Raw genomic sequence first — 144179 nt, forward strand, 5'->3', positions numbered from 1 at the left:
ATGAGCAAGGAATTGGACTGGATGACCTCCAAGGTCCCTTCCAACTCTGTTACTGTTACTATTAATGGAAAGCAGAGACACTAGATGCAGAGATCAATAAATCAATCTTCAAATCAGAGTAATCTTTGCAGTTTATGATCTCAGCCTTTGCAATGGTTGGCAAGATATGGGGACTGGAGAAAGTGGGAGAGTGATGAATAAATTCACTACAGGCAGAATCTCATTTCAGTGTAATCTCTCTCTATGACAGTTGGAGTTTTTAATAATTTAAAGAAAGTAGTGATGAGACTGTCAGGGTTCCAGAATGACCCAACTCCAATAGGAAACTCCGAGACAAGCATCATCTCAAAACTTTCATTTATTGTAATAGGTATACTAGCATATCTGGGAAGACCCGAATCTGAGAGTTCTGGGTTTGCCCTCAGTAAATCAAAACCCCAAATCCAGCCCCTGCACCCATCAGTCCGTCACATGGCCCAATCATCATCTGTCCCACCTTGAGCCATCACTGCAACCAATCCTCCTCCAGATGCAGGAACACCATGACCTTGACCGAAGGGAAGAATGCTATTATGTCTAACTACACTCACTCTACTGAATCCCCCCTCCTACTTTCCCAAGAGCAAGAAGTTGGCAGTGTGGAAGCTTCTTGTGTTAATATGACTCCCAAAGCTGACAGAGGCCTTAACTTAGAATGACTGGACCTCATCTATTTCAACAGCTATCAGCTGGTGGGCATCCAACATTCTATATTTAGTTAAAGTGGCAGAGCGGGTGGTGATACTGCAACTAGTAATCTTTAGAGGATGGAGACTTATCTAAATGGCTATTCTGATGGCTGTTACATATATTTTAACGACTGTAAGCCACCCAGAGTTACCCATTTAATGAGTGGCCAATAAATTTCATAAATAAATAAATAATAAGTAAATTCTTTCTAATATGGGTTCAGATTCTGATTTGGCATGGAGATGACTTTGGTTGTCCTTATGATGATCAATCCTTGGTTAATGGGAGCTTTGAAAATACTGTGGAAGAAGTCTGACCAACGATGGCTATTGAACAAATGTGAAAACACCTGCTTTAATTCTACAAATGTTGCATACAGCCCCCAACCCCCAATGCTCTACCTTTCCTGAAAATTATATCTTAGTCAAATAAAACTCCCAGGTGCTATGGGCACCATTTATGTTTTTCCATTGCTGGATAATGGGAAATTGGGTTGCAGGCTTTTCCTATTTTTTCAACCACCCTCTACAGTTTAAAAGCAACACAGTAAACACAACAATAACACATGAGTGTGCAAACCATGGTATTACATTAATCTTTCATATCTGTTAGGCTGCAAATGCCTGTGGAAAAACTCAAGGACTTCCTAAAGAATGCCAAGGAAGTGCAGCCCATACCTCTAGGGTAGTCTGTCTCAAAGGGTTGCAACCAATACACTGTTTTTGAGCCTTTACCCTGTCTCCCGTGATGGCTCTGGGACACCCTGGGTTTCATCTTCTGAGGAATGTACCTTGGATGGTTTGGTTCCACTGGACCTGAAGATACATAGCTGCCATGCCAAGTAGGGCTTTAAAAATTAAAACCATAACTTTGAATTGCACTCAGAAGTTTATTGGAAATCAGTGTGATGTCGTCAACAAGTTCCACCATTGATTTTGGTACATTCCATTCTCACAGCCAATCTTTCTCTTTGGGATGGTTTTCATCTCCTTCATAAAAACACATTCCAGATCTCTCTGATATTTTTGTCTATCAGAAGTGGTATTCAGCAGGTTATGACCAGTTCTGGAAAGCAGAAATTTTGAGTAGTTCGGAGAACCAATAAATACCACCTCTGGCTGGCCCCACCCCCATCTATTCTCTGCCTCCCGAGTCCCAGCTGATCGGGAGGGAATGGGGATTTTACAGTATCCTTCCCCTGGAGTGGGGTGGGAATGGAGATTTTACAGTATCCTTTCCCTGTCATGCCCACCAAGCCATGCCCACCAAGCCATGCCAACCCACCAAGCCACACCCACAGAACAGTAGTAAAAAAATCCCATCACTGGTGTCTATCCAACATTCTCCTTCCTCTGCATGCAACACCATCACAAACCTTACTGCTTCTTCTTGCACTCCCTCAATCTTCCCTGATCTCCTTCACCGTCCCCCACCACGCTCTGTCATTTATCCTCCATCCAGCAACCATATCGCTCTCTACCAATCTGGTGATTTTTTACATTTTTTATTTTTGTAGTGCTACGTATTCCTGAATGTATTTTGATATCACTTTCAGGTACATTAGTTCTCTACCATTCTTGACTTACCATATCAATCACCTAGACCACCATTAGGTATCTTCAAAACCCCAATCCTAAAACCCAGTTTGGTCATAGTATACTTACAAAAGCCTCATTACAGGATTTTGAATAAGTCAAAATGAGCCCCTGTCTATTACAGAACATTATGAGCTATTTCTGGGGTGGGGTGGGGGATTGAGACAAATTGGACTGTCTGATCTAATAAATGTAACATTAATCCATATTAAGTCTGTATCTGAACAAGCAATATGGGATACAGCTCTCTTTGATTCATATCTCAGCTTTTAGAACTGCCCATGCATTGAATATCAAGTGTAGGTAACATCTCTCATTTATCTTAGCATATAAAAGAATCACCACAGAGTCACCGGGTATTTCAAATTTTACTTTCTTCTTCATATATTCTTAAGAAAAGGAACAATGAAGAATATTAAGCAATCCCCGACATCGCCCCCTTGACTCTCCTACCCACATCCTTTTCCTTTGATGATTGATCTTGACTTTTCTCACTCATTCCTTCTTTTTTTTTAAAAAAAAAAAATACATTTTCCATTTGTCTTTCCAGACATTTAAGCTGCTAAAGCTCCAGCTCTCTTTTTATAAATCAAATTGTTGAGACCTTGGCCATACTGCTTTGGAAGACTTTTTGGCCAAAAAACAAAACAAAACCCCAGACTGCTGAAATGGATCCACTAAGAAAATTGCTGTTTTAAACTGTGTAGCGTACGGCCTTATTTTTTATGAGCCCATTTTAAATCACTATACCCTTGGTATTACTTATTCTGAAACTAATTAAAAGGGAAAGATATACGATTAAACAGAATTACATTATGTTTCAAAGCTTTATAATCTGTGTCATATTTCAGTTGTGTATGCATTGCTTTAACCCTGCCTGTTCATGCAGATCCCTAAATTGCTTCATAGCTATTTTCCTATTCATTATATGAGGAAAATACTCTTACATTAAAGCCTCATTTATGTTAAACTTCAGTCCTGATAGCTCTAGGGCAGAGGTGGGGAACAATGACCCCCTTCATGACTTGTGGACTTCAACTCCCAGAATTCCTGAGCCACCATGACTGACTCAGGAATTCTGGGAGTTGAAGTCCACAAGTCATAAAAGGATCATTGTTCCCTACCCTGCAGTTTAGGGATATATATAAGCGTGAAGTGTTTTTTTTGTTTTTTTGTTTGTTTGTTTTGGTAGACATGAAAGTGCATTGCCATTATCTTCTGCCATATAGAGATGGAAGAGATAGAGAGATGGAAGCATTTATAATATATATAATTTCTTCCAATCTGGTCTAAAGCCCAAGGATTCCTTGGACTTTATTAATCAGACATATTAATCAGGCTTAGAGCTGTATGTGTGTACACCAGGAGTGGGTTCTACTTACCTTTACTACCGGTTCACAATGGGGCCACGCACATGCTCTTCTGCGCTCTTTGATGACATCAGGGTCGGTGGGCAGAGCCTCCCGCCGGTTTTACTACCGGTTCTATAGAATCGGTGCAAACCGGGGGCAACCCACCACTGGTGTACATTGCTCCTGAGGTAGAACTGCAAGTGATAAATAAGCCCCTTTTCACAGAGCTGGCTGAAGTAGTAAATATAACTTTTTATTTAGCTGACAATGCTTCAGAGGGCCCTCAAAGAAGCAAATTATCATGATACTTTCCAATCAAGATTGAGACTGGGGTAACATATCGTGATGATTTCGGTTGTGCTTGTTGGTGACCTGTAACATATCATGATCATCATCATGATCATCATGATCATCATCATCTCATGAATTCTGTGAATGCAACTTCTGAAATGCCATAAAACTTTCCAATCCAGAACTTTTGCTTGGGAGACTTTTTAGATTTGTATTAAACCTGCAAAGTATTCATGGGAAGAAACACATGAAGAATGCTTTTGTTTGAATATATATATTTTAATCCTTTCACTGCTTCCCATGGACAAAAGAATCTTCTCGGACTAGACTATTGCTTTACCCAGATTAGTTGGGACCCCCAGAAATCTTCACATTGGATTGAACTAAAAGAAAAGCCATATTTCCCTCTCTTCCTGCTATTTGCCCTCCTGCATTCAGCAAGCCCTTCAAAGGTAACCTAACAACTGAAGTGAAACGTAGGGTTCTACAGATTCAAATCCATCTGACATGTTCCACAAAATGTCTTCTCATCCTCCTCACTCTTGTTCCCAGAGACGATTGGAGACTTTTCTTTCTCTGTGCCTGGAGGAATATAGGATTTCTGCAGCCCAAAAGGAAAAAGCATAATATGTTCCATGTCTCCTGGACTAGACAAAAAGTCATCTTATTTTCCTGGGACTATAGGTTACAGCCTAAGTGTGGCATTTGGAATCTTAAATTTCAAATGCTATACTTAAAATATTAATTTTTCCACATTTCAGGAAAAAAAAAAAATCAATGATGCATCTGTCAGAGAAATATCAAGATTTGTCCTGAAGAATCAACCACATGCCACAGAAGAACTTTTTATATATAGTAAATTAAGCATCACAATTCCCATGGTAACTGATACATTGCTACTCATCTCATATTGTGTACATTTTTGCTTGGAAACACAGTACAACACTGATCTCACTGTATCTGGGAAGCTGTTTCTTAAAGAATATGGAGATCAACTTTAATCTGATGCAACTTGTGTAATGTAGAGAAGAAGTAACATGTATCACAGGCATAAACGTTTTCTTAAAAAGCTAAAACATGAATTATTCTAGAGAAAACAGTCTGGAGAAGCAAAACAGTGGGATATAATGTCTGGGGGAGGGCAATGATTTCCTTCTACATAAAAAAGGTAGAGATCAGGTAATTTATGATTGTTAGGTTAATTTATATTCAGTTAAGAGAACTGAATTTCTTTGGGATTGTGACAAGAAGCATGTCAGCAGGGAGAACCCTGTCCACATTCAGTCTGGCCTGCAGTTCCTGGTTTGCAAAGAGGCCAAGGGCATGGTCTGGCTCCTGGGAAGCTGAGACATCTCCTACTTATTTGGCTGTTGTGGCTGGGGGCTGCTGCTTGTCAAAGGAAGGGGGAGGAAGACAGGGAAATGAGTCAACGAGGCTTCAAAAAAAGAAAAAAGAAGAAGAAGAAGAAGAAGAAGAAGTGGAAAAATTCTGAGTTCATGAGATTGTCTCGTAACGTACTTTGACTATTATGAGACTTTGGTTGTATAGCTCCAGCCAATTAGATAGGGAAAGGGGAAAGAAAGGCTATTTTGGGGGTGGGAGCAGGGGTGAAATCCAGATGGTTTTGACAGGTTCTGGAGAACCAGTAGCAGAAATTTTAAGCAGTTCGGAGAACCAGTAGCGGAAATTTTGAGTAGTTTGGAGAACCGGCAAATACCACCTCTGGCTGGCCCCAGAGTGGGGTGGGAATGGGGATTTTGCAGTATCCTTCCCCTGGAGTGGGGTGGGAATGGAGATTTTGCAGTATCCTCCTGCCACGCCCACCAAACCATGCCCACCAAGCAATACCACGCCCACCAAGACACAACCACAGAACCGGTAGTAAAAAAATTTGGATTTCACCACTGGGTGGGAGAGAGGAATAGGTGTGTTTACAGTTCTTCACTATCCCTTGATGTTATCCCAGCTCAAAAAATAAATACCATGAATGTAAAAGATCATTCACAGATACAACATTGCCTTGTGCTTACCATCTCAACAGAGATGGCATGAACAGTTCGATGTGTGCAGTTTGGAAGAACACCATCAAATTTATTTATTTGTTTGTTGTAATATATATATATATATATGTGTGTGTGTGTGTGTGTGTGTGTGTGTGTGTGTGTGTGTGTGTTTTCTAGCCAGGTTTTCCCTACGTAACCAAGGTTTACGGGAGACTGGGATAGCACTATTTCTGTCTTTTTGGACTTCATCGGCCAGCCACACCCATATTTTATGACTCCTCCCTGTAAAGGTCAAATATTTATTCTTTTAATTCATAGGTTCAAATGTATAATACTTTTGTAGTCAGGGTTTTTTCCTGTGTAGATCAAGTTGTTAAATGGCCATAGTGGGGTGATATCTCAAATCACCACTTTCAGGCTTGTCAGACATTTTGTGTTGCTTGTTCTGAGACTTATGGTAGACTGTTAACACCCCACTATGGCCATTTAACAACTTGATCTACATAGGAAAAAATCCTGACTACAAAAGTATTATACATTTGAACCTATGAATTAAAAGAATAAATATTTGACCTTTACAGGGAGGAGTCATAAAATATGGGTGTGGCTGGCCGATGAAGTCCAAAAAGACAGAAATAGTGCTATCCCAGTCTCCCATAAGTCTCAGAACAAACAACACAAAATGTCTGACAAGCCTGAAAGTGGTGATTTGAGATATCACCCCACTATGGCCATTTAACAACTTGATCTACATAGAAAAAACCCTGACTACAAAAGTATATATACATATATATTTGTTTTCGCAGGTGTTTATATGTAGGTCTTTGGTTATTCGGGTTTTCTCCCGCGTAAAATTGGAAGTGTCTTGGTGATGTTTCGACAAAGTCTCATTCGTCATCTTCAGGCTGGTGTTTTCGGCTTCGTGCTTCTAGGAGCCCACGAGGGCCACACAGGATGTCACCACCACACATCCACGTGGAAAGCAGACTCAAACCCACACCGATGATGAGGCACGACCATGGACCAGAAGCCAGACCGCAGCTGCATCATTAGCCATTTTAAACCCCTCCAATCCATACATGAAGCAGACTGATATCCACCATGAAGATGTGGCATGACCACGAACGCAAAGCCAAATAACAGCAACGCAGCTCACCAAATCCCCCTGCAACTCAGACTAACCCGAGCACAACCAAGCCCCCACCCAAACATAACACACTCCCATCCAATCAGAGCACAGCCAACTCCCATCCAATCAGAGCACAGCCAAGCCCCCAACCAATCAGAACACACCTCTACCCAATCAGAATACAGCCAAACTCCCACCCAAATAGTTCACACCCCCACTAGCAGTTAAAAGGAAGAAACAGCTGCGATCACACATTGCTCCTAGAAGCACGAAGCCGAAAACACCAGCCAGAAGATGACGAATGAGACTTCGTCGAAACGTCGCCAAGACACTTCCAATTTTACGTGGGAGAAAACCCGAATAACCAAAGACCTACATATATATGTTCCTCTTGGCTTCTAGGTGCTCATTAAGAAAGGATTTTTCAAAATGACCATCAGAGCATTAGTATTTCCTATATTCCTCCCAGTATTTCCTGGGAATGCTGGCTGGGGGAATTCTGGGAGTTGAAGTCCAGCCATCTTAAAGGAGGTGAGATTGAGAAACACTGATATAGGCAAAGTGGCGGAATGGTTTGTTAGGGTCAATTTGCATTTTAGTGAGAAACACTGGCCTACATCAATATGGCTCCATAATACTAGCCAGCCAGCTAGAACAGAAAACAAAAGTCACATGGGCAACTGAACTCAGATATCTCATCCAAAAGCTCATCAAATATACATTGTTTAGGCCTAATAGATCTGCTGTCACAACATATTCCATCCTTTCTAAGGTAGGTAAAATGAGGACCCAGATTGTGGGGGCAATAAACTGACTTTGTATAAAATATACAAAAGTATGAAGGCTATTGCTTAATGCATTGTAAGCCGCCCTGAGTCTCCAGAGAAGGGCGGCATATAAATAAATAAATTAAAAAAAAAAACTAGGGAGGGTCCAATCTGAGATGCTTTCTTAATGTCCATCCATGCTTTGGGCTATTTCTCTTATCTGACCATACATTGGCTTCAGCTTTTCCTCAAAGTTATTCTCACAAACCTTTACATGCCCTGACTTTAAAGGCAGTCCTCCTTATAGTGGGCTGATCCTTGACTATGTCACAGATCACCTGTTTCAAATTCTGTCCTAGCCCATATGAATACAGCGCCTGTTTAAATTCCCCTCCTATCAGGAGTTACAATAGGAGGGGTGGGATGTAAGGCAGTTGTATTCCATGGAATGGCTTATCACCTGAAACAAGAATGCATCTCTTGGGAAGGACATTTGAAGAACAATTAAAGACCTGTCCTTAGGAATAACCAAGTCAGTTCTGTGCCACTGGAGATGTTGCTACTATTATTGTTTTGTGGCTCATTATATGTAGTTTATTACATATCTTAAACACTACCTACAGCCTCTGAGGTAAGATGGCTTCTGAATCTTCTAAATAATATAAAATGAAAATAAACTTCATTTAGCAATAAGGCTGTTTTCCAAATAAGATGAGAACATCTGAAACTTATACTCACACAAATATTGAAATTATAATTTATAGTGAGCATCTAGGTATAGAATGTTGTACCAAATCCAGTTAGTTTTCTCCTCAGTTAAACACAGTGTCTGCCTTAAAAGCCAAGGCTAGCTCAGTCTCCAAAAATGGTCTTGGTTCAGTAGGCAAAGATGATGCAATTGGTTCAGCATGTAGGAGGACACTATGGACTCTAGAAGTAACGTCACAACTGCAATGGATTGAAGTAGAGAGATCAGTGAAATCTTAGATTCATTCATCTTTGGGTCCTACTTTCCAGGGCACTATTAACCATATGTCTGTGTTAATCTTTGATCTTTCAACAGAATATAATTTGGGCTTTCATTTCAAGTGATGAAATCAAAAGAAAATGGAAAAAGAAATAATTTAAAGTAGAATTGGAATTGCATAACTAATATGCATCAAAATGTTGGAGACATTCTGAACTTCCAATGTCTAATGAGGTGGTTGAATGGAACTCTCCGAAAAGAGTATGATTTATGTATAAATACATATTCTCCTTGGAATAAGGCTTCCACATTTAAATTAAATTCAACTGTACGTTGGCCAGATGTTTCTCGCATTACTACATTTCAAGAGATTCCTGGAAATGATCTCATACATGGTTAACACTACATGTTATTCACGTCATGTCATAATTTAGCTTTTAGACTCTGGCAATCAGTTTGTGGCTAAAATTGATGTGGCCCGTCACAGCGAGATAGGAAGATCAGCTTCGATAACTCTTAATTCATGTTGAAAGTGAGGAAATTAAATCATGTATATAAGAAAGTACTGAGAACTTTTGAGGCAAATACATTGAATTGGACTATTCTAGCAAATTAACAGCACCTTTGTCCTCCCATAAAGTAGAAATTCAATTACAACAGAAATCAGTCTCTTGTCAACTGTGGAAACACTATAAGTTTAGAGAAGTACTTTTCAATTACCATTCAGCTCAGAAATGGCAACCGAGAAGTTTGGGAAATTGAACTGTAATTCTGAGAACAATGAAAACATCACAATTAGCAAAACAGGAGGAAAATCAGTTCATAATAATATAAAAATAGAATGCTTTAATCTAGGTTCACAGCTGGAACATTTTCCATATGATCTCCAAAAGGCTTCTATGTGGCCACAGGTTTCTTGAAAAGTTGCTACTGAAATGAGCTAGTTTAACAAAAAGCTATACTATAAAAAGGGAACATTTTTTAAAGAAAATGTTATCAAATTTAGTTTTTCTCAGCTCTACTTTTTCTTTAGAGTATGCCCTTAGAATGTTATTTAAAAGTGAAGCAGACATTCAGATGACAAAGGAAGTATAGGAAGTATAAGTATTTGTTTACTTTGTTTACTAAGTCTTAGTTACCAGTAAGTATGGATAGGCAAGATGCTGAAAAGAGTAAACCTCATAATAATATACCTCCAGTTAATTTTAATAGAAATTTGACCTTCCTTTCCCTTAATTGCCATATTGTTTTTATTACCTTGCATGCTCTGGATTTATTTATCAAATGTATGCATTGAACTAATTTATTTAACTGCCATCTACCAAAAAGTTGGAGCTATGAGAAATTTCAAATTAAGTTTGCGAATACATCCTGTTCTCTTTCCCCTCCTTGAGTTGAGAGTTTTTCAGGTGGCTCCCACTGTATTAGAGAAATTACCATAGGAAATTGCTTTATATAATTTTCCAAAAACTGTAAAAATAATTTGGAGGGATATACACCAAAGAGTTATCTTTTGATAGTTTTATTTCAAGCAATTGCTCTTTCCTTCACCTAATGGAAAAATGGTTGCATTCATAACCTGAAACAGTGATTCCTGAGGCCAACATATGATGGTTGTAGTACATATGCAATAAAGAAAAAAAATCTACAAAAATATGTGGTGTAAAGAGAATTAAACATAGTTCAAGATAGGGAAAAAACAGTTGTATTACTTATGAACTATATTCTGCCTTTCTTCTAAGAAACCATGTAAGCACATTTTAACTTTATAACAATCCTATGAGTTCAGCTTGCTAAATGATAGTAACTGGATATTCAGATTGTTTGAGAATGTCCACTTGATTTTTCCCTAGTCCTGTCTTTCCATCAATGATGTTCATTAATGAACACAGAAATGTATTATATAAAATGCATATACATCTATACTATTTTGGTATAGATGGCTTAGGCCCGGGGTACTTGCAGGACCATCTCCAGCCACTCTCCCACCGTCCTGTGCGCTCTCATAGAGTCAGCCTCCTTAGGGTGCCATCGGCCAAACAATGTCGGCTGATGGCCCCAGGAGGAGAGCATTCTCTGTGGGAGCCCCGACCCTCTGGAATGGATTGCCCACCGAGTTCAGGACAGCCCCCGACCTTCTTTCCTTCCGTCGCGAGCTGAAGACGTGGCTCTTCTATCAACTCAACTGATCCGTTTGGGGGTATACTGTCATAATTTTAAACTGTTTTAATAGGGTTGCTGATTTTAATTTTATTTCATTGTGATTTGTATTGGAATTTGTCATTTTGTAAGCCGCCTTGAGTCCCCAGGGAGAAAGGCGGCATATAAATCACAATAATAAATAATAAATAAATAATTTTTTACTGGTAAAATGCAACCGGGAAAGAAAGATCTTATGGAGACAATGCTGATAATTATTTGAAGTAAAAAAAAAAAAGCTACATTTGGAAATAATAGAACAAATGAACAAGCTCAGATTTATCATTCCTATTTCTGGACATTATTGAATTGATTTTTTAAAAGAAAATTGGGGATACCTTTAAAAGCTGATATTAGAATATTGTGTTTATTTACCAGCATTATCAGTTTTAGGGAAAATATGTGATAACAAGCACAGCAATACCAACTATTACAATGGAAACATATATGTCGGGCTACTCTATCCCAGGAAAAAGAAAGTAAGCCTAAATTGTTGTTTCACCCCAGGATTCAGAATTTGTCAGATTCCATGGTGTGCTTTTAATTCAAATATACAGACATAAATAGAATCACCACTGTAATTGTATACATTATGAAAGGTACTCAAAACATGAGTATTGAAGTCGGCATGTGTAAGTGGCTCCTTACAGACACCCCTACTTATGAGTAACATGTGAATAGTTGAATTTACTTCAAAAGTTCAATAGTTTAATTTACTCACCATTCCTGCTGACTCTTGTGTAGTTGTTCCATCACCATGTTTTCATATGTAATTGAATTGGTGGATCCCATTACTACCTAGGATTAGCTTGCCTAATATCCGAGTTAAATATTTAGTGTATTTGCATAATGAGTGAGATGATTTTGTTTTATCTAGCAGGAGCATCATTTGAATCAAATTGCATTTTTGAGATGGGTGGGTTGCAATCAGAAGGACCCAAGTACCGTAGAGAATACAGGGAGAAGAAAAACTCAGCATGTTTATTCCCTGCATACGATAAAACTTTTAACTCTATTGGCAACCATTCTGCAGCACTTGAGACTTTAATACAATTTTACTTTTATTTTTGAAAAACAAAATGACACTGTTTAGAGTCATGTACTCACTGAAGGCTTTTGGCCAATAACGATAACACTATACAAGGATACTTTGTAAGACTCGAGTGGTTTTGAATTATCACCTTAAATTCAATATTACTTGAAATCTTGTGCCAAACCAATTGGCCAAAGTAGCAGAAAGGTTTAAAAACAGCAAGAAAGCTGATAAAGGCAACAAGTTTAAGGAACGGGCAGAAAAAACGCTTATTTTTATGAATTGCACTCAAACTGCATTGGTGTTGGGGGAAGATGGCAAACAGCGGTCAACTTTCAGTTCCGGGGTCAGGCAAAGTTTTGTTTCTCAACATCAGTATATTTCCTTCACCAGGAAATGTGTGTTGCCTATTTGTTTGTCAAACAGTGATGAATAAGTAGGTTGCCCATGGTGAGTCTGAAAATATTTCCCAGGTTCCATAATGATGCTTCAGTATATCTAAAACCAAAACCATCTTAAAACTGTCAAATACTTCCTGAGTCTTCCGAACACTCTCACTTCTTTCCTTTCAGCTTTTCTTTTTCCAGTCTATGCTTTCCTAATAGTTCAGCTCTGAACAAATTCAGGAACCCTTCCTAAGAGAGCACAGCTGTGTTCAGAATCTGAAAATGTGCCCTAATGATTCTATATATGACATCTAGTGGTGACAATGAAAACCTACAAGCCCTTTGTTTAGAAAAGAATAGGACACGATAAAAGAAAATATTTCCTTAATGAGATATAATAAGCTTTCAGTCTGATTCATATATTCCCCATGAAGCGGAATCCTTTGAAGGCATCCTGTTTAATCATCTCTCTGTTTGGAATTACAGTATAAAATATTGTCTAGTTTTTTCTTCTATGATATATTGCAATGGCAACTTTAAATTGTGTAATGCTTGCCACACATTTATTTTGCTTCTCTTTCCCCCCCTACTGCAAAAACTCTACTTGATAGAAAAGAATATGAATGTATTTTCATACACAGTTTCAGCAAAATTCTGATGGATGAGCAGTATATGAGTGCAGCATATTCACATTTAACTCATTCTCCTATCAGGTTTCTTATCTCATTGACTTTCCCTGATTTAGTAGAATTGCAATGGACCATATAATGAGGCAATTCCTCCATTAGGACATTTTCACACCAGGAAACAATGATAGTCAGAGTGTAGAAAGAGAGTTAAATAATAGATTAACAGAGTTGGAATGGACTTTGGAAGTCTTCTAGTCCAACTGCCTGCACAAGTAGGAGACCCTATACCACTTTGGACAAAAGGCTGTCCAATCTCTTCTTTAATACCTCCAGTGATAGAGCACTCACATCTCCTGAAGGCAGCCCATTCCACTGGTTAATTGTTCTATTATCAGGAAATTTCTCCTTAGTTCTAGGTTGCTTCTCTCCTTGATTGATTTCCACCCATTGCTTCTTGTTCTGCTTTCTGGTGCTTTGGGAAATAGGTTGGCCCCCTCTTCTGTGTGACAATCCCTCAAATATTGGAACACTGCGATCATGTCACCCCAGGCCTTCTTTTCACTAGACTAGACATACGCAATTCTGTAACCATTTTTCATGTTTTAATCTCCAGCCCCCTCATCATCTTTGTTGCTGTTCTCTGCATTCTTTCCAGAGTCCCAACATCTTTTTTATATTGTGGCAACCAAAACAGGATGCAATATTCCAAGTTTGGTCTTACCAAAGCATTATAAAGCGGTACTAATACTTTGTATGCTTTTGATTCTATCCCTCTGTTAATACAGCCTAGGATTGCATTGGCATTTCTGGTGGCTGCAGTGCACTGCTGGCTCATAGTTTAAATCAGGGGTGTCAAACTCACGTCATCACAGCAGTGTCACATGACATATCAGGACTTTTTCCCCCTTTGCTAAACCGGGCAGGGACAGGGTTAGCACGTGACACATCTGGCCTGCGGGCTGCAAGTTTTGACACCCCTGATTTAAATGATTGTTCACTAGGACTCGAGTTAATTTCCTCTTACAGTTACTGCTATGGAGCCAGATTCTACCTATGCTATACCTGTACATTTTCTTGCCTAAGTGTAAAACCTTACTTTTTTTTAACCATAGAATTTTATTTCGATAGGTAGGGGCAAGTGTTCAAGTCTGTTGAGATCCTTCTGGATTTCGAGTCTTCTGGGGTGTTGGCTATTTCTGGCAGCTTGGTGTTGTCTGCAAATTTGATGAGTTCCCCTTCTACTCCATCTTAAATTATTTATGAAGATACTGAAGAATACTGGGCCTAAGACAGAACCTCGGGTACTCTACTGCTTAGTTCCCTCCATGTAGATGTAGTTCTATAAAAAAACTACATATTGAGTTCGGTTTGTCAGCCAGTTATGAATCTATCTGGTGATGATGCTGTCTATCCCACATTTTTCTAACTTACTAAGAAGTAGGTTGTGGCCTACTTTGTCAAATGCCTTACTGAAATCCAAATATATTTATGTCCACAGCATTTCACTGGCCCACTTATTTAATTACTTTATCAAGGAATGAAATAAGATTTATTTGGCATAAACAAACCCATGTTGGATTTTGGTTATAACTTTGCTTACTTCAGGTGTTTGCAGATCTGTTGCTTGATTATCTTTTCAAGGTTCTTCTCAGGTATTGATGTCAGGCTGATTGCGCTACAAACTGTAATTCTGCTGACTGCTGACTGCCAGCAGTTTGGCAGTTCCATTCTCACCAACTCAAGGTTGACTCAGCCTTCCATCCTTCTGAGGTAAAATGAGGACCCAGATTGTTGGGGGCAATATGCCGACTCTGTAAACTGCTTAGAGAGGGCTGTAAAGCACTGTGAAGCAGTATATAACTCTAAGTGCTAAATTTCCTAGTTGTTGGGGTCGTTAAAATCCCCCATTTCTACTGTGGTATGTTTCCTACACACATTAGTTAACTAATTAGCAGAAAGTTATCTATTTCTTCTGCTTGGTTGGGTGGCCTGTAGCACATACCTATGTCATTCTTTTTTTCCTTTTATTTTAACCTATATGCATTGAAAGAGGCTTTTATCCTTGGTTTTATGCATTTCTGAAGCGATACAGTGATTTTTTTTTTTTACACATAATGCAACTCCACCTCCTCTTTTGTTAGGTCTGATTCTTTTGAACAGTTTATATTTAAATGTAGACTATAACATGAGGACAATATTAGAATAAATTCAAATACCAAAAGAAATTCCCAATAAATTAAAATTAGTTCCTAAAATAGAAATACAGAATTTGGCTCAATTTTAAACCAGCTATAAATCACAATAGCAATAGCACTTAAACTTATATATTGCCCCATAGTGCTTTACAGCACTCTCTGGCAGATTATAATATCAGCATATTGTCCCCAATAATACGAGTCCTCATTTTACCGATCTCGGCAGAATGAAAGGCTGAGTCAATCTTGAGCTGGTTAGGGTTGAACTCCAGACTGTGGGGAGAGTTTGCCTGTAATACTCACTTTAACCACTGTGCCACCAAACAAATAATCAAACAAACATCATACTCGATGATTATAAGCTGTTTACAATTAAAAGCCAATCTATCAAAGAACACAGCTGACCAGAAAAGCAAAACATTGATCATAAATCTACCAGAACCAAATAAAACCAAATCAGGAACTATATAATCATTCTGTCCCCAAAGCCAGGTCTTTAATAACAACAGAAGAGTAGGAGCCACAGAAATGTCTGCAGGAAGAACATTCCAAATGGCAACAGAGTAGACATATTTCCCGAGTCCCACAAGGTGACATTGTTTATTTGACAGATTGCAGTTACATTATAAATAAATAAATAAATAAATAAATAAATAAATAAGGAGCATAATTTAATTTTATTTCTGTATCAACTATTTCAAATGTAAAGGTATGTATTTTGATTAACTGTAGGCGATATATAGTTTTTACTTTTATTTTATACCTATTAATGTTTTAGATTTATCACCTGGATAAATATCTGTTAATATATGTGATAGTAATAAAAATACATTAATGTCATAGACTTCTTTATTTTTGTACATGTACATCAACATTCTGACATTATTTTATACACAGCATTATGATCTGGTTATTACAAAACTGTTCACTGAAAAAAAAATGGTGAGATGACTTTACTTGGGTTTGTTTTAAATACTAACAATTAAATTGCTAGATCTTTCCATAATGCAGAATGTTACATACTGATAGCTTTATCTGAACTTTAGAGAATTGTTCAAGTATGTTCTTCTCATTTAACAACAATTGTTACTTTCAGTAATTCAGTAAGGCAAATTACAAGATTGAAATTTAACAGGTTCATCAGTGGATACAGACTCTTCCCCTTTCTTCTGAACTCTTAATTCTCAGATCTATACTTCTCTTCCACTAACATGTCAGTAACAGAACCCCAATATCTGGAGTTTTACATTCCTGCAATTTGCAGCCAAGAAGCAGATTGTTATTGTTATACAGAATGTTTAGGCAGATTTTTTTTATAACACTAGCTTTTGTAGCACAGTCATACATTTGCCACAGTTCTAATAGTGTTACTGCTGCTTTTTACAAGTTTGTACATTGCCATCAGTTTTCATTAGAGGAAAAGGAAAAACAAGCTTTAGTTTAAAATTTGGGACACCAAAGAAAGCCAATTGTATCAGATACAATACTAGCACTGTAGTACTTTGCACTAGATGATGTCCATGACAATTGAAGACATAATTTTAAATTATTCTAATGAATTGGAGAATACTCTAAGCACTTAATATTTAAGAGATGTACTTCCAATCTATATACTTCAGTACAGTCCATATTCCATTTCTCAAGTATTGCCACTACATAATTAAGTACTGAAAACAATAATTCACTATTACATCTCAGGTTCAGAATTCCTTATTTGCATAGAAATCAACATCCTGTACAGCCAGGTCTGACCAGTAGAGTCTTATGGCTTGATTAGTTTACCACGTAGGCATCATATCAGGGAACCACATTCTTCCAAGATGTTTGGAAACTTCAGAATGAATTTGATCCAGATTGTAGTCACTATCTGGAATGAGCACTTCTTCCATAATGGACAGTTCTGTGAGTCTGCCTCCACACATCTTTACAAACTCAATAAAGCCTCGACAGGTAACTTCACATTCACCAAGTCCCATGGCAGTTAAATTCTTACAGCGTTCAGCAATGCGAATGAGTTCATCATCCAAAGGCTGAAGACCATTAGCACAGACAACCAATTCAATAAGCCTTGGGCAGTTCAATCCAATGCGGCCAAGCATTGATTTACTTACTGCACGGCCAAAGTAAAGATGAGTTACAGGAGTTTCCTCTCTGAAGAATACATCAAACTCTTCCTCATATAGGAAGAAGTACATCACAATGTTGACTTTAGGGGAGTGCTTAATCAGCGCATCCCAGCTTTGCTTTTTGATGGTGTGAAATTCAGTCTGTCCAGGATTCTCACTTACAACATCTATACGGAGATGTTCCAGGTTAACGTGCTTCTCACTTGAAAGAGCCAGCAACAGTTCATCACTTAGTAGATGGTAGTTAAGAGCCAACTCCCTAAGGCCGTGACACTGGTCAGCAACACAAAGAATTCCTAAGAGAGACAGAAAATTCAACGTAAGTGTATAAAATATACTTCAATTTATTTTTTTATGCTATAGTGTTTATATGCACCAGCAAAGTTGCAAATATTTTCATGTATTCTGAATGGGAAAAATCATGAAAGTGATGGGGAGAAGTTCTACATTGTTTCCTGTTTGTTCAGAAAACACATCTGCAAATTCAGTAAAGAAACACTGTCAATATCTCAATGGGTTTATCATTTAACATTTTGGTTCTCCGCAGTGACAAGTTCTAAACAAAAACATTGATATACAGTGTTAATCATTTAGAAAAAATATCTTTAAAATCAATAAAATTTCTTTCAATGCAGCTTCAGTCCAAAACCATACATGATAGATATAATCTGCAAAGATTTAATTCATCACCGAAAAATATGTCTACCAGGAAGAAAAAAATGTGATGCAAGGATGGTTTTTGGTTCCATTGCTTGTACAGTTTTAATTCTGCATAATTAAATCCACTGAGAAATTTTATTTTGTAATACACTGAGATATTTTTGTGAAATCTTTCGACAATCATTTATTTGTAATTTTGCCTAATTTGATCTGAAAATGAACTAAATCCCTGCTTAACTAGGAACCTGACTTAATTTATGAAAAAAAAATCAGCTCATCTAGTGAGCAAAACTCTCCCTCAACCATCTTCTCATCTGAAAAAACATGCAAATCAAAATAGTAACTCTCATGACTCTCACAGGACAACCATGTTTGTTGTCATCTTTTTTTTAAAAAGAACATCTGTTGCAAGTTGCAAGCAAGATGGTGACTACTTGAATGAGAGCTTCTCCATTTATGGTGCTTCTGGATCCCTCAGCAAAGAATAACTGGATGCAGAGCTGGGGAAGAGGACTATATAGGCTCTGGAAAGGAAAAGATTTCTCTCTTTGCCCCAAAGAGGAGGAAGTCATTAAGATTGGAGACACCCTATTAGCAATAGCACTTAGACTTATATACCGCTTCATAGTGCTTTACAGCCCTCTTTAACCGGTTTACAGAGTCAGCATATTACCCCCATTAAACTGGGTCCTCGTTTTACCGACCTCGGAATGATGGAAAGCTGAATCAACCTTGAGCCAGGGAGGATCAAACTGCTGGCAGTTGGCAGAATTAGCCTGCAATACTGCATTCTAACCACTGCACCACCACGGCTCCTATTAAAACATACTGAAGTAGCAACTGCCAATGTATGAAAAGAAATGAACTTCTTTCCTGGGCCTCACATTGAGAACATGATTGAAAAGTTTCTGATTATGCTTTTCTACTGAGACATTCTAAGATTAAAGACTATAGGAGAGTCAGTAATGTTCCCAGAATAAGATCAACTACACACCACTCCAATGAGAAGAAAGATGGGAGAATTTAAGAAGCCATTATGGTACAGGGGTTTGGACCAGATGATTTTTAAAGTCCTTCAGATCTTATGTTTTATGATTCTATTAAATTCAGAGCACTGCACAGCACATTAACATTATCAAACTGTAAAATAATAAACCTGCTTCTTCGTTTAAAAGATGTAGCCTCTGTTGCTACATCCAAAAAGCTATTCAAAATTTCTACTTAAGAATGAACCCAGGAGTTGCAATGACAAGAATAAAAAATGGCATGGAAAAAAAATTCTATATAGGAAGATAATTTTGATAAAGGTAAAGGTAATACAATAAGAACAGTTCATCACTCTTGCCACAGTGTTGTATTTTGTTTACTTGGGTTTATTACTTACCAGCAGGTGACACATGAGGGCAGCTGCTCATTTTAAGCAATTTTAAAGTATCACTATTGTTAGCAACAAGAACCTTCAAGGATGGATCATCTACTGGTGTATCTTCAATCTTAATGGAAGATAATGACTTGGAATTGATGAACACTACTGTCAGTGCTGATACAAAATGAGCCTATTCAAACAAATTAGAAAGGAAACATTTCACATACATCTCCTATAGAGTTATAAATTCACAGCATTTTTTCTTAAAAGGGGTAATACTGTTGGTTCATATTTCTAAAAAGCTGTTTAAGAAGAACTTTTTCAGAAGGAATGTTTATCTAGAAGTATTTAATGAGTCATTACCATAAAATACGCATAACGTAGATGGTTTAGAGCTATTAATATTGAAGAGTATACCCTTAACAATCAATGAACCTTCTTTATTTATGAGTACACCAGGCCTGAATGCAATAACGAACTACTCAGCAGATCAAATTCAAATACTGTGGTAATAGCATAATTTTACCAAAAGATTATAACCAATTATGTCATTTAGATGATAGAAAAGTGTTGAGCAATAGATTACTTCCCCTCACCCCGCTGGTGAGTTGAATATTGACTGCAATAAATTTGAGGCACACAGAAAATGAATTGTGGGAAGAGAATTACTGTGAAGTAATTATAATTACATCAATTTATGAAATAACTGATTTGAAATAATTGTGAAGAAGTACTGTTTGAGTGGAGTTCACTGGAATTATATTGAAAGGAGTCCAATGACAGGAGGATGTTTTTTTAAAAAACACTCTTCTTTATAGATTTTATTATCAGGAATGTTGTTCTACTGTATAACTTCCCCAATTCTAGTCAGCATGATCATGGTGGCTAGTGATGTGAATTATCGTATACCACCTTGAATGCTGATTTATCTAATTTAGCAGAAATATGAGGTACAATTGTAAACATTTGTAGATAATGAATCGGCAAATTTCCAAGATTTTCAGAAGCAACTGAAATGGTAATATATCACCTGAATATTCCAGCTCTTACAAAACTATTTTATGATACAGGAGATATACAACATATGTTTTAAAGAACATGGGTTTGGAGGATTCTATTCCAGCAACCTCATTCCATCCATAATATTTTTTCAAACTTGGTATATTTTCTTTTTTTGCCTATGTACCGATCATCAAGTGATCAACATACTACTAATGTACTGTTTTCAACTAAACATATGTATATATTTTTAAAAAAAACCAACTAGAATTCTTTTGGTCACAAGGGTTGTTTTCCCATGTTAGCATTTGTCAGGATCTAAGGTTTTCACAGCAGGACCTGCTTATTTAAATTATAGGGTGGTATCCAACTGCGCTGCTTTACTTGTTACAGCAATATTTGATTCAATGAATGGAAAAGGATGGGAAACAAATTCATTAATTGCTTCTTTATACTGCAGCTACTTCATTTTGTTCCAGAGGATTAACAGATCTTCTAGAAATGACAAGGAACTGTAGCAGAAAGAGAGGACTAGAAAAAGTCAATTTGTAAAGGTTCCTATTATACCAAACTTTGTTCTTAAAGCAAAACTAATCAATGAATTATTTCCAAAGGTGACACATTGAGGAAAAATTCTATAGATTGTGTTCCCAAATATATATGCAACTACTGAATATAAAAGTTGTATTTATCAGTTTTCCAAGTTCATATCTTTGCAAGCAATACCTTAGAAACGTCCATGAAACTTGGCTTTGCTGTTGAAATTAAGCCAAGTGTCTTGATAGAACAATTCACCAGCTGAGAAAGAATATCACACGCTGCTTCTGCAGACTCGGTACTACTGTCAACCTGGAAAAAAAAAAGTTTTTCATCAAGATAAAGATTATCTCATGCTGCTATTCCTTTTATGCTTCTTTGCTAGCTTTAAAGCATATGGGAACCCTTTGATTCTGAGCACTACCAAGTACTGCTTTTCATCAGTTAATTAAGGTTAACCACTCATCATCTACAATTCTTGAACAGAAAGGTGCACAAATATATATAGAAGCTGATACAGGACTTCAAACAAGCACACATAAATTGAATACAGATGGTCCTTGCTTTGCAACAACTGGGCCTGGCAACTAAGTAATATGGTCATTAAGGAAAACATTGTGTGACCACAACCTGCAATTTTAAGGCTGGTTTTTCCATTGATTCTGCTAGTCAGAAGCCAGCATTGAAGCACACAAATAATGATCTGCAACAATTGTAAAAGCCTACTGCTTAGGAAACTTTTAAATCTTGATCATGTGACCACAGGGCTACTGCTACGATTGCAAGTGCAAGAACTGATTGTAAATTTACTTTTACAGTGCCATGGTAACTTCAATCTTTGCTAAACAGGTTGCTAAACAGGCAGTTGTTAAGCAAGTTCTACCTGTACATTTAAAAATATAAGAAATACAAGGAGTCACTGTGCACTTACTGAGATATACCTGACACACTATTCAGGTGATCAAGATTAATTCATTTTTAAAGAAAGTACACTAAGACTTCAGTCAAGAGATAGTCAAAAACAGTCCCTTACATGTTTATTCCCACATATTTCTAAAATTAGATATAATGAGAAATAGTGAGTGATCCGTATTTCATTCTGCTTCTGTTTGGTCTGTATATAAATATGTCTATTCACTTGTGCTGAATGTATATTGTTTGCTGCCAGCAATTCCTCCCACACCCTCTAATCTGAAAGGACGGGGGGGATTTATTCATTTATTTAGCGTATGGTATATCATACTAGCAATATATATTGACATATATTGTATTAATCAATTAACTGGGGCATATCGTGAGTCACATCAGGGCTGAAGGGGAAAGGGTGTAAGGGAATGATTGAGCTGGAATCCCAAATCTACTTTAACACTGAGCATTTTTTCAATACTTCAAGTAGGAAGTATATAAAATAAGCTTTCCCACAAAAACCGCCAAAGAAAATGCAAATCCAAGGTGCAAAAAAATACAACAAAATTCAGAGTTATTAAAACATACTTTACCTTGAAGCTTACATACTGCAAATGATTAGCATGTCTCTTGATAATCTGCTGAATAAGATCGGGATGAGTAGACTTCAAGTAAGATGTAGCAGGCTGATTAAGTTCAAATTCAAACTTTCTCCAAAGATCAGGAATATGAAATACTTCATTCCATCTCCGGCAGACTGAAGATGCCCGAGCACGATCAACAAGAGGCAGATACTGAAAGATTTGCAATACTATATGGATTGGCAGGTTTCCCCAGTCAATCAAGTTGAAAGCATGAGATGCAGCAAACATTGAACTATAAAAACCAGTTTTTTGCTTTTTCTTTCTTTCTAGCGTTTGAAGATTTTCATATTTAACTGTCTCCTTGATCCTCTTCATACCGATGACAAAAAAAAATCACGTCAAATACTGTTGAATTGTGTAGAATGGACAAAGCTTTCTGTAAGTTTTCAAATACAGTCGATCTCTAGGAAAATAAGGACAGAATTAAAGGACTTTCAGAATGCAAAATCTGACAATATTAATCAATATCTATAAAATCCCTATTTTTAGAAAGATTAGGCACTATCTGAGGGGTGAATGAATGCCATTCGAATTCCCAATTTTACACTGGTCAGTTGGATATCTTCTACTGACATCCACGAAAAGTTGTGGCTGATTTTAAGATCACTTCCTCCTCTCTGGGTTTACTAAAGTGGTATCTATAGAAAGCAATTTATTTCATATAACTGCCCATCTCTATATTTGTTCCAAATCTCACTGTTACATTCAAAGCAAGTCTTGAAAATGCCAATTTCAGGATTTTTTTCAGGGCTTTGAAGATGAAAACAGTTTGTCTAGCAGTGATTTCCTAGGTGATGGAATGTAGCAGTCTGAATTCCCAGGAGGAAAGGGGTGCATTTCAGAGGAATCAGTTTGGAAAGATTCTGTCTTCTAGGTGTGGAAGAATAAAGAAATGTGCTTGGAAGAATCATGTGTCTTTCTTACTTTTGACATCAATCTTGCCAAACCAAACACTCTTTCAATATCAAGCATATTCTCTGAGAACTATCAGGGAGTGGCTGTCTTCACCCTCTTTCTCTCACACAAAATATTTGGACTGAGCTGCCTCTTATTCCTCCACCTTCCATCCCCTCTTTCCAGGGAATCTAGACTACATTCCATCACACTTGATTTATTCATCTTCTTAAATTTCTCTTATTATTATTTTCTTTACAAAGGCTTAACATTGTGCTAAAAATGGTAGTGAGGATGAGAATATAGATGGTTTACCTCTCAGAAGGTTCCTGCCCTCATTCCTTTTTAGGAAGTTGCCAATCAAATTCAACTATTTTGTCATTGGATTTTGGCAGTGCAATCTCAGAGATCTCAGAGGTCCAGGGAGCCAAAAAGGTCACTGCATGTTAAACTGTTGCACCCATAGCACAACACCAACCCTTTCTGGGTTGGTGGCCCGGAGTGGGGGGATGTGTGTGCGCAAATGGGGCCATAAGCATGCGCATGACGCTCGCATAGACATTACTGCCCATGGTGACGCTAGCACCTGCACGTTGCTCGTGATACTAGCGCAAGTGAGGGGAAGCACATGCACACATGCGCACGCACTGGCCAGCCACTCACGTGACCCGGCAGCCAACAGGTTGGGGATCCCTGGCATAACAGATTCTTATTTTCCACTTCGGGCTCCTTCATAGAAAATTAATTTACCATTGGCTATTGTCGATAAACTGTACAAATATGTTTTTCCCAAAAGGGGGGAAAACCTCTCCCTCTCCCTCTCCCCCCCCTGTCTCTCTCAGATAGATAGATAGATAGATAGATAGATAGATAGATAGATAGATAGATAGATAGATAGATAGAATGTTTCACCGAAAATAAGACCGGGTCTTATATTAATTTTTGCTCCAAAAGACGCATTTGGGCTTATTTTCTGGTTAGGTCTTATTTTGGGGAAAAAACGGTACTAAATGCAGCCATCTGGCTGACAGTCTTAACTGGGGCTTATTTGGGGGGTAGGGCTTATATTACGGGCATCCTGAAAAATCATGCTAGGATTTATTTTCCGGTTGGGTTTTATTTTAGGGGAAACAGGGTAGATAGATATATGTAATTATCTATCTTTCCCAAAAGGATTGTGGAGGGACTGAGGGAGAAATCAAACCTTAAACCTCTTGAAGGTTGCCCTGAATCCTACACTTTCCCCCATTCCTATTTAGATAAATGAAACCACATGGTAAGATCGTTCACTATTGAATACTTTCAGGTGCCTAGAAGCTGTCTGTCTAGATGGGGAGGATTAGAGTAAGATGCAAATCCAGCAAGATGGGAGTCACTGTGGGTTTGAAAGTCAGCCGTTTACTGGGAGATTCCATTATTAGTTTGCACTTCCCTGATCAGATTTAGTTCACGGCTTGGGAGTCCTCTAGACTCATAGCTTCTGCTTTAGGAGCAGATGACAGCTATGGCTGAGAGGCCTTTGCTCAGTACCATCTAGACAGCTCTTTTCTGGAATGGCAATCAATATTCACTGTCACTCATGCCTTATCCACTTCTTAATTGGACTACTGTAGTGCACTGTACCTGGAGCTACCATTGAAGAACATTTGGAAGCTGCAATCAGTTTAGAATGCAGTGGCTTGGGTAGTGATGGATGTTCCTAGTGCCAGTTGGCTTCCAAATACAATTTAAGGTGCTACTTATCACTTTGAAAGCCATTCATGGTTCAGGGCCTGGATATCTACAGGATCACGTTCTCCCTGCAATATCTACTTGCATGAAGGATCTGTGAGCTCCTCACATGTTCACCATAGTTAGAGGGTCTCATGTTTTAGGGCCATGAAAATATGGACTTTCAGTCACTGTTCCCCTTCTCTAAAATAGTATTCTGTACATTATGTGATTGGCCCTTTCTCTTTTAAGAAATGGGTTGTTCCATCAAGTCTGGGGGCTAGGAGGTAGGGCTGAGCACATTCATTAGTTATGTCAACTTGTGTGTGGTGAGTTTGTTTTTAGCCAGGTAGCTACTCTATGTGCAGTATTTTTGTTTTCCTGGGTTTTTAAAAAATGCCTTTTTTTTCTTTTAAGACTGTTAGTCATGAATTTGAGCTAGGCAACCATATAAATTGAAATAATTAATAAAGTCAAGGAGGGTGGATTGTTTCGTTGGCCTCTTGTTTGGGAGACTTTTCAACTGTTTACATTTTTAGTCATGAATCCTGAATCATATTGTCCCATACAACCCAGAATCAGCAGACTGGAGCAGCCTATAAACCTAATAAATAAATACATACATGCATACTGAAACTTGAAGAAACTGCTTAATAGCAGAAAATAACTTTACAAGACATACCATAAAAACACCCATTTAAAAAAATAGAGGATTATTTCTTTTTACACTTTTTCTCTAATTGGCAACATTTTGAAATTTTGACCATGAAGGTGAGGTTACTGATATTGAATGGATAAATAATGTTAATCAAGTAAATATATTCAAAGTACGCTTAATTTTTATACAATGATGAAATATATGACACATGCCTTGTATATACAAGTTCCTAGATTTAAATTCCAAAGAACATTTAATAGAAAGACTCTACTAGAGACCTATGAATCTCTATACAAAAACTAAATGTCAATTAAAAAGGGCAACATTGGATTGGTTGAAAAGGCTACTATGTAAATTTCTTTATTCAAGTGTTTGTATCCTCTTTCCCCCTTCATAATTAAAATGTACAAAGCTGCTAGTAATAGAGACATTTGTTTTTTATAGTATTTATGTTAATTATATTTCTTTAGGCTCCAGCGATTATTAACTTCTTAAATTGACTAAGAAAGAATGTCTAACTAAAATTGTCTTAATTAATTGCATGTTAAATTGCAGCTGGCAAGTAACATCTTCAAAATAGCATTCTCACTTCCCTTGACGGAAAGCTTTTAATCATGGTTGCCATTTTTACCAACAGATTGGTTGCACAGCACTGCATTCCCAATTGTAATATTTGGCCTCAAAGCCTCAACTAAGGTCCCTTCCAACTCTGTTAATCTGTTAGATCTGTTACCATGTTTACCCCAAAATAAGACCTAACTGGAAAATAAGCCCTAGCATGTCTTTTGGAGCAAAAATTATTATAAGATCCAGTCTTATTTTCAGGAAAACACAGTATGATTCCATCATAAAACCCTCCAGAAAATGACATCACATGGGCCACTCTAGCACTGAAGACATTAATAAGTCCACTATGACTTCTGTTAATGCATGGTAATGCTTATGCCACTCTTAACATTACAGGAATGCTTTATTATACACATTGTACTTGTATTTTAGAGATAATATGTATTATAATTGGACATAAAATATTGGCTAGGTCCTGCAATATAGAAAACAGTTATATTTCCTTTCAGCCAATTTAAGCACAGAGCAGAATATTGTAGAGATTATTGACCTGTACATCATAAAACTTTATCTGGTATCTTATTCAGAATAAATAAAACACAAATATTTCATATATAACAATATATACCCAAATAGATTCAAGTATGTTAAATTAACTCCAGCCTGATGACTAATTTCACAAATCAGCTGGCCTTGAATTAGAGGTGCACGTGCACATATATATTTCAGAAAATGTGGAAATTCCTGCCTAGCACAAACATCTTTCTGATGTCTGAACATCATCCCATTGCTGAGTTTTTCTAACTGGCTGAAAGCATTTAACTGGAGAGCAGGGTGAAATCCCAGGAGATTGATTGACATGTGAAATCATCCACCAAAGAAAACTGACCTGCCCAGTTTAGGAAACCCATGGAAGTTAGAGTTTGGAACTAATGCTTGTTTAAGCAGATTATTTCATGTTTTGAATACAAAAATATCCAAAACTGGTAAACCATATTAAACATCACCATATAGCTAATTAAAGAAGAAACTGAAAGATATCATGAATATCTTTCAGTTGGATATCTTGTGCTATCAAAGTACCACAAAGTCTGTACTTTGAATTATTTAACAATGGTTTAGCAGATTGCCTGTATTCATAAAAATGTTACGGATGATACTCTTCAAGTGCATGTTTGAAAAATTACAAAATCTATATTATGTATATAATATTTGCTGACAGAAAAGGTTCTGATATTTTTTCGTTAAGCTCTTTAAAGATGACATCACTTGGAGAAGAAAATTCATTCTAATTTCTTTTATATATAGTATAGTGAATTGAACTGCATATTTTATCTGCAAATCATTATTTGTTCTGATTGCACTGATGATATTACAGTACAAGTATATTACAAATTATATTACATACTGAATTCATCTGCAATAATCCAATGTAGTTCTTCAAGGAAATGCACTTTGATTAATATTGAAGAATATGAAAGCTATCAGTGTAATAATTTTATGGTATTATCTGGAAATTCTATGAAAGGAAGCTAAAAAATAAAAGCAGCACAGCTACTATTTTGTGCAAACTTAAGAAATGGGTAAAGACAGGAATAAAAAATACGTTCTTGTGACTTTCAGAATTCATTTTCCAATAGAGAAGAGTGTCACAGATACATGTGTTTGTTTAGGATAGTTTGTAAATAACTTAATACACCCAAGCAATTTGTTACTCCCCTTTTCTCGGCTGTGTGAGTGCTGAATGGCAAATGGCCTAACACCCTCCCTTCAGCACTTGGAACTGTGTTTCTCAAACTGTGGGAATACAGTGTAATGCTACAGTTATACTGGGTGCATCTTTTTGTCCCCTGAAGCAAGAGAGAGAGCAATTTCATTTGTGCATAAGAAACTCATTTAGCATTATAAGAACCAACTAGGCAAACCTGTTTCAGCGTAATCCACTTTGGAAGATTCTGCTTTCACTTTTTTGCTAAATGCAATTTAGTATTGCGTCCAAATTCAGAAAATTGTTAATTTTAACTACAATTATTGAAAGGAAGCCAACTTGAAATCTTAAACTGAAAACCAATAATGACAACTGAACAAAGCTAAGCTTTCATGAGTAATAATAAGTTGGTTGTACCTTCAACCAGTCATACATTGAGGACCAACTGTACACGACAACAAACTGAGTATCCAAATTTCACTGCTGTTATCTAACTGTCATATGGATGTTTATAGTCCAGATCAGGGGTCAGCAACCCGCAGCTCTAGAGTCGCATGTGGCTCTTTCATCTCTCTGCTACGGCTCCCTGTTGCTGGTCGGCTCCACAATTGATAGGGCTTTCGGTTAAGACAGGAAGAGCAAAAAGGACGCCATGCTAGGAGGAGACTCTATGGTGGGGGAACCGGACTTCTGGTCAGCAGAGGAAAAAGGACACCACGCTAGAAGACTATGATGGGGGAACCGGACTTCCAGTTGGCTCCAGAATTGAACGGGGGCTTCCAGTTAGGACCTTTGTGGCTCTTTGAGTGTTTAAGGTTGCCAACTCCGGTCCAGATCCTATAAGACTGATTTTCACCAACTATCTTCATCTGATCACATTTTGAAAGCATGAATGAAGCTCAATGATCATGTTTCCTATGCAGACTGCTATAGCACAAATAAGAATAAGGAAACTAAAACTACAACCTTACAAGCATTTCAAAATTTGAGCAACATGAAAAATGGGATTCCTCAAATATGTGTCTTTTTTTACTTTACCTGGGCATTGCAAAAAATATATATTTAGCCTAATGTTAAATTTATAAAATTAGGCACTGAGAAAAAAAGATGAGAAAATTATCTCTCCATTGAACATTAGAACTTGCAATTAATTTTAGCCAACTGGCAGGAAATTCAGAAGAGGCAAAAAAGAAATACATGCAGCATATTTTGTTGGTATAAAATTTAGCTATAGCCATTATTTAAATAACTTTTAAAGAGATTTAAGTAAATTAAGTGTCAATAGCTAGTAATCATTATGGCGATATTAACATCTATGCCCAATGAACATTATATTTATGCCATCCATGTGGGCTTGCTCGAGCATTCTAGGATTCAACATGTTGAAGTTTGTTAATAATGTAAGAATAGTTTTGATGGCTAATCAAAGATTAAGCTGCAGTGAATTAAATGTAGATTTATTCCATATAAGTATTCTTAAAATGATGACAACTAGTGCTGTGAAGTTGCTAAGGTGTTAGACTTGCACTGGGGATACTAGAGTTGCCACAGAAACTCACTGGGTGACTTTGGACCAATTACTCTCTTTTTCTCTCTGTCTAATCTATCTCCGTAGGTTGTTATGGGGAAAAAAATGAGGAGGCAGACTTATAATACTTTGCGTTTATCTTCTGAATAAAAAAAATCAAAAAATAAATCTAGTTAACAATCAAATACAGTTAGGTTATAAGACATGAGATTTTTCCCTGCCAGTGGAAATCAATGTTGAGAACCTAATTCTGAATATGAAATTAACCAAGAATTACCAATGGGTTTGACAAAAAGAGAAACTATTCATACTAGAGCACAAGGTTGAAAAAGATACACACTAATTAAAAATATGTTATTTAGTAAATGTCTCTGCAGATCAGTTATTTATTTCAATAACTAGAAAAAAAACCAAATATCAATGTTTGACCAAAAGTCAGATACGTTTTGAGTAAATATATACCTAAGTGTAGAAATTGGCTATAGGACAGTCATGACATTTTGCATGTAATATTTATTAGTATATTAAATGCTAAATTAACCAGAAATAGTCACAGAAAGTTAAATTAATATAATCTCATTATAGGAATTATAGGACTCTCCCATTCCAATATTTTCTAAGATATATGATAGTCTTACAGAAGATACCTTTTTGGTTTACATAGCAATAAAACAGAATCAAGATGATTGTTAGGTACAGCATACATATTTCTGGAAAAAAAACATATAAGCAAACTTTTGTGAATAATATTTTGATGTTAATTAGAATGATAAAATTAAATCCAAGTGAGGCTTTGAAACATCTTTCTGTAGGAGTATTTCCTTACCTAAAATGCTGGTCCACGTTACACAATGCTGGATGAATGATGTTCATCCCAATGGTTAATTGTGGCCATGAGGCAATCACCTGCATCTGCCTGCTTGCACTTCTATGCTATATAAAACAGTAAAGAAATTCTATTATAATCTCCCAAAACAGTACTTCAGAACAGCCTTCTCAACTTTTCAGAAAAAGCAAGAATGTAATCATCATTACAACTGACTCTAGTCTCATTTACATAGAGAATTCATTTTTTTCATCTTGGAAAAATAAATTCTATAATTTTTTCCTTATAGCCAGGTTAATATGCTATCCTGTTATATCTGAGACAGGAGGCAAGCAGACTGATATAAACTGTGCTGCCCCCATAGTTATCTCATGTTACTGGCCTCACGCTGTTCTGGCATTTGGGGTCATCTCTTTCTGCACCCTTCCTGGGGAGAACTAAATGGATTACTGTAGTAATTGTTTATCTTCAATAACTATAATTTGTGTTAAAAAGGCAATTTCAGTTTTAAAAAATTAGAAAATGCATTTTAAAACAAATTACATCCAATTGACACTGTCTGATAAACTAAGCACAATTTTCTCTCAAAGTCTGTTTGCATACTCCAATTTGCAATGGATTATTCCTTCATTTGCATCTTTTCAAAACCTGCCAGGACAAACAGTAGTCACCCTATTAGATGTATTCTTTCATGATGAAAATGTATATGTCTATGTCTTTGCATATACATATGTATATGTCAACATAATACCGTACAATGGCACTGTTAAAAAGATAGCACCATTAACCTTTGTAACATGCTAGCAATAAAAGACATAGAAAATGAAAGCACCCAAGTATCGTCTTTACTCATCTTCAAGATGCACTGACCAGAATGTGTGTGTGGGAAAATGCAGTTATGTCTAGCAGCTGTACAAGTGTTTACAAACAGCTGCGTGAAGCATACCCACACACATGGAATTTTACATCAAGCAGATTTTCAGTTCGTAATGAATCACAGACTATGGGTGAATTGCTGTCAATGGCTTATTTAGGCTGCTGCTTGACTTTTCTTTTTCTTTTTTTTTTTCTCCATGAGCCTCAGGGAGGCCTCCCTGTCACTTCTTGGACACTTATTAGGCTACTGACAATATAAATCGCTTTATTGTGTGCATATGTCACCACAGCGCTCAAAACTCACAAGGTTTTGGCCTTATTCGTTTGTTTGCTTTTTTTTTTTTTTGTTTAGTAACCTAACAGCGATTAAATAAAAACAACAGGTGTCCAGCAAGAGCTTCTAGGCGAGAGATCCCCATTTCATCCCTCCCTTTTTTGGGTTTACCGTTTTACCTGCATTAAGTCTTCTCTCCTGCGGGGGAGAAATCATGGCAAAGAAGACAGGCGTCAGATGAGCCACACAACCGTCCCAGCCTTCGCTTGCAAAACACGACTTTGAAATTAATTTGCCGCCCCCCCCGCCCCCGCCTCTGAAGCTATTCTTAGGATAGCTTACCTGCCTGGCCATCCACCGACAGCCGCCAAGCCAGAGTGCAAAGTAACTACTTGGGCCGGGAAGCCTGGCAAGGAAAGCTGATCAACCACCAGAAGGAGGCTTCCCATCCCGAGCTAAATCCCCGCCGCTATCCCGGACCTCCCTAGCCAACTGACGCTGCCCAAAGGAGTCCCGGGGCTCCTTCTCTACCTTTCCAATCTCTGCTGACCTCACCGGCCTCCGCGGACTCAGAGACAGGCCCAGGCTTCTGGCGCAGGAGCCAGATCTTCTCGCCTAAAATGATAGCTGCGCCCCCCCCCCGCCAACTTACGTCGATTGCCGCTCCTCGTCCGCCGGGATGCAGGCAGCGCAGCGGCTGAGAAGAGGGGGGGGGGAGACGCACGCGACGCCACCGAGACCCACTTCCGCGACTACCGACTGGAGTGGGCGTTGCCGCTTGACAGAAGTTTCCCCCCGCCCACCTACGTGTTCTTTCTGCGCAGGCGCTTGCCTGATACGCACCTGGTTGACCCAGATTCTTGTCGCTCGCTTCCGCTCCCTTGCGGACGTCGAAGGTAACTACCTTCTCTCCCCCCCCTCCCATCCAGGTTTCACTCCTTATGAAAGGAGGGAAAGACAATAACGCATGCGCAGGGCGCGGGGACGTAGGGAAAAAAGGGAAGGTCGTCACGTGATCGTTGCTACCATTTTGGGCTCGAAGCGGGTTTTGTGGGCGTTTTAAGATGGTAGAAAGTGCAGTTTTGTCACGTCGGGAACCTTAGCGGGTCGCCTTGCCTTCTTTTTTTTTTTTTTTTTTTTACGTGGGCGGGGGTTTAGAGTCTGTAAGCAAAGATGCGAAGAAAGGGAAATATGGTGAGGGGTTAATTTTATTTATTTTTATTTATTTCGCCAAGCATGTATTTTACGACAGATACAAGTGTAAACATAATTATAAATACGTGAAAAGGATACGAATAAAAGAAAAACATTAGGACAGGGACGGTAGGCACGCTGGTGCACCGTTAATTTATTAGTTAATGCGAAACGTGATAGTAAAGGGAATCAAAACGTCAAGACGACTCTCAAGTTTGAAAGGCGGGTTTATTTTTAAAAATTAAAAAATAATAATAAAAACTACTAAATTGCAGAATTTTTTTTAAAAAATTAAGAATTAAAATGCCGTTGAGTTCCGGGGCTTGCTTGCTCATGAATTAGCTGCAAGCCGTTGCGCTATTCAGTTGTAAAATTATCGCTGGTCATTGAGGTTTTAAGAGAACCAGTTTGGCGTCGTGGTTAAGGTGTCAGACTTGAAAGGAGGAGGCGGTTAATGTGGTCTTGAGCCAGTCCCTCTCTCTCAGCCCTAAAGTAGCAGGCAATGGCAAGCTGCTTCCGAAAACGTTGCCAAGAAAACCGCAGGGACTAGTCCAGTCATTTGCCAAGAGCCGAGCCTGATTTATAGGCAACCTTCAAAAAAAATTGAGGCTGTAGACCAGAGGTTTTCAAACTTGGCAATTTCAAGACTTGTGGACTTCAACTCCCAGAATTGTCCAGCCAGCATAGTTGGCTGGAGAATTCTGGGAGTTGAAGTCCACAAGTCTTAAAGCTGCCAAATTTGAAGACTTGCTGTGGATGTTTGCCCTAGGAGGAAATGAGATCCACCTATAATTAAACTTGTATGAAGGACATTTAAAATTGAGGTATTCACTAATCAAAATAACATAAGTTTGCCTCTATATATAAAAAATATATTTACATAAAACACTTCTATAAAACATCTGCACCTCTATAACTCTGGTTTGGTTCTGCAACCCAACAAGACAGACACAGACTTCAGAGGATAATTAGAACTGCAGAAAAAAAAATGCTACCAACCTGCCTTCCATTGAGGACCTCTATACTGTATGAATCAAAAAGAGGGCTGTAAAAATATTTACAGACCCCTCACATCCTGGACATAAACTCTTTCAACTCCTACCTTCAAAATGGCACTATAGAGCACTGCACACCAGAACAACTAGACACAAGGACAGTTTTTTCCCGAACGCCATCACTCTGCTAAACAAATAATTCCCTCAACACTGTCAAACTATTTACTAAGTCTGCACTACTATTCATCTTCTCATCTCATCGTTCCCATCACAAATCTCCTCCCACTTATAACTGTATGACTGTAACCATGTTGCTTGTATCCTTACGATTTATATTGATCTTGTTTCCTGGTTGCTTATTTGTAACCTATGACTATCATTAAGTGTTGTGACTATCATTAACCTTATGATTCTTGATGAACGTATCTTTATTTTATGTACACCAAGACAAATTCCTTTTTGTGTCCAATCACACTTGGACAATAAAAAATTCTATTCTATTCTATATGTGAAAAAATATATATTGCATAAACTAGACCTTTCTACTGCACAAAAATATTGAAGATATTTCATATTCTAACGTGGAGTCTTCATTGCTGAAGTGTGAGTTGCAAACAGGATTGGCATGCATTAGACATTGGTTTCATTCAAATCTTGAAAACCTTGCAACTGATTTATTAGGTACAAACGTACATCTTTTTGCAGATGGGAGTATTTTCATCTTCATCTGTGTCAAGGTGAAATCTTTTAAATCTTTCTTGCGGATCTAATAGATACCAAATCTTTTTTTATATACTTCTGCTATTTCTGCCACAGGTTTATGGGGTAGTTATTTCAGAAATACTCATTGGTTCTAAACTATTTCTAAATTTATGACTTTTAAGTTGAGGCCACTTAGTATATTTAGTATAGCAAAAAAAAAAAAAAAAATTATGGGTATCATTTAATGTTTCTAGCAATGGTGAATGTGGCCCACATTTTATCAGCAAAACTAAGGATAATATACAAATAGCTACAGAAATATGTTAAAACAAGCGTTCTTCCAGAGACAGATAAGAAATTTCCTCTATTTGACCTCTGTAATAGGGAATTGGAATTCTGCAGATGAAAAATCATAATTCTGGAAAGTTTGAATGATTGGCTGTTGCATTGTTTACACTCCTTAGGTTTATGGAAGATGGGATTCTCAAGGATGTTTTTGTAATCAAAGTACCTCCAGTCTCGAGCAGAATCACTTTTGTTTTACTTTGTTGTATGAATTTCTCTCCATTTTGGAGGTAGGGTGGGGTTACTTTGTAATTATTACACATTTGTAAGAAGTTAGCACTCACCCCTCTCCTAGAAAAATGAAATATTCTAGGAAATATTAAAAAGGCAGAATATTATACCTCCCTGGTTGAGAAATGGAGAAACATGTTTTTTAGGCAGGAAGCAGACTCACTTTCAATAGTCCATAGCAGATGTCAGCACTTAAGAGATAAAGAGATAGCTAGATCAATTCATAAGCAAATGCCACCCAAGATCCAACAAAGGTAGGATTAGCCCTCAGCCATAATAGGAATTGCCTAAAACCCTTTTCATTACATCATCACCCAGCAAGATTCAACCAGGCCTGGGACTCAAAAGACAACCTGCAAAATTTCCCCTGCATGGGTCCATGGGAGTCTGACAACCAATCAGAATACAAGCTCAAATTCAAAGTCCCACAGAGGGTATAAATGTGTCTCTCTCACCCATGTGCATTTTTGCCCAGGACCTCAAAACCATTGGTCCTATCCACCGTTAAACCTTTTCAAGCAGTCTCAATGTTTCCAGTGCCTTTCTCCCCACTTGGAACTGAACCCAGATGGACATTTCTTCTGACACATTTAAAAGGTAGGTGAATATTTATATAGGTTTCTGTGTTGCTCCAGTCAGAATAGCTAAATTTATACACTCATCTCTGAACTGTGAGGAGCTTCAGTGTTGCCAGTACTTGGCTTTCCTTGGAAGCAGGTCATGAAAAACAATATTTATTTATACAGATATACATGCTGAGCATAAAATGAGGGTTTATTAGTTACAGATTTCTAGGACATTCCGCAGTGTCCTAGGATTTCTTACAGAATAGCCTCATTTTATTCTTCTAACACTTTTTTTAAAAAAAGAGAAATACATTGTCCCAGGAACTTACTCTTGAATTTTGAGATTGGGAGAAACTCTACTTCCTACTGCAAATACATTTGCAACAAAGAATTTCCTTGACATTCTCAGTGATGTATCTTTTGGTACAAGTCATAGAATGGAGTGTTTTTGCAAACTACAAATAGACAGGTCTTAGTAATACAAATGCACATTATTGGCCTGGAGTAGGAAAGCAATGTACGCTTGTGCAAAATTGTATCATTTTATTCTACTTAACGATAGAATTAATTTCAACTATCAATTCAATTCTTGATAACTAAATCTTACCATAATTAGATACTGCAGTTCTACTGGGTTAGAATTGCAAAGAGGCAGAAATGGGAACAACATAAATATCTTTAAAGTAGGTTAGTATGTCACATTCAAGAAGGTGCCTAATAGAGTTATTAGTCACCAAGCAGTTTTCAGTACCGTGTGACTAGAAATATTCTTCAAGTGGTTTAGGCAATTTGTTTTGTTCTTTATTTTTAGAATAAACAATTGCTTCTCTTTTTTTAAAAAAAATCACCTAGGCAAGTATTTGGATTGCTTGTCAAGATTTAAAATATCCAACCTTGTAGAAATTCTGAATAGCTTTTTAGAAAAAAAATAAAGTCAGGTTTTATTTGTAAAATTGATGTTATTTGTCTTGACCTGTTTTTGAAAATAATTGCCATATTTTCCCATATTTTAAAATAGATTAGGTTGGCAAGCAAATAATAATATAGTTCTCGAGTATATCGATGCAAGAAATGCAGCATTTGAAGTTAAAAATCTTAGGAATATGTGAGAGATGTCTCTTCACTCACAGAAGTCAGAGTAAATTTAATTATTCTAAGATTTATAAGGCCACCCAACTCAGACATCTGACTCTAGGTAGCATATAACATAAAAGCAAACAAAAAAAGAAGTGAAAAACTCATATAATAATAAGCAAGATAAATATAGAATGATGACTAAGTTTCTCATTTCACTTGAAGATGAGTTACCTGTGATATACACAGTTCTATCTCTTCTATAATGTTTAGATCTCTTTAATCTGTCCTCTAATACTTTAACTGAGGGAACTTTCACACTGCCATTGTTTTCATTCTTGAAAACTTCAGAAGTTCTTTGAATAGTAGTTGTCTTTTGTTAGCTTGAAATATCAAGAATAATGGAAATAATCTCCCTGGCCCAAGCTAGTTCAGGTTCAGACGCGATAAAAAACCTTCAATTTCAAAAGAGAGAGGAGAAAAGGGAGAAAGTATTCAGTAGCCTGGGACCACTTAATTAACACATGACCTGAAAAGAGATGTACAGCTGTTTTAATGATATTCAAATGGAAATCTGCAAAAGAAAGAAAAAGGACACAACTGCTTTAATAAAATCTGAAAGATGCTGTGCTCATTTGAGGTCAGAAGCATTTTTGATTAATTTTCAATATGTCTTCTGCCCTATTTTCAAATAAACCATCTTAGCTTTTCGGTTCTGCTGATATTAGGAACCCAGAGATTCAGAACTGCTTTAATCTGGCATAGAATACTCGTAAACGTTTCCTAACTTTTCTTCCATTCAACAATTCATCTAGACTTTGTTGTTTTTCTGTTATTTTCCTGTTATGAATAGTAATGCTGTGTTAGGCCACAGGAGGGTACTGCCATATTATTAATGTAATTAGGCAATTTTTCAATGCTGCTACAGTAAAAACATAAGTAATTTTTAACAAAAAGTTCCAGATGCAAGACAACAAAGTGTTTATATCAAACAGCTTTGCATAAGCAGCCAAATTTGATTTATAGTGTCTGTCTCTTGTTTCACCATCTCTGTTAAAGGGAATTCTCATTTATCACCTACTTTTCCATAGCTATTAGCACATTCATTTTTTTACTATACTATTAAAATTGCCACATTCTAATTGCCAAACTCTAACAAAGGATGCTGTAATAGGTGGAAACCAGTAGATGTCAGTGTTATGTTTTAGTTAGTACACTTATAGCTAGCAATTACTCTGCTTTTGCTTTATAATCACTAAGAAAAAGTTGGAAGCCGGAAAGGATCTATTCTTTGTGACAACTAGACCAATCATTAAATCAAAAAGAAATTCAGAATAATGCAAATAACTAGCTTGAGATTGGAAAGTGGATCTCATAAAGACTGATATAGTATGCTAGGTGTTACATCATATGAGATGAACATGCAACATAAAACATACAGTAAAATGATAGCCCAGGTCGAGACCTACTCTGTAAAAACATAAAATCATTTACAGCCGCTTGCAACGTCCTGCAGTGACATTAACCACAGTGACATTTTATAATGGTTTTGCCAAACACCAGCAGATACTTCTGGTTTTCAGCAAAACTGAACCCATAGCAAAACCGTTGCTTCACTTAATGACAATGGCATTTACTTAATGTCTGCAACAAAAATAAAATTGTAAAATTGGCTCGGGCACATTGGCAACCCGTTTTAAGACTGTAACGAGTTACAACCATAATGGGCAAGCTCCATTACAGTCATAACTTGAAAACTACACATATTTCATGTATTGCACCTGTAGGCAGTGTAAGAATAAAGGTATAATCAACATGTTTGTGCACATCTAACCCATAAGAAGTCCTCAAGCATCTAACCCATAAGAAGTCCTTTAAAAACTTTTATTGATAGGTAGCATATTATGTGGCATCACTGGGGATATATGGATGACAGTGAATTTAGAAAGCTCAGTTTTATCAGTTGTATTCTGTTGAAGTCTTTTCTCACATTGTAGTGGGGGAGACAAGCCTCTTATTGTCTGGTTTGTGGGTTTTTTTTTTTTTTTTTTTTTTGAGATCTGACCTTGCTGCTGCTTTTTTTAATTCAAATAATAAAAATCAAAACTTTTAAAATAGTTAAAGTGTTTTATAGAAGATTGTTATTGTTATTTTTTTGTGTGAACCAAAAATATTTGCTTGGAAGAAAAAAATGTATGTAAACAGCTAGTTTAGCCCTGAACAACTGAAAACAAACAAACAAACAAAAATAAATAAATGATTTTCCTACATATGATTGAATTGATAAGGTTGCGACAGAAGTTAGGAGTAGTTAACTTACTATGTTTTTCATAAATTCATTCAGTTTTAGATTTAGTCAGCTAACTAACACAGTATCAGGCTCCAAAAACCAAGAAAGATATGCTGAGGTTCTTCTAAGGAGTTTCCTTTACTGTTCTATACCTATAGTTAGAAATATTGCAAAACTGAACTAAAAACTAATGCAAATTACTTGCATCATTAAAGGTGTGCTTGAGAACTCTTAGGAAGGAGCTGTTCTGACTCTTTTTGTCCCACTAAAACTTCAGTCTTTTGTTCCTTTGGAATGCACTCAGACTCTCCTGGGAATCCAGACTGCCTTCCACCACATGCAGTTTGCAAAATTTCATTGCACAATTTTTTCAGGTTGAGAAACTAGGTGACTGTATGATGGATCCTATGCAAAACTCAGATATCTCTTAAATCTCTTAATCCCAAAATGGAGTAAGCAGATTTGGTCTAATAGTTAGAACTATTCTTATATATGAGGATAAAGCTGTAGATTTCTACATTCTGCCTCCCCCTACCACCACCACCAAAAAAAAAAACCATAGCAATTTTCCTATGGATATTTTTGTTTTTTTGGCATTGTTGCTCTTGTGCTACATCCATAACATTATATCTGAGCAATTTTTTTTTTTAGGGATTAGATGAATGCACAAAAAAAGTCAATCAAATATATTAGTCAATTGTAGCAGATCTCCTAAGAAGAAAAAGTACAGTGAATGAGCTTTGACCAGATAGTTATAATAAATTAAAATATTAGAGGAAATGTGGATAAAGATAACCTTATCTCAATCTCTCATGCTGTTTGCATCAATTAAGCCATAAAAGTTTATTCAAACTTCCATATATGTAATGATAAATTTTGTCATATATAAAAACAAAATTTCATGACTTTCTTCTGATTGCATCTCTGCTAGTCCCAGAAGAAAATTATCTGGTTTCAGTGTTACTTTAAAATCTTCTGAATTAGTGTATGTATTTTCCTCCAAAATGTTTTAGCTTTTTTACATGTCCATCAAACATGATAAAAGGTCCTTTCATGTTGTTTAGATTTCCAGCAAAGATTTGTACCATTATGCATTCTAAACAATTTTTGGATGATAAATATCAATGATATATAATTTTACAAAAATTATTTTTAAAACTAGAACATAATGTGGATTTCACTCTTTTCAATCACATATTTTCCCGTTTATCCGTGTTATTATACATTCTTTCACTTGTTTTTCTTCTGTCTCATATTTCAGCAAATACTTATATATTTTAACAATAATGTGTTCATCATTAGTACATAATTATAAAATCTTTTATCCACTTTAAATCTTTCTGTTAATTGTACATAAAAAAACTATTGACAAGAATATCTTTCTATTATCAAATCTTCTCTTGATTTCATTTTAAAATCCCCTTGAGAAAATTCTAGGTAGGGTCTCATTTCTTGATTTTAGAATGTTTCTTGAGGTGAAAATTATAAAGGTGTTTTGGGACAAAGCCTTGAGTTTATATTTATTCTATATTCTAAGAACAGCTTGCCCAACATAATGATGATTTAAGTCTACATTCGGTTTTATCATACCATATCATGTCACCCAAATCTCAGATCATGACTTTCCAAATTCAATAAAGTTCTATTTCTTAACACTACCCACTATTTCATCCCAACTTTAATGATTTACTCTTTCCTAATTGTTTCTGAGAGTTCCCTTATCAATATAGATCCATAAGTTTTCTCTGTATGTAAAAAAAAAATCTTAGTAGATTTTTTAAAAAGATATTTTCTATATCAGTCTGTTTTAAACAACAATCACAGTTGAATTTCTGACACAGCTGAATTTTGAGAGTCCTTCCACTTAAATTGACTAAACATACATTGTTTATGGTGATGATTCTGTTGACCCCCTAGAAAAGTGAGGTGATTGTCATCTGGGAGTCCCTTATGGTCTTCATAGGTGCTATGCTATAGATTTTCAGATTTGAATCCCTGTTCATTAAATTGGGTTCTAGTGATCAGACGAGATTGTTGCTGTTGTACTAGCCTCTCTTCTGTATAGCATTTTCTTACCTGCTGTTCCTTGAGTCCATTTCTGGGTTGGTGATGAGAGTTCTTCAGATTTACAGTTTTGGGGAAAACTTTAATCTGCCTTTCCTAGGAATGGAGTCTGAGATGGCTTGGGAGTTCATGGTCTTCATGACAGCCGTGGGCCTATCCGTAGGTCATCCAGAGCCCGATACAGGATAGTGGACATACTCTGGATATGGTATTCATATCAGAGTAGATTTAGTACCATTTTCCTTCCACCCTTTCCCCCAAATCGAAGGAACAGTGGGCATCTGTTTATCTCAAGAAATAGAAAAGACTGTCAGGATCTGGTTCAAGAGACAAAAGTATGGGGGGTATTGTTCCTTTTTTTAAGCAGTTTGTCCCATTGGTGGCAGAAGTATATAGCAAATGGTGGTCATTGCATGAAGAAATAAATACTGATAACAAAAGGATTCATTTCAAGAATAATTTGTCTGTTTTATTAATTACAGTATCACTAATTAAATTAAAATTGTGAAAGTAGAGACGTTGCTTTTCATTAACCTTCATATATTACTTTTTATAATTTTCTTTTTTTTTATTTTATAAACAAACAAACAAACAATACATAATCAATCATTCAGTGTATCTTCTGAATACATCTTTTGTGTCTTCTTTTTACTCCTCCAGTATTTATCATATCTTAATATTATCATTTCCTTTATTATAACATTCCCCCCCCCATTTCTTACTTCTCTATTAGTACATTTATCTTTTAATTTTATTAAAAATTAGACAACAATTTTATCCCCACATAACTTTCAACCCCCCCCCTCCCCACATCCCCCTGGACTTCCCAGAGCAAAAACAGGGTATAACATTAAACAAGCATAAGCTAAAATATGCTAACTTACTACAAGATTCAAAACTCCCTCACACTCTTTAACTCCTCTTTTAAAAATTATTCATTAACCTCCCCTTTATAAATTCTCTTATCACATTTGTTACTAAAATCCTTTCCATACCTTCTTTTTCAGCATTACTCCCTAATAAAATTCTAAATTAAACATTTATCCTCTTTGGTCATTCATAAACCACTTGCCAATTTCTGTTTATTCAACATTACTCCCTTGTAAAATTCTAAATTAAACATTTTAAAACTTTCTTTAAAGCATGTCTTTTAAAAAAAAATATTATTATTTTAGGTTAAACATTTTAAAATCTCTTAATACCTCAATAAGACATTCTTCAAAATATAAGTTTCAAAACTTTTTTAAAAGGCTATCCATTCAATTTTAAATTAACCATTTTAATACTTCAGTAAGTTTTAAAAAGCTATCCAATTTTAATTAAACCTTTTTACTTCAATAAAACATTCTTCAAAATATAACTTTAAAGATACTGTTAATCCATTGGGTTAAATTATTTCTAACTCTTGAGTTCATTCTTCAAAATATAAATTTCAAAACTTTCAGGAAGCTATCCATTAATGTTAAAGTTAACCGTTTTAATACCTCGATAACTTTTAAAAAGCTATCCATTTTTAGTTAAACATTTTTACTTAAACTTAAAAGATACTAATTTCAGTAAGCTTTTCAGATTTATTACTAAGATCCTTCCCAAAAGAAATTAATCTTCCATTCTTCCTTTCTTTCTATATTTTTTCCAGTCCTTCTTCTTCAATAATACTTTCTTCTTCAGCATTGCTCCTCCCCCTGCTTTTATTTTTGAAAATTTTTGAATTTGGATTTGAGGCTGATGTATCTTTGGAATTTGTTCTCTTCTTAGAATTATTTCCTTTAATTTGGAACCTCCATTTCGACTCTTCCTGCTTGTATAATCAGTCACTTCATTCCTTAAAGATTGATTCTGTCTGTAAAGCCAAGAATTGTCACGGTAAAATTTGTCAGTCTGCAGGAAAGAGTCTATTTACTGCTTTTCAGTTAATTGCACAGAAGCCTCTACCAAAACCTCTGTTTCCTGTGTTCTAACTTCCATCTTAATCCTGACAGCCTCTTTTACCTCCTCCAAAGTCACATTAGCCTGGTTAATTTCTTCCTGTTTTCCAGCCAGCAAATCATTGTTATTCTCCAAATTTTGATTTTGAACAGTCCTTTTAATTGATTCTAATATAACAGAAGTATGAAAATTTAAGAGTTCTTGTAAGATCTTTACAGTCACAACTTGTGAGTTTGCTGGCTCATACAATAATGATCCTCCATCCTTGATATCAGTCATATTTCAATTTTCACTTTAAATTTATTCAGCTATCAGGTCAATAAGTCCAATTATTTTCCACACAATTTAGAAATATAAATTAGTTGAGGTCAATACCATAGTCTTTTCCATTCCACTACCACTTTAAATCTTTTTCTTGATGTGTAATCCAGTAACTTTAACAATGTTGCTAGCGTTAACAATCACTTTCACTAATAAGTTTCGTTTTCACACCCTTAGGTGCCATCTTTTTTTTTTTTCCTTTTAAACGGAGTTAAAGTTCAGTACTTGCATTTTTTGTTCTCCTGATTTTGCTCTGCCAGCATCCAGGGTCAAAGTTTCTTATAATCCTTAAAATTGCATTTCTGGTGTGGTTGCGACCCCTTGTTCTGCATAAAGCAGACTCGTCCCGGATCCGGAGTACTGAAGGGCTTTCAGGGAGCTCTCACCTTGCAAAGCCCAGGCTTAAAAAAAAACCCTGGGGGTCTAGGGAAGCTCTATCCAGACCCTTCTGCTCTTCTCTCCTCCTTTTTCCCTGGGAGAAAATGAGTTTCGAGCCGCTAGACAGCTGATTTTCGCTGTTCTAGCAGCAAACGGAATCATGGGGCTGGAGCTCCTAAAGGAGCGTCCATCGGGGATCGCGGAGCCATCGGAAGTCACTTTTTATAATTTTCTTGAGGACGGACAGGGTGCCTAGAAGTAACTCTTGTTAAATTACCTTTCTGTGTGTTTTCCCCACAAAAAACAGAATTTCAAATAATTAAAAAGTTTTTTTTTAAAGTGCCAAAAACATGGTTTGTGCAGATGCAGAACAATTGGATACTGTCCATGATATCCATCCCATCATTCATCTTTTTCAGATGATTGTGCTGATGAAGCATATTTTGAAGTGCTCGAGAATCTCTGAAACTGACCTGGAATTCAAGGATTTGTCTCTGCTTCTTTTCTTAAGGCTTTGAGTGAAAGTTCATATCCAAGGAATGTGGCAGCACTTACAGGGAATCCTCGCACTGTATTCACTGTAAGACCTCTGAAAAAGACCTGGTTATAAGAAAAAAGAAAATGTTATGTCTGTCAGATATTTTTTGAAGAAATTATTTGAACAGGAAAGGAAAACCAGATATCAGAAAGGTCTATTTTGTCATCATTGTTTTATAAGAAACACAAAGAGTGGGCTCAGCTAAATGACTTTCCACAAGTTTCTGCATTGTATGTATTGACATTAAATACCTGTCCTTTTAACATCCGATATTACAATTACAAGGATAAAACATACAACCTATAATCCTACACAAAGAATACAAGGAGAGCCAGTTGATAGATTCTGTGTAGTGGAACTACATCAGGATTAAAGGTTCCCCACAATGAGGTTTCTAATTGCTCAGACACTCAAGGATCTGAAAATACCGTGGATACGTGACTATTTTGCCAGTACTGCAAATGGGAATGCAAGCTTGATGGTACCTTTCTATATTCACCTATACCTTTCCTTTATTAACCCTGCAATAACAAATTCTTCTAGGCTTCCAAATTTTTTCAATATAGGGCACTCCAAGGCTGTTGTCTTCAGGCTTAGAAATTGTTGTCTGAGCAGTATTCAGATTTCATAAAATTCAGTCTCCTTAAAGAACTTTCCTTATCAATGTTCTGTCCCATTTCAGGATTGTTTTCAAATCTTATGTGAGATGTAGAATCCATCTATTTCTGTTTTGGTTCCAGTTTATTACAGTAAATCTGTAAAAATCAAAAATCACTGTAACACTACACTGTCTGCAGACATTGCACTCTGGTTTTCCATCAGTGTGGATTCTTCCCATAATCTATTTCCCAAGGACCAGCTCAAGCTAGTCTTACTATTTTCCTCCTATATTGTGATTCAGCATCCTATTCCTGAAGCTTTTCTTCTTTTTTTATTCAAAGAAATATAGTAAATCCATTTGGTATAGTATCATAAACCCATAGTCCGAATTATTGGGAAAAAGAGTTCAGTACAAAATTACTGCTACAGTAAAATTTCATCTTCACAACTCACAGTTCTTTTAATGTAAAAGAGGAAATGTGTCAAAATTTCTGGGAAGCTTTGAAAAATTTCAGTGTTTGTAAAAATGTGAATAAATGTTTCTCATATCAGACCTTTCATAGTACATTTCCCGTTTGCTTACAAGCATGTGTGTGTGTGTACACACATATACCACCTTTGAGAGAAACAATCATAAGCATTCTGGGTTTAAAATAGAGATGCACCAATCAGGGGTGGGTTCTAAATGTTTTTATTACCGGTTCTGTGGGTGTGGCTTATTTTGTGGGTGTGGCTTGGAGGTCATGTGACTAGGTGGGCGTGGCTAGCTGGTCAGAGTCATTTCTGGAAGGTCCTCGCACTTATGACCAGTCCTCACACTTGCGACCCGACTCATTTGTTTGTTTTTAACACTGATCAGCTGTAGGACGGCCCTTTGAAGCCCCGTGGCAAGAGTTTAAACAGTTTTTTTCCCTCTAGTCATCAGCTGGGACTCAGGAGGCAGCAACAGATTGGGGGTGGGACCAAATAAAAGGTCAGAATAACGTGGGGGGTGGGAGGGTGGGGGGGAGAACCGGTTCGGTGATGTCATATCGTCACCGCTACCGGCTCGGCCGAACTGGACCGAACCGGGAGGAACCCACCACTGGCACCAATGCACAAAACTGAAATATTTTAACGTTTATATATAAAAAGTTGGTTTCAGGACTCACAAGGAGACTGTAGAAATGAAGGAAGATTAGTTATGGAGATATTGACTACATAGCTCAATATCAGGGTGAAAAGTCCTTCTTCAAGAGACCTTTTTGAAGATGGTGAAGGTAGTGTTGACAACTTTTTCAGTTACAACATTCTGATTATGAAATTCTCAGAATATATCAGCAATTACTTGCTCAGATTTTTCTCTAAAATATCCTTTAGATTAGGGGTGGCTGTTTTGGGGGGGGTGAGAGTCACACTCAAGAACACAAGTTGAGCAAAGAAGGACTTGTTCACAGATGTGAAGGAGGCCAAAGTTTTGTGTGTGTGGGGGGGGATTATGAAAGGGTGTTACAATTCAGGAGAGTTGTTTTACTTATTCTCTTTTTTTTTAAAAAAAATATTATGCTTAGGGCCTGCTTTCTAGTGTTTCTTATTTTGGGGGGGATTGTGTGTGTGTATGTGTGCAGGGGTTAATTTACTGCCTCAAAATTGTAAGAAGCAATGTCTCCATGTTTCTGATTTTCAGTAGAGACTAATTATCAAAAGGTTGTGAGGTCCTGAGGGCATAGGGGAAGTGAAGTGAAGATAAAAAAGAGAAGCAGCTACCCTCAGGACAGAGCAAGTATAAATCAGATGTAGACATAATATTAGAAATAACTCTGTAAACCACATCATAACTATTGTTGCTGTGACTTGTTTGATGAATCACTGTAACCAAAATATGAGCCAGAAAGCAATATTTTGCCCTCAAAAAGGTTCAGATTAAAACCATGATGCTGCAAAGTGATCAGGATGAGATTAGCATCTTTGTCTTCCATATACAAATCCAGTCACCTGTTCTCTTCCCCCCCCCCCTCGCTCCCTCCCTCCCTCTCTTCTCTCCTGTGGGAATTCAGGAGGAGGCAGCTGTATTTTCAGGTCATACCAATTTTACTCAGCCTGGTGAATTCCACTACTTAGAATTCCAAAGTAAACATGCTGAAAAGGATTTCTAGAATATTTAGTCCAAAATATCCAGAATGCCTTTGAATGATTAAGATCATCCATCCATCCAAAATTAAACTTAAGTTTTTCAAGGCCATTGACTGCCAGACAGGTACAATCATGTTATTTTAGACAAACAATCTATCATATTCCATTTTAGGATTTGTCTAGCAGGGAAATGGCATTCTTCCACGAAGAACAAGATTAAACGATCTTGTGAATGCCTGCAGACAGTGATAAACTGGCTTTGGAAATGCCCATGGAGATATAACAGCAAGATCTGATATATGTAAATTGATATAACGTGATGACTGAGACAAACATTGAGACTTTCAATGTAAATTCATATTGATACTATTGAACCAACTACTATGCCTGCAGAAAAATACTTGTGGAGTGTAACAGTATAAAATGTCTGAGCTGTATTTTGAATTATAAATGGGTTCATAGCAAGATTGAATAGATGGAGCAGGATTGAAAATACAAGAATAACTGTTTGAAAAATAAATTATTTTGAAAAATAATTTATTAAGTTTTGGGACTTAAGGCCATAACTCCATTGATAGATTATACAAGGTCTTGCCAACTGATGCTATCAGCAGAATAGAAGACTTGGATTTATAGATCCAAGTATTTAAAATACCGTGGTTGAATGTATACAAAATGAGATATTTTCTCAAAAAAAAACCCTAATTTATGAATATCATATGAAAGAAAACGGGAATATTTAGGACACATGATATACAATGAGAAATATCAACTACTTCCACTAATTACGGAAGGGAAAAAATCAAGGGAAAATGATATGCACCTTTTATATTTGGACAAAAAAAAAGTAGTCTTATTTTTGTTAGTAAGATCAAAAGACAAATAGAACTATGATCACGATATTCCATTGTTTTGCTTCAAACATGTAGTCATCAGCCTTTTCCATTTGCCCAATACAGTTGTGTGAAGCTTTGAAAGGGTGTTTTGCTTCAATGAAGGGTTGTGTAAATCATGCTTTGGAAGCTGCTTCCCAAAGCAATCCTGACCTATCTCCAGTACTTCTTGGGATTGCTCGGCAAGGATTCAGAGTAATGCACATTCCATTCTTGTTGAGAATCTTGTTATTTTGTGATACCAACTATCTCAATGAATGATAATGCTCAAAATACTGCTGGCTGTTTGCATAGGAGGAAGACCTCTAATAGATCATTCCTCCATTTCTATTGCTATACCTGAGTTTGTGAGCTGATATATGAATTTGCATTAAGTCTTCAGCTAACTGGGATGACTTTCTTGAGCATTCCAGGAATTGTTCCAACATAGCAGGAGGACTGAATTGGAACCACTGATCTACTACCAGTAACATGTTGTAAGAAAAAGAGGGAATCCATGTGTGACATCCCTATTGATTTACTTTTAGTTGCCTATATTTTTGTTGCCACCTTCAAAATTCGTATGTTGATATGAGCCAATTCAGAGTCTGAACTTGACTCTGGAGATGTTACTCCAGCTGAGTCTGTGCTTCAGAACTGTCAGCCTCAGGAATCAATAAGCCAGGATTCAATTGAGCCTGATCACTCACAGGCATCTCCTGTTCAATTGGATCCGATGAAGAGGCATAAGCCCCAAGGCGTTGGTACATAAAGAAGTAAGCAGAGCAATTTTCCTCAATAAGACTTCTCAGTCAGTGCTGTAGATAGATTTAGTTAGCTCCTGTGCTTGAGTCCTTCTTGTAAACAACCATTTGTCTATCCAGCTCTTGAATTGTGTTCTTGCTTCTTGTTTGTGGCTCTTAATTCTTGGATCACCTGACTACTGATTTGGAGACCTGTGACTTTTGGAATCTATGGACAATGCTATTGCTTCTTGGGTTGTGTTCAGCTTCCTTCAGGCAAGCATTTTATACTAAGAATTTCAATCGTATTCCTATGTGCTATTATCTGTCTAAAGTGCAGCAAATATTCCTCTAAAGTGCTGGGTTTCTTTCAGGGGTTGGTTCTACTTACCTTTGCTACCAGTTCGTAATGGGGCTGCGCGTGAGAGAGAGCATGCGCAGAAGCATCCTGATGATGTCGGGGTTGGTGGGCAGAGCCTCCTGCTGATTTTACTACTGGTTCTATAGAACTGGTCCGACCAGGGGCAACCCACTACTGGTTTGTTTGTGTGTCAGCGACCTTGAAATATATTTTTGCTTGAGATGCAGCAATTGAATAAATCAATTGAGTAACATGGTGTGGCAGTACTGCTTCAAATGAGATAATGAATGAGACTTCTTAGTGGTACTGATTCCATTTAGCTATTTTGATCTCATAGCTGCTGCTAGACCTATCCTACAGGTTCTGCTATATTTATATATCTCTTTTTAAAATTACAAAATTTATTCCCTCTATTTCTATATATTTGATTATCAAGGCAGCTTACAATAAAAGGTCTAAATATAAAGCAGAAAAACGTTAATAAAATTAAATCCATATAAAATATATTTAAATTACCCTTTAAAAACACCTGAGAAACTGGCCAGAATTCTAGTCATTATATTTTGACCAGAAATGTTATGGTATAATTTTACTGAATTTTTTTCGGTATAACTATGGTATATTTATCAATATCCATTGGTGGGTTGGATGGTAAAGGGAAAGCATTTTTGTATCACTTTTTTTCTACACGATATTCATGCATACCTAAAATTTGTGGTGTGATGACGTTTTTGTCATTCTGACCCCACGTGCTCCTCCACTTCCCATGGATAATTTATTCATACTAAGTTTGTTACCAATAATGAGGTGGCATTCTCAAAAGGTTAGTGCTTACTTTTAGACCTTCAGTGTTGTAACTTTGATAGATACAGTCAATGACTCCTTTGTATTTGTTTAAGTAAACTCCATCTGCTTGGAGACGGCATTTCACAACATCCATAGGAGTTGCTGTTCCCCAAGATATAATTCCTAGGGAGAAATTGGTAGATGTTAGTCATTAGCTAGACAATACATTTTGAATTCATGTATGAAACCAAATAGCTGGGTTGGGATGAAGGAGAAATTCTTAAAAATGGGGGATCGGGGATTTGTAAAAGCAAAACATTGTGTTTTTGAAGCATTTTTGCTAAGGTGGGGAAAGAGTGGCAAAATGTTGTTATAGGTAATCCTTGCTTAATGATTACCCTGTTTAAGCAACCATTCAAAGTTATGGCACTGAAAAAGTTACTTTACAACCAACCATCTCGGCATCCCCACAGTCATGTGATCACCATTTGGGCACCTCACAATTGATGGGCAGTTTTGCAACCATTGCAGTGACCCTCAGTGATGTGACTACCCTTGCATGCTTCACAGCTGGTTTCTGTCAAACGATCAATGGAGAATCTGGCAGTACAATTGCAAGTTGCAATTATATGATGTCTCTCTTAATGGTGGTAGGTGATGCATTTAATGACAGTAGTGAGGTCATTAGTCCATCACGGTCACCATTAATTACTTGCTGTTTGGAAATATTCCTACCATCAGTGTGCCCCAGCATTAGACTAGAACCATATATATTTATGTTTTTATTAAAGTTTTCAATCTTTTAAAATTTAAATTAATAATATTTCCCTTTTAGTTCCTGTATTTCTGACAGGAGATGAGATTAGTCCATCATAGTGAAGTGATGTTTTGCTTATTGATTACATCATTTAGCTATCGAATTGGTAGTCCCAATTATGGTCATTAAGCAAAGGCTACTTGTACAATTAACAGAGAATTAATTTATATTGAAATATAGCTAAATGTTCTCTAGAATCTCAACAATACCTCTTTAGATAAGGCTTTATTAGAAAGACCATCTGTTCAAGACTTTAACTTTGTTTGTTCCAGTTTCTTGATCAGACTATTTTGTATCGGTTGTGTTCTGCTGGGACACAACCTGAAATGTTTATGCATACTTTTAGAAGGGCACTTGAAATGTTTTGCATATTTCCAGCCATAAAAAACAATAAGAACTCAGAAGAATCTTTAGCTTCCTTGCTTTTTCATACAAGGGGGTTACAAAAAGATGCATCGGTAGTACAAATTGACTGGCACCTTGGAGCCCATCCTATTAAAACAAATGACCAAAGTGATGACTTGGAAAATATTTTTGAAAACATTCCCTAATGAGGCACTGTTGAAAAAAAAAAAACAACCCATAAAATGTAGTTATTTTAGGTTCTGTTATCAGAAAAATTCTGGAATTCTTCTATCAACAGATAAGTATTTTCAAACTTTTTTGAAAATGCTCATATTTTCAAAATTGACCCTAAACAACATTTTTAGGAATTAACCCCCAAAAAACTAATTTTAAAAGAAGCAATTCTTTTATATTCAGATGGTCCTCAACTTACAACCATTCACTTAGTGACCATTCAAAGTTACAGTGGCACTGAAAAAACTAACTTAATGAGGATCCTCATGGTCACCATCCTTATGATCACATGGTCAAATTTCAGACACTTAACAGTTGCAGTGTTCCGGGGTCATGTGATCACCATTTGAGACCATCTGACAAACCAAGTCAATGGGGAAGATTCACTTAACAACTGTGTTACTAACTTAACAACTGCAGTGATTCACTTAACAACTGTGACAAGCAAACTTGTAAAATGGGACAAAACTCACTTAATAACTCTCTTGCTTAGCCACAGAAATTTTAGGCTCAATTGTGGTTGTGAGTTGAGGACTACCTGTAAAAGTTTTACATTCAAAATAAGTGAGTGGCATTCAAGCATGGTATAGTCTTAGAATTTTGCATATCTCAAACACAATTGCTCCAGAGTTTCAGATAAATGGAGAGTACGTTATAAGTTAACCGATGTTTTGCACATTGCTCTATGTCCGTGAATGTTTTTACAGAGCACTGGCTTAGAGGAATGCAGTTAGGTTGTGCTACTCTTGTGAAATGTTGGAAAAATCTATTCATGTTAACCAATAACTGGCTTTGCTTTTATGTGAGCCAGTGCCAAGGTTTGAAAATAATTGGACAGGTTAAATACTGATTTCAGTGAAACTCGTATTTATCATTCAAAGTAAAGTAGCAGACACAGTAAAAGAGAGAAGTAGTCAAATAGTTTCATGTTATTTTATAAATTAGTAGACCAACCTGCAGTGGCACATATCAGAAATTACCATCCCTCAATAGAAATTGTTACGTGAGAAAAAAAACATTGAAAGTCTGGGATTTTCCCCATTTCTGTATTTTAAAAATTAGCTAATCGGGAAAATAAATAATTTTTCAAAAGAGATCATTTTTTTTTATTTATATTGAGTTGATGTATGCTATGATAACATTAAATCAAATTTACAACCTTGACCTCAGAGATACTTCTTCCCCTTTTCTAGTAAAACAAAAATAGATCTGATTATGTAAGAAAATATAAGTGGATTCTCCTTTTTAAAGCTAAATAATGTGCATAAATTGCAGCAAAAGGGTGCAAGGCTTATGGATGCTGAGGCATTAAAACAAGGAGATAAGAAGAAAAACAGATGGGTGAAAAGATAATTTTTCCATTTCTGTCTGAATGACCAATTCAAAATGAAACACAAAGAAGAAACTTCCTTGCAGGCATCCAGTGCTGCAGGGAGCAGTCCAGGCCTTGAAAATTTTGTTAAAATAAATTTACATTTTTAACAAGTGTGGTGCTGTCTACCCTCTGAAAGAATTAACCAAAAACAATATGTCATATGAAACCTGCCATTCTTACATCCCTTGATCCTCTATTTCTGAGGAAATTTCTGAGGTCAGCAAATTCTTCTCTTCCTTCATATCCTTTTATTTTTCACTTTAAAATTGTGACTTTATTCCTACAAAACATTTAAGGGAATTTGGAGGAAAAGGAAATCTTGCTGTGACCCTTAGTGGTGGTATAGTACTTAAAACCTGAAGAAGAAGAAGAAGAAATGGAAAAAATGCTTTTCAAGGATATGGAGCACCCCTCCCAAAACCAGTTTTGGGAATTTTTTAGCAGTCCTTGATTTTTTGGTATAATGAAGATAAACTCAGCACCTGCATTCATTCATTCATTCATGCATACGTAATGCTGCACTAAGAGCTTTAAATAATATTTTAATTTGTTCTAGTCTACCCAAGATGCTAGCCTATAGCCAGTGCATTTATTTATCATTCCAATGCAAGAGCAAACCAACCATATTAAGACCCAATATCACGATGTGAATCCTGCCAAATAACACATGGAGAGATAAATTCATACCTGCAATGCCACCAGCCATCCACGCTGCAAAGGGAGTGGGAGAAAGACATTCTTCTGAAGTGATCCAGACAGAAACCAATGCGTAAGGGATAAAGTAGAGGCAGTATCCTGGGACGTCCCTCAGAAGCATGGCAGTCGTACCTCGAAAGAGGCCTGGCAAACCTTCCTGCTGAAGAATGGTAGCAACACAGTGAATTGGACCTCGGTAGGCAGCCTGTACTGAAATGCCAGTTGCTTTGTGCTTCATTTCCAGGTTGGCTAGAGAAGAAGTAAAAGGAGAGTTCAGGATCAGATACAAATAATTCCTCAGAGATTTGCTATGTATATTGGCTTAGGAGGCAGGGGGTGGATTTGTTTTGATTTCTTCTTTCCTGTTGCTTTTTTTCCCCAGCCAAACACACATGGAGGCAATGGGAGTTTCATATCACCACTTTATAATAATTAAAAACTGGTTTGCTTATTTATTTACTTTACTTACTTGCTTATGTAGCCACTTATCTCATATAATTATTCTAAGCAGCTCACAACAATCCATATAAACAAGGATGAAAACTTAAGTACCCTTCTTCCCAGGGCCAGACCAGGGGTGAAATGCTACTGATTCGGACCGGTTCTCCCGAACCAGTAGTGATAAATGCTACCAGTTCGAGGGAACCGGTATTTTAAAAAAAATGCTACCGGTTCAGGCGAACCAATATTTCCAACGATCAGCTGTGCCACGCGATTTATGTTCGCTAGAAAGTAGGAAATCCTGCTTTCTAGCGAATATAAATCAGCGGCACAGCTGTTCTCCCTCCCATCGCTGTTCTACTTACCTTTGAAGACTCAGAAAAAACTTCTTAATCCTTCTTTTTCAGCCTGTGCGGTAGCGCCTGCGATGTATATGTGCGCAAAGTGCATGTACTGCGCATGCGCACGCAAAGTGCATGTTTGGCACACACCACGCATGCGCGCACGAAGCAAACCGGTAGCGAAGCGAACCAGTAACAGACTTCAGAGCATTTCACCCCTGGGCCAGACTAACCAGGTTTCCAGCTCAACTCCCATCCTTGCATCCTTGGGCTGGGGGCGGGGAGATGCCAGGTCTTTACCGCCTTCCAGAAACATAAAAGGGCAGGGATACCTCTACAAGAGGGGAGGCCGTGTCAAAGGTCTGGAATTGCCAGCAGGTATACAACAAATTGATGATTAAGGCCCTTTCTAGATCTAGGTTCACGCTAGTATGATGCCACCAGAAATCAGAAAAAGGAAAATGATTCATGGAATTCAAACACCCACATTTCATCCTTTCATCCCTTTCACTTGAGTTAGAATTGCTTCTAACTAACACATTTCCTCTTAATTTTATATATCAATTGTAGCTATGCAAGTGATGGTATGTTTGTTTTTTCCATGTCTGTTTCTCTCATGTTTTATTTGGTTACTTTCCAAAGAAATCTGATTGTAATTTCTGAAAAATGATGTTAGACTCGTGATGGCAAACCTATGGCACGCATGCCAGAGGTGACACAGCGCCCTTCCTAATGGCATGCGAGCTGTCGCCCCAGTTCAGCCCTTCTGCACATGCGCTCGCACGTCCTGTTGGCCAGCTGGTCTTCGGGTCTCTGCCATGCATGCGCAGGGAACGGGGCACATGTGGGGGTGCATGCATATGCACTGGGGGTGGGGTACATGTGGGGGGCAGAGGGCATGTGGGGACATGTGCGCATGCGCAGGGGCAGGGTGCATGCAGGAGTCCGTGCACACATGTGCAGGGGCTGGGCTGGGCACCTGCCAAGGGCCACATGCGCATTGCATTTTGGGGGTTTGGGCATGCGCTTTGGGCACTCGGTCCAGAAAAGCCGTCACTGTGCTAGACTATTGACCTGGGCATGGACCATTAAAATTTGTTTTGTACAATGCTATTGGTGGCTCATATTATTTTAAAAAGGTGAATATTTTTAAATAAAGGTCAATACAACTTTTTTTAAATAAATGATATGTGATTTTAACCCAATATAGCAATATTCATACTGAATGAACAAGTGTAATTGCATTGCAACTGTGTTTTATGAGATAAAGGTTTATTTAATAAGTTCAACAATATTGTTTATATACTGGGAGTTGCTAAAGTCAATTCTTTCAGAGATAGCTGGATTATTGCTTTATAGGAATAATTCTATGGAATTATCAATGTGCATAAAATGCAATAAAATGATGACACATATTTTGTGATAATAGGATGCAAATTCTGCCCATACAGATTTGTGTCCTGCCATTGGATAGAAATATATGTTTTGGGTTTGCTGTCATGATGTCATGACATGTTACATCCTATCCTATCCTATATTATACATAACTGGTATGAGAAAAGAGTGGCCTAGTGGCCTAGTGGGAAAGATGCTTGCCTCCCATTCAGAAAATTGAGTGTTCAATCCTAGGTAGCAGCAGATGTTTCCTAGGGCGCAAAGAAAAATGTCTGCTGAGAACTCCGCATGAAGTCAGGAAGGGCATCTGACCAGTAAATGCGCAGCTCCATCCAGTTGTCCCAACTCTACCCTAAATTTAGAAATTCCAGGGTGGTAAAGGTAAAAAGGAAGTTTTTTAAACTGGTATGACAAAAAGCAAAGGTACATTCTGGACTTACCCTTGGGAAAAGTCTGTGTCTGCATCTGTAGCCTTATTTTTACTAGGTCAACTGGGCAACCAATTCCTACTGAGAAAGCCCCAGTTACCATGCTTGCTAAAGTTATATCTGTAAGTGCAGGAGGATGGTTAGGTTTCCCATAACGATGTTGGCAAATAAACCTTTGGGTACTGCTGAAGACACCAAATACCAATGAATTATAAGCAGCAATGCTGATTAATGGGAAAGACATTCCCTTAAAAAAACCAGTAACCTGCAAGAAAAGTAAAAAGGATGTGAATACGGGTCCACTGGAGTTGGGCAGCCAATACTTTAAATAAATAACATTTGTTTCATTGCCTCTTTAAGATCCAAATGACAGCTTTTTAATAGGTTTTTATTCTTGCTGAAAAACTTGTATTCCACATTCAGGACATTGCCTTACATTTTTAGTTTTTAAAAAACTTATCGGTATACCCATTAAGATTTTAAATTAGCCAATTAGAGGAGACTCTAAGGGCACAAAATACTTGAAAATCTAAGAATTGAATATTGCTAATGACAGATGTTAGATAAATTTTGCAGTCTATGCACTTTAACAATGTAAAAGAATTGCTTAATTATAGTTCTTCCCACATCTAAAACAGAATGTGTTGTTTACATTAAAATGGAAAAAAGTAGTTTAATAAATAGACATAATTAGAAATTTCTTTCTAAAGGTAAACGTATAGAAAGATCTTCAAGGGATTAATTGAGAACTGGTAGAACCATAGCACTGAGTTAGTTTCTATCATCATCATCATCATCATCTTCATTTAACGACCCCATAATCCCTTGTGGGTTAGGGGTGAATCTGGGCAACTAAATGGAGCTAGCAGAGTGTTTTAATGGCCAGATGCCCTTCCTGTCGCCAATGCGGAGTTTTGTTAACTGAGTTTCTATATCTAGCAGAAATAGGTAGCCTATGAGTGTTGCATAAGAAATTCTGCTCTGTTCCATTGTCAACCGGCTGGACTTAATGGGAACAAATAGTATGTGGAAAGTTGATGAAATATAGAAAATTATAATGAGTTTATTTACTGTGAGCTACATATAGGAACAACATAGAGGATATAAGAAAGAGATTTCTTGGATTCTAGTAAAAAGGCAGATTATGTAGTTACTAGAGAACTTCTGGTTTTCATCCAGACATCCCCTAATTATATTGGGGGATACATTGTATTGGGGAATTATATATTAACTTATTAATCAATGAAGAACTTATTTAAGAATTTCCCTAACATCATTAATTTTTATAACAAAGCAAAAGTTGATATGAACATGTGTTTTTGTGTAAGATCTCTGATTCGTAAGCCATAAAAACATTGATGTACTTAGGAAGAGGTGCTGAGGGCTCTATAGAAACTATAGTGTTTTCAACAACAGAGGTGGGGAAAGTATATATGTTCCTAATTGTCCATATTAATGATCTTTACACAGTCACTACCCTTTTGTACTATATGGCATCATCATATATTCTCTTGTGCTTCTCTAACTTTCCTTTTTCTCTTCATCAGTTGTGCTTTCTTCTGAAAAGATCCAGAAGAAAGGAAGTGGATGTGAAAAAGAAAGAGAAAAATACCTCTAGCTTACCTCTATACAGTACATTCTGGCATTACAACTACTATCTATTAGAAATATATAGGTATTAAAACTGGAAAGCACGAAAACAGACTTCTGTTAATTTTGTTAAGCACCAGGAATTCTTACTTGAAATGTTAGCAGATCTTTCTGAATTCTTTTTGTAGTACTCCAGAAATCATATTCTTTGACATTCTTGTTGAAGGCCACTGTCAAGCTCTTGGCAATCCACTTTCATAGAAAGCAAGATTCTCCCAGAGTTTCTTTTAATAAGATTTATTGAAAGAGAACAGAACAAAGTTACAGAGATCTGAGCTACTGGATTGCTTTACCTTAAAACCTAATTTATAGTCACCTAGTTAAAACAGGTCTTTTATTAACAGCAAAAAAAAATTATGTATAAATTGTCAAGGAGGATATGATCTAATTGACAAGAGAATATCCCACTGGCCAGAATGTCACCTTATCTTAGGTTTTGAATATACTATTATAGGCATATTCTAAGATGACAGGGGAACACTCGGAGTAGAGGACTGCACAAATAATATTGTTTGAAAAAGTTTTGTTTCTTGGATGTGTTTGTGTTTTTGTGATGAAAAATATTTACCATAAGAATTGTCTCTTACAAGGAGCAGAAAAATGCATTAGGCGTGAATTTTGTGAGCTGATCAAGAGCAATGAATTGTGGCTGATCCCGACAACGAGGAGGCTGGTGTGGTATCGCGCCAGCAGCCTATGCAGCTGGCGCTCGAGTCGGACAGTGAGGAGCTGAAGAGGATGTGGTGCCAGAGGCAGAGACTCAGCCAGGGCCTTCAGAACCTCCAGAGGCTCCTTCAAGTGAAGAGAGTGAAGTGGAGGAACCTCTCCTCCATGCTTGAGCACGCAGGGCTGCCAAAAGACAGGAGTGGCTACTCAGGAGGAAGTCTCCTCGAGAGTAAGGCTTGAGGTTAATTGGCCACTCCCTTAGCCTATTTAAGTTCGCACACAGATAGCAAACGTTGCTGGAAACAACGTTTGGTCCTACGTAGACCATTTTGAGAGTGAGTTTTTTGTTACAACTTGGTTTCTGGGCTGATTGCCAACCCTTGTTGGACTTTGTTTAATCTCTGTAATTCATAGCAGGCTGATAAGGACATTGGTGGTTAAAGCCTGCATTTTGAAAGGGGTCTGTTTGTATTAAACAGAGTTTTTGGAACTGTGTGTGTGCGCTACACTTCTTGGGACCCGTAGCTGGGGCAGAACACATGTATAAAACCAGAGTGACAGTGGAAGAACTCCCAAAATGCAGGAAAAATCAACGTAATAAATACACATGGTTTCCAACACCTCTCCTCCACTTAACTGCATGCAATGTGTTTGAAATAAGATGAATGGTTTATAAATACATCAGTAATAAGTACATGAAGATGGTAGGATGACAGGTAGAATTTGAATGTAGAAATTGAATCTTATAATAGCGCATGATATAAAAAAGAATAGGTCAGTTGGAAAGCGAGGGTTAATGTTATAATCAGATGTTGATGTATACACTTAAATGCATTAATCTAAATATGGAACATTTTGAGAGTATTTCAATAAAGTATGCCCATAGAGTGCTATAGAGTATTGTAGAATACCAAAGATCACTAAGAAATGCAAAATGACGCCATATTGTACTAGATTTCCAAACTTTCAGAAAGAATGGCAGTATCAGTAATGAAAAGCAGATTGTATCTTTAGAAGTCACTGTGGTATGAATCATGGAATTAGAAGGGGCAATTTAAGCCATCAAGTCCAGCTGCCTGCTGAAAGCAGAGTCCAAATTAAAGTAATGCCATCCTGAAGGATGCCTAGCCTCTACTTGAACTTATTCAGTAAAGGGGAGTCCACTTCTTTATGGGGAATTGATTTTGCTTCTAAAAATTTGTTTTATAGCATTTAATCGGATAATCTATTCCATGTCTTATGCTTTGAAACAATAGAGATGTTCAATGTCTTCTATGTGAATTCTTCCAGGCATTCAACGTGTGTTATTAAGTCCCTCACAATCTTCTCAAGACTGAATGCTCCAGTTTCCTTCCATTGCTTTTCATGAGACATTTTCTCAGGACAACTTCATAGGGAAAAATTGTTTTGTTTCTTTACTTTCATTTTTACACTTTTATTTTTCTATGTTTTAATTTTGTTTTGATGAGCTTTTTCTTTTTGTTATTGTTCAAGCAGAAAAATATATCTTCCAGTCAGTCAATCAGTCAATCAATCAATCATGTAGTACATACTGAAGGTACAATTCCATTCCAGTGAGGAAGAACAAACTGACATAAAGAAAAACTGATAGCAGAAGCTTGTAGAGCAGGTCAGGAGAGTTTCACCTCAGAGTGACCTTAGTTATATAAGATACTCTAAGAGTAAAAGAAAAAAGAATGAAAAAGATGCATTTTAATTTCGGGGAAAAACCCTAACATGCACAAAATGTATGGGCAAGTCATAGTTCTGTTTAAGCTAAAATGAAAGGCTTTGAATTCCACTTTTATCAGTAAGTCTGCCTTTTGCATAAAATGAAGATAAAAACACAATAGGTACATTGTATGATATTTCTAAACTGGAAAGGGAAATGTTTTATGGATGTTCATGATACAACAGATAATGGATAAGTTTGTATATTTAACTATTAAACTACAGTATGTTGAGTTCACATTATGTGGGAAGCTTGATTGTGTTTTGTGTATACAAGAGACTGTTAAGGATTGCTAATGTAGGTATCTTCATATCTGAAGCAAGAAATCATGGATGATGGAATTAATTTATTTGCTGCCCCTGACTTTGAAATGTCAAGAAAGGGTAATTCAGGTTAAGTTTAGAAATAATTTTTCTAACACTCTCAATTGTTTATGGTAGAGCAGACTGCTCAGAAAATAGTGAAGATTTTCAACTCTACGATAGTTTATGATTCCTGTTCTAAAATACTAGTTACCCAATGGTGAGGAAAAGTTAGGGGCCTTCCAGATGTGACATTATTCCACAGACACATATCACTTAGCAATAGCACCAGGGGTGAAATGCTCCCGGTTTGGACCAGCTCGGGCGAGTAGGTAGCGATGGCGGCAGGCAGTTCGGAGAACCGGTAGCAAAAATCCCTGTCCCCGCCCCCATGCCCAGCTGAGCCGCGTGATCATCAGAGCCTTTTTTTCCTTTTAAATGGCTCTGATCAGCCAAGCTCTGACATCCCAGCTGAGTTGCCTGCTAATCAGGCAACTCAGCTTGGATCGCCAGAGCCATGTAAAAGAAAAAAAGTTTCTTTTTTTCTCCCCCCTCCCCCCCAGCCTCCAGCTTGCTTACCTTAGTTGCTGATCGCATGACAATCGCAATCCATGCATCAGCAAGCAACTGAATCTCCCTGCCCGCAATCAAGCTCATCGGTGAGCAGCTCTTTCTGCCTGCCTTCCTGCCTTCCTGCCTAGACTTGTGGACTTCAACTCCCAGCAAAGCTGGCTGAGGAATTCTGGGAGTTGAAGTCCACAAGTCTTAAAGTTGCCAAGGTTGGAGACCCCTGTTCTATTGGGTAAGTTTTTTCCCCCTTTGGGAGCTTTAAAAAAAATAGTTAATTGGGTTTTTTTTTAGTTGTTCTTTTATTAGACCTAGCCATTTAAAGTTTAGGAAGTTTTAAATTTAGCTGCTTTTATATAAAAATAAAATAAAATAAAATAAAATAATATTTGTGCAGCTTTCTGAGATTTAGTGTGTTTCTGTAGTGTTTCACTCTAACTACACAAACACACAAAATCTCACAAAGCTGTATGTAGAATTTTGTGTGTATAAAGTGTGAAAGTTGGTTTTTTGGGCTTTTTGTGGCTGTGTGAGGTTCCTGCTTATTGCGGGGCCATTTTGAGTCTAGCACAGCTGCTTTTACATTGTGGGTGAGCCAGTTGTGTTGTGTTGTGTTTTGTAGGTTAAAAAAGGGCAAAGAAGTGACATTGACTTGACCACGCTCACCCAGTCACCTTACCATCAAGCCCCGCGCACTAATTAAGCCACGCCCACAGAACCGGTAGCAAAAAATTTTAGATTTCACCCCTGAATAGCATTTAGATTTATACTGCTTCATGGTGCTCTACAGCCCTCTCTAAGCAGAGTCAGCATATTGCCTCCAACAATCTGGGTCCTGTTTTACCAACTAAGGAAGGATGGAAGTCTGAGTCAACCTTGAAACCCATCAGGATCGAACTCCAGGCTGTGGGCAGAGTTAGCCTCAGTATTGCATTCTAACCATTGCACCACCACAGCTCCACATACACCATTATTATTAATACCTTTGAATGGATTCTATTTTCCTTCTGTTTCAGTTGCATGATTTGGCCAAAACTATTGTAACTAAAGCAGGAGAAATCTGAAATCTGAAAGACTGCTTGCACCCAGCAATAGTGGCATGTGAAGGGGAAACATCATATTCCCTTGAATAGATCTAAACACCTGTCTGGGAGATCCCACAGTCTGCACTGCAAAATGTATGCCAGAGTACTTACTGCGTGGGTAAGAATGTCAGAAGAGAGCTGAGAAAACTCTGTGTTCAAAATCCTATTTATCCATTAACCGGTCATAATCTCTCTTACAGTTGTAATGAAAAGATTGTTTAACTTACTGTATTTCTATACCATCGTAGATTACTCATGTTATACTACATAGAATACTCATGGAATTAAGAATACATTGTAAAACTACATGAGTTTCCTAGAGAATAGGGAACAAGCAAATTTGAAAAATATTAATAAAGAGGCACACTATACTTCACTTCTTCGTGTGTTTTGGGCATTCAGAAATCCTAAAGGATGTAAACAAGGTGTGATATAAGTGCCCAATATCAATATATTTTCAAATCCACGTTAATTATGAGAGGTTTTGGGGGAAATGAAGCTGTCAATATCATACAAAAAAACTGAATTGTTTTCAGTTCTTCAGAATTTTTCATGGACGATTAACCTAGATCGCACTTGTCATCAGAAAGATTTTGAAAACCATAAATGTTCTATTTGATACACAATATACAAGCAAAATAGCAAATCAGAATCAATTTTGAGTGTTCTCGCTATATGATCTGAGCATTGATGTGCCATCAGTATATAAATTTGTTGATTAAAATATTAATAGGTGAAGTTTTTCATTTATATAGGGAGTAGTATAGATGGTATTAACCCATGACAGAGAATTTTAGTCGAAGCATTCTCCGAATCTTTGAATCTATTCCTGTCATAGATTCAAACAATTTTGAAATCCCAGCATTAAACATTTATACAAGTGATACCGGTTTAAAGGAATCTCATCCCCAGTTGAATATTATTTGTCTGGAGACAATGCTTATAAATGAATGCACATCAAAAACTTCCCTTGTTCTCTGTACGTTTATGTTTCACACACAAGAGCATACTTACAGCTTCATTTTTGTATATAGTGCGGATACAGTTAAATGTGTTTCCGTAGCCTTGCCCAGCTTGTAAGCGAGTCTACCGAAAAATACAATCATGAAATGCAATTACTGAGAGCTCACATTTAACAAACAAAGAACACTTGCATTTTACTCCAATCTATACTTTGTTTCAAAAGAGGAGAAAACAAGGAAATGAAAGAAAAACATGCATTCTATCAAGTGTCTGCCAAAGATAAAAAGTGTATATAATAGCTTAATCTTCACTGTCAGCATACTGTGCAAATGAAAAACATGAACTCTAAGTATTATGCAAATTTACTTGATTTATGATTGTCATCTTGCTAAATTTTTTATGCACACTTTTGATTCAGAATAATCTATTCAGCTTTCTTAAATATTATGCTTAAACACCTCTTATGGTTGGTAAGTATCTATGCAATACAGAATTTTGTAGAATCTATAGGTTTGGGGAACTCCATGGATATCCTTCTACATAGAATATCTAGATTAATTACATTTACTATCTAGGTCAAACTCCTGGCCCGTGGGTGGGATGTATCAGGCGCTGGCCATGCCAACCTCCGGTTTAGCAAAGGGGGGGAAAGTCCCAATACGTCATGTGATGACAGTGTGATGCCGCAAGTTTGACACCCCTGATCTAGGTAGCCATCTCTGTATTGGAAAATCAGGTCTGATACTGACAGATACTATTTGTCTAAGGGCTCCTGCCTTGGGCAGAGAGTTGGACCAGAAGACCTCCAAGGTCCCTTCCAATGATTCTATGATCCTCTACAATTATTCATACTCTATGCACATTGCCATCACTTGATGGTTGATCTCTGTTGTAATCCACACTTCTTAAAATTTAGTTGAGGAAAAAAACTCCATTATTTATTATAAAAATCTATTTAATAAAGTCAAGGCATGACATAGATTTCTGGAATTTAAAAAAAAAACAACTAAAAACCCCTCTGTGGTATCTACTTCAGGCAATATATATATATATATATATCCTCCACTACAAATTGTGGAGTGCAATTTGCAAGTGCAAATTATGATGGGCCCTATAGGAAATGATTTGTATTGAACCAGATCACTGTTTTTCCAACTCACTACTTTTTATAGTAACTAGCAGGGGACCTCTAGCTATGAGTCTTACCCAGCCATAATCTGAGACTGAACCTGCAACTTTTTGTAGGCAAATCTTATGCTCTGCCGTTGAGTTTTGCTCATGGCCAAGAGCTCTAACAAAGGAAGCACGCCAAAGCCCTGTGCCAAAATGAGTGCTATTTAATATATTGATTCACGGTTTGAAAGGAAGAATAGAAAACCCTTTAAATAATTCATTCCAAAACTGAACAAGAATAATTGCCTTACTTAGGCAGAAAATAAAATATGCCCTCACACAAAAGGAAAAGATAAGGATCAAATGCTGAGTGGGGTACATTATCAAAAGAAATACGAGTAAAGTGGTTTTGAGAAATTCATCTCCCATTCTTGCATTATTGCTTTAGTATGCCCTTCCTCATAGCTTGAATTGATAATATGCTTGAACACCATGTTTGGTTTTATTTGTAACACAAAGAAATGTGTTTACTATTAGTACAGTCCTAATTTAAAAATGAATTGGTGAAAATGAAAACAGAGTCAGCGAGGGCTGGAAAAATGAAAACGATGTCAGGCGGAAGCTTATAAAGCTAACATAAATGGTGGGAGAAAAACTGTATTGTTAGATCAGGATTGTCAAACTCAAGATCTGTGAGCCGATATAAATATATGCAAAAGATTTGAATTAAGAGATATATGTTTGGGGGTGGAGGAAATGGGTAGATTATGAGTTGAATAAATGCCAAATTAGGATTTATTATATAGTTTTATAGCTGAAGGTTGCTTTGAAATGTATAGTATAGTATAGGGGGGATATAATAATAATGTTAGAAAGAAATGGTTAGCATGTGGGGGGTGGTGTAAAAGGATGGTAAAGTATTATATAATTTGATATTAATTTGGATTTTATTTTGGAGAAGCCATGGGGGGAGGGGAGGGGGAGGGGGGTGTTAGGGTGGAGGGAGAAAAAATGGAGAAAAATCTATATTTGAAAAACTTTTTCAATAAAAAAAAATAATAAATCACTGGCAGATGTGCCAGATAAAACTCAAAAAAGATCCGTGAGCCGGATCCAGCACACAGGGTGCTTAGATCTGGCCTACAGGGCCACCATGGAAACAGCAAAGGACCGGTCCACAGTGCCTCTGCCAGTGAAAATGGAGTTTGCGGCCCTCCTGAGCTTCATTTTCACTAGCAAGAGGGTTGCAGGAGGCCGTCAACAGCCAAAAATGGAGCTCGGGAGCCTGTTTTCGCTGGCACAGTGCTTGGGCCACCACAGGTACCCCTGACACGAGTGATGTTGAGCTGGACACACCCACCCTGGCCACGTCCCACCGAGGTCAAACACAACACTGATGCAGCCCTCAATGAAATTGAGTTTGACACTCCTTTGTTAGATGATCAATAAGGTATAAAGTTATAGCGCAGCTATAAATAACAAGTCATCTAAACTGCAAGAATCACATAAAAATCTTGAAGCACTTGCAGATTGATATTTCAACTCAATAACAGAATGCAACGAGCCCTATCAATCAGATTTGCAAATAGAATGCAAATGAGCCCTGCCAATCAGATTGTTTGTCACAGCGGACATTCTTGCAAATGCATATTCCCTATTTCTTTTGTCATATGCAGAATAACAATAATGAGAATGAGAAGTAGTCTGTGCTCTCGTTGGTGGAGAATCTGACTCCCCAAGTCCCAGCTTCCCATGGGGCACTAGTTTTGAAAGGAAATACTCCTGACATATCAGCAATGATTACAGCACAGAGGATGAAGAAATGCCACTCAGCAAGCAGACTACTGCCAGAATGTTTTGTTTCTTTTTTCTTACTGAAGAGAAGATTGGCTGGCATCAAAGTGTTTCTCTTCTTAAGCATCCTAGTTTCTGCAGTGGTTAGGGACAGCTCACAATAATATTGTCTGAAATTGAGCCTGGAAGGGTTAGACAGAAGTTTCATTATCAGAATGTCTCCCCGACCTCTGTAGTCAAGAATCATTTATCCTGGGACATTCTGAAAACAAGTTCCTCATTCTGAATGGCAAATAATTGCAAGTTAAGACCGATCCTTTCAATGAGTGCAAAATTGGCTATTTTAGAAAAGTTTGATTTAGAATAGAAGACCCAGTTCAAGTTCCTATTCAGCCATAAAACTCTTTTGGTGAATTTGGGCTCATCACCAATTCTCAGCCTAATTTATCTTAGAGAATTATTGTGTGGATAAAAAGGAGGCCTATGTATTTTAGACTCCTTGGATAAATTGTGGGAAAGAAAAGAAGAATTGTTTTCTCAGCAAAATCACTTCACTAGCAGCCATTGCAAAGCCTGTAAACTGCTATCCCTCCCTTTACATATAGACCACTGTATCATTGTGATAGGGAGAAAAGTGCCATGTAGCCGTCACAGTTGGGAAGATTAACCTGGCAGATGTGCATTTCATTGGTTTTGCAATAAATATCTGTATTGAGGTGTATCACCATACTAATCCAAATACATACAGTGTTTTGGACCTAGATAGATGTTCTGATAAGCAAATTTGATATAAACTTAATGAATTCCCTGAGGAAAAGATAGATAGATAGATAGATAGATAGATAGATAGATAGATAGATAGATAGATGATAGATAGCTCAATCATTGGCAATCTTCAGTCTCAAAAGACTATGGTATCGTGCTCTGATATGAGGTCCTAAAACAACATCTGGTGTGACTAAAAGGCCAATTCGAGAGCGGCAATCCCTTCCACACTGAGGGCAGATATATTCTGTCCCTTGCCCAGGCCCCAGATTTCGCTGGTTCTGGGACTGCCTCTTTGCCTCAGCCTGCCAAACAAGTATCTCTTCAAATTGGAGAAGGCCATGCTGCATCTTTAGCCTCCAGGCTGAACGATCAGAGGTCAAGGTTTCCAAGTCGTTAATGTCCATTCCCAAGGCCTTTAGATCCCTCTTGCAAATATCCTTATATCGCAGCTGTGGTCTCCCTCTAAGGTGCTTTCCCTGCACTAATTCTCCATACAGGAGATCTTTCGGAATTCACCCATCAGCCATTCTCACGACATGCCCAAGCCAGCGTAGACGTTGCTGTTTCAATAGTGTATACATGCTAGAAATTCTAGCATGTTCCAAGACTGCGCGATTTGGAACTTTGTCATGCCAGGTAATGCCAAGAATACATCAGAAACAGCTTATATGAAAGGTGTTCAACTTTCTCTCCTGCCATGCATAAAGGGTCCAAGACTCACTGCAGTACAAGAGTGTGCTCAGGACGTAGGCTCTATAGACCTGGATCTTTGTATCCATCTTTGGATGGATAGATGGATTGATGGATTGATGGATTGATGGATTGATGGATAGATAGATGGATGGATAGATAGATAGATAGATAGATAGATAGATAGATAGATAGATAGGGACACAGGCAGGCAGACAGGCAGACAGACAGACTAAATGGTTGTTTTAGACATATAAATGTCTTCCTGGACCTTATCAAGAAATACCACAATGTATCTATGAAGAGAAAATCCACTAATAAGTCTTATTAGCAGGAGGCCAGTAGTGATAAGGAAAATGCATTAAGCAGCCAAATCAGTTTGAGATATTGGAGAGCTACAAAACAAACTTGTCTCCTTTTGTTTTCACTCAGTTTGTTGACCTATCCCTGAACCCTCATCTTGCATTATAAAGGAGAATGTATGTGAGCTATGCCTTTCTTGCTGTCCGGATATCTGAAAGAGAGAAGCAGCCAGGAAACCTCAGCAACAAAGGAGGAACTTCAGCAACAAAGGAGGAGAAACAGCGCCAAGGGGCTTTGCTGCTCAGAGTGGGTGGTCTGGGTTCAGACCTAGACAGATACTGGCACTAACTCAAGTAATTAGTGATCAATGTTATTTGTACACTGCTGCTTTTGCAATGACACAATATTGGAAAAATTAAACTTATTGCCACCACTGCCACCGTCCTTTTTTTTTTTTTTTAATGTGGGAGAGGAATACTTCACAGAATGTCTGTATAGGGTATTCACAGATGACCTACAAGAAATGTAAACATTAACTACTGCATTGAGGTCTATGCCAAAAAAAGCAGTACATTTTTTAGGAAGCAGGTTTGTTATTCATAAGATCAACAGCACAATAATTGTGAAACTGGACCACCCCACTCACTCATCCCCCTTCCAAACCAATCCAGTGTAGCAGTGTTATAATCCAGGTTATACTTAAACTGCTTTCCAAATCCTTCTTATTCCCTGACCATCATGTTGTTTTCTTGTTTTATTGAAATCTGGCATGTTTCTAACTGGGCTCAAGGTTTTGTGCAAAGAGTCAGAGTACTCACTTCGAGCATGGTCTCTATGCCTTATTTGTTGATTTGAAGAGACTTGCTGTACTAGGACATAATCCACATTCAAATAGACTGAGCTATTCAGCACAGCTCTCCGCTCTCATTCCCTTATTCCTCAGGATGCACCTTTGCTACTTAATCAGTAAGTACTGAATTGCTCTATGACTCCGCTTCTTAATTCACTATTTAAGATCTTTCCCTTTCCCTTGCTGATTTGGAAATGGAACAAAGCTGCCTAGTTGCCATTCCCAAGCTGCATCAAGATCCAATAGTAAAGAAGGAGCCAGCTTGACAGTTGTATTGAACGATGTGCGGCTTGTTTCTTGGCTGTGCCCAAGCAAAAGTAGGAAACGTAGCAAAAATGTTCCCACAAGGCCTATTGTTGACTCCTAGCACGCGCTACCAGCAGTGACAGTAAAGCCATCCATTTGGCAGAACTGGAAAGCACATATTCCTTCAGACCTCACTTCCAGACAAATTCACGGACAGCACAGCAAATTGTAAATACACAAATGTGATTAGTTCTTTGGCACAGTTATTACAGGAAAGGGGAGCATTCAACCAAACACTGTACTTTGGCACTTTTGTCTTTAAAATCCTCCAAGCATACAGAACCCGAATCCTATTCATGGGAACCTAGTAATTGTTACATATTGCATCAATGTGCACCACGAAGTGTACGAGGCCATGAATGAAGAAAATAAACTGCTTGTTACAATCTCAGGACTTATTCCCACATTAATAAAAGTTTCTTTCTAATCGGCTGTGCCATCCAAATGCACCAAAGCAATTCTTCAGTTGCTATACATCCAAATAAACTGCTGGTGATAGGGTACTAAATCAAGAATCTGAACTCTGATGGAACATAAAAATCCCAGTTTCAATATAACATCAATTTAATCCCCTTATTTATTTATTTATTTATTTATTTATTTATTTATTTATTTATTTATTAGATTTTTATACCGCCCCCTCTCCCGAAGGACTCGGGGCGGTGAACAGCCAAAATTAAAAACATACAATATAAACAATTAAAATACGTTTAAAACAGAATTAAATCTAAAATGGCTCCCCAATTTAAAACGACTTACCCATACCCCTATAAATAAGACGAATTTAAAATTTAAAAATTTAAAATTTCCACATTTAAAAAGGGGGAAGATTTAGGCCAGGCCAGCTTGATAAAATAGAAAAGTCTTAAGCGCGCGGCGGAAGGTGCGCAGATCCGGGATCCTACGTATCTCCGGGGGGAGCTTGTTCCAAATCGTAGGTGCCCCCACAGAGAAGGCTCCCCCCCTAGGGGCCGACAGCTGACATTGTTTGGCCGACGGCACCCGGAGGAGCCCCTCTCTATGGGAGCGTACTGGCCGGTGGGAGGCTATTGGTGGTAGCAGGCGGTCCCGTAAATAACCAGGTCCTAAGCCATGGAGCGCTTTAAAGGTGATAACCAGAACCTTGAAGCGCACTCGGAAGACCACCGGGAGCCAATGCAGCTCACGCAGGAGAGGTGTCACATGGGAACTCCATGTCGCTCCCATCACCACCCGCGCGGCCGCACTCTGCGCCAGTTGGAGCCTCCGAGTGCACCTCAAGGGGAGCCCCATGTAGAGAGCGTTGCAGTAGTCCAGACGAGAAGTAACGAGGGCATGAGTGACTGTGTGTAGGGAGTCCCGATCTAGATAGGGACGCAACTGGCGGATCAGGCGAACCTGATGCCCTTGTCTTAAGGGCAATAAAGGTTTATTAATTTGCTAGAATGTATGCAAGATCACTCTGGATTTATCTATAGTCTGCATTGCCAGTATTTTTTTTAATAATCCTAAATTTTTGCTTTAGTATCAGATTCCCCCAATCCGCCTAAAAGTATTAATGTGCACAATCACATACTACATGTGAGCTTTATGAATGTGCTCTATAATTAAACCGGGACAGAATTTTTATGGGTTGCGTTAATCACACAAAATATACCCTACCAGAGAAAATATCTCAATTCTCCCTCATGCTAAGTGATTTTTTTTACATGTGTAAGAATTACATTAATTATATGCATACATACACTAACCTTTACTGTGTCCAAAGGATGTCCCACAATAACACCTGCAGCTCCTGAAATTTTAAATAACAATTAAATAGTTTCATGGAAAAGAAAACAACAAAAGAACATTTTTCTATTCACTCCCAGCATTTGTGTCACCATAATAATCACAATTCTTCCTTGTTCAGCTCCCACTGTCAGAATTATGTGACCGATGAAACAATGAGAACCATAGTTGGCCAGTAGAGAAGCACATAGGAGCCACTGCAAGTCAGCCTCCAAGCAGTATTTATTATTTATTAATTATTAATTCAATTTGTATGCCGCCCCTCTCCGAAGACTCAGGGCGGCTCACAATGCATTTAAAATCATTATAGTAGTTTCCACCTAAGTTCTAAGAAATATGAAAGAAGGAAAAGTTGTTATTGTGGGGGGATAGGTGGCTCTTAAGACTTGTTCTTAGGAAACGTGTGAGTTTGTTTTTTTTTATGTTGTCTCTATGATTCTGCTTACCAGAAATATATTTTATATATCTATATTCCAGAGAATTCAACAATACAGTGTCTGTAACCAGATTCAGAAACTTTGCCACAAAGCATTACTTTAAGAAGAAATTGCAACTCTGCTACTCAAAATGATTTGAAAATTAAACAAAATTAGATGCTGATTTCAGCTATCCAACTTTGGAACAAGGAGGAAGATTATTTTCATTGATTCTTTCTTCCACTTGCAACATTCTCTGCCACTTCCAGTGCTCATTTGGAGAGTCACTCCTACGTTCAGGGACAAATGGCCAATTTCAATTCACTGCAGGAAGGTTCCCTAAATAAAATTTCCATTGTTTAATTTAACTCATTGTTCTTTAAATTTTCTTTTCTTGGATTCATGATTCAGGTAATTTGCTGGATAACGTTTAATCTTTTAGTAAGCTTTAGAAATGACTACCCATAATTTTAATTAAAGAATCTAACTGGTTTATTTAGCTTTTCCTAATCTGATCCATAACAATATATTACTTTTTCGTATGGGAACATAGTATGTTTATTGTATAAAGGATAACCCTCAAGGCAGACACATTTCTATCATAAGGTGTATTCTGTAAAGGAGAGGTTTATTTCTGGCTATATGAATAAATGACATTTTCTGTTAATGACTGATCAGTGTAACTGTTGCCATCTATACTGGAAAGGTGATAGGTCATTTACATTTTCCAAAGCATTCATTCCACAGCATTTTACCACTTGACAGTATTAAGAAATGTGACCTGTCTAGATTGACAGGTTGTTTGGTTACAGATGTTTCATTAGTCAACTAGGTAAGATCATCAGTGTTTGTGAATATGGGACTTGCTTCCTATTTATATACAGTAAGTTGCCTAGCCAGCATTGGTGATGGTGTAGTTTTCTCTGTCGTGGTTCATTGATTAGAATATTGTATTTTCCTTGATTGTTTGTCTGGATAATCTGTGCTTGGTGGCTGATTTGTCTGAATGATGTGCTTCCAGGATTTCCCTAGCAACAATCTAGAATACCAGAAAAAGGAAACAGGCCAGCTATACAACATCTTCCAACAAAATGGGCAGCACACAACTTTATCAGAAAGTTCCTGACCACTCTACCCTGGCAGTTAAGAAGCAAAAAAGAAAATTGTCTTCCAAAACTGAAGCACAACTAACTATAGCACAACTAACACGAGCTATGAAAAAGGTAACACTGCCACACGTTAATCCAACTACAATCCTATAAAACATATTAAGTAAGTCAGAAGATCTAGTAGCCCAAGGACTAAAAACAGGAGTCATGTACCACATACAATATAAGGACTTATAACAACCACTGCATAGGACAGACAGGCAGAAGACTAGCAGAGCACATCAATGCACATCAACTAGCAATCAAAAGACACAATGAAAACTGCTTAATCTCACAACACATGGATAGACCCAACCATAATTTCAGCTGGGAAACTGTGAGTATCCTAAACAAAGTTAACTGCAAAAATGCTAGAGAATACCTGGAAGCTTGACATTCAGACAAATCAATGATCAATAGACATAGAGAAAATCCACACTTACACACCATTCAAAACAGCTAAGAAGGAAACAGACCACAATAGATTCTAGCCAACAACTAACACCCAGATAAGCAGAGACTAACACCAGACTGGTTATTATGCCTGTATCTACTGTATATGTATTTTAACACAGTGTGGGATCTCCACACTTGGGAACTTTAAGACTGGCTGAGGAATTCTGGGAGTTGAAGTCCACAAGTCTTAAAGTCACCAGGTTTGGAGACTCTTGGTCTAATGGAAGGGCATGGTAATCTGTTGTCTGGTCTGATTGCCCTGCAAGAATGTTGACAAAGTATCTTAGAGTAGACAATATTGTCTTAAAGCAGCTTAAAGTTAAACCAGCATGAATACAGATCAGGAGCAGTTGAGACTGCTGTGTATAATATAGCTTGAATTTGAAAATGCAAAGATTATTTTCTTCTTCCTCCCAAAAGCAAAAAAGCCTTTCAATCCCTACTTTCCATATTTATGGGTGAACATGGGGAATCTGCTTAATGAATAGAAAAATAGTATTTTTTCATTGCTAAGATTATTACACTCCAGATTTCTGTCCCAATTATCTTCTATACTCACTGCAGTCAAACCTAAGTATATTCTGAATATTTCTGCTAGAAACTCTACACAAATTGCAACCAAAGGCAACTGGCAATTTTTTAAAAATTGTGTTACCAGGACTGTTAAATAATGAGGTATAATGTTTGCTATCGTGAAGCCACAAGCCATTTGCATTGGTTATTTAAATTGCACTGACAAGCTCTTAATGTCAGACTTTATAAAGAGCATAAATTACTATTACCAATAAAATTACTGGTAAATTATTATTACTATTACTGGTAAATTATTATTACCAGTATTAGTTTAAAAAGCAAAGGATAGCCAGTGACACCAAGCATGTTCGACAAGATACAATAATTCCCAGGTGAAAAGATTAAGAGATAATCAAATGAACATGACCATATATTTTTATATATAAACTTTATTCAAGCACATGTGTTAATAACTGTCTCTCCCTCCAGAGTTATTTTATTAAGGGAGAAAGTTCATCAAGTAATGGAAACTATGCAGAGACTTATTTATCATGTCACCATGTACAACTCTACTTTTTACATATACACCATTGAAACTCGACGTCCCGTTTGACGTTACGATGAGATTGGATGCGAGGAGCGAGGCTCCACGAAATCACGCCAAATCCTCCTCGTTGGAGGGGCCCCCAAGGGGCTAAAGTCACCCTGTATGGGTGACGAAGAAAGGAGGGGCACCCTGCATCTATGGGCCAGCAAAAGATGTTGCATTGGGCGGAGATGAGTGGATTTCAAAAAGAAATGGTGTTGATGCTTCAAAGTACTTATGATATCTTGATAAATAACCACAGGGAGATAAAAGACTTAATGCATGACATTGTGGGGAAATCAGAAAATGTTCAACAAGGGACAATGAACAAAGATCATAAAACACAGGAAGTAGACCAGAGGAAGACCAGAGGAAAAGACAGAACAGATAAATCGCATTGTAACGCATTGTAAGCCGCCCTGAGTCTCCAGAGAAGGGCAGCATATAAATCAATTTTTTTAAAAAAATCAACCAATAAAACAGGAAGAGAAGAAGGAGAAGACAATATAGACTTATGAATCAAATAAGAGACAATATATATTAAGAGATCAAAAAATGGGATTAGATAAAAAGGAAGATGGTTTTGAAGAGAAGATAGGGGCTTGGGCAGAACCTCTGGAGGTACAGCAACAAGAGATAGTAGAGATGGAGAAATATTTGGGCTAAATAGGAAAGATGTAAACAGAGACAAAGACCCAAGGGAGGAGTTTGGGAGGCAAGTCAAAAAACGAATAAGAATTGAAATACTAAAGCAGGCAAGAGATGATGGTTAGAAAGGGAATGCTGTTTAATATAAAATTGGCTTTATTGAGAGCTAGAATAGAGGTAGAAACAAGAACAATACTATACATATATTTATATAATATACTAAAAGTAATAGCTAGATGTAAAGATTAGATGTTGAAAAATGGTATCACTATGTATGTTTAAATATTGTGATTGTTATTAGAATGGCACACAAAAACACTGAACAACTAAACAATGAAGGAACACACTCTAATACAAATATGTATAATAATACCACAATTACATAAGTATGATTAATGTAACAAATATTAATATTACTATATACTTTAATATTAAGATAGATAGATGATAGATAGATAGATAGATAGATAGATAGATAGATAGATAGATAGATAGATAGATAGATACTCAATATATAAGTCAATATACTCCATGGATGATCCCAATGTATAATTCTGAGTTGAAGAGAAGAAATATGCAGACATTCAGAAACATAGTAGATAGTCAGGACTAAAATTAGGATAGTTAACTTCCTAGAAAATAGAAGCTCAGGAAAAAAATGGAATCACTTGACTAGACCATAATATTAAAACCAAGGCTAAATAACAGAAATGCAGATATTATAAAAGACTGCTATATCTCAGCAAGGTGTATAGATAGTAATAGATAATTTTAACTTAACATTAGAGGTAGTCCTTGTTTAGTGACCAGCAACTCAGTTCTTAACCAAAGCAGTCACTAAATGAAACTGCAACTGTGTTTATGATCTTACTTAACTTTCCTTTGCTTTACCAATCTGTAAAGGTCATAAATTCAAGGACTGGTCATAAAGTTACCCATGCCTCCTATTTCTAAATGTAGTAAATAGGAATTTTAATTCACATTTAGACACCAAGAGTACTGGCATTATGATCATCCCAGTGAAAAAATGGGATTTTCCATCTCATGGATGCTGCTCCATTTGAGCACTCTGCAAATTACCTTTAATTGTTCCATATGTGTATGGATCTAATTACACAAAAATCTCCCCTGAATCACTGATAACAGAAAAGGATGTGTATAACTGAAAAAATAGAAATGATTTCCAAATTACAATTTAGGAGTGTGTCATATTTCTCAACCCGCACCACCGTGGAATATTAAATGCTTTATTGAATATGAAATTGAAGACATCAATATAAAGTGGAGGAGTAGAACTTCACATTCCCCATGGAATCTAGTGTTGCAAGTAGTCTAATTTGTTTGGAAAAGTTCATATATTGAAACTAAACTAAAAGTATAAAGGAAAGGTATTAAAAATTGACTATAAACAAGTTTAACTTGTCAGAATCACCCGGGATATATCTTACCATGCATCATGGTGAAACATCTTTACAAGATGGATTTCCAAACTGAAAATGCCTTAATCATGGCATGCTATCCTGTAGTATTATTTTTTGAATTAACTGTCCTATTAATACTTTGAGTATATTATATGTTAAGATCAAAAAGTTATAAACCCAAGATGCAGAGTCTATTCTAGAAAGAAGAGGCAGTAAAAGAGCAAAATTTGAAAGGGGTAAGGATGGATTGTAGTGGAAATGCCAGAATACTTGTGCATGTTGAAAAGCACATGAATGATGTCGAACCATTGCATCTGCCATATTTAGATCTTTAGGCAGATGCGGTCTTCTTCACTAAAGCCTTTTGTGACCTTCAGACCTGCTGTATGATTTATAAATAAACAACTTATCTTTTTCAGTTATGTAATAATCATGATATAACTTGGGAATTTAGGAACTATCACCTCCTATACAGTATTTGCCGCTTACTACTTGCATTTATAACCTTAACTCTGAAGGAATGTACTACATAATAGATGAGTATATGGCTGGGAGATCATATAATGAGTATATAAATGCCTTGTAATTCTTCCTTCAACACAGACCTGAACTACAGAAGATGAACTGCGATTGCCAAGTGATCACTCTATTGTCATTCTCCAGGAGTTATGGAGTTTAGAGTATTTGAATCCATAAGAGCATTAGATTGTCAATAAGTTGGGGACTGGTAGTGAAATAGATAGACAATGTTGGTATTTTTCCACATTTTCTTATCTTGATCTCTAGTCAAACCAACAGTTAATGAAAGGAGTGGCTGTACGGAGGTTTCTGACTGGCCAATATTAGACCAGCTGTCTAAACATCAGGATCTGACTCCACAACACAATTAATTAGGAGATCTCTATTGAATCTTTATTAGAGGCACGAGTAAAATGGGGAAGGAACCTGAGTAATTTTCCATTAAACTTAATCCTGCTTGTGTTTTCCTCTCCTGAACCAACTGTGATTTATGGAACTAGTACCTTTGAAAGATCACAGGACTGAATGTTCATAACAAGCAATTACTGCTTAATTCAGATGTTTTCTTCAGTAATTGGGTAAATTATACTCACGGAACCATACAAATGGCTGAGAAATACACTGAACTCTATGTGTGCAAACTGTTAAATTCAGAATTCTTCAACATTCAACTAAATCTGCGCCCCCTTTTAATGCTTCTTTGTTGTATTTTCACATTATTCCCACATGAATTACTTACCTCCTACCCATCCAGCTATAAAATCATCCAACTGAAAGCTGCCCGTTTTACCATATCTTAAGCAGTCCTGTTCATTTTTAGTCTTGGGTGATGTGGTTACATTCATCTCCTTCAGCACCAGGCAAGTAACAGAAGAGAGTCTCAATGTCCCTCTTTTAAATCTGTTTTTTTTTTTTTTATCCTATTAGGACTGCAGAGCAGTGGTTCCTTTGACAACTTTCAACAGGCTCAGAACTCAAACAACTCGATTCCAGTCTCTGTCTCTCTTCCCTGCAAAAGTGCCTTCAAAGCACAAAGTGACCTCATAGTCACAAAGCTTAAAGGGACAGTACAATAAGAACCACAGGTTCCAGAAGTCACTCTAGGATGTTACTAATTAAAGGCAAATAGCTAATCTATGGTCAACATAGAAAATAATGAACTCTTTATGTCTTGTATATTTGGTTTTGTAACCAAACCAAACCAAACTAAAATTGTATATGTGGAAACTAAATTGTTCCGAGTGAAAACATCCAAGTGACTACAGTATTTCGGAAGAATGGCAATGAAAAAATATTATAACCTAAAAGTTTTATGATACTCCTCCCTGGAGGATGAATTTACAATGGATGAAATAGAACTGCGTTCGTCCAGTGTTGGAACAGCATCTGGTATTGGAAAAGAGTGAGCCTGCATTCTTTAAAACTGTTCTGTTGAATTGAGGATCTTTTAAAGCAGATTTTGAGAATCATCAAGAAGCTGAAAAGATAGGAGGAAAAAAAGATGAAAAGAAGATTTCTTGGGTAATGGAAGATTATAACATTGAGAAGATGTGCTATTTTGATCGTATTTTCATAGGAATTGAAGGAAAAAAAGCCGTATCAAGACAAATTGGGTTAAATAATAATGGATTCATTTGTTTTCTTAGCTCTCCATGGTACTCTCAGGAGTTTTCGCTAATATCAAAGTTCAAACGTTTCTCTAATGCCAAAGTTCAAAAACAGGAATAATCTTTCTGACCTGCTTCCATAGACTGTCACAGGGAAAACGATGTTGGTGTCATTCTGATTTTTGTAGGTATAGCCACATTTTTGGCAACTGAATAACTTTTCCCAGAATTTCATTGGTGCTGAATCAAATGCTTGTCTATGTCCTATTTCTTGATTGTTGGTTCCTTTACCATTGATAGCTGTCAAAGGCAGAAGATACCCACTACTTCAGTATTTTCATTGTCAAAAGTTATATCTAGATTACCATCATCTATGACATACTTCATTATAAAACTGGGGTCTGAACTTTGCTCTATCCTCCCCTTTCACCATGTTTACAGTCTTACGGGTTGTAAACTTGTAAACTCAAGATTTGTGTTTCCTTGCTGTTGGTGCTGCTGATTTTTATACATATAAACTGGTTACAGGATTATTTGGTCTGAAGAGTTGAATCAAATCCTTTAATGAAAATCAAAGTGAAAAAGTTAATCATGCTTTAAGTCCCGTTATATTTTGTGCAGCTGAGTTTAATGACATTTGCATCCAGCTCACTCACTTTAATGCAACATATTCTTCCATGCTCCTGAGTTGGAGTCCTGCTGTAAAGGAAGTTGATTTTAAACTGATAAGCAAATATAGTATATACGTATCAGAAGGTATATGTATATTAATGCTATTGAGCTTTTTAATTATTATCCCCATATTTAAATTTTTATAAATGTATAGAATTTATAATACTTTTAAATTACTAGAGTTCTATGTGAGATTTTGCGTGAAAGCCCATTAATACCGATAGTCCTCAAGTTAAGACCATTTGTTTAAGCAACCATTCAAAGGAATGACCATTTATTTAGACTGCTGAAAAAAGTGACTTATGAGTGCTCCTCGCATGTATGATCATTGCAGCATCTTTACAGTCATGTGATCACAATCCAGACCCCCTGTCAATCTCCTTGAATTTACAACAATCCTGCAGTCACACAATCCTCATTTCTGACTGTTTTAGCTGGTTTCTGACAAGCAGAGTCTATAGGGAAGCTGGCAAGGAAGGTCATAAGTCACATAATGTCTCACTTAATGACCTTAGCTATCTGCTTAACACAGCAGAAACAGTGACAAAATTGGGTATATTCATGTAATATCACACCTAATGACCGAACCACTTACTATTTCCAATCTCAATTGTGGTTGTGAGTCAAGGAGTACCTGTAGCTTCTTTGTCTGTTTCCATAATAATGTAACATGACATTTTCAGATGTTTTAGCTGTATTGGTTATATGTTTATGAGCCATGATGGCGCAGTGGTTAGAGTGCAGTACTGCAGGCTACTTCTGCTGACTGCCAGCTGACTCAGTTTGGCAGTTCAAATCTCACCAGGCTCAAGGTTGAGTCAGCCTTCCATCCTTCTGAGATCGGTAAAATGAGGATTGTTGGGGGAAATATGCTGACTCTGTAAACTGTTTAGAGAGGGCTGTAAAGCACTGTAAATAAGGCTAAGTGCTATTGGTATGTTTAATAATTTTTCCAGCTCCTCAATATGTGCATTGTAGCCAGGCTGAGATGAAACAGCATTAAATTGTTTTGTGACACATAAAAGCTTGTACATCACTACACATGCCTAGTCTCTGGACCTCAGCTGTTCCTTTTCTTCTGTTTTATCCTAAGCCATTACTTTAAATACTAACACTTCTAGAACTGCTCAGATAGGCATTCACATTATATAGCTTCATGGAGAAGAGAACTTTCCTTTTTATTCCTGTATTCAGCTCCCTCCTTTTGTTCCAAGATGTGACCGAAACTTATAATTGCAAAATTTGTATGCAAATGTCATGTATGCATGTTCTACACTCCTCTGTTTCTCAGTCACAATTACTTCGAATAGATTCAAATGCGGGCCCATTGTTCATCTCCAGAGGGTTATCCTGCATGATTAATTTGATTTGGGATCATGTTACTAACAGCACTACAATTGTTGTCAGATTTGTTCCTGGGTATCTTCCACTATTGTTACTATTTCTGCTAATTTTTCTTTCACATCAGAATTGACCCTTAATACAGAAAGGGACGTGGTGACTCAGTGGTTAAGATGCTGAGCTTGTCGATCAAAAGATCGGCAGTTCAGTGGTTTGAATCCCTAGTGCCGCGTAATGAGCTCCCATTACTTGTCCAGCTTCTGCCAACCTAGCAGTTCGAAAACACGTAAGAAATGCAAGTAGAAAAATAGGGACCACCTTTGGTGGGAAGGTAACAGCATTCCATGCGCCTTTGGCATTTAGTCATGCCTGCCACATGACCACGGAGATATCTTCGGATAGCGCTGGCTCTTTGGCTTTGAAACAGAGATGAGCACCGCCCCCTAGAGTCAGAACAATTAGCACATATGTGTGAGGGGAACCTTTACCTTTACCTTTACAGAAAGAGAATATGAAATAAATGAATAGCACAGAAAGTATGGGCCCGCATAGAAATATTTGAAGACAGATTCCTAAAGATCCAAATCACTGGGTGTTCTGTGAGTAATAATAACTCTTGTCTGAATGCTGAGAATTGGAAAAGCAATCTCAACATTTTGAAATATAAAGTAACTCTGTGTGTGTGTGTGTGTGTGTGTGTGTGTGTGTGTGTGTAAAACAGCATAATTAGCATTGTCGATGTGTGTCTATCTATAATTACAGTCTTTGACTTATGACTATAATTGAGCTCGGAATTACGCTTGTAAGACATACCAATCATTAATGGATGGGGAGGAACAGGCTTCAACTCAACCCTTCCAAGACCGAGTGGCTGTGGATGCCGGCATCCCGATATAGCCAGCTGGCGCCATCACTGGCTATTGGGGGTGAGTCATTGACCCCCACAGAGGGGGCTCGCAACTTGGGCGTCCTCCTGGACACACGGCTGTCTTTAGAAGAGCATATGACAGCCGTGGCCAGGGGGGCTTTTTATCAGGTTCGCCTGATACGCCAGTTGCGCCCCTTTCTGAGTCGGGATTCCTTATGCACAGTCACTCATGCTCTCGTCACTTCTCGCCTGGACTACGCTAACGCTCTCTACATGGGGCTCCCCTTGAGGAGCATCCGGAGGCTCCAACTGGTCCAGAATGCGGCCGCGCGGGAGATTACGGGAGCGACATGGCGCTCCCATATAACACCTCTCCTGCGCGAGCTGCACTGGCTCCCGGTGGTCTTCCGGGTGCGCTTCAAGGTGTTGGTTCTCACCTTTAAAGCGCTCCATGGCTTAGGGCCAGGGTATTTATGAGACCGCCTGCTGCTACTGATAACCTCCCACCGGCCAATACGCTCTCACAGAGAGGGCCTCCTCAGGGTGCCGTCGGTCAAGCAATGTCGGCTGGCAGCCCCCAGGGGGAGGGCCTTCTCTGTGGGAGCACCTGCCCTCTGGAACGAGCTACCTCCTGGAATATGGCTGATTCCGGATCTCCGCACTTTCCGTAAGGCCCTGAAGACGTTTTTATTTCAGCAAGCCGGCCTGGCCTGAATAGGTTTTAAGGGTTTTTAATTGTATTGCTAGGGGTTTTAAATTGGGGTGGCCGTTTAATTTAATTTATTCTTAACTATTTTAACTTTTATATTGCATGTTATTTTAATTCTCGGCTGTTCATCGCCCTGAGTCCCTTCGGGGAGAAGGGCGGGATATAAATTTAATAAATAAATAAATAAATAAATATAAATAAATTAAGCAGGCTACCTTGTGTCCTGTGCCCAATTTTATGCCCTTTTTGCATGTTTCTTTGCCAAATACTGTGGTCATTAAGCAAACCCATCTTGACCAATACACACTTTTTTTTTTTTTACTGGAAACTGGAAATAATTTTTACAAATAAAAGTTGTAAATTGAGGTCATGTGACTTCTGGATACTACAAATGACTGTCAATGTGGGCTGGTTGCCAAGCATCCAAAATGTGATAATGTGTCTGCAGGAGGGAGGTGTCGGTCATCAGGATTTTGAAATTGTATCGTAAATAGCTCTGGCAATGTCTGTCACAATTTCAAAAGGTCAATAAATCATAATGGTTATAACACATACTATCTATCTATCTATCTATCTATCTATCTATCTATCTATTTATCTATTTATCTATCTATTCATTCCAGATAGATGCTAAAAAATGAGACATAAGTAAAAAATGAGATATAACGACCTGTACTAAATTTATACTAAAAAATCAGATATAACGATCTGCATAATTTTCACAAAAGTCAAAATACCTATCTTCTTGGAGAGAATGTGTATCTCTCTTTTCCAATCTAAACATTTGATACCTCACTGTGGCCAAAGTATGTGCATACAGAATCCAGAGAGTTCTAAAATAATACTATACTTTGAATGAAAGAGGGAAGTGCCTCATGGACTTACAGTAAGTAACCAACCTATCAGAACTGTCATTCTTCATGGTTATTCTTTACCATTCTATCATGGAATCTGACACTAAGTTGCCAGATAAGACACTAAGAGGGAGGGGTTCTTTCCCAAGGAGCTAAGAGACAAATCAGCCTTGAGCCCTTAGTATACAGAAAAAGGCTTGAAGGATTCTTCCTAAACCTTCACAGGATATATCTGATAGTTATGCAGAGTGTACTTTAGTCTGGCAAGGTCTTCTCTATGTGCGAGTAGCAATAAGCCAGCTATTCATGCAATTCATCATATCGTTCACAGCTCCTTGTGCCCGATGCATACAGATTCAGTGACACGTTAACAGGGATAATGAATTTCATAGCATGATCATCTACATCATATACTTTTTCCCAAAGGTAACCTATTTCAGTCTGAAAGAATCATTAAACTAGAGATAATTCTTCTTTGCATAGGAAAGCCTTACCTGTGAGTAATTTAACATAATTATATAATTATGATTTTAACTATGATATTGAAACATCTACAGAAACAAAATACTTTTCAACCAAGATACAGAAGCAGAGTATACGAAGTTAAAACAATTTAGTGTCTATTTTAGCTATTTTATTTTGGATAAAAGCAAGTGGTAAAAATATAAGTTTTTTTTAATTGCAGCCACCTCCCAATATCTAGTTATTACTGTTGCTTTTAAACTGTTTCTGCTGTTCCCAGAGATTTCTAATTGCCATGCCCTAAATCTTTTGTGATATCTAACTCCAGGCAGAATATCATAAATAATCTTGTTTATGAGTTTATCAAGTTAATGATTTGATAACCATTTGGATCAGGCCTTATGGCACATGTAGGGTTTTTTTAACCAATAGTAGTAGTATTCCCTTATTGTCCTTCAGTTGTATTTTGTAAGTGACTCAGTCTGTAGACTTACTGGCCTAGATGTAGAAAGACCTCTTTTTTTTAATTGTTTTTATTCAATGTTTACATCTTTAAATCTTAGTTACACTTTTACAGCTTTCCAATACCGGCATTTTTAGTAATATCCAATTTATCTTTCAGCCAACTATATACATACACATTTTGTTTGTTACATACTTATTCATATAATCAATACATTTTATATACATAACTACTACACATTAAATATAACATTCCATTATATCTTCTCTTTTGCTATACACTATCCATTAATTTTAGATTCCTTTTCCAGCCAATCATACCATCTGTTCCATGTTTCATAATAAATCGTTTCCTCTCTGTCCTTAAGTTCCATCGTTAACTTATCTGATTCTGCACACTACAGCACCTTTTTAAAAAGACCTTCTATTATAGGTCTCTGCCATCTTTAAATTTGATTCCAAGAAGATTCTACAGTACAGGTAGGAATGCAAACATAACACCCATCTTTATTCTTTAAAGCAAATTTATATGACCTAAGTCTTTCCCCTTTTTAAATGGAAATTTTAAATCTGGTTTTAAATTATTGGGGTTTTAAATTTGTTCAGCCAAATTATTTAATTCGTTTTAATCTATTTTAAATTTTGTATTTATATGTTTTATTCTATGGCTGTTCACTGCCCTGAGTCCTTCGGGAGTAGGGCGGTATACAAATTAAATAAATAAATAAATAAATAAATAAATAAATAAATAAATAAATAAATAAATAAATAAATAAATAAGGTTACTCTCTGCACCTGCTATGAGATATAGGACTGGAAATAGTGTTTTAAGCCATGGATACAAGTTCTATAATTGAATTCAATTTGCTTTCAAGTACCTATCTGTCATCAAAGGTGAAACACTACATGGCCATACTATGTTATGTTAAACAGCAGCCACTCTTCTGATTTAAATACTTCCTGTGGGATGATACAGGTAGTCCTAGGGTTCTGATGGCAATTGGGACTAGGTTTGTGGTTGTAAAGTGTGATGTCATTTAATCATATTATTTAGCATAATCACATAATCACAAGATGTGTGGGTCACTAATCAGGAATTAGAAGGAGTCCTAGGTAAGGAATAGGGATGTGTAGTGCTGCTATAGAGGGGCATAGGGGAGTGTTGTTGGGAGTCTGGGGGAGAACTTAGATGGGCTGGTGCAGGCCATGTATGAATAGTGTGAGGCTGGGAGGGCTTGGGAGGCCTGGCTCAGGCCACATATGACTGGGGCATGAATAGCACAGTAGGGCATGAGTACAAGGAGACTGGGAAGGCTGGGTAATAACTGGAGGTGATATCAACATTGCACCCATTCTTCATTCCATGTCTGACTAAATGTGGTGGAAATTACAAAAATAAGTGTAGGACAGGGGTGTCAAACTGACGACCCGTGGGCCGGATGCGTCACAGACAGACAGAGGTGGTATTCAGCAGGTTCTGACCAGTTCTGTAGAACCGGTAGCGGAGATTTTGAATAGTTTGGAGAACCAGTAAATACCACCTCTGACTGGCCCCGCCCACATCTATTCTCTGCCTTCTGAGTACCAGCTGACTAGGAGGAAATGGGAATTTTGCAGTAATCTTCCCCTGGATTGGGGAGGGAATGGAGATTTTACAGTATTCTTCCCCTGCCATGCCCACCAAGCCACGCCCACAGAACCGGTAGTAAAAAAATTTGAATCCCACCACTGCATACACGCCATGCCCACCCCAGCTCTGCGAATGGGAAAAATGTCACGAAAGGTCACTTGATGGCAACATGACACGGAGAGTTTGACACTCATGGTGTAGAACAGGCAAAGCTGGAGGGTGGAGTTAAATGCATTATCAGTTTAGAGTTCTTGCATTGCCAGAAGCAATCCAAGTCCAGCTCTGATTAAATTCCATTGACTCTTAAATAGTGTCAATTTAGTGCTGATTGTAGTTGACTAGAATTTTGTGAATTGTGCTGATTATTTGCACCTGACAATAAATTATATACTACTTTTTTATATTATTTACTTTATTCATTAAACATGAAACTCAGTCAACTGAACATTCAAAAATACATCACAAATATCCATATGGTGCTAATGGTTGATACGGGTTGCTGCCAGCAATGTTGTTGTTGTTGTTGTTGTTGTTGTTGTTGTTGTTGTTGTTATTTACTTTATTTATTAAGAACAAAGCTGGGAACTGCACAGCAGGTCTCAAATTAATCTTAGGGGCTTACTGCTGTTAGGCTGTGGCAGCTGAGGGCAAGGATAACCCCACAAGAATATTTGACAGTATGAAAAGCACCAAGATAATACTTTGAATAGGCTTAATTTATTACTTCATTGAATTAAAGGTTTCTCTGATTTTTCCCAGACTGACTGAGAAGGACTGTTGACAGCAAACTCAAGCTGAAAGAAAATTTTTGCTAGTCTTAAATACTCCAAGACTGTAATACTAAATGCACTTTCTGTGCATGTGCATCATTGAAGCTTGTGCTTTTTTACCACCTATTATTAATAATAAATGATTACTGAACTCATTGTTGGGTTGAAACAGGTTGCTGGGTACAAATAGGTAGACATTTTTAACAAGTTTAAATTAACTCACCCTGTTAAGTAATTAATTAACATATGTATACATCCTGAAAGAGGTGTATATTTTTTAGAATTGTGTTCAAAATTCTGATAATACTTTTCTGCATACAGATAATGAAGAATTCAAGATATCCTTAAAAATATTTGTTGAGATAGCTCTCCCACTAATCTCCAACCCTTCTTCTCAAAACAAGGAAAAGAGAAAGGGGTTAGGTGTTAGTTTCCTGTCCTTTGTGTGGATCTATAACCTTAGTTTATGGTTCTCCTCTAGAAAAAGAAATCATAATGTACAATGATGACAGATTAAAGGTCATCAGCGAATGTTCTGAATTTTCACTTTTAGCCACATCCTCTGAATCCTCTGTAAATATTGACATGAATTACATATTTTATTTTTTAAAGGAAGAATGTTATCACACTGCCATCTGCTGTCAGCAAGATCAATTTATCTTGAGTTTATCCACCCCTTTCATAACAAGTTAACAGTTGAGAACAGAAACATGTGAAAAGCTTCTGCGATTAGATATTAGGAATTTAAAGAAACAATACTTAAATGTAAGTCTGAGAAAATCAAATCTTCCAGTTGCTATTAATCAGGGCAAACTGCCCAAAGAGAGTTAAATCCTCTTAATGCTGCTATTCCAGAATTTTTCATAATTGCTATAACATGTAATTTTTTTCCTTAAAAGTTCCAATTAAATATAAATGGTTTAATAAAGATAAATATTTAACACCTTTGGTAACAAGGTGCTACATTTTCTAACATGATATGAGAAACAAAGTAGGATTATCAGACTGGGATGCAAAAACGTAGATACTCACTAGATCCGTAATGGTGAATCTATGGCACGTGTGCCAGAGGTGGCACGCAGCGCCCTCTCTGAGGACACGCCAGCCATCGCCCCAGTGCAGCTCCGCCGCACATGCACGTGTACCTCCTGCTGGCCAGCTGGTCTTCGGGTCTCTGCCGCACATGCATGGGAGGCAGGGGCCATGCAGGGCACCGTGCAAGCATTGCCTTTTGGCACACGCTCTTTGGGCACTTTGTCCGGAAGAGGTTAGCCATCACTGCACTAGATGGAAACAAAGAGATAGAGAAAATTCTTACTCTTCACTGCTTTTTAGGTATAATCTTGATTTTTGCAGGTTTGGTAGTTGATAGTTTTGGCATACAGACACAGTGCAAGAATTAGTTACTACAACATATTTCCGTACCAATGTAATATCAAGAACAAAATAATATGATGCTCATAAAAAGCTAGAATCCTTTAGGCAGAATTTCTTACCCACATTCTTTATATCTCTAAAATAAACCATATTGGAGGTCCAAATCCAATGCCACCAACACTTCAGTACCTTAAGACTGGGGGGAGAGGAAGGATTTTCGCTGATTCATCTTTGTATAGCACTCTAATCTTTGTCTAAGAGATTACTTCCTTTTTCCAGGCTCACATACACAGAGAAAATGCTTCTGATTTCTCCTTTTCATAGGATATGGTTAGCAAGGTGCTAGGCTTTCCCAATCTCCTCTCAGATAGAATAATAAAACCTGTTTCATTATCTCTTGGTCAGGTCATATTCCTGTTTCCAGAAATTCTCACATTCCAGGGACACTCAACTTTCCACAATCTCTTGGCTAGCAACTCCCCTTAGACTTTCTGGAGAAGGAAGCAGGACTTAACAGTTGAAATTCACAAATTCACAGTTGACAATGGAGGGAAATCTCCTCATTTCAGGAAATGGCAGTTGCTATGCAAGAGCTCGAACTGAGATGGCTTGGGACTCTGAAAGACCTTATTCTACTTTTTTGATCCTCTCAGTCTATGGCAATTGTAGCCTTTCAGTTAGCATTTTATGTTGTTCCAGCCACTGTTACCTTATGCGGAGACTATTGTGCTCATGGAAAACTGAAACAATAAAATCTACCTGCTGGGGGTGCTTTGTTACAAAAGTTGATCTGTGCTAGTTCCAGTTGGCCTAGGAGAGAATGGAGGTGATGAGGGAAACAATAGCTTTCAAGATGAGAGCAAGAGAAATACGTTCACAGAGCAGAGAATTTAGTCATTGGGTTGTCTTTCAACATTAGTGTTTGTTTCTGGAAGAACAGAACATTTCAAATGGAAATGTAATTAAAATGTGATGAATTAAATGCAATAGATAGTTACAGGAATGATCTCCTATTAAAGTTTTTAAACAACCAATTGAAACTTAACCGCACAAAATGTTATTACTTACCTTTATGCCAAGAGAGTTCCTGGTTATTGCCTTTATAGTCCTAAATGGCACAGGGTCCATTTATTTGTGGGACCACTTCTCCTTGAGGGTATCTATCATCCTACCAGGTTATAGAGTGAGCACACTCCAAGTCCTCAATATAAGATTTTTGAATTCTAGCTGTTATGGAACCTCCATTTTAACAATGCATTTATCTTCATTACTAATACCTTTTGCTATAATGGAGCAGCTTTCCTAGAAGCTCTCAAGTCATTTGGTAATTGGAAATTTGATAAGAGTGGAAGAAGCAAGCCACCTGGATAGCAACTAGAGCCCCAATTCATCTATCAGAAACATTCCTGTCTGCCTGTGGCTTAATGCAACAAGATTAGTCACATCCCATGGACATAGTCACTACCTTCACAGTTAAAATACTGAAGAACTTTTTTTGTTTCAAATTTTGGCAGCATTCCTTGTATAGATCCACACACATAGATTAATATAGCCTTTTGTGCCTGGCAGAATTCAGAGTAATCTTTTCTTTCTAAGAAGAAGCACAAAGATTACAAAGAGATAAAACATGAACATATTGCTTTAACAAGCAAAATATTACATCATACTGCAATATGATCACACATCAAAGAAAAAGATCCTTTCCAAACAGTTGCAAAATTCCATTTATTGCACATCACCTGAATAGAATTGCAATTCAGTAAAGAGTATTTGGTCCACTCCATTTGGGAGCCAGCTATGATAATTCTAGCCAAAACACTAGTGTCAGTGTTCATTTCCAACATGTCAATTAGCACTTATTAATTGTGATTGGAACTCATAAATAGTAAATTTTGCCTCCCATAATACTAAAATCAGCAGTTAATGCATTTTCTAAGTTGGAGAAATGACTGAGCTTTTATTAGCCATCCCACCTCTCAGACGTCCCCTACATAATATTGCCTTTCCATTTACTTTGCTTTCCCCTTTTTTTCTAAATACAGCTGCAACAGTTGGAGAATTGGCCCTATTTTTCTCATATTGTTGTCCTGAGGATAATCGCCTCTCATATTTCAAGAAGAGGAAAGTAGAACTGGTTACTTGAAATGTACAGATAGCTCCTGATCTCATCAGCTTCTGGGAAGATGATGAAAATAATGGATGCCCCATGTAAAAAAATAGAAGGCACATGTAAAAATGGTGGGGGATTCAACCATGCAGTTGTGGTTTGCATCATAATCTTTCGTATTATTCTTTCTGCAAATGTCACTGGCAGGACTGCTTCAGTACTTGTGGCTAAAACAATGAGTGTATGTAATTAAAATACCCAGGGCTTTAATTACTCAGAATGTTATAAACATTGCCCACAGTGCCTTGCACTTTGTAAAAATGAAATAGCATTTAAAATATAACGGTATGATCAGAGTGTAAAGAAAGGGTAAGTTTAATTCTTCCACACTTTTGATAAAAAAACCAATCCAATCCATTATGCTGTAGTTTTGGAAAACGAAGCTCCTATTGTCCTAATAGTGTCAGTTGTGAATTGCTGTGTCCAGGACAAGCCCTTTTCAGGACCATAGTGCTTCCTGCATGCAGTGGTCCTGATTAAAAATAGCCATCTATTTAATATTTTCAAAACTCAAATGCAAATGTGACATGCAGCTAGGTTCTCAGTGTCTCTTGGTAAAAAGAAAAATAGAAGTGAATTAGAGTTTGTCTGGCAACATAGTTTAACATTCACAAGTTTAGAGTCACGATTTCCAAAACTTAACACAAATCCTGTTTTTAAATTGTTGATGTATTTCATTCAACTTTCGTGGGAGGTTTTGGAAAGCTAATTACAGTTTTGTCCATGTTTATCTCTCAGGCATTCTTCTATCCGTCTTATTCTGTTGTTTGCTTTCTTTGCATGGAATTGTTTTAGTGCCAACATTTGGCATGATTGTACTCTGAGGTAATGGCTGAAGAAAGAGAAACTGGCTTGTTTTAAAGGAAAATGTTTCTGTTTACTCACAGACCCTGGCAAACAGTCATGAGGAAAAAGAATGTCCTACAGAAAAATCACAAAACAATTAGAAAGGCCATTTAATTGCAGAGCAATTTTAATAGAAAAAGTAAAGGCTACAATAAATAATGATGCCAGTGTTGTTTTTTAAAAACCTACCACACACACATGCACACTTGGATAATGTATATTGATAGTAAAATTAATAGGTGGTTGAAAGTACCCATGAGCTTCTGAGAAAGAATGAACATAGCAGACACTAGAATCACCTCAAAATTGGTATACTGTATTTAACAATGGCAGATAAGTATAGAATGAGAATGGAACAGTTACACTAGTGATGCTTTTAAAATGCTTGCAAAATCACAAAATGAATATGATTTGCCAAAAACAGCTAAGTCCCATCAGGTGAAAACATTTAAGGTAGAGGACCTGCAGTGTGCTCACTCTATAACCTGATAAGATAGTAGATCCCTCAAGGAGAAGTGGTCCCACAAATAAACTGACCCTGTGCCATATAGGACTATAAAGGTAATAACCAGGAACTCTTTATCAGCATAAAGGTGAATAATAATATTCTGTGTGGTTAAGTTTCAATTGGTTGTTTAAAACTTTTACTAGCAGTTCATACCCATTGCAACTATGTATTGCATTTAATTTTGCTTTCCCCCATCTTTTTTTTTTTTTTTGATTGTTTGAGAACTATACTATGCCTAGTTGTTGAAATAATCTGCCAATTAGTTTCTCAAATATTTTTGGTGTATGGAAGAAGTATTCTTCCCATGGGTTTTTGTTTTAATTGTTTATATGGAAAGGCACCTTTCAGTTGTGTTGAAGGATGCTATAAAAATAGTGTGCTGCTTTTCACTGAAGTTTTGGGCTGTGGCAGGATGATTTTCCTCATCTTTTCTACTATTTGTAAGGACAAAGGGAATAGTGATTCTAATACAGTACATTGCTTTGAAAATCCAAATCTCCATATTTGTTCTAAACTTCCCCCCAATTTTAATTACAAATCTGTTTCATTCAGCTGCCTTTTCTTCAACTGATGTTTTGAAATATTCCCTTTAGGGAGAGTTATTCAATCCCAAATTAAACATCTGTCCTTAAAAAAAAAAAAAACCACCGATTGCTGCCATATATAATCACATGACTTTCTTATCTCAGATTGTACATGCCTATATTTTATTATTGTTTCAGATTATTTTTGCCAAAAAATATTATTTTTCAAATAATATTATTTAAATAATATTATTTATTTATTTATTAAAATTTATTTATTTTATAAAAAAGATTATTTTTGCCAAAACGGCATTAAGAGTTGTTAACCTAATCTTGCGAAGCTTCTTCTCCGGTAATATTGTACTGCAAACTAGGGCATACAAAACCTTTGCTAGATCAATTCTTGAATACAGCTCCTCTGTCTGGAACCCACACTGCATATCGGACATTAATACAATTGAGCGAGTCCAGAGATATTTCACGAGAAGAGTCCTCCACTCCTCTGCTCACAACAGAATACCTTATGCCACCAGGCTTGGAATTTTGGGCTTAGACGACTTAGAACTATGCCGCCTTTGGCCTGACTTAAACATAGTACACAAAATTATCTGTTACAACGTCCTACCTGTCTATGACTACTTCAGCTTCAATACAAACCTAAGGTAAACCGCTCCAAACTCGATTGCAGAAAATACAACTTCAGCAACAGAGTGATCAATACCTGGAATACACTACCTGACTCTGTGGTTTCATCCCCAAACCCTCATAACTTTAACTTTAGACTGTCTACTGTTGACCTCACCCCATTCCTAAAAGGTCTGTAGGGGCATGCATAAGTGCACCAACATGACTACCGTCCCTGTCTTACTGTCCCCATTTATCCGTATCCATTTCCTGTATTCATAATCGTGTTTATATTTATATCTGTTATCTTATACATGCTTGTCAAATAAAATAAATAAATAAATCATCAAATAAAACAGTACTTTTTCTTGGGAAGTCATTGCAAAACCAGAAGTATGTGCATGTGTGAAATTTTAACAAGAAATGCTCCTAGCAGATGTTATGTGTATTAAAAACAACAGTTAATTTCTACCACAAAGCATAATATGTGCTTTGCAGGCTGAAGTGCTCAGGGTTTGTGAACCACGACAAAACATTTGGAGATAATTTACTGCAAATTCAATGAAAAGAAAAGGGAGAACTTTTAAAATACAAATGCCCTGACATATTTTAAAAAGTATTACTTTAATTACAGTCCATGGGAAGAAACGCTCCATACAAATACAAAGCAGAATTGCACTGGGGATCATTCAGATCACAGGCATATATAAATGATCATAACTCTTTCTGTTAGACTAATGTGACCCAGCCATTCACCATCGCATTGGATTAAAAATTATGCAGGGAAGAAACAATTGTGATAAAATAAAGGCAGGAGAAGAGAGGCTGGCAGCAGTCTGCATAAGTCCATCCTTTCCCACCAGGACTTTCAGGCTGGACCTGAATTAGCTGTACCACACCTTTCCTTGAGCCACAAAAGGTGGAGACTGGCAGGCTGGGATATGGGTGTGTCAGAGGAGGAGGGGTTACATAGTTTTGCACTGGAGTTCAGGAAAGGGAGTGTCACAGCTGACAGAAGATCAAAGCAAAGGATGCCCCAGATAAAGCTGATTTAATGAGTGTGTGGGGTCAGAGCCTGTGGGCAGCGGGCAACTGAAGACCTGGAAGAAGGAGGAACTGGTTCAGAAGAGCAGCTGCACTGTGGGCAGAGAGACAGAGCCCTGCAGCCACACCAACTTCTGCAGCAGTGCCAACAGCATAACAAGATTTCCCCTTCCAACCAGAAATGTACAGCAGCTGAGGCAACCTGGCTGAAAAACCTACTAACAACCATGTCAGTGAAACCACAGAGGCTGAAGATTGGCTGGGACTCAAGCTAAGCAGAAAAAATATTTTTTGTTTCTTCTCCTTTAGCTGGACTAAGATTGGCCCAGCTAAGCCCTGATAATTACTTTACCAGTGATATTTAATAATAAAAATAATTTGGGCCAACTTGGGCAATTGAAGCCTATCTGTAACAGAAAAATAGAGAATTTTATAGAGACCAGCCCCTAAGAACTTATATCTACCAAAGGAAATACATACATAGTAAAATACAATTTAGAAATAGATATATCAAGAAATAGGTTGGAAAAAATGGATGTATCCTTAATTTTCTTTGAAAAGAAATCCTCGCCAACAATGTAAGGAGATAAAGTTTCACTTCTTGTATGCAGTCTGTTCTTCTCAAAAGATTACTGTCCTGAAATACTCAATAATGCAGAATGGGAGAGTCTAGGATAGAGAGGAAAAATTTACCTCTTCATAAACACATTGTCAAAATGCAGAGTTTAGTAAGATGCAGCGCTGCTGCTGATTTGGATGGTTTTGAATGGGGATTAGATAAATCTCTAGCTAGTTGTACTACATTATCCTAGTGAGTAAGTGCTAGCCTGAAATTTTCATAGTATTAGTGTCAAACACCAGGGAAATCAGAAGTTCCAGGCAGTGCAAATGCATGTAAAAGTTTATTGCAAGCTTATGCTCTCTACAAGAATCTGAACTACTAATGGTCCAAACAAATTGGCAGTAGATAAGAGTCGGTAGAATTTAAGGTGGACTTAGATCTCTTGTGGGCACAAAGGGACTTGAGACTGATGACGTTTGACCCCTCTCTTGGGCTCAGCCTGTTCAACAATTAGAGACTGTTGTTTCCTGAAATTTGGAGCTAGGGATAATGGTGTAGTTTACCTTACTTTTAAATGAATATTTATGCACATACATAGACACAGAGTTAAGATTTATCATTGTCTATTCCCAAAGCAGTTAACATTTTAATCTCCTCTCTATCTATCCCACTCCCATCCCCATACATAATATCTTACACAAAATTTAAAGCTTATGCTGAATATTAGTTACTGAGGGGAGGGAATGTGAATATTCTAGAAAATGTAGTTAGCCACTAAAGGGTGGGGGTGGGGGGGACGGGACTACTGATCTAGGTAGGTTTTGATCTGTTCAAAAAAGCTCTTCTCATATTCTATCCCATGAAGGGTACTTCAGTTTTTAGTGAAGAATCTGTTTTATGTAAAAGTATTGATTTACAAGAACATTACCATTCAAGAACACGTGATAAAGTGTTATACACTTCTGGAAATGTTATCAGTCAAAGTTTGAGGGAAAATATATGCAGATTTAAGGTTGCCTCCATAAATTTTGAGACTTATAATTAAAATAGCAATTGAACACACAGGTAGAATAATTAAAGGCAGTGTAATTATTATAATGAAATGCATCATGTTTGATTTCAGAAATGACATGCAGATGTACCAATCCTCTCGTATTTAGTTTTCCAGAAGACCTATATTTCTTTCTCCATAACTCTGTGTCATTCCTCGTATTTCCTTTAGGCAGCAGTATGTGCTTAAATTTCATCTTTTTTAAAAAAAAAAGAAAGAAAGAAAGAAAGGAAAACTCTTTATCTGCATTTTTTAATTGAAGGAATGATTATGTATTATAAGAAAAGCACTGGATTGCAGATTAGTCATTCAGTTTACAGTATTTCAATAAGACACGTATCCCTCTAGGAATTAGGATGTTGAAGTAAGAAAATAGAACTTCAACTTTTTCTTTTGAATTTGATCTGCCCCAAGTGGTGGTGGGAGGAAAGAATCCTCCTAACGGGTCTTTCAGCTCTACTAAATTTTCAGGTGGCAGTCAATCTCAGTTGGATGAGGAAGTTATCTGACCATGCAATGGACTAGCAACAATGTCCTCCTTTTCCAGATTGCAGCATAACTGCTCTGAGGAAAAGATAAGGTTCAAAATGTGTCTACCTATATGTGAAGGACCAGAGATTATCTGTACAAAATCATGGCTACCATGAAGGTCCTGAATTCCATAGCTGTTCCTTATCTTTCCCACAGGACATGGGATTGAAGTAACTAATCACCAAAGGACATCTGAACTAAATATCAGCCAAGTGACAAAGTCAAGGAGCCCCAAGGGAATTCCCACTGGGCAACAAGGCAGTCAGAATAACAGAAGAATATCCAGCTTGTGTTGACAGTTCAATATAGGTATTTATTTATCCGACATCATGGGGGCAGGCCCTCAATAACAAATAAGATAGGTAACATCACTGCCATCTTTTCCCCTCATGTGGTAAATAGTTCAAGACTGTGGCAGGATCCAAAATACAGAAGGTAGTTTTTGGTAATACACTCTATGTGTATACACAATCAAGCTATGAATGATCATGAACTGGAGTCTGTGGGTAGATGGAAGGCCTTGATACTGAGATTATAGAGATGTGATCTTGGCTGTGGAATAGTGCAGTGGGAGAAAAGTATGTTTTCCCCAGTTGTCTCTTTTCAAGTATGCAATAACATCATGATTAAGTGTCATGAAGACTGATCGACATAAGACTGTATTTTTTCTCCCAATAACCCTGAGAGCCAGAGTTTATTTATTTAGAAAGCAAAATAAAACAAAATAACAAGGGTTAAGCAACCTGCGGGCAATTGCTTTTTTGTGTGGTTGCCATCCATCTTGCTCAATAGGACTGTTTTTGCAGATTCTGTTTGGTTTTGCGGCTGAGCAAGTGTAAACTGGCAATTCTTTCTGTATGGGCACAGCCAGCTGTCCATGTTAACATGCTATCCTCCGGTCCTTGAGTTGGAATATATTGCACTACCTTGGCTGCCAAGCCACAATAATGAGACTGGTGACTAATGTGATCCTTACTGTTCTACAGCAGGACAAGTTAAGAAAAGCAGTTGGCAGATTCCCTGGCTTTTGGTTCCCCTCCCACCAAACATCACCTACCAGCTAGAAAATAACCACCAATGCTTGCTTTTAATGGGAGGTAGAGCAGGATTGAACTAGAAAGGGTGGGTGCTTGGAATGGAAGGTACAGCCACCTTTCAAGTTGTCCAAGTCATAACTTTATGTCTGGAGCTCTCACTTCATCCCACTCTCCACTTCTGTATGTGGGACTTTTCAAATAGTCATTTTTGGATGAGGGATTGGCATTATTTTCAAAGAATTCTAAACTCATGTTAAGAAATAGCCCAGCCGACAGGTCACAGCTGCAGAAGTGCGGTTGGCCAAGAGTCTCTATTATGCACTGGGAATGGGAAGAATGTAATATCAAGTGATAATCAGATCAGGGGTAAAATCTAGCAGGTTCTGACAGTGGAAATTTTGAGTAGTTTGGAGAACCGGCAAATGCTACCTCTGGCTGGCCCAAGAGTGGGCTAGGAATGGAGATTTTGCAATATCCTTCCCCCAGGAGTGTGGAGGGAATGGGGATTTTGCAATATCCTTCCCCTGGAGTGGAGTGGGAATGGAGATTTTGCAGTATCCTTCCCCTGCCAGACCTAAACTATATCCACCAAGCCACACCACGCCCACCAAGCCACGCCCACAGAACTGGTAGTAAAAAAATTCGGATTTCACCATTGGTTCAGATGTACTTTCTCCTCCTTCAAGCCTGTGTGCTGTCAGACAGGCTAACAGACATGGCAAAGGGGAACAGGCTGAAGTGGGGAGGAGCAATCAATCAACCAATAGCAAGCTTCATCTTTGACTTTGATGAAAGTTTGCAAAGTATTCATGCCCTCCTTCATTCAAATGAAATTGTAAGCTTCCCTCGTATCCAATGTAGTGAAAAGCATGCCCTTCGAAAGCATTCCAGAAAATCCCAAATGAGAGCAGGTAGCAATCCCTGATGGTTACAGAGCTTAACATCCCAAAATCTTAGATGTAGATGCTAACAATGAAGAAAATCTTTAAAATCCTTTCTTTGGGATATTATTTGGGACAAATTAGGTGAGCTCTGCTACTGCTGAGGTGTTTCTTTGTGAGTGGCATTATTGTTTTAACCTTGGACACTGGGTTTGTATGCTATGGTTTTGTGAACCACCTTATTGGTAGAAGCAGTGCAAAAACCTGTAACACATTCCCTGGTGACAGGAATAGCAATGCACAGTTTACAGAATCCAGACCTTTTTCCTGGCTTAAATTAACCTTCAGAACTAGCACTTTCTTTTCAAGAGCACAAAACTAAGTTTACAAAACAGATTTATACATCTTTCAAAACAGCACTAAATCTATGTGTATAAGGAGTCTACCCAAGACCTAACAAGTATTTCAGAAAACACTGGTCAGGCATTACATGAGCAACTACCTCTGTAGGGGCTAATTATCTGATCCTTTCCATAATCATAGGAAAATATCCGTAGAGGCAATGCCCAGCAACCAGGGAAAAGGGGGCATGTCAGTAACAACCTAAAGTTCCCAACTCCAATGAAATCATCAACCATATAGCTGATGAAGTATCCTAGTTTATGTCCACAGCAAAATCTACATTGGAAGAATTAGGAAAATATCACCTCAAACTTCAAGATTAAGTATAATTTTAAAGAGTCTCTATTATGCACTGGGAATGGGAAGAATGTAATATCAAGTGATAATCTACATACCAAAACTAGTAAAACTCTCATTCACGTAATCTTTAATTGGGCAAAACAATAGGGCAACAATTTTTAAATCAACATGCTTCAAATCATCTTACAGAATACAGTCCAAATTCTGGGACCCATGACTCCAGTGGAACTGAAATTTGGCAAATTTTGTAAAACGTTTTGATATTAAAAATTTCATAAAGCAACTTATGACATAAATGCTTTACAAAGCATTTGTACAATTTAAATACAAAATGTCCTAAAACATTTCCTGATGTTTGACTGTACTACACAGTTCAACATGGGTTATAAGACAGATGTATACCTGAATATCTCCTCCTCACCCTTTTCCAGTAAAGGAAATACATTAGAAACTCTCATTTTTGAAGGCACTGAGGATTATGGTAAGGAATTATCTCTGAAACAATGACCCAACAGGTCATGGGTTGTCTAGTGACATGTAAAAATGGTGACATGGGCATATCATACTATGATTAGGGGATGTAATGATTCATTCTCCGAAATAACAACACAAGCAAAAGAGAAAATGGAAACTCAAATGTGTGGTCCTTTATTCCTACCTGGCCCTAAAAGTAAATATTATTTAATCCTAATAGTGTACTGCTTATCTGCATTTTGTGGATAATTATAACTTATGGGGTTCTTGGAGCTCTCTGAGCTTCGTTGTTTTCTTGTAGACATTTCATTACCAAACTAGGTAACATCATCAGTGCATTAATGTCTGCAAGAAGACAGCCGAGCTCAGAGAGGACCCCACAGTTCAACCATGAGTAACAAATATTCTCTTCTAGTGGTAATTATACTTTTCTTCATATTATGCGTACAATATATTCATGGGAATAATGATCGTGTACTATTTTAATAACTCTATTTCCTAATGAGGGTTAGAGGGAATTAGGCCATATTTTCCATACAGATGTGTTTGGGGAATGGCTTAGATCTAAATACAAATTGTAGCCATTTGCATGACCATTCTCAGGAGAAAGCCTAAATCACTCATGTGAACAAGAACTGAAAGGGGAATTTTGTTATAAATTGAGGTTTTGTTGAATATGTCAGTATGTACTTCACTTAAATATTCAAGCAGCTCTTAGTGAAGAAAGCCAGAAATGCTCTGAATGTAGACATTTCAGGGATAAATGAATATATACAATGATATTATAAGTAAAAAAATCAGCTTGGCGAGTTTTTAAAATCAGCTTGGGAAGGAAAATTCCAGGAGCAAATTAACTCCTTTGGAATGAATCATTTCCATTTTTGCATGAAATGAAAAGGCAAAATCTCTATAAGCCTCTTTTGTTAAATGTCAAGTTCTGTTGTTCTGTGATAAATGCAAAATGCCAAAAGCTGAGCTTCTAACAAGAGTTCAAAGCCAAGATATTAAATCAGATTCAGCAGGTGAGGCACAATCTTAAACGTACTGCCCCAGCTTGTCTTATACAGCTCAGTGCAGCTTCCTCCCAAGTAAACGAGCAGAGGATTGTTGTCTATGTTGCTTTAAAACAGACAAAGCTGGCCTTTAGTATAATTTTCTGCAGTTGACTTTATGCTTTTAATTTTTAAACTTGGGGGGTTAAGAAGGAAATGCTAAAGCTTTGGGGATTAACCTCAGTACTTATTGCAATGGAAATATGCTTTTGTAGATATAGAGTTTAAGGATGTCAAACCCCCCACCTTAAAAAATCTGCCCTTAATGATTGGAAACAGAGCAGACACACTGTGTCATTCCCTGAAGACATTACTGAAAATAAAGTTGCTTTTGAATAAACTCACATATCTGCAACATGCATGATCATCTCTCCCAGAAACAGGAGGGGAAAAGTGGAGATGATAGAAAAGATCAGTAAGTAGGAATAATTATGGAAGAATAAGAGAGGGAGGCATATGCCATTAATTCAGAACAGAGATAGTGAAGTTTGCTTAGAATGGGAATCCAGAATTTGATGAGAAAGGGAAAAGTCATAAAAAAGGGGGGGAGGCAATTCTATTATATTATTATATTATTATAAGTGTACTTTATATCAGTTTGTTCTGTAACATATTTAATATCCTTTCTTGGAGTTCTGAGATTGCATTTTACTGTTTTATTTCATACAGCCCCATCTCTGTTAATAAAGGACAATCTATAAATATTGACATAAATTAATAAGGCTTGTGAAACAATTTGAAGCTGAAAAAGATGCTTCAGAGTGTGCTGGAATGCAAACATACCATTGACCTCTAACTCCTTCAAGGAGCCGTGTTTCTTTCCTCAATTGTATGGCTGCTCTTCCCAGCTGCTGTACAATCCTGAGAAATCCTTTTGTTTAAGGAGTGGGAGCAGGTGCTATGTTCAAGCCCCAGTACGCTGAAGCATTGCACATATCCCTCTCACAGTGTCCTATTCTCCAGATATGTTAGATTACAGATCCCAGCAGCTATGCATAGTTGGAGATGATTGGGTTATCCTCCAGCACATCTGGAAGGCAATAGTTTAGGAAAAGCTGATTGAGCTATTCAGGAGGGAGAGTAATAGAAGGAAGTAATATATTATAAGAAAAAATAAGCTTTTAAAAATATTTGTCATTATTATCCACGCAGCTTGTTTGACTTTACACACAAGAGTTAAAGTTGTTTCTGCTATTAAGAGTGAGAGTGAAACATCTTCTTGCTTCCTGGAGAGCCACAACCAATCTGAGCTAAGGGGTTTAGTCAGTTGTGCGTGATTCCAAAGCAAAGCCTTCTCTATGTTACTCTCAGCAGTTGTGCCAAAGAATGAAAACTATATTAAACTCTACTGGAACCAATTCTTGCTCAGTTTAAATGTCAATCTAAGTCTAATGCATAACTCTTTCTCACTGTGCAATGCAGTGATTAGCTTGACTAGGTAACGTCTGTTTGTGCTGGAGAGAACTTTGTCCCCTTGGTAAATACTCCAAGCCACAGTTCCGCTGACTCATTTTAAATCACAGTTTATTCAATAGACCATGGTTGTCTAGATGCATATGCAATGCTAAACTAAATCCAAACAGACCATTATAGATCTTATTAGAGTATGTGAATCTCTTTTGCTCTTAAAATCTCTTTGGCAAAGACTTGGTAAATCTGATGAACATCAATGGCATCTACTGTTGTTGTAAGCAATGAGTTATATCTTGATTGCAATGGTTCCCGATTTCCTCTTTCTTATTTATATCAATGATTATGTGCCATTTTTGATTCCTTAGTGATGACATAGATTTTCTGCACGACAATCCATCCTTATAACTGATATTTCAGGTCTTCCAACAGTGCAGGCATTACCACTGTAAATGAGTCCATCTACTTGGCTGCTGAACATCCTCTTGCTTTCCACCTTTTCCAACATTAGAACCACAGCTTGATGTAATTGACACAGTCAATGGTTTTTCTGTAATTGTGTAGTGCATGATTTATTCTTTTGGCTTTCTCAATTATCCAGCAGGCATCAACAGTAATGTCTTGTATTGCTTGGACATTTCTAAAACCAACTTGAACATGTAGGGCTCTAAGCTGTGGTGGGTGATCCTAAGCATTATTTTGCTGGTGTGAAATTAAAGATATTGTGTGGTAGTTTGCACATGCTGTTATGCCTCTTTTTTTGGTATTGGAATGTAGATTGACCTCTTCTAAACAGTTGGTCACTGTGACTTTCTCAAACTTTCTAGCATAATTTAGATAGAATCTTGACTGACTCTTCTGTTGCTTGCCATATTTCAGTGGATATCCTTGTAACCTTCCAACCTGATAGTGACTGGAGTGCTGATCTAGCTTCATCTTTTCTCACTAAACGTTCTGTTAAGTAAGAAATATCTTCTAAAATATCTTCCATTTTGTTATCTCTTTTTATCTCTTCCATTCAATTGTGTTTGATTCTCAGAGTCAATCTGGACGTCCCCGCAGTTTTCTTGAGAGTTTTTCAGAAATAGTTTACCATTGCCTCCTTCCTAGGGTTGAGAGAAAGCGATTGGCTCTGTGACATGTGATTTTCTTGGTAAAAATACAGGAGTGATTTACAATTGCCTACTCCCACACAGTATGAATTGATGCCTTTGCTATTATCTCAAAATAAATCTCTAAATTTATTGTCTGCTTCCTATTGTCTGCTTCCATCATGTTTGCTTTACTTGGACAGCTGACCTTCACATCTTGGGTGTCTCTGCGGGGAATATATATATATTTGCATACACTTCCAACATTCTTCACTTATCTCTCCCAAGAACCCCCACCCCACAATGAACCAGCCTAGTAGGATTTGGGGGTGGGTGGATTATATATATATAAATAATATGATATAAAATATGGAGCAATGCTACCTTGCATTACAAATACTGTATCTCAACAGAAGTTATAAGACAATTCCTGCACATAGTCTATGGATAATATCAAAATTGAAACTCAGTACCCCAAGATTATATATTGGTGGTAAAGATCATATTGATTTTATTTTTTGGTAGGAAAGCAGTACTTTATTGGAATTTTTCTTTCAGTTTGAAAGCCATAGAGAATCTAAATTAGTGTTTTCCAACCCTGGCAACTTTAAGATGTGTGAACTGCAACTCCAAGAGTTCTCCCGCCAGTAAGCTGGCTGGGGAATTCTGGGAGCTGAAGTCTACCACTTTGAGATAGGTTTAGTTAAAATGTTATCCAGTACAGAAACAAAAGATGTGATGGATTTCTTTTAATATATCTCAAAATATGGTCTGATCTAACTTCTTGAGAAAGATCTCTGACGATTCATCAATACACACAATAATTTCATTATTAAAACATGAATACACCCTATGTCCCATTCATTATTAAAACAGTATATTTTGTTTAGGCTTGTTTTGAAGAATGAACTTTATGGAATCCTGAAATTAAAGGATTATATAAGATCAATGAAAACAACACGAGGTGTTCCTAAGTAATTGTGGATTGTTTTGCAAACATGAAAGGGCCATATTGAAATATTGAGGTCTCAGAATAATAATTGTAGATATTTCAGGTAGAAACATAAAAGTAAATATGTTTCATCTGGCAAGCCTTTACCAAAATATTTATCAATCCCTCAGTGAAGCATTTTGTTTGGCAAAAAGATACATGATATTCTTTTGGATTGAACATAACAAATGGAGAAAGTTTTGAGGCCTTTTATTCTCCTTCATAAATTCTATGGAAGGTAAAAAACAATGGAGGGGGAAATATGAATAAAAATACATTTAGATAATAAAATAAGAAACTTTACTGCACCTTGTTTACTTTTCTGTTCTTCCATTGTACAACTATAGGCAAAATGAATAGCTTCTTCTATATTGTAGAGGTCTCAATAAATTTAACTCCAGGTGCAGGGAAGATAATTTTAGACCTATCTCATAGCTTACATGTTATATTTTTATTTGATGTTGGAGCAGAAAAAGATAAAACTGCATTATAATGTTCATATTTTTGGATAACCTACAGACTGAGAAAGGATAAAAAAAACTGGGATTTTGAGAGGGAAATTTCAGCAAAAGGGCAAAAGCTATAATGCACCATAACCTTTGTCCTTCTAAAACAATTAGTAATTACAGTACCAAAGGTCTGCTCACTGTGACTTGCAGGTTGCTGGAAAAAGTTGTGGCTATCCAAAATCTTGAGGAGGAACAGATGAAGTACTAATCTTCAGATGTGGCTTTAAACTACAACTCCCAGCCACACCTACCATTGGCCAATTAAGCTGGAAGCCATATTTCACCAAATTAGGAGAATCATATATCACTCTTTCTGTGTTAGGAACAGGAGATACACTGCAACATTTTTGTTGCTGGCTCCAATTGCCCTGACTTCTTTACAAGAGACTTCCTGGGTTGTATTCTGGAAAATCCAATCCGAACTGTATATCTAGTACAGTTCGCTAAGCATAAACCATCTCTTCTGTCATAATCTGTACTAGAATTGGCAAACAGGTGTTGTATGAATGCTAACTAAGCACATGTAACTGACTTCCTTGGATAAGGAATTATTATCATATTATCTGTTATCTTCAGGATAGTTTGGCCAACCTAAATTCAACTCAAGAGCATAGCAGGGTGGAACTGCCCTGCTTGATCAGAAAACGGAACTACTGATTAGTAACTGCTATGCAGAAGATAAAATAACAAATGTACAGTATGGGATTAAACGTGGAACGGTCTCAAGAATGGAGATAGAAGGTGAACTCTACAAATTCTGAATTCTTCTCTTGCTTGGATTAAGATCTAACTCAAGAAAATCAAATCCCCTGAGACGAAGGTACAGACCTAAATCTCTTGAGAGACAAAACCCCTAGGTTTTACTCAAATCTATGAAAATACTGTCATTTCTCTTAATGGGATTGGTGGACCTCATAAAAAAGTCTCTGATTACATAAATAATTCTCCTTTGGTTTCAGACCTCTCAGTCCTTGCATTTAATACATCAAGAGTTGAGCATTGAAAATAGTCTTCAATTATAACAAACCTGGAGAAGTGAGAAGTGGAGTCAGCCTCCTCTGTTTATATTGATATCGCTCCTACTACAACTGGGAGAACAGGTTGGTTGGTTGGTTGGTTGGCTGGTTGGTTGGTTGGTTGGTTGGTTGGTTTCTTTTCAACATATGAATGGCCTTAATGGCTCAAGGGTGCTTCCAAAAAAGCAATTAAAACAAAAGTGCACTTTAAACCAACTATTAAAAAATTCAAATGATTCCACATATTACACAACAGTAAATATTAAAACAGTTAAAAACATTTACCACTAGACTAATTAAAATGCCTGGGTAAATAAATGTAGTTTAAACCCCCTCGGAAACTGTTTAATCTGCCTTTGATCATAGAAAGCTGGTGAAGAAATTCTGCAAAGAAATTCATTAGATGAGCTTGGTCTTGGAATCCAGCCCCAAAGACCCAGGGCTGCAGTTCTATCAGTTGACTTCTGCCAATTCTTCTGATGAGGACTGCCAATTCTTTAAAGGGTTTTGTAAATATATACAGTAAACAAGGAGAAAGAAGTTGAGAACTTTGGCTCTACGAATTCAAGGTTGCTGAAAGTGAAGAGGTTGAACCTTCAGCTCTTGCTGTCATTGCTAAACGATCTTGCTGATCACTCTGTTAAGGAAAACAAACTAACTCAATTTTCTAGTGCCGATTTAACATAACATAAATTATGTTTAACATAAATGATGATGCTATTCAAATGCCAGGATACAGATGTTTAATATTGGGGGAGAAAGGCTGTCTATATGTTTTGTCAAGTTTTAGTTCATTCTCAAAGGCATGATATATTTAGCAGGGGTTAAGATATGCTCCAATTCTTCATTCTTCCTAATAGCAATGAAAATAGTTGCCTTTTAAACTGTATGTTTAAAAGGCAACTACTGCATTTTGCACATTCCACCCAATTGCAGTGCTTAATTGCAATACTTACAATGATAATAAATTATTGCTGCTGCTGCTGCTTTTATTTTAAAGCAGGTCATGCATATACTATTGATTGATTGATAGATTATATGATATTAAGAATGTCAATAGCATTCAATACTATTGATAAGAATGTGTCAGCCTCTCAAGTGGACCAGTCAGGAAAACTGACAAGTTAGCTAATCTGACTTTATTATGAGGTTACATTAACAGAATCTTGCAAGTCTGAAAGTATAAGTCTCCCCTGTCTCTTTTTATTACCTGGTAGTTAGAATGAGTCCTTTGTAACTTTCTTTTTTGGTTCATTACTAAATTGTGGTCTCCACTCCCTTTTATCTAATCATTCCCTAGGCAGCATCTCTAATCCTTCCTCCATGTCTTCCAAGATCATTCTCCTTTTCCATCTTAGGATAGGCATTTCTTGATGATTAGTTAAAACAAAACACTTCTGTAAGATTATTGAACAGATGTAGACTTTTTATCAATTGGCTGATGTGTTCATTATCAAAGATAGGCTTTACAATCTTTCTCATAAATCATAATGAATCTTGGTGGGATGTCCTGATACAGTACAGTCTTCACATAGGTTCCATTTTTTTTTCAAAGGTTGTCCTTATGTTTTTGAAGCTATGCAGATTTTGTAGGAAGGGTTCAAATATTGTAAATGACAAAGGGTTACTAAAAAGGGTAAACACATAATAAAAGCATGAATGATTAGCTCCTTGAAATATATTGTGAGAATAGGCAATATTTGCTTTTCTAGCACATCTGTATGATGGATTTTGGAGCAGCTTTAAGGAGTTTGGAATCAATAATTGAAAACAACTAGTTAACAGTATTGGCTCAAATCTTCCTTCATGTTTTCTTTTATAAGGATGGGCAAGCACTTTAAAACTACTTCTACATATTATGTGTGCCCGGAAAATGATCTGTTTACAGCACACAATGAAATTTTATGCAGAGGTTATTCCAAATATAGTATTTGGATGGCAGGATAGTTTGCAAACCAGATGCAAGCTGATTTGGACTTCTTAGGCTGTTTGATAGTAGCTAAATTAGTAAGTAGGATTAATTTTGCAGAGTATAAACTTTATAGTTTTCTTAAATTATAGATATTTTATTTTTATAGTTTATATTAAAATATAATTATTTCTGGGACCATTTTTTAAAAATTTTCCCAAATGTCTGAATCTTGGAACTCATTCCATTGACAAATCTGGCAATGAAGAATCCTGCTTTTCAAATAGGAGTTGAAATAGCAGAAAAAGGAATGGAAAGAGGAGTTGAAATTAAGAATAGGGTTAAGCAATCCAGAAGGGGAAGAAGTCATGTCCTGTCCTGCCCTAAAATGAAAATATTAGCTACCGAAATTAATGTTTCAAAGGTGTGGGAAAGTAAGTCCAAACTCTACAACAGAACATCAACAGCAAATGTATATAGTAAGGATTTACATTTCGGCAGAGCTCTTCACACAATGGATTGCAGCTTTCATGAGAACAATCTGAGTTTATCCCCAGAAAGTAGAAAGTTTGGCAGACGTTGCAAGAAAGATTGTGCTTGTATAAGCTAGCCCTCCTCCTCTCTCCATGTACCTTAGCAACTCAGGTTCTAAACAAATCAAAGCACCTCTTGCCCCTGGTGTCCAGATTGAAGCCTCTATCCCAAGAGCAACATATGCCACAAGTATGATTTTTCCACCCTATCTTTTAAATCTGATTCGCAATGGAGATCCCAATGAGATGCAGTTAGCTCTCAATTACTCCAGGCATTCTGCCAGTTATCTGTGATAACCTGATTAAATGTTAGCAAGGACAATATTCCCTTAACGTCAAATTTTCAAGTGGACCCCAAAAGCAGGGTGAGGTAGGTAAAAAAAACCCCTCTGAACAAGGTTAATCAGCAAGAGGAAGAGCAATATCTCCATTCTTTAACATGACGAACACATATGTTAAAAGGTGTAGGGGGGGGAGTTGTTGCTACATCCTGCTTAGTGAAAAGAAAGAGAAAGGAACATTTGAGGGTTATAAAATCCCTGTCATGCCCCTGTCAGAGGCTGAATATGCAGAAGAGGACAAGCTGGAGCTGGAGCCATCAGAGATTGAGGGGGAGGCTTTGTTGGCTTCAGAGGAATGTGGGGAGGAGCAGGATGAGACACCCCAGAGTCCCTCAGGATTGGGATGTCTTGTTAGTGAATGGAAACAATAATAAGGATATAATAAATAATACTAGAATATGATATACTGGTATACTAGATTCTGTAACCATTAGGTTCCTGTAATACATATATGCCTTTATATTTGTATCTCCTGTAACAAATATATTCTGTTATTAGGCCTCTGTAATGTATCTGGTATTTGTCAAACATATGTCCCTGCCATTTGACCTGAACCCATATCAATCTTCTCCCTTTTTTTTCTTGTGCCATCTAAGAGCATGGTACGTATCTCCAAGGGATAATTTACACCTCAGCCCTAATTTATGTTTGATCTGGATAAACTCCTGCTTTCCAGGGCCAGGGAGCCAAAGTGACCAATTGAGTAAACAAAGAAATATCAAGATGACTAATTGGGAAGTTTCTATTCCCCCTTGCAGGGCAACAAGGAATACACAAACCTAAATTAGGAGGTCAGAATTGGGTACTAAGCTGACGTCTCTGAGGGTATAAAAGGACGCCATACCTTCCCTAAGGTGTGGCTATTTCCTCGCATGCATTGTATCTGTATATTCTGGATATAGTTCCACCCAGTATTTTGTTTTTGGCCATAAATAAAATCTGTTTTTTTGCAAGCCTCGTCTTGAGTCTCTCTCTTTGGCATTCTGGTGACTCAAGTGTATTTTGGGACCTTACATTAGCAAGGAGGAACAGGGGCAGGATGACCAAGAGGAAATGAGGAGTGACAGAGCTCAGATGATGAGCAAGGACCATCCCCTCCTGATCCCCAAGCACAGAGAGTGGAGAGAAGGCCAGAACAGCGCAGGCCAACCCAATGACTCAGAAGGAGAGTGCCCCGCCCCTTGTCAGGTGTGTGACAAGGCACACCTGGGAACTGAGATTTAGGGAGATGCTTTGGGGAGGGGAGTTTGTCAAGAATAAATGCTGAATTGGTAGAGTTTTGTGTGCTGTTGCAGACATTTGGAGTTTGCAGGATTTCTTGCTTCTTCCTTGCTTCATGGATTCATTGTTTGCTTTGTGGACTCATTTCCCTGTTCCCTTGCTTTGCTGGACTGCAAGCAGCCAGAGGCTGCCATGTAGGTGCATGTGATCTTTGCTCTAGGACTTGCCAAGAATGTGGGAGCATTTGGTGGAAAGTTGGAGCATTAAAAGGGAGTTTGAACTCTCGGCTGGCTGTGTGGCCTTCGTACCTTGTCCTGGATCATCACAATCCCTAGGGAAGATTTCCATTGATCACTTTTAGGTGCTCCAACTCAGGATCAGCCTCAGTTGTGCAGCACTGCACCAGACTTAGACTTCCCAAAAGAACTTTCCCCTCATTGCCATTTCTGAATGCGATCAAGGCATGAGATCATGACTTTAGCAACAGAAATTGTGGGCTCGATTGTGGTCGTAAGTTGAGGACAATTTATCACCCTCACTTTAGGCTGATAACTATCTATATTCATCCTTCCCTTTAGATTATTCTCATAGGGTAGGGTGGAAACAAATGTATTCTCTCATCTTCAGCTTCTATAGGCTGTCCATCTGCTTCAGTTTATTAAAACCCAAGTAAAGTCTTGCCCACCAAATTTCCTCTGGATATTTTGCAAATCCCAGGGATAAAACCCAGGGATAAAACTAAACAAAAGCCAATGAAAAGCCTTCTTTCTTCTATTGAGCATGATTTCCTTAACATCAAATGTGTGAGCTTCAATCTTCAGAATTCTCAATTCTGGCCAGTTGGAGAGTTGTAGGAAGCCCAAGTTTGAATACTGCCCTAAAGGATATGGTTGGATACATTTACTCCAGGTGCAAACAGTTGATGGAAAAGCAAAATTGGGAGACCTACCCAAGCCTCTGGTTGAGTGTCAGGAGCTAAACCAGATCCCTTTCCCCAAAAGTTAATTCCCTTTGTGATAGCCAAAGTTAAAATAAATAGAAAAAAAACAAACCTTCAAAATCTATGGAAGCAGAGACTTGTTGTCAGCAAAAATAAATAGCTGATGTACAGACAAATCTTTTTGGTTTCCTTTTTATTTGGTGGAATTGGGCTTACAGAGAAGGCTAGGCTTTCAGGGACCATTTCTGGTGGAATTGATGATATATGAAATTAAATAGATTAAGATACAAAAATAAAATCAGTTGCTGCTGAATTATGTATTGCACATTCACTTTCATCTACAGCATCTCACTTTCCATCTTTTACATTTGAACTCTATTATTATTATAATTATTATTTAAAAAAACATGTTTCCTTTCCATGGATGGAGTGTATATAGAGGAAAGGAATCTTTCAATCTGGAATCTCATATTATTTTTAACAATTAAAAAAAAAATCATCCTTATCTGAGAACATGTCCAATCAGGACAACAAACCTCTCTCCCTTGTTAACTGATTTTTTGCCTTCTTTAGCCTCTGATAAAGAAAGTGCTTTTTTTTTTCATTTTCACTGTTGTCCGTCCACTGCAAAAAATAATATAAATAAATAAAACTGCAAATAAAACTCATATATCTAAGTTCTTTAAAAAAAACATCCCCTGAGATTCTATAACAATTTCATAAATGAAGATTTAAGTATTAATTATAATTAGGCTGTAATAAGGCAAACTTCTTTAAAACAATGCCCGTGACTTCTGTCTCACTGGAGTCAACACACTGGACAGATGGATTTGCTTCCCTTTCTAATATCTTCCCTTTTCATCTCAAACTATCCCAGTGTATTGCTACTAGGGCTGAAGTTAATTAAGTGTTTTGAAGTAACAATTAATTTACCATATGTCCGATAGTATGGAAAATAGCCATTGGAAGAGGAAGGTAATTGATTCCGGCTTAATATTTCTTCTAAGAGAAAATTCTCAGAATCACCAGAATCTATTGTGGAATTAGTGGATAAAAGGGTTTCAGTGAAATCAAAATTCTCAAGACATTGGCCAGTATCTTCATTTGCTATACTGCTTTCCTGAAAGTCCTAAAAACAAAAAATGGACAAATTGTCAAAATGGGTTTTATGTGAACTAACAACTAGTTCCTAAAATGTGTCTTAAAATTGAAATGGGGCAGCCTTTCAAAATATCTATAGAAAGAGCAGGATTACCAAACTATAGGTGTCTAACCCATGTTGGAAGAAGACTTCTCAATTTTTAAAATGAATTGAAAGGATTTGTGATAGTTATAAAAATATAAAATATTGTAATGACTGCCAAATTTGAAAATGAAGAATTATCTATAAAAATAATTAAATGCCTTAATTCCAATTCCCCAAGTGAATAGAAAGTACACTTTCCATATTGGTAATTTTCACTTTTTCTTTGAAAAAAGTAGTTGTAATACAATTTTGCAATTTTGCTGGCTGTAAATTCTAGAATAAATTTAATAATAAATTTAGTTGCAACACATCTGAAGAGCACTACATTGGGAAAGTTACTCCACTGGATCAAATATAAATAAGTTTTGCCATTCTCATGCAACTTACTGTATTAGCATATTCAGTCTCAGCATTAGAGACAGCTTCACTCCTCATTTTTTCATCACTGTTAGTGGTAGCCTCTTCATTCTGCTCTCTACTTTTAATTTCTTCAGAGGGATTTGAGCTGGTCAAATATTCTTCATATGTTCGATAATATGGGAAATATTCAGTATCGAGCTCTCTTTCATTTGTGAACTCTTCTTTGTGTTTTAACTTAAAAACACAGCAATTGCTTTGAACTCTATCTTCTCCTTCTGGGCTGTTCTGGTTCACTTCAGAGTTTAGGCAGGAAGGGCTTTCCACAAGATTGGTATCAGTTCTATAATAAGGCATGTATTCAGAACAGGTTGTTGGGTTGGACCTGACCAGGTCATTAAAATGTGTCAACTCGATATTGAAATCCTCAGCACCATCTTCACTTGACAGTGGTAGGAGTTTTGAAGTTTCTGGATGGATTAATGTTGGAGGGCTTTCATTTCTTTCCTGAAGACTGTGGACGCCATTCTAGAAGATATTGACAGATGAAGACAAAATTCTGTAATGTATTATTTCAAAGTGTGATGGATAATCAGTGGGATGGAAAATGAGTTTAGGTATCACTTTCCCCTTAGAAGCCATTGGGAGACCTAGTTTAGTTTAATGATGAGTGCCTTCCTATAAATGCAGAAATGACTTGGTTCACTAGTATGGATGAAGGCTCCAACATTAGTTGATTAAAAAGCCAACTTTCCTCCAACTTTTATCAAGAATCACAGAATCTAGAATGCTTTACTTGCAATATATTACTGGTGCAGTTATTTCTCTTCAGTGGAATCCTAAATATTCTATTGATTGGAAACTGAGTGGTATCAAACATGATCTACAGGTAGTCCTCAACTTACAACAGTTCACTAAGTGACCATTTGAAGCAGTAGTGGGTTTCATATTTTCTTACCACCGGTTTGCCGCACGTGTGCACACTCGCTTTGTGTGCACACTTGCTTGCTTTGCTCACACATGCGTCTTCCACACATGTGCTCCGCCTCAAAAATGTGCCTAAATAGGATGGCATAGAGACGGGGCAGGGGGGCGGGGAGCAGGCCCACTCACGATTTCCGCTACCGGTTCTCCCAAACCGGTCCAAACTGGCTGAATACCACCTCTGATTTGAAGTTACAACGGCACTGAACAAAGTGACTTATGTCCATTTTTCACACTTATGACCATTGCAGCATCCCCATGGTCACATGATTTACATTTGAATGCTCAATAAGTGACTCACATTTATGATGGTTGCAGTGTCTCGGGGTCACGTGATCACCTTTTGTGACCTTCTGACAAGTAAAATCAATGGGGAAACCAGATTCAGTTAACAACCGAGTTACTAATTTAACAACTGCAGTGATTCACTTAACAAATGTTGCAAGAAAAATTGTAAAATGAGGCAAAACTCACTTAACAAATTTCTCATTTAGCCACATAAATTTTCATTGTGGTTGGAAGTTGAGGACTACTTGCATTTAATTCTAATGGAATGTATAAGAGAAATTGGAATCTTTATCTTTCCTCTCACTCCTTTATTTAGAATATTGTGCAAATGTCATCTAGGTTTATAATGTTGAAGAAAGAAAGACAGAGAGAGATAATACAAGAGAAAGTACACTGGAAAATTAAAGCAAAAGAACATATAATACTTCCCACTCATTCTGAAAAAAACTATCATATTTTGTCTGTTGATAAGTTTCAGTAAGTTAAGTTAATTCAATAAGTAGGATGCAGCATTTTGTGCAAGTAAGCAATAGTCAGAATAGAAATGGAGGGGGGGTTAGATTGGCCTCAGTGACACCCCAGGTCATTCTCAGCCACAGGAGATCAGGAAGTGACTTTGCACCAGTTACTGTCTTTCAACCCAGCCTAACTAGTGTGATGGTTGCGGGAAAATTGAGAGAAGCACTAGCACTTTGACTTATATACCGCTTTATAGCCCTCTCTAACCAGTTTACAGAGTTAGCATATTGCCCCCAACAATCTGGGTCCTCATTTTACTGACCTCAGAAGGATGGAAGGCTGAGTCAACCTTGAGCCTGGTAGGATTTGAACTGCCAAATTACAGGCAGCCGGCAGTCAGCAGAAGTAGCCTGCAGTACTGTAGCCGAGGCTCATATGCTAAGTATGCTACCTTATACTTCTGAAGAAAAGGCAGAGTATAATTGTAACAAATAAATGTTTAAAATGCTGGTAGAGAATTTTTTAAAAAATAAAGACCTTCTGCTTCTAATACTGAGTCTGAGAACATATCTCATACCTTTTTATTCTCAATTTTCTGCCATGGAGAAATTCCATTTTTTGTTTGTCTCTTCATTAATTTGTACCTCATTTTTTTGCTGTAGGCCTTTTCATGTATCATCACATTCGCTTCTACGTTATTCTCCTTTTTCATCCTGACCAGCTTTAAGATGGACAAAAAATATCAAAACAAAATAATTTTTTTAGAAATCAGTACAGCTCTAAAAGCCCGGACATTGGATATAACAATGTATTGCCTAGTATCAAAGGTCTTCCATATTGGAGCCTCCAGGATATTTAACATCTTTCTATATTCATCCCAATTGAATAGGAGCTGAAGTGGGTTTCAGCAGGTTCTGACCAGTTCTGGAAAACCGGTAGCAGAAATTTTGAATAATTTAGAGAACCGGTAGTAAAAATTCTGACTGGCCCCGCCCCCCCCCATCTACTCTCTGCCTCCCAAGTCCCAGCTAATCGGGAGGAAATGGGGATTTTGCAGTATCCTTCCCCTGCCACACCCACCAAGCCACACCCACAGAACCGGTAGTAAAAATTTTTGAACCCACCACTGAACAGGAGTGTTGAAAGGATTATTTCTTGGGGTTGGAAAAGGGATTATCTAATTGTAAACTTTATATCAATTGCACAATATCTCTGGACTGAGTCCTTAGTAGAGATCTAGGAGAAGAGTTGATCCTGTAGCTATAAGTCTTTCTTACAACTACACTTGTTTGACTAACAATTATTTTGGGAATTGTGAAAGAATAGGATGGGAATATATGGTGCTGAACTTATTTATCAAATTTCTAAGCCGCCCAATTGCATAATGATCCTAAATAGCTTCACAATATTAAAAAGAGAAGAAAGAACGTCATTTTAGAAAAGAATACAATTGCTCCGTGGGAATAATTTAAAAATATCACTTTTTAAGCCATCCAGTTGAGAAGGTCATAAGTGACAATATTCTATTGATAGACTCTGCTCCCAGAGTTAAGCATGAACCTCACATAGGCGAGGAATATTTAAGTGATATAAAGATTTAACAGTAGGACTCCCTCATGAAATAGAGAAGGAGAACAATGTGGTCAAACTAGAAGGCTTGTTAGCATCTAAATAGTAAGTCTCTGTGTGTGTTTGTGTTTGTGTTTCATGAAATTAAGTCCTGCTACTTCAGCCGAGGAATGTTTCTGGATTCAATTCTCGATCATTACTTGCAAAGCAGAAAAATATACAGCCGTTGTTAACTCTAAATTAATTTCATATTTCCATTTGTTGTTGTTCTTTCCTTCATTGTTCTAAGCTTTCCAGTGCTCAATTCAATCATCCATGGAAATGGTGGTTGCTGAATGCAAAGCAGTCCGAATAGCATATTATAGATTTCCATTTTTCCATCAGGTGTGCATAAATCTATTTATGGTACTGTACTGCTCACTGATTTAAAATAGTTTTACCCATGCCTATAAACATTATCCCATAACTTTTTCCAGGATACTTTCTTTGTTTAATCCAGTTTGCAATTTTTCTCTGCCCTACAAACAATTTTAATATTCTGAAGGGCATGCAGGGAAATTAGCAGGGGTGAAATCCAGCAGGTTCTGACAGGTTCTGGAGAACCAGTAACAGAAATTTTGAGCATGTTGCAATATTTTCAGGATCAGACTCAATAAAGATAATAGAAGTTATAGGTTTAAATATAATTCTCTTTAATCATAATAGGCATTCTATATTCGCTGAATATTCAAGATAGAAGCAAGGAAAATGGGGAGGATGGCTCCTTTTATATACAAGGGGCGGAGCCAGGAATGGGAGTGGTAAAATATGAATACATTAAAGCTCAAGTAATAAGTTAACCCCTGATGTTCCATATATACATTATTTACACATTAGAGAATAAGGCATTTACATCTGACAAATCCCCCTCTAAATGCCGGTTCGTTATACAACACCAGTTACATTCAGATTCAGGACAATATAATACATATAATTTAGAAGTTAAATATTTGTGTTGTTTAGAAGGTAAGGGTTTTGTTAATATGTCAGCTAATTGTTCAGAAGTATCACAATGTATTGCTTTGATGAATCCGTCTTGAGATAGTTGTCTCACGTGCTTAAATTTTATATCAATATGCCTGGACCTTTGTCCAATTGCATCGGATCTAGAAATTTCAATGGCCGCTTTATTATCTTCATGCATAATAAATGGTAAAGTAGGTTTCTTCCAAACATCTGTGATCAAATCATTGAACCATACAAGGTTATTTGCAGCTTTAGACAAGCAAACATATTCTGCTTCTGTGGTAGAGGTGGCTACCAGTTCTTGTTTACCAGTATACCAGTAAACTGGACAATCGTTCAATAGAAAAACATAACCAGAGGTACTCTTTCTGCATGATGTATCACCAGCCCAATCTGCATCAGCATAACAAGTAATTTTTGGTTCTTTGTCATTATTGGGTTCCAATATTAAACAAAAATCTAATGTACTTTTCAGATATCTTAAAATTCTTTTGACAGCTTCCCAATGATACAAGGTTGGTTTGCTAACATATCTTGACAATAAATTGAGAGGTAATGCAATATCTGGCCTAGTCCAATTAGATATATAAAGGAGTGAACCTATAACTGATCTGTAAAATGTGTTGTCTTTAAACTCAGGGGAAGATTCATCATTGTTTCTAAGAAAATCAGTTTGCATAGGTGTGTCACATGTTTTGGCATTATTTAAGTTACATTTGTTTAGGAGTTCAATGATTTTATCTTTTTGGGTAAGTTTGAATCCCCTTTTTGTTTTGTTAATTTGTACACCAAGGTATTTATTCACTCTACCTAGTGATTTCAATGAGAAGTGTTCGTTTAACTTATTTACAAAGATTTCCCTGCTCTCTTTATGCTTTCCAATATATAAAATATCATCCACATAAATTAATACAAATTCAATATGATCATTACTCTTTTTTACAAAGAAACAGTTATCAGCAGTGGTGGCGTTGAAATCCATGGTCTTTAGTACTTTTACCAAACAATCGTACCATCTTTTGCCAGATTGCTTCAATCCGTACAGACTCTTATTTAGTAACCAAATTTCGTTCTTATTAGTGTATTGACTGTGTGGTGCTCTTACATATATTTCCTTATCTAATTTTGCATGTAAGTATGCAGTCTGTATGTCATATTGAAACACGTCTAGATTGAGTGCAGATGCTACTACAAGAGCTGTTTTGACACTCTCTGTTCTCACTGTGGGTGAATATGTGTCAGTATAGTCTTCTGGATATTTTTGTGCATAACCTTGTGCAACTAGTCTGGCCTTGTATAAGGTATTACCTCCTTCTAAATTCTTAATTTTATAAATCCACCTGGTACCTATAATTGTTTTATCCTTAGGTGCGATCGCAGGTGTGAATACATTTAATCCTTGTAAACTTTTCATTTCTTTTTCCATAGCTAGTTCCCATTTTTCTCTTTCTTCACGGGGGAGTTTCAATACTTCCTCATATGTATTAGGTGTTATTTGTTCTCCATCCATATGCATAATATAATCTTTGTATTTATTTGGTATTTGGTTTCTATTATTTCTAATATTTCTTTCAGGTTTGCTATGGTTGTCATGCAAATATCTGGCTTCCTTTTTTGTTAATGTGTCTGTCTTTATTTTATGCTGACTATTTGTCCAAGTTTTGGTTTTGTTCTTACTTTTGTTAATATTTTGATTTTCTGTTGTTCCTTCCTCGCAAGATATATTATCTTTGCTTTTATTAGGAAAAATTTCATTAAGGTGCAACTTAGACCAATTGGCCTGCTCATGAAACACAGCTGTTCTGGATACTATAAATTTGTTATTATTATCGATGAATCTGTACCCTTTGGTTCCAGTTTCGTATCCCATGAATCTTAATCTCCTGGATACGTTTTCTCCCTTTCTCCTCAATTGTTTAGGTATGTGCACGTCTGCAGTAACTCCAAATATGTGCATGTGTGCTAATTTAGGTTTTCTATTGTACATCACCTCATATGGTGTCTTATTCACAATACTGGACCATGTTCTATTTTGAGTGTAATTTGAATAATGTAAGGCTTCTGACCAAAATTGTTTGCCTAAACCAGCATCCTCTAATGTGCATCTAATCATGGTTTGTAGTGTGGAGTTCTTTCTCTCTGCAATCCCATTTTGAAAGGCAGAAAATGGATTGGACGTGAAATGTAGCATCCCTCTATCCTTTAACCATTGGGAGAATTCTTTAGACATGAATTCACATCCCCTATCTGTCATAATTTGTTTTATTCTGATATTATGTTGTGTTTCTATGCGTTTGTAGAATTCCTTAAATTTCTGAAAGGTTTCATCCTTGTGCTTTAATGTGTAAACAAAACCATAGCGACTGTAATCATCCACTATTGTTAGGAAGTAACGTTTTCTATAGGTAATTGATGGAGTTAATGGACCAACTAAGTCCATATGTACCAAATCAAAAATATTGTTAGTTGATCTGTTAGATTTTTTTGGTCTAGGACTGGTTTTTAGTTTGGTGGATTTACATACTGAGCATTCTAAATAATTTTCACAATTTTTTATTCTTACACCTTCTGCGTGTTCAGTCATTTTTTGTACTACAGGAAAGCTTGCATGTCCTAACTTCCTATGTAAGATATGAGCACACTCATCATGAATTGTTTTACCTATTTTTGGTTTCTTCTCATTGTGTGTATTTTTGTTATCATGAGTTATTTTACATTCATCATTGTCACTGTTACTGACATTTTCATCATCTGCTTCAATACAATCTTCCATATTTGAATCAATGTTATGTAACCATCTTTCTTTGGTTATCAGATAGGGTAGACCCCCTTTTATCATCACAGTGCCTACATTTGTTTTGTTCTTTTCTATAGTTGCTTTCCCCTTTGAGAAAACTATATTGATGTCAGATTCTCTGCTTAGTTTTATAGCACTTAGTATGTTGTGAGGTATTTCTGGGATTAATAATACCCCCTCTATTTTCCCTAAACCAGGCAAGGTCACATTTCCTCTGCCTAATACTTGAACCTTTTCTTGATTAGCTACCTTTATCACAAACTTATCTTCTGTAAATGAAGATAATATACTTTTGTTATTAGTGGTGTGATTTGTTGCACCAGAATCAATAAGCCAATTATTGTTCTCATCTTGTTGTGTTTTGGTGCTGTCTTGTTTATTTAGCCCATTTAGTGATCCAGATTTTCTCTCTTTTGAATTTTCTCTACCCCCTCTACTTTCTCTGTAGTTTGGTGGACTTCTATATCTGTGTCTATCTGTGGAAGATTGTCTGTAATTGTATTTGCTCCTATATTCTGGCCTATGTCTCTCCCTTGGGACTTTGGGACAGTCTCTTCTACTGTGTTCCCTGGATCCACAATTGTGGCATCTAAAGGCTTCATTATATTTATCTTGAAAGACTACTTTCCTAAAAGATTTGTGTTCTGTTTGGTTACTGGAATGATTTTTTCTTGAATTGTCTTCTGCTATCAATTTGTTAGATAGACTTTCTATTGATAAATATCCCAAATTAATGGTATCTAAGTGTGACATAAAGCTATCCCATGATGGATCAAGTGAATTGATAATAACACTTTTCATAGTTTGATCTGAAATCACTTCCCCCCTCAATTGCAGCTCAGCTCTTATTTTGTTTAGATTTATCAAATGTTCACTTATAGAAACCCCTGGTTTCACTCTAGAAGAAAAGAAATCCTTAGACATTCTTGTGGTTGTGGCTACGCTATCGCTGTGAAATAGATTAAACATGCATTGAATTATTTCTGATACAGTTAGGTTTGGTTTGATGCTATGATACATTGCAGGAGACACGCTAGAAATTATTATGAAAAATGCTCTATGATGTAAACAGTCTATTTTTAAAGTCCAAGGTCTTCTTGGAGGACTAGTTATAAAGAATAGTAAATTTTCTTTCATAAAAATAACCTGAAGCTGTTGGTACCACTCTTGTAAATTAATGCCATCAACTCTAAGTTTTGGGAAGTCACTGGGTAAGTTCCCCACATTATTTTGTCCATTACTTACAACCTGAGGCAGTCCGTGGTCTCTCAAGTGCAGGAAATTACAGAACGGCATTGGGATGCTTGTAACGAGTCTGCGCGGTTCTCTGGCCAGTTCAAGTCTTTCGGGGCCGTCTACGTAGTTTTGCACATGCGCGTTGCTCATTTCTTCTTTGGCGCCGTTGTGGAAGGTTCTCTCCATTTCAGCTCTCTCGATCCGCTCCTCTTCAGATGAGTCGGTCTCTGGCTCGGTTTTTGGGGCTTTGGTGATGGCGGCGGTTCTTCTCTTTCTCTTGTGTGTGCTGGCACTCGATTCTGTCTGCGGTGTAGGACGGAATCGGCATGGCTCTCTGGGCTCGGGTGTCGTCGTTTTCGAAGTCAGGATGGGAGCGTGCAGGTCTTGAGTTGTCGGTTTGATTGCTTGCTTCTTCGTTGATGTCTTAGAAATTTTCAATCTTGGCCCAAAAGCAGCAAAAAGTGTTTTCATTGCTGACTCTACTTGAGACTTTGTTAAATCGTCTTCACTTTCTGATTTTGGTTCATCTGAAGAGTTTGAGACTTCTTTTTCACTTTCTTCGTCTGATAGCGTTTTTCGCGCCAGAAATTTTGAACTGAGCGTTTTGATTGGCTCTGCTTCACTCTCTTTTGAAGTTCGTTGAAACCAAGATGGCTGCCGTTCAAAATTTCGCGCGGGGTCACATCTTTTCTTTTTTACAACTATTTTCTCAGTAGTCATTTCACTCACAGTTTTTTGATCTTTGGGTTTTTCTTTAATGATGTTTTTCTCTCTCGCTGCTCCGCTGTTCCTCAGCATCTCCTGGAGGTCCGCGATGAGGCTTTCATCATTCTTTTGGCTTTTTAGTATTTTTAATATTTCTGACCTGAGTTCGTTATTTTCTATCTCGATTTCTTCCTGGTCGTTATTTTCACTCATCAGTTCTTCTTCTTCAGTGGTGTATTCTTCGGATTCTCTCGAAATCGCATTAGTGGATTCGTTGATCATCTCTTGATCAGTTTCTATTTCTTTGCTGTAGGCCCTGGTGTTGGGCCTATCTTTCTTGGACATTTTTAATTACTTATTGAGTCAATTAACCATCCTCTGCTACCAGCTTGTTGCAATATTTTCAGGATCAGACTCAATAAAGATAATAGAAGTTATAGGTTTAAATATAATTCTCTTTAATCATAATAGGCATTCTATATTCGCTGAATATTCAAGATAGAAGCAAGGAAAATGGGGAGGATGGCTCCTTTTATATACAAGGGGCGGAGCCAGGAATGGGAGTGGTAAAATATGAATACATTAAAGCTCAAGTAATAAGTTAACCCCTGATGTTCCATATATACATTATTTACACATTAGAGAATAAGGCATTTACATCTGACAGAGCAGTTCGACGAACCGGTAGCAGAAATTTTGAGTAGTTCGGAGAACCGGCAAATACCACCTCTGGCTGGCCCCAGAGGGGTGGGAATGGAGATTTTGCAGTATCCTTTCCCTGCCACGCCCACCAAGCCACACTATGCCCACCAAGCCACGCCCACAGAACCGGTAGTAAAAAAAATTGGATTTCACCACTGGAAATTAGATTCTTTGGTGCCTTCCTATCCATCTCAAAAGCGCACTTGCAATGAAAGCAAGTCACAGTTTACCACAGTCAAACATTACCATTTAACCTAACAGATATTTAAATCAGTATTTAATGAGCTCAGTGTTTGTAGCCATTATGTTTGCATATGAGAGAGCTTAAATGAGCTGAAGGCTAAGAAATGTGCATAGCTCAATCCATCTTTAAATCATTGATGAAGTTTCTATATTATTTTCTAAGTGGTAACAAAATGAATCTGATCTTCTTTCAGCTATAATAATAATTTTAATATATAGCTGTATTTTACAGGAACATTGAAAGACCATTTTTTTCCTCACATAGGATTATATTTGAAGATTTTGACTTTATCCGTTCCTAAACAACTCTTTATTTTCCCTACCAATTATAATTTTTGGAGCAGTATTTCATTGAAGGCTGTTTCAGTTAATCCTGTAAAGATTTTAGTATGCAGTAAAAACTCACATTTTTTAAAGTTTATCATGAGACGAAGAAGTTAAAAGGGTATCTTAGCTCAAGGGGTTGGGAGGTTTAGAATCTAATCACATAACATCATTTCATTTCTTATGAAACTTCATTTCATTTCAACCTTAATTGTGTGTCTCTAAATTTTGTCCGTAAATCATATGCTTTAGAGATAAGTAGATAGTCTCTTTCCATGCTTACCTCCTGTTAAAGCTGTGAATAATGGAAAGTTTCAGCTGTGATATCAAAGAAGCAGTTTGTACTCTTGTGTGAGGTCATAAATAAGATTCCAAGGGAGTTCTAAAATGACTGGTCTCAGTAAGTTGAAATAATGTTGATGGAGTTGACTGGTTTTATTTCCTTATCGCTTTTATGAGGAGCAGCATTTTTATGCAACATAACATCATAAGCGTGTAGTATGATAGACTTGCATGGCCGGTGCAACATATTCATATTGGTGTAATATATCATAATGCAATGTTACGTACATATATGTATAGAGGATTGTGTGTTGTTAGTATGATTTATTGGGTTAGGGATTTTTCTTCTTTCACTGTGAGTTATTGATAAGTATTTATGTTGCGGGGGGGGTGCACGAAGGGAGGCTCAGCCAACCTCATTGTAACGTGTTGTGCTTTGACAATAAAGGTTGAACTGAGGTTGAATTGAATTGAATTATAACAAGAACTTTCCAATGTTACATTTTTCTACTTGAACCATTATTTATTACCATATTGTTCAAGACTGGAGATTTTAGATCAGGAACTCATGGCATCACAGCATCATCACAGGACGTATTTGATGAGCTGGTTTCAATGTCAGTGTTCCAGAAAAAAACCCAGCTCCAACTAAAGACTCTGAAGCAAGCATTTTCAAAGTTCTATTTACTAGAAATAGGCAAACTGGCACATCTGGGAAAGTCTGAATCTGAGAGGTCCGGGTTTTCCCTCAGTAAATCAAAACCCCCAAAACCATCCCCCCAGTCTTCAGTCGATCACATGCTCCAATCAACCGCCGTCCCATCTCGAGACATTACTCCGACCACTCCTTCTCCAGATGCAGGATCACCCTGACCTTGATCGACAGGAAGAATGCTATTATGTCTACAGACAACCCCTCTACTAAATCCCCGCTCCTACTTTCCCACACATGAGAAGGTGGCAGCATGGAAGCTTCCGACCTAATATGGTTTCCAAAGCTGACATTCAAAGTTTCATAGACAACTATTGAATAGTAGACAAGATATATTTTTTTTTAAAAAAAAAAACCTTTAATATTTTGCTACCATTTAGTGGTTGTCTGATTTGTGCAACCCCAGATCTTAATATTGTCTTAATAAAACACACACCCATACACACACATTGCTATGTGACTACAACATGCTAAATAACCTCGTCCTATTACAACTTTGCCCTGGGATTTTTCAAACTAACAGTAGAGAGCTGTTTCCTATTAATAAGGTTGTGTGATAGCAAACTTCCCACTCTAACCTCAGTTAGATCATTATTTCCCTCTTTTGTCTTTCCCCCCTGCAGAAAGAAATCACACAACATATCCCCAAACCATGCCAAACAGCTAAGCTATTATAGATGTTTAAAAACTCAAGAATGAGAAGGCCAATCTAATCTCTGGGAACCCCAGTGATAAGGGCAGCAATGAAGAATCTTGACAATTGAGTTTGAGTGAAATCAGCAATTAATGGTAACAATCCCTGTAGTCAGTAACAATCCTGTAGTCATTTTGTTTAAAAAAAAATAGTGTTTGGCCATCAGTTGTTTTGGACCTTAAGCGCGTCTCTTTAGATATCATTCTAGTCTTGCTATATGTTCTGCTACCTTTAGACTCTGGTGTATGAAGTGGAGAATGCTAAGTGGCTGACCTCTAAATTTTCCTACTCCTGATCTTCTTGGAAGTTGCATTGCTAACAAAGTGTTCTACATAATGGGGCTAGTTACACATGGCAGGCTGAAATGGAAACCTTCCTGATGTGATTAGCAGGTTCCATGGAAATAGATGAATGGGGGAGAAGAGAAGGTTAATAATAACAGTAACAGAGTTGGAAGGTACCTTGGAGGTCATCTAGTCCAACCCCCTGCTCACACAGGAGACCTGTACTAGGGATTCAAACCACCTTTCTGATCGACAATCTCAGCATCTTAGCCACTGAGCCACCTAGTCAGTTCTTTTTCATGAAATCCAATTTGGAAAAAGGATTCAATGATATTAATTCCCAACCTCATATTTGAAAGAAAATACTATGAGTTGCCACTACCAGGCTGATTTTAGCATAGAGAAAAAGACATAGAAACATCAATGTCCAATTTTCTTCTCTCCTTATAAAATCCTCAGTCTGTATGTCTGCATTTATGCAAGTGAAGAAGCCTGTTCTGTCTTATTTGCAGCCAAGAAATGGCAGTAGGGAAAAGAGAGCAATGTGCATGCACCAACATTATTTTCTTTGATTCCTAGGGAGCCTCCTCATTACACCATTTTATTAAGGCTATTGTAGCTGCATGAATCTGTATGACCACTAGCTGGCAGGAAAGAATCTGAGTTTTCTGTAACTCTTTACTGCCATCTTTTATTTATTTATTTTATTTTATTTCCAATTTATATACCGCCCTTCTCCCTGAGGACTCAGGGCGGTGTACAGCCAGAATTAAGAACATGAAATACAAATATTAAAAAACAATTAAAATATATATAAATTTGGCCCAAAAATTAAAAATCACAAACCAATTTAAAACTTTTAAAAATTTCTTCTTAAGCCAGCCTGGCTTGCTGGAAGAAGTGGGTTTTAAGGGCACGGCAGAAGGCACTGAGGTCTTGGATTCTCCTTATCTCTGGGGGCAACTGATTCCAGAGGGTAGGTACCCCCACAGAGAAGGCCCTCCCTCTGGGGGTCACCAGCCTACATTGTTTGGCTGATGGCACCCTGAGGAGGCCCTCTCTGTGGGAGCGCACGGGTCGATGGGAGGTCGTCGGTAGCAGCAGGCGGTCTTGAAGATAGCTAGGCCCTATGCCATGGAACGCTTTAAAGGTGATGACCAACACCTTGAAGTGCACCCGGAAGATCACCGGGAGCCAGTGCTGCTCGCGCAGGAGCGGTGTTACATGGGAGCGCCATGCAGCTCCTGTCACTACCCGTGCTGCTGCGTTCTGGACCAGTTGGAGCCTCCGGGTGCTCTTCAAGGGGAGCCCCATGTAGAGAGCATTGCAGTAGTCAAGGCAAGAGGTGACGAGGGCATGAGTGACTGTGCACAGGGAATCCCGATCAAGAAAGGGCCGCAACTGGTGAATCAGGCGAACCTGACAAAAGGTCCCCCTGGTTACAGCTGTCAGATGTTCCTCCAAGGACAGCTGCATATCCAGGAGGACTCCCAGATTGCGAGCCCTTTCTGTGGGGGCCAAAGACTCACCCCCAATAGTCAGTGATGGAGTCAACTGACTATATCGGGATGCCAGGAGCCACAGCCACTCAGTCTTGGAAGGGTTGAGCTTGAGCCTGTTCCTCCCCATCCAGATCCGCACAGCCTCCAGGCACTGGGACATCACTTCAAGGGCATCGTTGGGGTGGCCTGGGGTGGAGATGTACAGCTGGGTGTCATCAGCGTACTGGTGGTATCTCACCCTGAAGCCACGGATGATCTTGCCCAGTGGCTTCACATAAATGTTGAACAGAGGGGTGAGAGGACCGATCCCTGCAGCACTCCACAGATGAGAGGCCTCGAGGTCGACCTCTGCCCCCCTGCCAACACAAACTGTGACCGGTCGGAGAGAAAGGAGGAGAACCACCACAACACGGTGCGTCCCACCCCCGACTCTTCCAGCCGGTGCAGCATGATACCATGGTCGATGATATCAAAAGCCGCTGAGAGATCTAACAGGACCAGAACAGAGGAGCAACCCCTGTCCCAAGCCCTCCAGAGATCTATTGGCTGAGAAGATTTTTGAAGTCCAGATATCATAATCCTAAATATATAGAACAGAGGTCTTCAAACAAGGCAGCTTTAAGACTTGTTGTAGACTTCAACTTTCAACTATGCTGGCTGGAGAATTCTGGGAATTGAAGTCCACAAGTCTTAAAGCTGCCAAGTTTGAGGACCCCTGATATAGAATGAGTACATACATTTAAGGGTTATACAGTCAGCTTCCTCTCCTGCATTTTCTTTCTGAACAACTTTCTCTTTCAAGCAGCTGCACAAAAGTGACAGAAATGAAAATCCTGAGCTGATTTTTTGAATTTAGCCCAATAGCCAGACAAAAGCAGCTGATGATTGCATGGGTTCTAGGCAAAAGAGAAAAATCAGAAACGATGGATAGATTTCCTTTGGGCAAATACAATTATTGGTTGTTAACTTTTTATAATAAACATAACATTGTTGTCTGTCTTTAAACAACACAAGAATATAAGAAACATTGAACAAATTATATTTGTAAATGGAATAAATCAACACCTGTTTTCTCCAAAATTATAATCTACAGGTTTATAGAATAATGTAATAAAGGTCATTCTGCAAAATTTGTCAAGGAAGCATAAGATATCAATAGTAGAGCCCCTTCTGAAATTCTTCAAGCATCCTCTTGTTCCTTTCAAAACATGTTGTCACTAAGTCTCTAAATCCAGGTGTTTTTCTTCAGGATAGATATATGGGAGTAATCTCTTTCTAACCAGCTGTGACAGCTTTTCTGTCTTAAACCATTTGTTTAAAACAAAGGTTTTTCTTATTATCTTACTTTAAAAATATATGGATGTAGGCTTGTCATTTTTTATAGAACCCATAACATCTGTTTTGCTTTATGAGTTCTTACATAAATCTTTTTTTGAACAGATATTTTTCTTCTATATGAAATCCATCATTTAAAGCACTCGCAATATATAGAAATGTAGGGGAAACTTGTTCTTGTGGCAAAACCTCATAGTGTCTGTCACAAAGTCATTTTAAGCAAGGATACGTTGTGTTCATTCCAAAAAGTACACATTGTAAATGAAGCTTAATTTGAGAAGCAGGTCAGATCCTACACAAGGAATGGCATGCGGTAACATTCATATGTACTAGAATCTGAGAGAAGGACAATTTATACCTCCATTTCTTCCTCATCATAAACTTCCTTTCTTGACCATAATAAGTATGACACTAGTTGCTAACAAGACTGATATTGTGAATATCATGACATTTTACTTAACTGATATCAGATGATATATTTTGATTGTCTGTCTGTCTGTCTGTCATATATATTTTACCTAACTCATGGGTGTCAAACTGGTGGCCCGTGGGCCAGTTGCATCACAAGCAGGCCACACTCACCCCAGCTCCACAAATGGGAAAAACATTGTGAAACATCACAGGACAGCAACGTGACACGGCAAGTTTGACACCCATGACCTGACTGGTATCAGGATGAATAGGATGGAATTCTAACTCTACAAAATGATATGAGCAGCTTACTTAAAAAATAGATTCAAACAACAACTGCAGTTACAATTTACACATACACATCATTCTATTCCTTTTTAAAGTAAGCCGTGTTATGCAAACTACAGAAAAGGAGTGAGGTATTATAAACCCTAGAAATAAAAGTATTCGACAGAAAAAGAGACATACTAACTATATTTAATTTACACCTATTCATCTCATTATCCTCATTATCTCTGCTTCCACAGTGTATTGGTGGAATAATTGTCTTTTGTTCTTTAAACTTCTTATCTCTTTCTTTTGTAGGGCCTTACCACCTCCATTCCCACTTTCAAAAGTTCTTTGTCCTTTTCATTTTCCAGATCCATTCATTCTTCAGATATTATGAAGGCCCAGAGTTGCTTTATTGGTGAGAATGGATGCCATATAAATGCAACAAATAAATAAATATGCTTTGCAATTCAGTCTCTATTCACTCTCTCTGTGTTATTAAATTGCCTCTAGTTTCGGCTTTTGTATCAATCGCAAACTCCATTCAAAACTCTTATCAACGGATAATCAGTATTGACTTCAACTGCTAGAAGTCAATACTGACTCAAAAGCATGCTAATTTGGATTCCCAGCCTAGCCAATAACCCTGGTCTCCTATCTAAGTACTAAATATTGAGTTGTAGAGTTTGGGGATCATCCAAAGTTGGGTGGGTACTGCCACCTCTTCAGGCATCGAGAGAATAATATGCTTCAAACAGAGAGTTAAGAAAAGGAACAAGTCAGTACATACTACCTACTTAAATGTTTTTTTTAAAATGCAAGGAAAGGCTGGATTAGAGTTGTGGTTGAAGAACTTCATGAGAGGAATTATGGCAGATCTATTTATTTGTCAACATCGCTCAAGTATCAGGTTTAAGAATATTGCGTGCACAAAGCCAGCAACCAAGTATTCTGGAAAAAAAATCAACTGGCTCTATTGTAATCTTTACCTATTCATCTAGTAACATATTCTATTGTGTCATGCCAGCACAGAAGAAAAAGGGGACACATGGTTTTGTATTTTCAAAAGTGAGAGAGGAAAGTTACTCCATTATTTTTGTCTTTGCTGATGGAACCTGACATCAAAAACACCTACCAATGACTAATCTGTTCAGCCTACAAGCTCTGTATTTATTCATTGTTATACAATGAATAAATTGCATACATATAAATATGTATCCCATCTTTCTAATAATGGCTATGAAAAACCTTTGAACAAGGTGCTTTGGAATGTGCAGGAATGTGAATAAAGCATCTCTTTCTGAATTTTTAAAGTAGCCATGAGGACTTCCCAAATCTGGGAGGAAATCACCCCATGGTTTTTCTAATGAATCATACACACTCCTTTATGTTTCAGAACATCTTTCTGCAGTCTTTTTTCTAAAGAACTACTCATAGCAACTTGAATCTGATTTTGATGTACAGACCTCATACATAGATGAAAACTTTGGGTATATTTTTGAAATCTTTTGTGCCATTTTGCCATAAAAGTATTATAATTTGATAGATATTGGGAAACCGTTTCTTTACTATATATCTAAGTAACTTTAGCTTCTACTATGGTATATATTTAGGAAGGCTTTATCCATAACCCATTTGAACACTTCCAATTGAATTAGTCTCTAAAATATAATAATTCACTGTATCTTTAAATATTAAATGTGTAGGCAAAATATTCCCTGAAATGATGCCTTAAATTCTATTGTCATGTTTGACTTTTTCCATGCTGCAATAAATTCCAGTAATGCTTTCCATGTTAAATAATGCTATTTATACATGCACTTTAACAAAGAATGCCATTTTTATCTATACAAGTCTTTTTTAAAAAAGAAACTGAACTCTGTCTGATTATCGTTATGTTTTTATGCATCAAATTTAATTTCCATAAAGAAAGCTGAGGCACAAAGTTGTTGCCACAACATGTTAAGGTTCTCAATGAGAATTAAAGGAGGCATTCTGGACTGTTATGGAAATGGTTTCCTGGAACACTATTTGCTGAATACCAGATGTTTTAAGGGAAAAACATTTATTGTTTAGATCACATCCACTGCCCATCAGTCGTCTACCTGTTTGTCTTGCAAAACTAAACATTCAAAGCAAAACACTGAATACTAATCCAGGACCTCTAGTATTATCAGTGTAGCTACTATATATTTGTTCAGTAGCAGCCTACAATATAGTGGGTTATTTTTTTATTTTATTTTAGGAGATGGGAACTTTCCAAGAGTCAAATGTCCAGAATGAAGTTGGTTTTTTAACATTTACAAAGCAGGTAGTTTTCAAATAGCCACATTTTTAATAATATTCATTCATTTCATTTATCTTAAAAAGTATTATTGGGTATATTATAATTTTGCATCTTAATTTATTTTTACAGGCAAACATAAGGAGAGATGCTTCTTAGGTTTTCAGAAATTAAAATGACTAGTATTACATATCACTCATCTCAATTTTGGAGTATGAAGGGGCCACAAGGAGACTCATTCAGGCAGAAATATGGCTTGAGACAGTCCCAGCCTATTTTATGTCTAGTGTAAGGTAGTTGCACAATCCAATCAAATTGCTTTTATACCGAAATCAGCAGTATAAATCCGCCAATGCATCACTAAATTCTTAGGTTTCTCTATGTGCAAATCAATACTTACACAATAATTATATATAGTCTTAATTTGAAAACAGTATATGAAATAAATCCCTACTTAACCCGAATCTCTGTTCCCAACATCCATCTAAATTTGTCAAATTAACTATCAGTTAGTGTAGCCAAATTAACAAATTACATACTGACCCAAGCTGAATATTATCAAATGACTGGACAGACCACAAATACAATTCCAAAACTTTATGCTCCTTAAACACATAACCTGACAATTTGATTGTATTATTGTATTATCTAAATGATGATAATAAATAAATTGGTCGACAAAAAAAAAAAATTGAAACACTAAACACAGAATTTACAATGGAAACTTCTATATAATTAGATTGTTACATTAAAAGTTGACAAGGGGTTGCAAGAGAAATTATTGGACTTGCTTTCAGGTATGAGGCTAGTAGAGGGAAGATCCCCCCCTCCCCAAATATCAGATGCATCAACTCATTTCTTCTTCTAGTTCAGTGTTTTGTGTCATGGTGTTTTCAAACAGATGCTTTTGAGCTGCTCACGAGCATGTTTAAGAGGGGGTTGTTTCCCAGAAGATAGTATTTAATATACAGTATATGGCAGAAAAATTGTGTTAAATTTTTCCTGTATTATTTTCTATACCAGGTTACTTGTGTTTAATCTGTTAGGATTTTCCTGGCATGTTTGTACACATGATTATTACTGCAAACAATTTAGAAGGCTAATATCCAGCAAACACAGGGTACTTACATACTGTTACAAATTCTCCTCAGTTTGTTATGCTTGAATGAATGCACGAAAGAGTCTATGAAAGGAAGCTGCAAATGCATCAAACGATCTTTCATCTTGAACATTCTACTAGACCAGTTGCCTCCTGGAAGAAGAAACAGTTATGGTTGCCCTGACAGATGACCTCTTGCAGAAAAAGACAAGGAGTATGTTTCTGTCAGTCCTGCTTGATCTTTTAATAGCTGTGAATTCCGGAAACAGACGACTACAAGCTGAGTAACAGATCGACAGTATGACAAAGGGAATATTAATAAACTGGAGGGAGGGAGGAAAGGAAGGAAGGAAGGAAGGAAGGAAGGAAGGAAGGAAGGAAGGAAGGAAGGAAGGTTGTTTCAGGTATCAAAAACAGCTATAGTATTGCCATATAATCTCACAGGTCCAGAGCAGGCTCTGAAATGGCAAAGCCTTTGTGTAAATACTCACTGTATATCTCAAAAGCAGATGCTACTACAGGTAGTCCTCGATGTACAACAGTTCACTTAGTGACTGTTCAAAGTTACAACGGCACTGAAAAAAGTGACTTATGACCATTGTAGCATCCCCATGGCCACATGATTTACATTTGGACAACTAATTCACATTTATGATGGTTACAGTGTCCCAGGACCATATGATGATCTTTTGAGACCTTCTGACAAGCAAGGTCAATGGGGAAACCAGATTCAATTAACAACACTGTTATTAATTTAAGAGCTGCAGTGATTCACTTAACAAATGTGGTGAGAAAAGTCGTAAAATGGGACAAAAGTCACTTAATAAATTTCTTTACCAACATAAATGCTGGGCTCAATTATGGTTTAAGTTGAGGGCTACCTGTACTAGGGAAAAAGCAAACATGCCAAGACTTAATGGAAAGCAAAAGAAAACAGCAACAGCAAAGATTGTTGATCATAGAGCGTGGGTGTCAAACTTGCGCCATCACGCTGTCATGTGACGTATTGTGAAATTTCCCCCTTTGTAGAGCTGAAGTGGGACTGGTCTGTGCGTGATGCATCCAGCCCATGGGCCACCAGTTTAACACCTCTGTCATAGAGGATGAGTCCTATTACTCACATGTCCAGAGTGATGCTTTAAACATTTAATCAGTGTTTGTTGGCTTTCTATTTCCAATGACTTCTTTGCCTCCCAGGTCCCTCATTCAACCCAGCCTCTGATCTATGCCTGGGATTCTTTTCCGTCTGTAAGGTTGGCCCAAATAAAACGAAGGGGGCTGATAATGTTAATAAAATTATCTGACACAATGTCCTACCTGTCAGTGACTACTTCAGCTTCAACTACAACAGTACACGAGCAAACAATAGATACAAACTTAAGGTAAACCGCTCCAAACTCAATTGCAGAAAATACAACTTCAGCAACAGAGTGGTCAATGCCTGGAATGCACTACCTGACTCTGTGGTTTCTTCCCTAAACCCCCAAACCTTAAAAGCTAGACTGTCAACTGTTGACCTCACCCCATTCCTAAGAGGTCTTTAAGGGGCATGCATAAGCGCACCAGCGTGCCTACCGTCCCTGTCCTAATGTTCCCTTTTATTTGTATCCATCTCATGTATTCATAATTATTTTCATACTTTTATCTATTATCTTATATATGCTTGACAAATAAAATAAAATAAAATAAAATAAAATAAAATAAAATAAAATAAAATAAAATAAAATAAAATAAAATAATAAAATAAAATAAAATAAAATAAATAAATAATGGCTGTGCTGTCTTCTATGCTGTATTTCATGTTTCTTGTATGATTATCATTCAGATCCTACTCCAAACAAAACTTTATGAAAGTAGGCATTCTGTGAAGATCAGTGATAAAGCGCAAGCAGAGTCCTGATGACTTGAAGAAAATACCTCATGTCTTATTGCTGTCAAGGAGATGCAACTATACAAGCTGTTTCATGTGTGTGTTTCTGGCCTCACATAGCTAGGGGTGAGGGCCAGATGATAGCTGAGATAGAAAAATATGTGTAAAAACATGTTACTTCCCCCCTCCTCACCTACTCCCTAAAAGACATGTGCAAAATCAGAAGAGATTTATATACTCCCTTGTAAGATTTAGAAGACATGTTTACTGCATTAACTGACTATAATGTATTGCAAGCATTCAAATGACATGGAACTCAAGATATATGGATTGTTATCTTTTTTTATTAACTGCATTGGAAAAAAAACTGAAGGGAACCATAAAATTACTTCTACTACTGGGTCCAGTCTACCCAATGGGAATTATGCCAATAGTGAAGTAGCAAAGACAGCTGCCTTGGGGCCTGGCTCCCCTTGCCTCATTTCTTGCCGCACAATGAATCTGTTTGCATAGGTCTCTAATAGTGTGCTGCTCAGTGGTGAAATCCAATTTTTTTTTACTATCGGTTCTGTGGGCGTGGCTTGGTGGGCGTGACAGGGGAAGGATATTGCAAAATCTCCATTCCCACACCACACTGGGGCCAGCCAGAGGTGGTATTTGCCAGTTGTCCGAACTGCTCAAAATTTCTGCTGCCGGTTCTCTGAACTACTCAAAATTTCCACTACCAGTTCTCCAGAACCTGTCAGAACCTGCTGGATTTCACCCCTGGTGCTGCCCCACTCCCTCACACACACACAAGTAACCGTGGTTTATGAGTTTATTAATATTCCCAAACAATTCCCTTCATCAAAAAACCCAGAACTGTCCCAAATAAGTGCAGCCACGAGCAGACCAATGTTTGTCCATAGAGCAATGTCCAAAAAGTCCACAAAGCACTTGAAAGTTTCTCAAACAAAATAAATCCGCCAGGCAAACTTAAGTCCACAGCACAAGAGAGCTCACGAGTATAGAAAAGTCCAGAGTTTCCAAGGCATGATTCAAGTCAAGGCATGGTATCAATCCAAAGTGAGTCAGGAATCACAATGACCAGAAAACACACAGCTAGGAAACAAATGTGTTGTTCTCAGCAATGCCTCCCTCTGTCTGCTGTGCTAAATAGCCAGCCTCCGGTGGTGCCAATCAAGAAAGATGAGGCTTTCTTCTCTCAAGTAGTCTGGATGACCTTCTCTGCCCTATATGTTCTTGGATCAGGTGCAGAAGGCAGTTCCTCCTCCTCCTCCTCCTCCTCCTCACTGACAGATGCAACTGTCAGCACTGACAGATGCTTTCCCCAGCTGGAGCCAGCCCTTCCAGACAGCTGCTTCTCAGAGTCATCAATTAACTCAGCTCCTGACCTGCCCAGAACTGGTTTAGCCTCCTCTGAGCTGACATCTAGAAAGGTATCTGTTGAATTGTCCAGGGGAAGTCAAGTCATCACACATAGGATCTCTAGCAGAGGAGTAGAGCAGAAAGGAAAGAGTGAGTGAGTGAGAGAGTTGCTGTCACAATTACTGCTGCTATATCACCCCCACCCCTGCTATTTATTTGCTAGTGAGTCAGTCAACAGGAGCTGCATTGCTCTCCACAGACTCATCTTTTTTCTTATACAGGTAGAAGTCAACTTACAACAGTTTATTTAGTGACCGTTCGAAGTTATAGCAGCACTGAAAAAAATGACTTACGACTTTTTCACACTTTTGCAGCATCTCCATGATCAAAACTCAGATGCTTTCACAACTGTCATGTATTTATGACAGTTGCAGTGTTCTGAGGCCATGTGATCAACCTTTTGTAACCTTCCGACAAGCAAAGTCAATGGGGAAGGCAGATTCACTTAGCAACCATGTTACTTACTTAACAACCACAATGAATCACTTAACAGTTCTGGGAAGAAAGATCATAAAATGGGGCAAAATTCACTTAACAAATGTCTCACTTAGCAACAAAAATGTTGTGCTCAACTGTGGTCATAAATCGAGGGCTTCCTGTATAGATCACCTGAAATGGGGCAAGGCAGGCAAATCCATAGGGTGAAGTCAGAACACTTGGACATCCCTATGGCTTCTCCAGCATTCACCATTGGCCGCTATCATCTTTGCTCCCAAGCCTCTCAGGCTATGGGGTGGGGAGGAAATAAACAGCAGGCAATCTTCCTTTTGCTTTCTCATCACTGAGGATCCCATTTTACCTTAGGTTCCAGAGTGTTTTTCTTAAAGGGTGAAGATTCAACCATTCCCATCTAGAGGAAAGAATGAAATATTTCCAATCTAGGTATGCATCAGGGGTGAAATCTAAAAATTTTCCTACCGGTTCTGTGGGCGTAGCTTAATTGGTGGGCATGGCTTGGTGGTCAGGTGACCGGGTGGGTGTGAACAATAATAATAAATAATAAAAATAATAAAAAGTACACAAAACAATAAGAGGTACCAAAAACCAACTTTCGCACTTTACACACACACAACAAAACATAACACAACTGACTCACACACAATGCAAAAGCAGCTGCACTTCACCCAAAATGGCCCCTGCAATAAGCAGGAACCTCACACAGCCACAAAAAGCTCAAAAACCAACTTTCACACTTTACACACACACAACACAACACAACACAACACAACACAACACAACACAACACAACACAACTGACTCACACACAATATAAAAGCAGCTGCACTTCACCCAAAATGGCCCCTGCAACAAGCCACAAAAAGCTCAAAAACCAATTTTCAAAATTTTTTCACACAAAATGCCACATACAGCTTTGTGAGATTTTGTGTGTTTGTGTAGTTAGAGTGAAACACTTCAGAAACACATCAAATCTCAGAAAGCTGCACAAATATTTTATTTTATTATTTTATTTTATTTTATTTATAAAATATAGATAAAAGCAGCTAAATTTAAAATTTCCTTAACTTTAAATTGCTATGTCTAAAAAAAAATAAAACTCCTTAAAAAAAAACCCAATTAACTATTTTTTAAAGCTCCCCCCCAAAAACAAAACAAAACCCAGTTACTTACCAAATTGAAGGCACAAGGCAGAAAGATTCAGTTGCTCACCGATTGGATTGATTGCAGGCAGGCAGATTCAATTGCTAGCTTGTCAGATGTAAATGCCTTATTCTCTAATGTGTAAATAATGTATATATGGAACATCAGGGGTTAACTTATTCTTTGGACTTTAATGTATTCATAATTTACCACTCCCATTCCTGGCTCCACCCCTTGTATATATAAGGAGCCATCCTCCCCATTTTCCTTGCTTCTATCTTGAATATTCAGCGAATATAGAATGCCTATTATGATTAAAAAGAGATATATTTAAATCTCTAACTTCTATTATCTTTATTGAGTCTCATCCTGAAAATATTGCAACAAGCTGGTAGCAGAGGATGGTTAATTGACTCAATAAGTAATTAAAAATGTCCAAGAAAGATAGGCCCAACACCAGGGCCTACAGCAAAGAAATAGAAACTGATCAAGAGATGATCAACGAATCCACTAATGCGATTTCGAGAGAATCCGAAGAATACACCACTGAAGAAGAAGAACTGATGAGTGAAAACAACGACCAGGAAGAAATTGAGATAGAAAATAACGAACTCAGGTCAGAGATATTAAAGATACTAAAAAGCCAAAAGAATGATGAAAGCCTCATCGCGGACCTCCAGGAGATGCTGAGGAACAGCGGAGCAGCGAGAGAGAAAAACGTCATTAAAGAAAAACCCAAAGATCAAAAAACTGTGAGTGAAATGACTACTGAGAAAATAGTTGTAAAAAAGAAAAGATGTGACCTCGCGCGAAATTTTGAACGGCAGCCATCTTGGTTTCAACGAACTTCAAAAGAGAGTGAAGCAGAGCCAATCAAAACGCTCAGTTCAAAATTTCTGGCGCGAAAAACGCTATCAGACGAAGAAAGTGAAAAAGAAGTCTCAAACTCTTCAGATGAACCAAAATCAGAAAGTGAAGACGATTTAACAAAGTCTCAAGTAAAGTCAGCAATGAAAACGCTTTTTGCTGCTTTTGGGCCAAGATTGAAAATCTCCAAGACATCAATGAAGAAGCAAGAAATCAAACCGACAACTCAAGACCTGCACGCTCCCATCCTGACTTCGAAAACGACGACACCCGAGCCCAGAGAGCCATGCCGATTCCGTCCTACACCGCAGACAGAATCGAGTGCCAGCGCACACAAGAGAAAGAGAAGAACCGTCGCCATCACCAAAGCCCCAAAAACCGAGCCAGAGACCGACTCATCTGAAGAGGAGCGGATCGAGAGAGCTGAAATGGAGAGAACCTTCCACAACGGCGCCAAAGAAGAAATGAGCAACGCGCATGTGCAAAACTACGTAGACGGCCCCGAAAGACTTGAACTGGCCAGAGAACCGCGCAGACTCGTTACAAGCATCCCAATGCCGTTCTGTAATTTCCTGCACTTGAGAGACCACGGACTGCCTCAGGTTGTAAGTAATGGACAAAATAATGTGGGGAACTTACCCAGTGACTTCCCAAAACTTAGAGTTGATGGCATTAATTTACAAGAGTGGTACCAACAGCTTCAGGTTATTTTCATGAAAGAAAATTTACTATTCTTTATAACTAGTCCTCCAAGAAGACCTTGGACTTTAAAAATAGATTGTTTACATCATAGAGCATTTTTCATAATAATTTCTAGCGTGTCTCCTGCAATGTATCATAGCATCAAACCAAACCTAACTGTATCAGAAATAATTCAATGCATGTTTAATCTATTTCACAGCGATAGCGTAGCCACAACCACAAGAATGTCTAAGGATTTCTTTTCTTCTAGAGTGAAACCAGGGGTTTCTATAAGTGAGCATTTGATAAATCTAAACAAAATAAGAGCTGAGCTGCAATTGAGGGGGGAAGTGATTTCAGATCAAACAATGAAAAGTGTTATTATCAATTCACTTGATCCATCATGGGATAGCTTTATGTCACACTTAGATACCATTAATTTGGGATATTTATCAATAGAAAGTCTATCTAACAAATTGATAGCAGAAGACAATTCAAGAAAAAATCGTTCCAGTAACCAAACAGAACACAAATCTTTTAGGAAAGTAGTCTTTCAAGATAAATATAATGAGGCCTTCAGATGCCACAATTGTGGATCCAGGGAACACAGTAGAAGAGACTGTCCCAAAGTCCCAAGAGAGAGACATAGGCCAGAATATAGGAGCAAATACAATTACAGACAATCTTCCACAGATAGACACAAATATAGAAGTCCACCAAATTACAGAGAAAGTAGAGGAGGTAGAGAAAATTCAAAAGAGAGAAAATCTGGGTCACTAAATGGGCTAAATAAACAAGACAGCACCAGAACACAACAAGATGAGAACAATAATTGGCTTATTGATTCTGGTGCAACAAATCACACCACTAACAACAAAAGTATATTAACCTCATTTACAGAAGATAAGTTTGTGATAAAGGTAGCTAATCAAGAAAAGGTTCAAGTATTAGGCAGAGGAAATGTGACCTTGCCTGGTTTAGGGAAAATAGAGGGGGTATTATTAATCCCAGAAATACCTCACAACATACTGAGTGCTATAAAACTAAGCAGAGAATCTGACATCAATATAGTTTTCTCAAAGGGGAAAGCAACTATAGAAAAGAACAAAACAAATGTAGGTACTGTGATGATAAAAGGGGGTCTACCCTATCTGATAACCAAAGAAAGATGGTTACATAACATTGATTCAAATATGGAAGATTGTATTGAAGCAGATGATGAAAATGTCAGTAACAGTGACAATGATGAATGTAAAATAACTCATGATAACAAAAATACACACAATGAGAAGAAACCAAAAATAGGTAAACCAATTCATGATGAGTGTGCTCACATCTTACATAGGAAGTTAGGACATGCAAGCTTTCCCGTAGTACAAAAAATGACTGAACACGCAGAAGGTGTCAAAATAAAAAATTGTGAAAATTATTTGGAATGCTCAGTATGTAAATCCACCAAACTAAAAACCAGTCCCAGACCAAAAAAATCTAACAGATCAACTAACAATATTTTTGATTTGGTACATATGGACTTAGTTGGTCCATTAACTCCATCAATTACCTATAGAAAATGTTACTTCCTAACAATAGTGGATGATTACAGTCGCTATGGTTTTGTTTACACATTAAAGCACAAGGATGAAACCTTTCAGAAATTTAAGGAATTCTACAAACGCATAGAAACACAGCATAATATCAGAATAAAACAAATTATGACAGATAGGGGATGTGAATTCATGTCTAAAGAATTCTCCCAATGGTTAAAGGATAGAGGGATGCTACATTTCACGTCCAATCCATTTTCTGCATTTCAAAATGGGATTGCAGAGAGAAAGAATTCCACACTACAAACCATGATTAGATGCACATTAGAGGATGCTGGTTTAGGCAAACAATTTTGGTCAGAAGCCTTACATTATTCAAATTACACTCAAAATAGAACATGGTCCAGTATTGTGAATAAGACACCATATGAGGTGATGTACAATAGAAAACCCAAATTAGCACACATGCACATATTTGGAGTTACTGCAGACGTACACATACCTAAACAATTGAGAAGAAAGGGAGAAAACGTATCCAGGAGATTAAGATTCATGGGATACGAAACTGGAACCAAAGGGTACAGATTCATTGATAATAATAACAAATTTATAGTATCCAGAACAGCTGTGTTCCATGAGCAGGCCAATTGGTCTAAATTGCACCTTAATGAAATATTTCCTAATAAAAGCAAAGATAATATATCTTGCGAGGAAGGAACAACAGAAAATCAAAATATTAACAAAAGTAAGAACAAAACCAAAACTTGGACAAATAGTCAGCATAAAATAAAGACAGACACATTAACAAAAAAGGAAGCCAGATATTTGCATGACAACCATAGCAAACCTGAAAGAAATATTAGAAACAATAGAAACCAAATACCAAATAAATACAAAGATTACATAATGCATATGGATGGAGAACAAATAACACCTAATACATATGAGGAAGTATTGAAACTTCCCCGTGAAGAAAGAGAAAAATGGGAACTAGCTATGGAAAAAGAGATGGAAAGTTTACAAGAATTAAATGTATTCACACCTGCGATCGCACCTAAGGATAAAACAATTATAGGTACCAGGTGGATTTATAAAATTAAGAATTTGGAAGGAGGTAATACCTTATACAAGGCCAGACTAGTTGCACAAGGTTATGCACAAAAATATCCAGAAGACTATACTGACACTTATTCACCAACAGTGAAAACAGAGAGTGTCAAAACAGCTCTTGTAGTAGCATCTGCACTCAATCTGGACGTGTTTCAATATGACATACAGACTGCATACTTACACGCAAAATTAGATAAGGAAATATATGTAAGAGCACCACACAGTCAATACACTAATAAGAACGAAATTTGGTTATTAAATAAGAGTCTGTACGGATTGAAGCAATCTGGCAAAAGATGGTACGATTGTTTGGTAAAAGTACTTAAGACCATGGATTTCAACGCCACCACTGCTGATAACTGTTTCTTTGTAAAAAAGAGTAATGATCATATTGAATTTGTATTAATTTATGTGGATGATATTTTATATATTGGAAAGCATAAAGAGAGCAGGGAAATCTTTGTAAATAAGTTAAACGAACATTTCTCATTGAAATCACTAGGTAGAGTGAATAAATACCTTGGTGTACAAATTAACAAAACTAAAAGGGGATTCAAACTTACTCAGAAAGATAAAATTATTGAACTCCTAAACAAATGTAACTTAAATAATGCCAAAACATGTGACACACCTATGCAAACTGATTTTCTTAGAAACACTGATGAATCTTCCCCTGAGTTTAAAGACAACACATTTTACAGATCAGTTATAGGTTCACTCCTTTATATATCTAATTGGACTAGGCCAGATATTGCATTACCTCTCAATTTATTGTCAAGATATGTTAGCAAACCAACCTTGTATCATTGGGAAGCTGTCAAAAGAATTTTAAGATATCTGAAAAGTACATTAGATTTTTGTTTAATATTGGAACCAAATAATGACAAAGAACCAAAAATTACTTGTTATGCTGATGCAGATTGGGCTGGTGATACATCATGCAGAAAGAGTACCTCTGGTTATGTTTTTCTATTGAACGATTGTCCAGTTTACTGGTATACTGGTAAACAAGAACTGGTAGCCACTTCTACCACAGAAGCGGAATATGTTTGCTTGTCTAAAGCTGCAAATAACCTTGTATGGTTCAATGATTTGATCACAGATGTTTGGAAGAAACCTACTTTACCATTTATTATGCATGAAGACAATAAAGCGGCCATTGAAATATCTAGATCCGATGCAATTGGACAAAGGTCCAGGCATATTGATATAAAATTTAAGCACGTGAGACAACTATCTCAAGACGGATTCATCAAAGCAATACATTGTGATACTTCTGAACAATTAGCTGATATATTAACAAAACCCTTACCTTCTAAACAACACAAATATTTAACTTCTAAATTATATGTATTATATTGTCCTGAATCTGAATGTAACTGGTGTTGTATAACGAACCGGCATTTAGAGGGGGATTTGTCAGATGTAAATGCCTTATTCTCTAATGTGTAAATAATGTATATATGGAACATCAGGGGTTAACTTATTCTTTGGACTTTAATGTATTCATAATTTACCACTCCCATTCCTGGCTCCACCCCTTGTATATATAAGGAGCCATCCTCCCCATTTTCCTTGCTTCTATCTTGAATATTCAGCGAATATAGAATGCCTATTATGATTAAAAAGAGATATATTTAAATCTCTAACTTCTATTATCTTTATTGAGTCTGATCCTGAAAATATTGCAACATAGCTGATGCAATTGATTGAAGCAGCCGAAGCAAGGCAGGAAAAGCGAGTGAGCCTGAAAAAAGCAGCAAGCTGCCAAGTGGGCAAGTGGGGACCGGGCGATTGGGTGGGCATAGGTGGGACGGCCAGGGATTTTTGCTACCGGTCCTCCAAACCACCTGCTGCCATCACTGCTACCAGATTGCCCGAACCGGTCCGAACCGGGAGCATTTCACCCCTGGTATGCATGAAGAAAGATCCGATGTTCCTACCAGTACCCCAGGGAATCCAACTTTACAGTATATCTATGGAGATTCTCAGTCATCCAGGTCATGGTTGTCCCAAGATGCTTTTTCAAGAGGCAACTAGACTTTGTGGTTTTTCTTTGAAGATGTTTCACATCTCATCCAAGAAGCTGAAGATGAAAACTTTTCATTTTTCCTTGGATGAGAAGCAGAATGTTTTCAAAGAAAAAAGAACCAAGAAAGTCCAGTTGTTTTTTTAAAAGCACCCTTGGGACTAGTGGAGGTAGAGAGGGAGAAAAGAGCAATAAAAAAAAAATGATTCCAGGCTGAAGAGGCAAAGGGCAGTTTAAGATTAAGACTCAGTGGGCAGAATGATCCAATAGCCTCTAGAGAAACCCTTCCCTTTTGTGTGTTGTCTTCTGCCCCAGGCTGTGCTGTTGCCTGAAGGTTAACCAGGGATAAACACATTACCCTCTCTGAAGAATGCTGATGAATTGTACAGCTGGTAAGCAGGGAAAGGAGTGATTTCCTTTCCTGAGTTTCCTTTTCTTCCTTTCCTGGGTTACCACAAATCCAGGCTTGCAAGAAAAGCCCATTCAGGATTCCACATGCAGAAGAAATGGTGGAGGGAAGAGAGTGGACGGGACTTTGTGTACAATCACTGCCTGGTGGCAGATCCAGATCGGATATTATGGCATCTCTCGTTTTGGAGGCTGCTGTTGTGGTTGTTAAGCAACCCTTTATTTCCCCCACCGCCAGTCAAAAAGGTTCCAGAATAATTCACATGTAAACAGTGGGAAGGGAAGAGGTTGGTTGAGGAGGAAATTCAGTGTACACACACACACACACACAACCTTCCCCATTATGGGCAAACACATGTTCTCTTTCTTTCTCTCCCCCCCTCTCTCTCACACACATACCCCACAAAGCAAGGAGTGGGGGAGGGAAAAGGCAGTAGAGCATCAAGGTTTGGGGAAAGAAGGCAAGGCACTGGGAGTAATTTCTGCAACATTGTGAGCTGAATTTTATCTTATTTCACCACTTGGCAGATGTTTTGGTTTGAGTGGGTAGTAAATGTGAACAAGAGGAGAAAAAAAGAAAACCCCAAAATAAAAATAAATGTGGTAGACATTGATCGTACTTACCTCACACCCTTCAATCTTGCCTACAATCTGTCGGCCAAGCTTAATTTGCAAACACAAGTTTAATGCTTTCTCAAAACAGTGATAGGCTCTCTTTCAGAAACCATTCAGCTGAGAGGTACCAGGCACAAAGCCCACTTTGGCCAGTCCTCTGCCAGTTGGGCAATTAGCTTAAAACCTCCACCCACCTGTATTATGCATTCACCTGCATTCACCTGTACTATGTCAACATCTAACCCACCCACCCAGTGGTGGAATTCAAATTTTTTTACTACTGGTTCTGTAGTGAGCGTGGTGTGGCTTGGTGGGTATGGCTTTGTGGGCATGGTAGGGGAAAAATACTGCAAAATCTCCATTCCCACCCCACTCTGGGGCCAGGCAGAGGTGGCATTTGCTGGTTCTCTGAACTACTCAAAATTTCCGCTACCGGTTCTCCAGGACCTGTCAGAACCTGCTGAATTGCACGCCTGCACCCACCCAATACACACATCTGTACATTAAGAGAGCAGTCAATAGTTTTCCTATGTTGGATCAACTGGGCAATGAAGCTGAGGAATCTGCCATTCATTTCCTTTGAATTCTTCTTTTATTTCAAGCAATAAGGTCAGTGCCATGCCCACTCTTATTGCTGGGGCAGATTAGAGTTTGACACTCAGAGAAATTTATTCCAGCATGTTTTTCTGCCAGTTGAAGGACTGGAGTGTGACAATAATAACTAGCAGCCCCAAGTCAATACTGTCAGCTGATCTTGATAATGCTTTTGATGGCCTGAAATGTCAATATCTTTCATTGTCAGATGGAAAAAAAAAATACTGATACAGAAATTTCAAATTACTACCACAAATCTACCACAAATCCTACCACTTTAAGAACAGGATTCTTGACCATTTCTTCTACCTTTAACTGACAAGAATGATTAATAAACTTTAAGATTTCTATTTTTTCCTGTTCCCTTCCCACTGTTTACATGTAAATTATTCTGGAGTCTTTTTGAATGAACATTCATTTATTTATTTAGCATATGGCATATCATAGATGAACTAGCAATATACTGTATATTAACTTTTCACCTACATTAGTAAAACACAATAAAATATAAATGTTAAAAAGATCTGTGTTCAAATACAAATTCAACAGAGTACTACAATAAAACAAGAGCACCAACTAAATATATTTCCAAATAAGACAAAGACAGTCTGATCTTCTTTAACCTTTCTTTGTAGGAGAAAAGTGTTATATATCTCATTATTCTTAAGTATTTTCAGCATCTCTCCATCATTGTGAAACAGAACATTAACGAGATTGGCTTCTAAAGATTAGCTTGATCTGCCCAAAGGTCTGGACCAGATTAAAGGATGTTTTCACTTTCCACTATCAACAGCTAATCTTCATGCCACATCTTAAATGTTTTAAATCCAATTCAGTTAAAAATGTAGCTTGTTTCTCAGTATGTTGAAAAACATGAGCTCTGAGTGCCTTTAACCTGTTGTTGGAGGTGAGGATGGTGGAGTTGTTTGCTCTTTTTTAAAATGAATGAATGAATGAATGAATGAATGAATGAACGAACAAACAAACAAACAAACAAACAAACAAACAAACAAAGTGTCTTTACCTGTATTTGATGGCCCTGTCGATTCTGTTTGCATTTGAGGATTCCTCTGCAGCTTTGCTACACCTCACTTACCAAATGTTCAAAACCTTGAAATATTTTGAATAATGAGATGTTGTATATGGAGCTTCAATTTGCCATGAAAGCAACTGATGCCTGCCACAGTGGAATGGGAAGCCTAAAACTGTTTTTGATTGCTGACATACAGTATAATAAACATTTCTCTGTTTCTGTTCTCCAAACTTTCAAAATGTATTCTGTGGGACAGAGATGAGCTATAGAAGCATTTTGTGGAATGGAGTATCATTGAATATTTTTTAAAATCTCAATCCTATAAAAACATAGTTGAATAGCTTTTGGCCTTTGTACCACAGATTTTTTTTTAAAAAAAATGTAGGCCTTCATTTTACATTAGGTTAACATTTCTAGATGTTAACGGATACCAATGGGAACAGCTTCTAACAAAACAAGGTAGCACTTGTATAAACCACCAATGTTTACATGCCCTGGTGCAATAACAAAACCTGTAGCATTTCTTGGTTTATTCATAATAGAGTCTGCATTGGGGTCCTTTAAAGAACTGGCTAAATCCAGAAATATTTTGTTACATTGTTATGTTTTCTCTCATTGCAACAGGAAACTGATTACAATTTGTAGAAGCTTATAAAAACTTTTGCAGAGGCCGCATTGAGGAAGTATGAAATGGAACTCTTCAATTATGCATGTATATGAATCAATATATAAATGTATACAATATACATATGAATATTATGTTTCAGGGATGTCAACTATTTCTGGATGAGAATTTATAATATCCTTTCTAATAATAGTTACGATGTCTTCTAACTTGAAGGGATGTCTCTCTTAAAGCTAAATTTGGATTAGGTTGAAGTTGAGTTGATGATCAACTTGATTA

At 37.4% G+C, this 144179-nt stretch overlaps 2 protein-coding genes across 5 annotated transcripts; both read right to left on the reverse strand.

The window, feature by feature from the left end:
* Nucleotides 1–16106: 16106 nt before the first annotated feature.
* On the reverse strand, nucleotides 16107–32341 carry LOC139312467 (F-box/LRR-repeat protein 21-like). Of its 4 annotated transcripts, none has more exons than XM_070937284.1 (7): nucleotides 32207–32341; nucleotides 31734–31752; nucleotides 30405–30511; nucleotides 22463–22916; nucleotides 21153–21275; nucleotides 19446–19617; nucleotides 16107–17697 (listed from the first exon to the last, which is right to left on the reverse strand). In XM_070937284.1, exons 4-7 carry the CDS (start codon nucleotides 22826–22828, stop codon nucleotides 17054–17056), a joined length of 1305 nt encoding a protein of 434 aa, XP_070793385.1. In that variant the 5' UTR covers nucleotides 22829–22916; nucleotides 30405–30511; nucleotides 31734–31752; nucleotides 32207–32341; the 3' UTR covers nucleotides 16107–17053. The 4 variants fall into 4 exon arrangements, with proteins under 4 accessions (XP_070793385.1, XP_070793384.1, XP_070793386.1 ...); XM_070937283.1 differs by lacking the exon at nucleotides 32207–32341 and adding an exon at nucleotides 31897–32192; XM_070937285.1 differs by lacking the exon at nucleotides 31734–31752.
* An 11782-nt stretch (nucleotides 32342–44123) lies between these two features.
* SLC25A48 (solute carrier family 25 member 48) lies at nucleotides 44124–77032 on the reverse strand. Its single transcript, XM_070937288.1, has 7 exons — nucleotides 76733–77032; nucleotides 70247–70290; nucleotides 62744–62815; nucleotides 55740–55992; nucleotides 53114–53371; nucleotides 49705–49838; nucleotides 44124–44243 (listed from the first exon to the last, which is right to left on the reverse strand). The coding sequence occupies exons 1-7, from the start codon at nucleotides 76836–76838 to the stop codon at nucleotides 44124–44126; spliced, it is 987 nt and encodes a 328-aa protein (XP_070793389.1). The 5' UTR covers nucleotides 76839–77032.
* Between the last annotated feature and the right edge of the window lie 67147 nt (nucleotides 77033–144179).

This window comes from Pituophis catenifer, unplaced genomic scaffold (assembly GCF_029215685.1).
Source record: "Pituophis catenifer annectens isolate HBS135680 unplaced genomic scaffold, rPitCat1.0.hap2 SCAF_2, whole genome shotgun sequence".
NCBI classification, from domain to species: domain Eukaryota; kingdom Metazoa; phylum Chordata; class Lepidosauria; order Squamata; family Colubridae; genus Pituophis; species Pituophis catenifer.

Coding starts and splice junctions, on each gene's coding strand:
- LOC139312467 (XM_070937285.1), bottom strand. CDS start 22,828: ATGAAGAGGATCAAGGAGACAGTTAAATATGAAAATCTTCAAACGCTA. Junction 19,618..21,152: donor GTTTCATGGACGTTTCTAAG/GTATTGCTTGCA, acceptor TTGTTTGAATAG/GCTCATTTTGTATCAGCACT. Junction 17,698..19,445: donor CCCTCATGTGTCACCTGCTG/GTAAGTAATAAA, acceptor TGTCTCTCTTAG/GAATTCTTTGTGTTGCTGAC.
- SLC25A48 (XM_070937288.1), bottom strand. CDS start 76,838: ATGAATGTAACCACATCACCCAAGACTAAAAATGAACAGGACTGCTTA. Junction 49,839..53,113: donor GATGGCTGGTGGCATTGCAG/GTATGAATTTAT, acceptor ATTTCTCCCTAG/GAATTATATCTTGGGGAACA. Junction 44,244..49,704: donor ACAACACTGAAGGTCTAAAA/GTAAGCACTAAC, acceptor TCTTATAACCAG/GTCTTTTTCAGAGGTCTTAC.